Below are 144,179 nucleotides of genomic sequence, written 5' to 3' on the forward strand. Positions count from 1 at the left end.
ATTTCAAAACTGTCAAGAAGCCACAACTGTACACATAGAAGTTAGATCATCAAAGTTGTGGGATTTTTTTTTTTTTTTATGTTTTTGGAGCCGCCTACTGGCAGTTAAAACCAACTAAGTCTGGAAGCAGCTGGAGAGATCATGTGCAGGGAAAAGCAAGGTACTTGGAACCGGATACACTTAGGCTCTAATGCCGGCTCCACCCCTGAATGGCTCTGTCACTTTTGAGAAAGTTATTTAATTTCTGAGCCTCAGTTTCTTTATTAGTACAGCGGGACTAATAAGTACCTCAAGTCCCTGGCATATATAATAAGCATTCAGTAAATTGTAGCTCTAATTATAAAAACATTTTGCAGATATAGACCACTCAGACTCAAAGATACTAAATCACTTGCTCACAGTCGACAACTGGCTTGGAATGAACTTGTGGTTAATATTTACTGGTGCCTGCTATGTACCAGGCACATTCTAAATGATACACACTTAATCCTCACATTGGCACTACCATTCCCATTTTAGGGGTGAGAAAACTGAGGCACCAAGAAGTTACTAAATATCCTAAGTTCACACAAGTTGCAAGTAGCAGAGCCAAGATTTCAAACACAGCAGGCTAACCCCAGAGCCACCTTGCCTCTAGGTTGGTGCTATCTCAAAAATGAGAAACTAATTTGTACGAATAAGCTCTTCCATACTAGCAATTCCTTTTCTAAGTTCTCAAACTAGAGTGCTCTTCCCCATAAGTATTCAACTCAGCTGCCTTTCTTGGCGCACACAGCATTTCTATTCATGTAGTAACAGGCATATTGATGATAAAATGTTGAGTAACAAAGCAGTATACAAAATTGTGCATTCACTAGACTACGACTAATGATAAAAAGTTTCTTATGTGTAGAAAAAGAAGCTAGAGGAAAATGCACAATATACTAATAGTGGTTGCAACAAGACATGGAATAATAGCTATTTTCTATAAGGGGGTTTCATTCATATTATAATGAAAAAGACATTTTTTAAAGGGAGGGTTGGAGGTATTTTGAGCCAGGAGAACAGACAAAGCTGCCTTCTTGAAATGCTGGGGCCCAGACAGACACTTTGTTTCTTTTCTACACTGGGGTGAGACTACCCAGCTGAGGTTGGGTACATGGAAAGTTTGCAGGTGCCCCAAAGAAGAGCAGCGCTGCCCTACCTAGCCTTCTTTGCTAAATTCCAGAGCTGTATTTGTAGATTTGTCCTCTTAGGAATTTTCACTTTACTTTTATCATTGCCCTAGAGATGTGAATATCAAAAAGTCAGTGGTAGTGAAAAGTGAAGTCTGTTCTGCTTTGCGTTTTAGCTCCACATAGAACTAGCCCCATGGAAAGCCTGCATGTTTTGGCAGGAGCAAAGGTCAAGAGTAGCAGTGACTGTGTAGGGATAGTCCCTGGGTCATTGGGAAGACAGGCAAGACTCCATTCTGTGTCCTTCCCCTGGGGCTTCAACAGGTGTATCATGTAAATACCAACAGCGAGTCAGGAGAGATGAGGATGAGCTCTTCTCTTGCCTGGCTTGGCTCCTGCACGTTGCGCACCTAAGGTTGGTTGCCCTTGTAGGAGACATGGGACATCAGGAGGCAGCCTCTGACTGCAGGAAACCAAATGAAGATTGACTTCTGCTGCCCCATGGAAAGCTCCTCCGGAGACACCTTTTCCTGTGACAGAGTTGTATATGTTCCCAGATAAGCTGGCTTTCATCCTGTGGGTTTGGAGCTGTAGCCAAAAGAGGCAGTTTGCAGCTAGGAACCACAGCTGCCTATCTTCAGTGGCCTCCGCAATGTTTTCGGCATTGTAGCTGCCACTTATCTGGACTGGGCCCTAGTGACAATCCTTCATGTGGCATCACAATTAGGGGACAAGGTGCTCATTCAGCACAAGCAAGTGTTCCCCTGGGGGTTGCTCCCCTTCTCTGTGGAGGTGCAGCCCTGTGTTCTGGAGAACTCGGATTAGTCCCTTATTGGTTCAATACACAGAAATTTACTTGGAGCCAATATAACCTTCATAATTTAAGAAAAATGAGAAAGGGACTTTGAAAATAATCTTTTTTCCCTCCTAGCTTATATGTTCAGAACCTCTATTTACATCAGATCTTGTGATAGTTCATCTTTTGGAATATAACTGTCACACCACAATAGGTCAAACAAACTACACAGCCCACTTTTCTTCTAATTTCTTTTATATGAAACATAAAGCTGAATTTGAATTCTCATACTAGAGCACCAGCCTTCACGATTTTGCCATGTTGCTTTCCAGAAGGGTTTCAGGAAGACTTGTTATGCAAGTGATACTTCCTGTTTACCCGATTTTAATATTTAATGGGTGAGGATGATGGATGTGACCACAAAAGTGTTCAAACGTCATTAATTTGAACCCACATTTATAGTACTTCACATAGTAGCGTGCCAAACAACTGTAGCAGTCCAATTTGTACCTAAAGAATTAAACCAGGAATCTCATCAGCTACAGATTTTAACTACATTTACAGCTAAAGATGATCATTTTGAAAATGAAATGTCAGAAGTCTGAAGTTACGGATTCAATGTTGATGCTCGTAAGAAAAAGAAGTTTAGCACGGTGCTTTTCACCTTCCCTGGGTGGCCTCATCCACACTTAGGGTTTCTGTCCTCCCCTTTGTGTTGACAACTCCCAAGTCTGTGCCCCTGGCGGAGACCATGCTCTTCAGCTCCAAAGCCTTGTATTTAGCTGCCTCCTAGGCATCTACAAATGTGGCACTTGCAGACTTCCCAGACTCAGCCTGTCCAAAATGCCCAGCCTGCAGTTTTCCTTTCCCACTAAACAGTCCCACCATCCTCCCAGTTGCCAAGCCATAAACTTGGGTCATCCTTAACTTTTCCCTCCCCTTAACTTCTGGCTCCCCACTTAGTGCCCCCAGCATATCCTCATGACTGTCTGAATCTTGAGCCATACCAAATGTGCCACATTCTCACTCAACTGCAGGTTTCCAGTGTCCTTCTTTCCCTTCCTCTTTTTTTTTTTAATAAATTTTATTGGGGAATATTGGGGAATGGTGTGTTTCTGCAGGGCCCAGCTCCAAGTAGTCCTTCAATCTAGTTGTGGAGGGCGCAGCTCAGCTCCAAGTCCATTGCCGTTTTCAATCTTTAGTTGCAGGGGGCACAGCCCATCCCATGCGGGAATTGAACTGACAACCTTGTTGTTGACAGCTCACGCTCTAAATGACTTAGCCATACCGCCACCCCTCCCGAAGCTCAATGCTCCTTGTCTTCAATGTAGTTGTGGAGGGCACAGCCCACTGCCCATGTGGGAATTGAACCGGCAACCCCTTTGTTCAGAGCCCACGTTCTAACCAAATGAGCCATCGGCCGCCCCTCGTTTCTCTATTCTTGATCATCTCAGTCACTCAAGATTAAAGTCGTTTCTTTCAGGAGTCCTTCCTTGACTTCTGCCTGCATAGATCTGAGGAACACCCAGTACTTCTCCTTCCATGGCATATATCACACTGGGTTGTTACACTTGCCATGGGCGGGCCTTATTCTCTGCTGTCTTCCCTGCGCTTAGCATACACCTGATGCATAATCGGTGATAATAAGTATTTGGAGAATAGTTGACATTGACTGAGTACTTTGTACCAAGTGCCTTGCCAGGAAGTGCCTGCATTATCTCATTACAAGAATAGGATCAGGGAGGCCGTCTAGGAGGTGGTGATTGGCAGTCTGGAGAGACACCAGGTTGGCTTCAACTAGGATAAGAGTGGTAGAGAAGTAGGCGGATTCAAGCCGTACATGCAGCTAAAGTCAACAGGACTTGCTGATAGTTGGGTGAGGGGTTGGATACGGAGTATGGTGGGGATGGTAGAGTTCTAGAAGTCAAGGGTAACTGCTAGGTTTGGGGCCTGAATAACTGCTGAATGCTGCTGCTTCTCCTAACTGACAAGGGATGAAGGATAGTGTGTAAGTAAGATTGTGGGGGGAAATTAAAAGTTCTCTTTGGTATGTGTTAGGTTTGATATGCCCGTCAAGACAACATATAAATCTGGAACTCTGGAATAAGATCAGACAAGGCTGGGGTTCCTCATTTAGAACTCACCAGAACTCCATGAGGTGGAACTAAAGTAGTGTAACTTCCTAGTTCATAAAGGGCATAAGCAGCAGAGCCAGCACTGAACCCAGGCATACTGACTACAGCACCAACTGCTTGCTACTTACTACACGGTGAATGGTTACCACTTCTAGTCACTGTCCACCTTAGTTTTCTACAGTGTAAATTTCTTCATGCCAGCTGTAGGAATTGTTCTGAAGGTCAAAGTATGCTGTACTTAAAGATTTTAAATGTAATTATGTATGGTTACAGTCATATACAATAAGTACAGAGCACGATAGAAAATGAGCCAAGGAAAGACGAGGGCCTGGCAGAACTGTGGTCACCCAGTATTATTGCTGGGTTCATTTGGCAGCCTTCTGGGCGATTGAATATCATATAGCAAGACTGTTAATATCTAGTTTTTGCTCCTCTAACAAAAAAGCAGTATTGCAGTTTGAAATACATTATTCAGATTTATCCTTTATAAAAGCACAGATCTGAAAAAGAACCAACTCCTTCACTTTTGTTTCACATTTTAATATACTTACAGGTTGTGTTTGTGTACTCATTCATAATGTTTTGTAAATAATAGGTACTGCATTTTTTGTGTTTGACTCCTATAGGAAGAGAACAGCTGTAGCTGAAGGCTAAGTCATGTGCTTTCTTCTAAGGGTGTGTGTGTGTGTGTGTGTGTGTATGAATGAAAGAGAGAGAGAGAGAGAGAGAATGTGTATGTGTACTTTTAAAAGCACACATATTATGGAAAGAGATGCTGATTTGAAATAACCTCCTTTTTCTGTTTTATTTTAGGGGAATGACTGATTCTTCTCACTTAAGTTGAATAAGCACCTTGTGCACTTTACTGTCCTGTTGGTGCCATCAGGCTGACTGAAGACAGGATTTTGAAATATCAACTATAAAGATATCCAGTCAAAGTCTCAATCTTGCCTTAACAATGTTCCAGAGACTGAATAAAATGTTTGTGGGTGAAGTCAATACTGCTTCCAACCAAGAACCAGAATTTAGTGAGAAAGAAGATGATGAATGGATTCTTGTTGACTTCATAGGTAATTATTCTCTGCCATTAATCATCACAGCAAAAGTGGAAACGCTTGCATCTTGGTAAATCAGTAACTTTGAAGGTTTTTAAGCCTTAAAAGTAAATAAACAAGAATTTGTCTTTAAAAAATTGCAGGAAATTGCAGCCTGTGAAATTGATTGACATCAGATTTCCCAGTTCTACAACTCTTACATGCTGATCAAATCAGGGGCACTTTAATAGAAAACCCTCATACTAGACACACAGTAACTGATAGGACTCATATTTTTACTCAGTAGACTGGAACAGTCTGAAAACGATTCCTGCAAAGCCACTATAATCTGTTCCATAGTGATACACCACACACATAAAATACTCAGAAGTTATTTTATATTTATTGTAAGTGAATGAAAATGGTTTTGTTTCTGACCTAAATAAAGGGAGGAATGTGAGCATCAGCTAATAGTAGCATCTCTTCTTTTTCCGTGCTCTGAATGTGATATTCATCCTCCTGTGGGACATCAACAACTCACGTGGACTCTGATCTAGACACTTGCACTGGTTTGTCAGCAGCAGAAGACGAGGAAGAAGACATCAGTGAAGGGTCACCTACTGAGCATCCTTCAGTCTTTTCCTGTTTACCTGCATCTCTTGAGTGCTTGGCTGATACAAGTGATTCCTGTTTCCTTCAGTTCGAATCCTGCCCAATGGAGGAGAGCTGGTTTATCACCCCTCCCCCGTGTTTTACTGCAGGTGGATTAACCACTATCAAGGTGGAGACTAGTCCTATGGAAAACCTTCTCATCGAACATCCCAGCATGTCTGTCTATGCTGTGCATAACTCCTGCCCTGGTCTCAATGAGGCCAGCTGTGGGACTGACGAATTTCATAACCCTAGTAGTCCCAGGTAAGTCACAAGTATCTTATTCGCTCCACAGGCAGTCTGTTTAGAATGCATTTTATTGATTTCTACTATAATTCCAAGCTAAGTTTTTAGAAGATGCAAAAGAATCTTGTTAGAGATTTATGAAAGTATATGCATAGTGCACAAGGCAGTTGATGGTATAAAAAATTTGTTCATTTTAGATTTTTAAAAAAGTTAGTTCTGTATCCTCTTAATCTGTTTTATTGTCTTCAAAGCACTTGTTAACATTTTACCACATTTTCTCTGTATATGTATATATAGATACACATATATTTGTTATTTTGCAGAACCTTTTAAAACCTTTTAAATGTTGAGTGATTTTCAAATGGTAAACACAAGGGAAGATGATGATTTTGTAGGAAACAAATGACGTTCAAATATAAGATACTGACTGCGACAAAAAAAGAAAACAAGAATTGTAGCACACTCCAGTTATGTAATGGAGAGCCATCTCACAATATTCTGCTACTGAATGGAAAGTAATAATTGGCATTTCTGCTAAGTATCTTAGAATATAACTCTGGCACTTTACAGACTGGATTATTTGAGGATATCAAATTCGACAAGAATAGTATGTCTTAAAATAAAACTTGTATTTTCTTCCACATAGCCCTAGCTAGGTCACATCAAATGACACTTAACCTTGAAAACCTGAGAAATCTTAAGCATGAAGTAAATGGCAGTTTTACCAAAACATGTTGCTCAAAGAGTTGTTTTCTGCCTTACAGAGGAAAGATTTCACACTCAAACAATATTTTGTTGTATGGGGGTCCCAAGTAGTCTGAGGGGCTCTGTTTCAATAGCAAATGGGTTGAGGGCCTGGAAAAGTTCAGGGAAAGTGCCTGGTCAGTGAAGTTTCATATGTTCCTAAGCAAACTTATGGACATTCTGTGGCCTTTATCCAGAGAACGTATCCAGGATTGTTGCCACCCACTAAAACAAAGCTTATGGCTGTGTTAATTAGCTCAAAGTCTGTCTAGTCCCTGATGCACGTTAGTAGAAGATTCCTCATGGTGTTAAAGTATTTTGGGAATGCTGGCACTGCCTTAATTCCCTTAATAACTGTTAAGGGTACAGGTGAATTCGATTCTTTGGAGTGATTCAAAATATTCCTGTGGTTAGTGCTGTTGTCTAAAGGACCTCTTTTTGCATTGTCGGGGCCCTGACTCTACTGACTAGACCATTGTATCTTCTGCTATTTCCTGTTTGCCAAATATAAACAAAGCCTAGGCAGCTCATTAATTTGTTTACCAGAATTTGCTGCACTTCGTATCTCAGTATTGTATTAGGTTGGTGCAAAAGTAATTGCAGTTTTGCAATTATTTCTAACCTTTTAAACTGCAATTACTTTTGCACCAACCTAATAGATTATTTTGAATGAAGATAAACATATGCATATGCTTGTACCAAATTGAAAAACAATTTCCTTATATAGTTACCCACGCTTTCTACTGGGTAAGATCTCTAATGGGAAATGTTAACTTTAACTGGCTCTTTTTTCAGCACTGTAAGTATATCAAGAGGTCAGTATTTCAGGCATTCCAACAAAAATTTACAATATAATTTTTTGGAGGTGATATTGATTTAATTGCTTTATAGTTGATTCATATCAATTTTTCAGTTCTTAAAAGTTCTTCCTGATTCTGAGCTCACCTCTGAGGAATTCCATTCAAGAATTTAGTGTGATTAATAGTCACTTTAAACTTACTGGCGTTTGTATATTTTTCAGTAAAGTGTGTGTGTGTGTACTTTGTAAATAATATTAGAGAAGCAGTACATATGCATTGCAGAAAATTAGAAAATGAAAATATGCAAAAACTTAAAATGACATTCTCACTACCCAAAGCTGAATACTGTTAAGACTGTAGGGCATATTCTTCCACATTGTTCTTTCTGCATGTGTCCATGCACGTGTGTGCGCATAGCTACACACATACCATTTTTAACCTAAATGGGATCAAGCTGCATATATTATTTTATAATCGGCTTCTTTAGGTGATGATCTCCACCTTTTTCTTCCTTCTTTTTTTTTAGTAAAATTTCACTTCATCTACTAACCCATACTCAAATTTCCTCACTGGAGCCCAGAATATTTCATCTAACTTATCCAAACCAGCATCCAGTCCAGGACCTTGCACTGCATCTGTTATTGTGTTTGCAGTTTTGATGCAGTGAGAATGTCATTTTTTATATCTTGTTTGTTTTTGTATCTTGTTTTGTTTTGATATAACATATAGGTTAGTTAAATACCTGCTTTTCTGGCTGGCCCGGTGGCCCGGTGGCTCAGGCGGTTAGAGCTCCATGCTCCTAACTCCGAAGGCTGCCGATTCAATTCCCACATGGGCCAGTGGGCTCTCAACCCACAAGGTTGCCAGTTCAATTCCTCGACTCCCGCAAGGGATGGTGGGCAGCGCCCTCTGCAACTAAAATTGAACATGGCACCTTGAGCTGAGCTGCTGCTGAGCTCCCAGATGGCTCAGTTGGTTGGGGGGAAAAAAAAAATCTGCTTTTCTGTATATCACGATTAAAAGAACACATTTAACTTCATATGAATTCTTTCTGAACATAAGAAAGTACTGCAAATTATAGTTTAATAATAACTGAAAAATGTTTTCACATCCTTATTTTTAGATTTGAAATTCTTATAAGTAAGGCCCACTAAATAATGACAGAAATTAGGTGTTATCCTGATTAGGAGAACACTTATGTAGTAAATATCTGTATTTTCTGAGCAGGAAATAAATCGTGTCTTTCAAAAGTTAGATCATTTCCATTCTGTCTATCCTTGGAGATAGTACAACAAAAAAAGTATGATGCTTCATAATTATAAATGAGCTTCAGAGTGTGCGTTTTATTGCATTTTAGCCTTTATAAATATTGTTTGTGAAAGTTTACATACTGTCATAATCTTAAATTAAGTAATACGTGCCTTTAATGACCCATATAGTAAACCAGTTAAAAATAAAGAAAAGTTGACCACATCCTAACAGTAAAATTAAAGAGCATTTTAAATCTTACTAGTGATTTAATAGTTCACCATTTAACATTTGTAGGGCCAGGAAAAGCTGCTTATAAGACTCACTGGCACAGAGTAAGTATATTCCCTTTGAGACTGTGTGATATGTGTTCTCAGTCTGAGCAGGGAAGCTAAGGACTCAAGGTGCCCACCTTTTAAAAACCATTGTCTCTATTTTAACTTCTCTTTATTAGTTTCTTAATATGACCTGTTTTGATTTTACTGTTTAAAAATATATATTAAAAAATAATAGTCTTTTTCCTCTAGTGATTATAGGCAGAATATATAACTGCCCTTCCTGTGTAAAATAACCCTTAAGAATTTTAAAACTCTTTATGTTACATGTTAATATAGTTTAGATCTATCCTATTTGATTAGCTTTTAAGATAGAAAACATAACAATCGTATAGTTTGTAGCCATATTTTAAGATTATGTTTTCTCCAAGGATCTTTATAACATTGCTATGCAAATGCCATTCCAAAATGTGTCTTGTTGTAATATAAATAATAAGCAGGTAGGCTTCTTACTAGAAAAGTGTTAAATGAGTAGAATTTCTTTATGCATATTTCTATTAAGTACAGATGTAAACCTGTTTCCTAGAACATTTTACTTATAGATAGCAAACGTCTGTGAAGGTGCTGTTGGCACAGGACACCATTATTCACCCTGATTCATAACCATGGTCTTTGGAGTAAGATCTGTTAGACTCCTTTTTGAGTCAGTTAATAATTATGACCTTAACATCTCTGAGCCTTAGCTTTCTGATCAGTAAAACTTCCTTTTAAGATTATGGTGAGAATTAAAATACATAATATTTGCAAAACACTTGGCAAATGCAGATACTCAGTAAATGTTAGTTTCCCTCCCAGAAAAGCCTATATAAATGTGTTTGCTTTGTAATTGAAATTCACTCAAAGTGTAAAGCATTTTTAAAAAATAGTCTACTTACTTCTATTAAAAGTTGGCTTCTCCTTTCCACCATTATCAGTCAGTGTGGTTACAAAATATAAATTTGTCTGTCAGCCATGAGACACTTAAGGTCTCATTCAACCATAAACAAATTAGTATGGCAAGTTGAATTGATAAGTAACTTTTTCAATTTCATTGATAACATACTCTGTTATTTAATACATCCCCATTTTTTTGTTTCAGAGTGGATGCTCAAAATGAAATGCGGCAGCACATTCACTGCTATGTTGCAGCTGTTGCTGCTCATACCACTTTTCTGGAACAACCCAAGAGCTTTCGCCCTTCCCAGTGGATAAAAGAACACAGTGAAAGACAGTCTCTAAACAGAAATAGCCTTCGTCGCCAAAATCTTACCAGGGATTGCCACTCGCGGCAAGTCAAACACAACGGCTGGGCTGTCCATCAGCCCAGCCCACGTCAGTACAATTACTAAGAATTTCAAGTTTGGTTGGTTGGTTTCTCTTGGTTTGTGCATGTGTGTGGATGTGTGTGCTTGGATGCTGAAGATGCTGTCTCTTTACAGCCAGCTGATGACCAATCACATAGTTTTACCAGTGTGTTTAGACACTATCTTGAAAACCAGATTTACATGCTGTATATCACATAATGCCTTGCTCTTAACATTTACTTTTTTGTAAATTTTTTCAGAATATTTTTGGAGACATATCAATACAATGATAGTGTTTGGTATTTGGGGATGTCTTTAAATCTATTAAAGTATACATGAGTTGGCATTTTAAAGACATTTCTTCCCAAGTACAAGAATAGGCATCTTTCAATTGCATTTTATTTTGTATTACTTAATCAATCTTTTGAGTAAGCAAAAATTCATTCTCAGGGTCAGCCATACACTTTATTGACCAGTACTTGATAATCTTTTCTGTATATAACGAATACATTTTTACACACTAACATGAGCATTAACAGGTTATATATAGTTGCCATAGATAGAGTGGGATTATGACTGAACTTTCTTTTGAAAGGAAACTTGACGTATGTGTGTGTAGGTTTCCCCAATAAGCCATGCAGCTCAGTCAGGTACGTGAAGTGCTAGTGAACAGCGCGCTCAGCAGTCCTGATGTGACGGGGACGTGGTGCAGGCATCACAGGTAGCGTGGGACAAAACACTTGTCTCGCGTGCACAGGGATTACATTCAACCTGTGAAATTGTATTTGGAAAAATCTATGTCCATAACTAACCCATTAGTCTCCACTCTTTAAGTTGTTTGGATTCTTTCCTGCCAGCTCTGCCCACTCACCACCTCACATCAGCTATAAATTCAGAAGTACTTGCACAGGCACTTGAGTAACTTCATATTTATATCTGCCCAAGGGAAACGTGATAGGCTTTTTATTTCTAATATAGTGATAAATCTTCTGCCATGGAGCCTGTTCTGCAAGTGGCAAGCAAAGATGAAGGGGAATTCCTGGTGATATCTTTTCATGTTGTCTAAATGAAGAGTGACAGGTTGGCTTCCTTGAGTTTTCATTTTTTGTTTTAAGTCGGGTATCAGACAAAATCTTTAACCACTTTGGTCTCTGTTTCCTCCACCAACAGGAGAGCAGTAATAGTTAACTTTCTAACAGTTGTTGGGCGGACTGTATCCTGTTTTGAAGTGGGGCTATCCAGAACTGAACCTTGTGTGAAATTCCAAACGCCTCTCTACTGAATCTAGTGATTGGGGTGGGACCTGTGGCAATCTTTCTGCCACAACTGTTTTTCAGAGTGTTAGTGCTAATGAGGCCAGGGTGCAGGATTCAGTGTACATGGAAGCCAGTTAACTCGACAGAGAAAATCTATGTCTTACCTCTAGCCAGTCACTTTACTTTCTAGCAGTTGTGATGGATTTTACTGAGCCTTCCACACTCACCGATGTCCTCTGAAATTTAGATAAGCACATTTACAATCCAAAGCACATTATACTGGCAGAACAGTAGTATCACCATAATCAAAGTTTATTTTTTCCGTCTCCTCTGCAACTCTAATTCAATAAGTACACGTCTCTATAATGTTTCAAGGGAAAAAACAGCATATAGTTATGTGAAGTATTATTGTATTTCTCAGTAACCCTGTAGCCGCTTGATGCAGGGAACCATGGGAGACTTTTTAAAAAAATGAAGAGCTGTGCTCTTTTCTGACTAGACTGGGATGTTTGGAGTCAGAAGAGGTCAAATAGCGTAGTTAGATGGTGGTGTTAGGTTGTTCTTCCACTGGCGTTGATCAAGTGCCAGGAATGTCTCTGTAGAACAAGAGTTTAGATCCCCCTTCTCTTATTCCCCCTCCATTTCAACTACCCCTTTATTTATTTGTTTTCTAATTAGGGGCCAAGTCTGTAAAAATTTATCAAAATGAGCTAGAAGTTATTTTGTTACTATTTGTGTTTACCTGAGTTGGGAGATAAGGTAGAGTTTTCATGGAGGTGTGTATGTTTTACATCACGTGTGTTATAGGGCCGTATGTTGGTAACTTGAAAATAGGCCAGCTAAATGTTTTCTGGATATAAACCTCTGAATACATGGGGGTCTCTTTTTTCATATATTACATGGAAGTTGTTAGTACCTCACAAGCTACAGAAGTTCAGCCATGAGAATTTGTTTGGTAGTGTGAACAGATTTCTATATAAAACTGCAGTGGTCCTTTTTTTTTTTTTTTCCCAGTTTTCCTGATACCTTAAATGCATTTATATCTCTATCAGTTATTAACTTTTTGTTTTCCTTATCTGGGCCTTTTTTTTTTATGCTTTGTATCTGAAAGACAAATGATTTGTCTTTGGGATGCTTTTTCAGGGTAAGGGCTACCACCCCGTCTGTGATATCATACTGTGGTTTCTGTCTAAAACTGGCACATGTAAGAACTGAAGAAAGTGGTTACATAATTCAGTTGAAGTCCTTGGTAATTAGATGTTTGTTAGGCATCTACTATGTGCAAGACACAAGACTAATAATGATACAGAAAGATGTTGACCTGTTAAGTATTCTTTGAAACACGGCCAAAATGCAATTTATTATAAGTTAATTATTATTGCTGTTGTAAATATTAGTGGTTTACGATGTGCTCTAGTGCGTATTCCTTAAAAATTGAAGCAGTGAGAAAGAAGGCCCTTCTGCAGTTAGTGCTCTGTTTCTAAACTGATAATGCAGAATGTTACTTGGAAAAAGTTTGGACTATGTGGTGCACACAAGCAGTGCTCATGGTTGAGTTTCTTAGTTTTTATAATGCACCATGTTTCTCAAAGTTTGTGTGTTTGTTATTAAAACATGTTATGTATATTCTATGTTTATTACTTTTTCTTCCTCAAGTAATTGAACTATGTACTGCACTGTAAGTTGAAGATTAACCATCCATTATTTATCTTCTGTGGCAATGCATTTATATGGTTGGTTGGGTGGGGGATTTTTCACAGAAGGTGCAAAGTGATTGGATTTTTGACTTGCTATTCCAGGGAGCTTTTTTTACATTAATTTTCTGTTCATTTTTCCAGTTCCCATGCAAACTGTTCCTGTTTACATACCTTCTCTGTTCTCAGTACTTCGATTCTAGTGAGAAGACAGTTTACTTAAAACTTAAGAGGCCTGTTTAGCATTGCCTGTTGCTTTTACTTCTCACATCTGTGTAGTACACTGGTTTGTAATCTTTACGTTTTTGTTTAATCTGTCTTTGCTGTTTCTCTTCCTCCTCAAGGAAATATATTGTCTTTATATCCTAAGAGAAAAGAGCAAAGAAGAAAATCTTACTTGTCCTCATTTTCTTTGAGTTGGAAACAAAACAATAAATAAATAAAATGAAGGACTCCAACTGAAGATAGACATTTAAATTTAAATAGATTAGTGGAGAAAGTTGAAGAGTTTCCAAGTATTAGTTTTTGTTTTTAGAATCAGTTAAGAGACTGCTCCTTGTACTGGAGATACTGCATATGTTTGTAGTGTTACCTTAAAAATATCTTTTTATTTTATAAAGCCCCTACATACTGATTAAATCCTTTTCAAAGCTGGGCTACTATCATGGATCGTTTTACTGCCATCAGCCATGTTGATGCATTATAAATGGCATCCTTATCTACTTATTTTAGTGCTTAAAATTTTATTTAAAATGCTTTATTTAGAAAACCAACGTAATTCAATGGTGTCACCCTTGCCATGTACCAACCGCACTTGAAATTTGACACCAATTACAGTGGTTTGTGGTGGAGAAAGAGGTACTAGAAAGCATATGGATAAGGATATCTTTTTCTATTTGCAACAGTATCCTTTATGTGGGAGGAGAAGTTACTATTCCCAGGAAGGCAGCTTAAGTGGATAATGTTTTGTATATTGTTGAGAATTTTCCTTAACACTTTTTTTTAAAATTGTGTAATTGTTAAATGCCCAGTTTTGCTCTGTATTTGCCTGAAGTTTTAGTATTTGTTTTCTAGATGGACTTCTAAAAACCAAACCAGTACTTGGGGAGGTTAGATGTGTATGTTTCCAGGCTTGATGTGTGTGAGTGATTTTGCTTGCTTTTTGGTTTTATTTTCCTCCAGAAGTTTGGAACTTTAATCAATAATTGTGTGTGTTATTTAAAGAAAAAAGTGGCTTTGGTTTTTCCTCAAGTAAAATTGTGAACACATTTGCTTTTCAAGGGCAGAACATCAGTTCTAGAGACTGAAGAGTATTATAGATTGTACTATGTGCCTTCATGATGTGTTTCTGGACACAAATTCTTTCCAACAACTTGAAAACTAAAAAGGGACATTTGGTTAGGTTATATACTGTACATCAATCTATGCATAAATGGCAGCTTGTTTTCTTGAGCCACTGTCTAAATTTTTTTCTGTTTTTATAGAAATTTTTATACTGATTAGTTCATAGCTGGTCAGTTTTATACACAGACTAAACAATACAGCACTTTGCCAAAAATAAGTGTAGCATTGCTTAAACATTGTGTGTTAACACCAGTTCTTTGTAATTGGGTTCATTGGTGCATTTTGCATTACCTGGAGTTACAGTTTTTAATTTGTCAGTAAATAAAATGTCCTAACTTCATATTTGTCAGATTCTCTTATTTTTTCTTTGTGGTCATTAATGTTCAAACTAGGTACATCTTATTTAAAATGTTTGCTGTTTAGTTTTACTTGCCCAAAAGATGTGTTTAATATGCACTTTAAATACGGTTTTAAAAAAACTTATGTAAAATTAGTATATTAAAATAACCATTTAAGTGAATGTGAATTTGAGGGTAACTTCTAGGCAGTACCTTTTCCTTTTTCTTCCAACAAATCTGTGTTTATACACACACACACACACACACACACACACACACACACACACACACACCAGGGGGTGCCAAAAAAAATGTATACACATGACTTGTATTCATCTTTGGTTATTGGTATATATTGAGTATTACAATTTTAATATAGTTTTTTCCTGTCTTAAAATGGGTATACATTTTTTGGCACAGTTTGTGTGTGTGTGTGTGTGTGTTTGTAATACACTGGTGTTTAGCCTTTTTATAGCTAGCGTGGTGAATTCTCAAAGGCTCTTTCCCAGATAAATGCAGACACAATCTTTAAAAACATTTTAGGACAGTATGGACATCCCGGTGTCCTTTAATGCCCCCTGCTGTGGAGCTCTAGTTTAAATAGGCCGGTAAACATTCAGATGCTTAACTGGGAAGCTCAAAGAGTAACTCTGATGTTCATGAAGCTTGGGGAAGATCAGCATTCTAGAACTATAACCTGTTTCAAGACAGATTTCTATCATCTCTGAAACTCTCAGGTGAGAAGACAAGACTGGGGGCATAGGTAAGGAGGAGTCACCCCAAACATGAAAATAAAGTTATAGGAGGTGACTTGGGAAGGAGCAGCTTGAAATGGAAGAGTCTACCCTGCAATGGCAGGTGAATGGTAGCTCAGAGAAGAGTGTTTACCAGGCCTATTTACGAGGTGAAGAGTGGCTGGGGAATCTAGCAGCTCTGTCATGTCCCAAGGGCAGTCACTGAATGGAGTCTAAAAGTAGGTGAGTCAGAAGTGAAGGTGATTTGTGGGGCTGGACATGTCACAGTTTCAGTTTCACATGTGGCCTAGGATTATCTAGCTCCTTTGTTTCAATTTGTACTGACCAGAAGGTTATTCATTGCAGCATTGTCTGTAAATGCAAAATACTGGAAACAACCTAAATGCTTATACGTAAGAGAATGGTTGAAAATATCAAGGCATATCCAACAGTGGAGATCTACGCACATCAATCCAAAAGGAAAAAAACGTGACAAGCTTTATGAGTTGATTTAGAGATTTCTGAGACTCGAATGAAAAAAAGCAAACGGTGAAGTGTCTGTAGTAAGATACCCTTCATGTAAGACAGAAGGGAATATAAGAAACAATTTATCTGCCCATTTGTACAAAATACAGTAAGAAGAAACCAGAAACTGTAAAGAGATTGTTTACAAAGGATGGGTAAAAAAAGAGTTGGAAAGAAGGAACTGGAACAGGTTCCTGGGGATGAGTAGGGAGCAACATTTCTCTGAGCGTGCCTTTTTGTGTAGCTTTTGGCTTTTAGAACCATAGTAATGCTTCCCACACACCCCAAAATAAAAAAAATCAACCAGGGTGGAATAGGGAGGAGGGACCCAAAATGTGAAACATGCAGTAACAATTGAATATAACTTACAAATGAATATATAAGCACACTGAAAGGAAAGGGGAAGAAAAGAACTAAGTTAACTGGAAATGAGTATTTTGACTGGCTAGGACAAAAAGAACTGTGTACAAATACACAAATTAGTAAATCTGTCTCTCAGAGGTATGAGTTAGCAATTCTGTCATTATTTTATGTGAACACTAGGACTGAACAAATGGTAATGAAAGCCAGGTTTCTCACTGTGGCAGAGACACCCTAAGGTGACTCCTAGTGATTCACTGCTTCTCATCCCTTCCCCTTCAGTGAAGGCTGCCCCTATAACTACTTCTAGCCAACAGAACATGGCAAAGATGGTGGGATGGCACTCCTTGATTAGGTTACATTATAAGGCCAAGGTGGGGATTTTGCATATGTAAAAGGCCCTAATCAGTTGACTTTAAGATCAAAAGAGAGATTCTTCTGGATGGGACTGACCAATCAGGCAAAACTTTGAAAAAGAGTCTAGAGACCATAGACTTGAAATAGTAGACTCTTTCCATTGCTGGATTTGAAAAAGCAAGCTGTTATGAATTCACAGCCACGAGGAAATGAATCTGTCCATAACCTGAGGGAGCTTAACGGCAGACCCTCCTCTGTCAAGCTCCTTATGTGAAGGCAACAGGAACCTAGTTGTGCTGTGCAGACTCTGACCTACAGAAACCCACAGAGAATAAAGGAGGGTCGTTCTAAGCCACAGAATATGCTAACTTATGCTGCATCGAAAACTAATTACAGGCCAGCCCGGTGGCTCAGGCAGTTAGAGCTCCATGCTCCTAACTCTGAAGGCTGTGCTGGTTCGATTCCCACATGGGCCAGTGGGCTCTCAACCACAAGGTTGCCAGTTCAATTCCTCGAGTTCCGCAAGGGATGGTGGGCAGAGCCCCCTGCAACTAAGATTGAACATGGCACCTTGAGCTGAGCTGCTGCTGAGCTCCCAGATGGCTCAGTTGGTTGGAGCACGTCCTATCAAAAAAAGAAAGAAAAAAAAAAACCTAATTACACGGTCAGAGAAAGAAGTTACAACTAAGGAAGTGAGAAGACTAGAATGAGATTTATGGTGTTACAATGGAATGGGGGTATTGGGGTGAACGTAATTTTAATATATGTACAGATAGATGTAGAAACAAATAGAGATGTGTATGTATGTGTTAGAGCTCACGCGCACACACACTTCACACACTTCATTGAGGGCCTATGAGAGTAGCAGTGATAACCCCTAGGACGCAGATCTTGGTTCCTAAATATTATTTCTCCATTAAGAGGAACCAGAACTCCTTGAAGGTGTGGTTCATTCCCAGGCTGTGCAGGGAATATATAAGATGATCTTGGAACATCTTGTGGAGCCAGAAAATGAAGAAGTACTTGAAAAAGATAGGAGCATGTCAAAAAGACACAGGAGCCAACTGATTCAACTCTAATGGTGAAAAGTTGGAATAATTTGAACAAAATAATCATATTATTGAATTATTAATCATAGAATGAAATAAATACCCATGACTCTATATTGATATAAATAAATACGTGGGAGAGAAGAGTGAATTCTTCTTTATAGAAGAGTTCCAATTAATAAGTGGAGCAAGGGAAATATAAAAACCACATTTAGGGAAACACCACGGTAATAATTGTCACAAATTATGGGCAGATTTTAAGAAAAACACAACACCATAGTCTCAAAGCATTTCCCCCAACATATTTATCAATTACAAAGGTAAAACCAGTAATCTATAGTGGAGAAACCCAGCAGACACCATCACATTAACCCAGTCAGCAAGGTTAACATTACCAGTAATAAGACACTGACTTCATGTACCCTTTAATACGATACACTAAGGACACATCACTTCTGCAGCAGTCTTGTCAAAACGCCTAAACTTGATCCATGAGAAAGCATCAGACAAACCCAAATTGAGAGACATTCTACAAAACACCTACCAGTACTCATAAGTGTCAAGGTCGTGAAAAATGAGGAACTGCCACAGACTATCAGAGAATTAAGTAGACCCAACAACTAAATCCAATGTGGTGTCCTGGTTTGGATCCTGGAATAGAAAAAGGACATTAAGTGAAATTCGAATACTCTGTAATCTTAGTAATATGATATTAATGTTTATGCCCTGATTTTGGGAATTGTACTATGGTTATAAAAGTTGTTATCATTAGGGGAAGCTAGGTGAAGAGTATTATTTTTCTGTAAGTCTAATAATATTTCAAAATAAGAAAGGCTCCACAGATAAGCCACAAAGTAAGAGAAGATGTTCACAATAGATAGTCAACAAAGGACTAGTATCAAGAATATATAAAGAAATCTTACCAAAAAAAATGACAAAATAGTTTTTAAAAAGTTCAAAAATCTAATAGAAAAATGGGCAAAAGCCTTAAACATGCACCTTACAATAAAGGAAACTCAAATGGCCAATTCATATATTTAAAAAATGCTAAACATCATTACTAATCACAAGAATGGAAATTAAAACAATGATAAAACCATTCTATATTCACTTGGTTGGCAAAAATTAAAGACTGACAATACCACTGACAAGCATGGCTGTTCTGTTGATATGTACACCCTATGACCTGGCAATTCCACTCCAGGTGTATGTCATGCAGAAACGTGTGCTTCTGTCCACCAGGACTCATGTCTGAGAACTGTCATTACAGCATTTTTTTTCAATAGCCAGAAGCTGGAAACAAACCAAATGTGCACCAAAGATAGGTTGGACAAATTGTGGTACATTCGTACAGTAGACTACTACCGTATATATATCCGTGAAAGTGAACGACCTATAGCCATACACATCAACATCGATACTTCTTAAAATGTTGTGAAAAAAGTCACAGAATATTTGCAACATGATTTCAACTATATAAAATTCAAACGTAGGCTGAGCTACTTGGGAGCTATTTGGGAGAACACACATAGCTGTAGAAATATAAAAGTAAGGAATTATCACTCAAGTTAGGGTGGTGGTTACCAGATGGGGAAAGAAGGGTGTGATCAGACATAGTATAGTCCAGGGCTGGGCTTCTAAAGTCCTGGCTTTGTTCTATTTCTTAGCCTGGGTGTTAGCTACCAGAGTGTCACATTATACTTATACTTTAGACTGCAGATATGTATGAATGGATGAATATTTCACGTTTCTTTAAAGATACATACACACACACTTATGTATTTAATACCTCCCAAAGGTAGACATTTAACTTCCTCTAGAGAGAACGGGGGTCTAGGAGCTAGGATTAGAGAGCCAATTTTCACTGTGTACATCCTTTTGTATTTAATACTACTTAAACTAATTTTTTTTTCAGTTCCTCAATTCTATTCCAGATCTACTGAATCAGAATCTTGGAGGATGGCCTGGGAATCTGGATTCTTCAACAAGTTCCCCATGCGACTTTTAGGCAGCTAACATTGAGAACCCCTGGTGTACTAGGCAGGCTGTCAGAAGGGGGAAGTCAGCACACAGTGCTGTGAGGAATTCCATGGAACAGAATCCAGTCTTTCTTCTCCTTTCCTGGAAGTGGAGAGCCCTAAACCTTTCATTAGGAGGGGTGATCCAGGCACAAGTTGGCTGACTACAGGAAACCATGGGCTCTGGTTCTTGTAGGCTGCTAATTCATATTGCTGTTCTGGAAATAAGAGGCGCTGGCCCACTGACCATAAAGTTCCTTTTTGGTCCTCATGTGACCCACCAGAGAAGAATGTGCTGGCTTCCTGTGTTTTTTGTGCCATCCTATCTTGATCTTTCTTCCTTCAGTAGTCTGCCTAAGTGATCTGTTTCATTAGAGCATTGATTACATGCAGTTGAGAAGTAATATGACTTGGGTTCTGTGTCCATGGGTTAATGTTAGGTTTAAAATACTAAGGCATCCTTCCTTAGCATATGAATTCCTATTTCAAATAAAACATCTGCCTGAATTTCCGATTTAGGATGCCATAAGACAGCAAACTCTAGACCTGGACTAATAAGGTAGCATATAGCCACACGTAGCTATCGTAATTTAATTGTAATTAAAATTAAATAAAATTTAAAATTGGTGATGTCATAAAAAACGGCGGCCTGAGGTGAGCCTCTGGAAATCTCCCCTGGAATTTACAACAAATTGAACAACTATAACTCCACAAAGGACTCCCTGCGCAGTAGACAGGCAAGACTAAGAGGCACACTACTGAAATAACCTAAAGGTGGGCAAATTGCATGAGCAGGGGAGGAGGGAAAGGAGAAGTGCGGAGACGGGGCCTCACGCGCAGCACACAGACCGTGCTCAGAGCTCGCTGCATCCCGGAACTACCGCAGCTGCGGGAGAGGGAAGAACTCGGACTGCTAGGGCTCCGCTTATGGCCCACAGGGCTGAGGGGGCAGCATATAACAAGGCTGAACCCAATGCTCAGCTGAGACCTCGGAGCAAAGACTGACGGAAGAAGGCTGAAAACAGTGGTTTAAGCCCTCACTGCCTAAGACAGAACAGAAGCCTTAGGCACTGAGACTAGCCTCCCCCTCCCTACCCTCTCAGAGCTCGCACCGCCCCCACCTGCCCAGTGCTAGAAGCGGAACAGTAGTAGTGTGTGGGGACAGAGTCCCAGAGAGCAGTTTCCAGGCTCTCAGCCTCACGTGGAAAGGTGCTGGCTCGAGTAGTAGATGGCCGTCAGCTGTGGCTAATTGGCCATCAGCTGTTACCAGTTAGCCAATTAGCCACTGATATAACTGCCGTGCCTTCACTGGTTGGTCAGTCATTGAGTCGAGAGTCAAGTCAGTTGGTTGGCAGGCAGAGAAGCGGATAGCAGGTCACACGTCGTGTGGCTTCAGCCTCCAGTGAGACTATAGTGGTATGACTCCCCTACCTATGGCTCCATGGGTGTTCCTTTTTCGCCTAGCCACATCCTGCGTTCTTATGCGGGGAGCAGGACCAGAGACCTTGCAGGCCGCCCTGCATGACAAATGGCAAAGCTAGCAGGGTGCCCCACACGACATAGTGTCAGATCAAAAGAACAGAATATTTGAAGTTCTGAGAACTGTGGTCCACAGACACAGATTCGCAGCCCAACTAATTCCAGCAAAGGGGAGGGAGCTGTGGAAGCAGGACCGGCTGTGGTGGTGGTCACTGCCATTGCTCTAGGCCACCTCTCATAACCCACCCCGCCCCTGTCCCCACCTATCTTGGCGGATCCCTGCAGGAGTAAACAGAACTGCTGAAACAAATGGGCTCTCAATCTGGTGCAGGAAGAGCTTTGGAACTTCAAAAGCTCTCTGCATACCCACCGGGACACTGCGCCCTATGACCCAGGCGAACTGTTCACAGAGGAGAAGCCCGCCTTCCAGGGAGTCCCCTCATTGTGTGAGAAGCTGGAACAGTGCAGAGAAAACATAATACGACAGCATGAGAGAAAATAAAAGGCTGCAGTTGGAGAGAAAATAAAACATTCTACCAACACCTACTGGAAAACAAAAGAAAGACCTCTTTCTATCAACCTGCTGCAAAACCCACTCCTGTCAATATCTAGGAAGAGAAATAATAAATAATTAATTGCCATGAATAACCAAGGCAACAAGACAGCTCAGATAGAATATGAAAAGTTTCCAGAAAATGAACTTAAAGATATGAAAATATGTGACTTAAATGACAGAGAATTCAAGATCGCAGTTCTGAAAAAACTCAATAAGATGCAAAAAAACACAGACAGACAGTTTAATAAACTCAGACACACAATCAAAGAACAAAATGAACGTTTTACCAAAGAGATTGAAGTTTTAAAAAAGAACCAAATAGAATTTCTGGAGATTAAGAACTCAATAGTAGAAATTAAGAATGAAATAGCCGGCTTAGGTAGGAGAGTTGACCAGATGAAGGAAAGAATCAGTGACATCAAAGATAGAAACCTGGAAATGATGAGGATGGAAGAAGAGATTTGATACTTAAGCAAAATGAAAGAACTCTACAAGAACTTTCTGACTCCACCAGAAAGAGCAATAAAAGAATAACAGGCATACCAGAAGGAGAAGACAGAGAGAAGGGAACAGAGAGTATATTCAAACAAAAAGTCGATGAGAACTTCCCAAACTTGTAGAAAGAACTGGATCCTTGAATCCAAGAAGCAAATAGAACACCTAACTACCTCAACCCCAAGGCACATTGTATTGAAGCTGTCTAAAATCAACGACAAAGAAAGAATCCTCAAGGCAGCCAGGGAAAAGAAGATGGTAACCTACAAAGGAAAGCCCATTAGATTATCATCAGATTTTTCAGCAGAAACTCTACAAGCCAGGAGGGAGTGGAACCAAATATTCAAATTATTGAAAGAGAGAAATCATGAGCCAAGAATAATATATCCAGCAAAGATATCCTTTAGATATGAAGGAGGAATAAAGACCTTTCCAGACATACAGAAGCTCAGGGAATTTTCTAATACACGACCTGCACTTACAAGAAATACTGAAGGAGGCTATTCGACCACCATCAACAGGGACAATTTGTGGCAACCAAAACACAAAAAGGGGGAGAGTAAAGGCCTGAACCGGAATATGGGAATGGAGAAGTAAGCGTGCTGAAGAAAATGGAATACTCTAAATATCAAACTTTCTTTTACATAAACTTAAGGGTAACCACTCAAAAAAATCCAGAACTGAAATATATACTGTAATACAAGAAGAAACAGAGGGAAACATCATAGAATACCACCACACAGAAATAATAGACAACAACAAAAAGGCAAAGAAACAATGGAGACACAGCCTTACCAGAAAACTAAAGCTAGAATGACAGGAAATCCTCACATATCAATAATCACCATAAATATAAATGGACTGAACTCACCAATAAAAAGGCACAGGGTAGCAGACTGGATCAAGACACTAAACCCAACCATATGCTGTCTTCAAGAGACACATCTCAGCTACAAGGACAAGCATAGACTCAAAGTGAAAGGGTGGAAATTGACACTCCAAGCAAATGATACCCAGAGAAAATCAGGTGTAGCCATAATGATATCAGATGAAACAGACTTCAAGGTGAAAAAGATAACAAGAGACAAAGATGGACATTTCATAATGGTGAAGGGGACTGTACAACAAGAAGACATAACAGTCATCAATATTTATGCCCCCAATCAGGGAGCACCGAAATACACCAAGCAACTACTAACAGAACTAAAGGGAGAAATTGACCAAACACAATTATGCTAGGGAACTTAAATACATCATTGACAGCTATGGATAGATCATCCAAACAGAAAATAAATAACGAAATAGCAGCCCTAAATGACACATTAGATGAAATGGACATAATTGACATTTATAGAGCACTTCATCCTAAAACATCAGACTATACATTCTTTTCTAGTGTACATGGAACATCTTCAAGGATAGACCATATATTGGGACATAAAATCAGTCTCAGCAAATTTAAGAAGACTGAAATCATACCAAGCATATTCTCTGATCACAAGGCTTTGAGATTGGATATCAACTGCATAAAGAAAGCGGGAAAAAACATAAATACATGGAGATTAAACAACATACTTTTAAAGAACGACTGGGTCAAAGAAGAAGTTAGAGGAGAGATCAAAAGATACATAGAAACAAATGACAATGAAAATATATCCTACCAAAGTTTTTGGGATGCAGCGAAAGCAGTTTTAAGAGGGAAATTTATATCATTACAGGCCTATCTCAAGAAACAAGAAAACTCCCAAATAAATAGCCTCATGTTACACCTTAAAGAACTAGAAAAAGAAGAACAAGTAAAACCCAAGGTCAGCAGAAGAAAGGAAATAACAAAAATTAGAGCGGAACTAAATGAAATAGAGAACAAAAAGACAATAGAAAAAATTAATGTGACAAAGAGCTGGTTCTTTGAAAAGATTAACAAAATTGACAAACCCTTGGCTAGACTCACTAAGATAAAAAGACAGAAGACACTAATTAACAAAATCAGAAACGAAAAAGGGGAAGTTATCACGGACACCGCAGAAACACAAAGGATCATCCAAGAATACTATGAAGGACTACATGCCACCAAATTCAATAACCTAGAAGAAATGGACAAGTTCTTAGAAACATATAGCCTTCCAAGGCTGAACCATGAAGAACTGGAAAATCTAAACAGACCGATCACCAGTAACGAAATTGAATCAGTCATCCAAAACCTTCCCAAAAGCAAAAGTCCAGGACCAGATGGCTTCACTAGTGAGTTCTACCAAACCTTCAAAGAGGATCTACTACCAATCCTGCTCAAACTCTTCCAAAAAATTAAAGAAGAGACAGTACTCCCTAACTCATTTTATGAGGCCAACATGACACTGATACCAAAACCTGGTAAGGACAGCACGAAAAAAGAAAACTACAGACCAATATCGCTGATGAATACCGATGCAAAAATCCTAAATAAAATTCTAGCAAATCGAATACAACAATGCATTAAAAAGATTATTCATCACGACCAAGTGGGGTTCATCCCCGGAGCACAAGGATGGTTCAACATCCGCAAATCCATCAATGTGATACATCACATAAACAAAATAAAGGACAAAAATCATATGATTATATTAATTGATGCAGAAAAAGCATTTGACAAGATACAACATCCATTTATGATTAAAACACTTAATGAAATAGGTATAGAAGGAAAATACCTTAACATAATAAAGGCCATATATGACAAGCCCTCAGGTAATCTCATAATTAATGGTGAAAACTGAAGCCCTTTGCTCAACATTCAGGAACACGACAGGGCTGTCCCCTATCACCTCTGCTTTTCAACATAGTGTTGGAAGTCCTTGCCAGAGCAGTCAGGCAAGAGAAAGAAATAAAAGGCATCCAAATTGGGAATGAAGAAGTTAAATTGTCACTCTTTGCAGATGGCATGATGCTACATATAGAAAACCCTAAAGACTCCACCAAAAAGCTATTAGAAACAATCAACGAATACAGTAAAGTTGCTGGCTACAAAATCAACGTACAAAAGTCCATTGCTTTCCTATATACTAACAATGAAATCTCAGAAAAAGAAATACAAAAAACAATTCCTTTTGCAATTGCAGCAAAAAGAATAAAATACCTAGGAATAAACGTAACCAAGGACGTGAAAGACCTATATGCTGAAAACGATAAGATATTTTTGAAAGAAATTGAAGAAGACACAAAGAAATGGAAAGACATTCCGTGCTCATGGATTGGAAGAATCAACATAGTTAAAATGGCCGTATTACCCAAAGCAGTATACAGATTCAATGCAATCCCCATCAAAATCCCAATGGCATATTTTAAAGAAATAGAACAAAAAATCATCAGATTTGTTTGGAACCACAAAAGACCCCAAATAGCCAAAGCAATCTTAAGAAAAAAGAACTATAATGGAGGTATCACACTTCCTGACTTTGGCTTGTACTACAGGGCTACAATAATCAAAACAGCATGGTATTGGCAGAAAAACAGACACACAGACCAATGGAATAGAATTGAGAACCAGAAATAAAACCACGTAAATATGGACAGATAACTTTTGACAAAGAAGCTAAAAACATACAATGGAGAAAGGACAGCCTCTTCAATAAATGGTGCTGGGAGAATTGGATAGCTATGTGCAAAAGAATGAAACTGGACTGCTATTTGTCACCATGTACCAAAGTTAATTCAAAATGGATCAAAGACTTAAGCATAAGACCTGACACAATAAACTGCATAGAAGAAAACATAGGTACTAAACTTATGGACCTTGGGTTCAAAGAGCATTTTATGAATTTGACTCCAAAGGCAATGAAGCGAAAGCTAAAATGAACGAATGGGACTATATGAAACTTAAAAGCTTCTGCACAGCAAAAGAAACCATCAACAAAATAAAGAGGCCACCAACTGAATGGGAGAAGATTTTTGCAAACAGTGCCTCTGATAAGGGGCTAATATCCAAAATATACAAGGAACTCATGCAACTCAACAACAAAAAACAAAGAACCCAATTGAAAAATGGGCAGAGGACCTGAAGAGACATTTCTCCAAAGAGGACATACAAATGGCAAATAGACATATGAAAAAATGCTCAACATCACTAATCATCAGAGAAATGCAAATCAAAACCACAATGAGATATCATCTCACCCCAGTCAGAATGACTATCATCAACAAGACAAATAGTAACAAGTGTTGGAGAGGCTGTGGAGAAAAAGGAACCCTCATACACTGTTGGTGGGAATGCAGACTGGTGCAGCCGTTATGGAAGGCAGTGTGGAGATTCCTCAAAAAATTACGAATAGAATTGCCATATGACCCAGCAATCCCTCTCCTGGGTATGTACCCAAAAAATCTGAAAACATTTATAGATAAAGACATGTGTGCTCCAATGTTCAGTGCAGCTTTGTTTATGATGGCCAAGACATGGAAACAACCAAAATGTCCTTCGATAGATGAATGGATAAAGAAGTTGTGGTATAGATACACAATGGAATACTATTCGGTGGTAAGAAAAGATGATATAGGAACATTTGTGACAACATGGATGGATCTTGAGAGCATAATGCTAAGCAAAATAAGTCAGACAGAAAAAGAAGAGAACCATGTGATTTCACTGATATGTGGTATATAAACCAAAAACAACAAAAGAACAAGACAAACAAATGAGAAACAGAAACTCATAGACACAGACAATAGTTTAGTGGTTACCAGAGGGTAAGGGGGGTGGGGGGTGGGAGATGAGGGTAAGAGGGATCAAATATATGGTGATGGAAGGAGAACTGACTCTGGGTGATGAACACACAATGGGATTTATAGATGATGTAATACCGAATTGTACACCTGAAATCTATGTAATTTTACTAACAATTGTCACCCCAATAAATTTAATAAAATTAAATTTTAAAAAAAAAGAATCAATTGAAGAGATCGGGATGTCCTTCAACATCAAAAACCCAAGAGAATGTTGTAATGATTCGATCAAACTGATGGTGATTGACTATCACGGAAATTTCTGAGGATCTGAACATCTCATATCATTCCATTCAAAGCATTTTAACAACAGTTTTGAACATGAGGCGAGTGAGTGTGAAATTTGTTCCACACGTTTGACTGCTGTACAAAAGCAACAGCATTTATCAATTTCATTGGAGTTGCACAATCGTGCTGCTTCAGATTCCAGCTTTTTAAGACATGTCATCACAGGAGATGAAACTTGGATCTATGGTTATGATCCTGAGAACAGTTCAGCATTCTCAGTGGAAATCACCCAGTTCTCCTCTTGTGAAAAAAGTACGTCAATCAAGATCTAATATCAATGTGATGCTATTATGTTTTTTGACCTTGATGGAATTGTGCAAGCTGAGTTTGTATCCAGGGACACTGTGGTGAACTCTGAATATTATAAGAACTTATTAGAATGTTTAAGAAAAGATGTACGCAGAAAACAGCCTGAGAAATGGGCAAACAGTTTCATCCTCCATCATGACAACACTCTGTCTCACACATTCCTTCTAGTATGGCAATTTCTGTCAAATAAAAACATTGCAGTGTGTCCTCATCCACCTTATTCACCGGATCTGGCACCGTGTGACTTCTGGCTCTTCCCCAAAGTCAAAGTGATTCAAGACATCGAGGCAGCCGCAACAGTGCATCTAAAGACACTCATGCAAAAGGACTTCCAAAACTGCTTCAGAAAGGGGCAAGAATGATGGGATAAGTGTGTTCAAAGCAAGGGGAAGTATTTTGAGGGAGATTAATGGCAATGTGTCTTTTACTGCAATAATTTTTTAATCGTGCTGCTTTAGATTCCAGCTTTTTAAGACATGTCATCACAGGAGATGAAACTTGGATCTATGGTTATGATCCTGAGAACAAAGTTCAGAGTTCTCAATGGAAATCACCCAGTTCTCCTCTTGTGAAAAAATTTAATCATTTATCATATTGTTTGATCATACCTCATATATACAAAGGTCTGACAATTAAGTTCATAAACTTGTTGCGATGATGTTGCTAAACTTTTTTGGTATCAGAGGAATTATTCATTATGAATTTGTACCAATTGGACAAACAGTTAACCAAGTTTGCTTTTTGGAAGTGCTGAAAAGGCTGCATGAAAAAGTTAGATGAAAACGACCTGAACTTTTTGGCTACAATTCATGGCTCTTGCATCACAACAATGCATCAGCTCACACAACACTGTCTGTGAGGGAGTTTTTAGCCAGTAAACAAATAACTGTATTGGAACATCCTCCCTAGTCACCTGATCTGGCCCCCAATGACTTCTTTCTTTATCAAAAGATAAAGGAAATATTGAAAGAAAGACATTTTGATGACATTCAGGAAATCAAGGGTAATATGATGACAGCTCTGATGGCCATTTCAGAAAAAGAGTTCAAAATTGCTTTGAAGGGTGGACTAGGCGCTGGCATCGGTGCATAGCTTCCCAAGGGGAGTACTTTGAAGGTGACTGTAGCGATATTCAGCAATGAGGTATGTAACACTTTTTCTAGGATGAGTTTGCGAACTTAATTGTCTGCCGCCATATATATGGTAATCACTATATAGCAAACTGTTACCAACACAGCAGTTTCTATCTTTTTAAGGTTTCATTTGAAGACCACATCCTCTAAAAACAATATTTTAACCTGAGGTGTGACCTGCCAAAGTGAATAGCCTATAGAAAATTACATATAAAACAATATGACATGCCCATGGATCCATCCTGAATCAGCACTATTGGTGCAAAAGTAATAGCAGTTTAAAAGGTTAAAAATAATTCCAAAACCACAATTACTTTTGCACCAACCTAATACTTTATTTAGAAATATTTGGTCCTAATATATTAGTCCAAGTGTAGATTTCTTGATATTTCACTGCTATGTTTTAGATTTTGTTGCTTACTTGATTGATTTATAATGTTGACTGTGGATAATAAATTGAAAGAACCTAGGATTCAGGATGGTTGCAGAAGCAGAACACTGGCTAGTGGAAGACAGAATTATTACTGTTGAGTGCCACCAGGGGGTTCCAGAGTGGCCTGGAAAGAGGGAACATCACTCTCTGGAGGGCTTATAGGATCTTCTCTGCCCCTGGGATGGACTAAAAATAGCCAAAAATAAGTGAACAGACTCAACGCTATGAATTTTTGGTCTCTGAAAATGATGGAGCACATCATGGGGACTGCACAAAATGGCATCCAAAAGTGTTTGACTTCTCATCTGAGAGTGAGTAACAATCAGTGATTATGGGGCACATTCAATTGAGTGAAGTAATAGCCATTTAAAAATTCTTTTACTCAAATAATTACACTGGCACACCTGGTGGGGTGATATTTTATTTTCTAGTTCTATAAGCTGGAAACATGGATTCAGGGATAATCATAAAAGTGAGGGATTTACTTCCTCTATAAGATGAAGAACACTAAAGTATTTTGCTAAGATTTTTTGCTGTTGAATGATTTGCCAAATTTGCTTCAATACAACTTGGCCTAAAGGTTTTCAACAATTTAACACTTAAGTAAATTAATTTCATATCCAAATGTAAGGAATAAAAAGGAAAGTGAATTTTATCAGTTGGTCAGCAATTTACTGAACACTTCCCTAAGTGTCAGTTGGAGCTCCTATGAAGAATTGATGTGTGATAAGAGGGTGAGTGAAGAGGGAAGGAGAAGGAGGGAAGTGAAGGATGACAGATTTTTTTGTTGGAACAAACTCAAGAATACAAACAGAATACACTCAGGTCTATGTACTTCCATGTAGGGTGTTCTTAATGCTGAATTACAGGTATAAAATTATTCTTGTCAAACACTTGGCAACTATTTTCATGCCATAATATAGAAATCAATGAAGAGGTATTTTATACAGCTAGCTCACAGGCTGAAAGTAGCCTCTAGAGAAGTTTGTAAAGGTGAAAGGTGGACTAGTTATTAAAGAGTTGACCAGGCTTCATCTGTAATAAACAAAGCCTCTAAAATAACAATAACAGAGTCTAATGTGGTGGCTTCCCTGGACAGCTTATTTCTGGGCCAGCCTCCCAGGACCTACCTTGTCACCATTGTGTCTGAAACCCTGGGAGGCCCACGCCAGAGTTCCCTGATTCAAACCAAGTCTGGGCCCCAGGGGACTGGAAGAGCACCTGGCATTGTCTCCTGATGACCTGGATTGTGTCAAATGGCACTGAGCAGGAAGGGCGTCAAACTGGTTAGGTCAATGTACTTGGAAGGTCCTGAGTTTTATAGTTCAGGCAGTATTTTTTTCTGAAAAAACAAACAAAGAAAATCCCTACAAATATCTACCCAGAAATCCAGAGCAAGTTAGAAAGTCTTAGAACTAAGGAACAACTTAAAGAAATTTTTACTGATCCAAATCATTTGACAGAGCATTTGGCAGCATGTTCTGGAGAATGTCAATTTGTAGCTCCAGAGGTCTGCAGAAATGCCTGAAGGTCTTTTAACATAAAGAGGCTTCTGTTAATATTCTTGCACTTAAGAAGCAAACATGATGAAAAGACTAATGTATTTTATATTTGTAAAGCAAAGTGAATAAACTTAAGAATTATTTCTTGCATACCTTATCATAAAATTGGATTGGTAAAACATTAATGCATGAGGTCATAATACTTAGGGGAGGACTTGACAAAGAGTGAGATATTAGTTTCATGTTTCAACTAAAATTTTTGCCCTTTTTTTTAAAAAAACACAATTTATAATTCTTCTTTGACGTTTTCTACAATCTCTATAGTGCTGACATACTACATTTTGAGACAGGTTACTTAGCATGTTGCTAGGTAGACAGGGGGGTCCCGGTGGAATAAACAAAAAAGCATCCATATCCTGAGACTCCAGGCCCTGGAATGTCTCCTTCACTCCAGGACAGAGATGTGAAAATACGCCTTGAGGTTAGTAGATAATCTCAAATCCCTTCTGGCCAGACAAAGGAGCAGATCTGATAGATAAGAATGGATTGGTTCATTAATCCCTTCAGGGTGAACAAACGGGACAAATCTAATAGATGAATTTCATTAAAAGGCTCCAGCTTCCTTCCCCAAGCAGGTAAGGGAAGGTATAAAAGTAAAAGCCTTTTGCCTTAGCCAGTGAGCACCCCATTCGGGACCCCCTCCCACTCGGGAGCTGCAACCTCTTCTCCTGCCTTTAATAAACTATCCTTTTTTTAAAACTTTTTGCCTCTCCCTGGTCCGTGTGTCCATACTTTGGCTTCACGAGACACGATCCCAGCCCACACCCAGAAACTGCCAGCAGATCCAACATCATTTACATCAATTTTCTTCTTAGAGATTCTTTGTGGTTGTATTTTTTATTTTAAAACCTGTTTTGGGAAGTACCATTGCTAGTACACTAATTGGTAATTCAACCACATGGTTATTACACAAAAATAATCCACTTAAGACCCAAAACTTTATGTATTTTACTGTCATTTTAGCAGAACTCACTTCTATTTCTGTTTTTCATTGTTATATTGGGGGAAATATACTAGTCTGAAAACTGGGAAAAACGGATTCTAGTTGTATACCATAGCAATGCCTGTGTTGTACTTGAAATTCCAGTGTGTTAAAATACACTGGGGATATAGGCTAACGGAAAGGTGCTGGTAAATGGCTTTGCAGCTCTCACAGGAGGATACCCTGGTGTAGGCAGAAACCAGAGGACTTCAATCCTTAGGTTATTATACTGGGTTACTTTTTATTTTAGTAACTTATAAGTTGATACAACACTGTTCAGTGATTTGTCTTCTAAGTTTATCCTTTGTGACTGTTTTTGTTTTTTAATAGGTAGAATAAGCTAAAATTGGGCTGACTCTAGTAATTCCTTTAAATGTAATTACTAAATAAACTTCAGTGGCTGACAGAATGACAGCTGGGATGTAAGAGCAACTGGGTCATTTATGAGGTGTTAAAGGCAGGGCACTGGCCTTTCCTTCTCAGACTAGTGGACAATGGCTCTATTAATGAAGTTTTTTGCTATTGGGTGGTACTGATCCCACAGGATAAGGCCCTGGCTTGCCTCTGTGTTATTTGTTGTGCTGGGACCACCTCAGACTCAGTGTTAAATTGCTATTGAGAAACAGCAGAGGGAAAAGTATTGCATCAGGCTCTAAGAAAGTGCACGAAGCTTTATTTCTTCCCTTTTCTATACCATCTTGCTACTTCCCTCAGCTACTCAATGACCTTCAAACTCACCACACTTGTCTTCACTGCTTATGTTGTACACACCATTTCTGCTTACATGCCACTGACTAGAGTTCAGTCAGTGGCCCCTCTCCTACCTGCAAAGGAGAATGGGAAATTTAGTTTTTATTTCAGTTAAATAAAGAGATCTGTTCCTGATGAAAAGGGAGAGCACAGATATCAGGGAGGGGGTTCCTTAGCAATCTCCTCTACCCACCCACTATAATCCCACTCATCCTACAAAGTCTAGTACAGGCATCACTTGTTGTTAGGGTCATCCTGTTCCTTCCCTAATTCTTCCGGGGCAAACTCTTAATCACTGATTCCTCTGAAAGTCCCACTTTCACTTCTACTTGCTTTTTGCCTTATGAGTCCATGATCTGTGTACCTATTCAGCTCTCATTCTAAATTGTAAGTCCTGAACCATGGACACCAAGACTCACCTTTGTATGTGTGAATTCACATGTTATTCACTTATGTACTTTAAAGGACTGTACATTTATTTTTGTGCACAGAGCCTGGGACATATGTGGCAGTTTGTAGCCTAAGGCCCTTGGAATTCTGGTAAAACTGATAAAAAGAATCTGTGCTGCTCTCAAAATGTGTATTTAAACTACAATATACATTAAACCAATAAATTTTATGCATAACCTGATTTAGTAAACAAGTGAAGATCTTTGTTGTTTCTATAAATGATATCATTTCAGTGGTTAAGCTACATATCCACGTGAATCAGAACCAGTTTGGCAGTTGTATATATATATAGCTCCAAGGCTAAATGCGTCTCTGACTTAAAAAAAAAAAAAGAGTCACTGTCCTAGGTGCTCAGGAAACATTTCTTAATCAATGTATCAGGGAACTGATACTTCTTTCATTACATAAAAACTTTTCTTCCAAAAATTAGTTCTACGTTCCTTACTTGCAATTCTGAAATCTGGAAATCTCTTAAAACCAAAAGTTATTCCACAAGTTTGGCACAAAACTTATTCTGTAGCAAAACTTGGGCTTGAATTGACCTAAGAGTCAGCTGTGTCACAGCATTCCTCCCAAAGTATCGCTGAGTACTGGTGTTTTGTTGCTTTGTTGTTGTTCTTTCGTAACCATGAAAAAGTCAAATAGAGTCAAAAATACCTTCTGGTAATAGTGAAAAGATAAAAAGAAGAAAAGAAGAAAAGAAGCATCTCTCATAAACAATAGTATAGAGACTAAAGTTATTACAGAAGCTTGATCCTGGTGTCTGTGAGGCCATTTACTGAAGATTATGGAGTCGAATCATTACTATATATAATTTAAAAAGAAATTGTATAAGTTTTATATTGATGATGAACAAGAATTAATAAAAAATAAGAAAACTTGCATAGGGCAAAAATTTAAGATCTTGACCATTTTTTTTGTTGAATGAATTTAACAAGAGATGAATGCATAACTAGAATATAACTAGAATATGAGGTCAGATAATTAAGTTAACGAACTTGTTGAAATGATGTTGCTAAGCTTTTTTGGTATCAGAGAGATTATTCATTATGAATTTGTACCAACTGGACAGTTAGCCAAGTTTACTATTTGGAACTACTGAAAAGGCTGCGTGAAAAAGTTAGATGACCTGAACTTTTCGTCAACAATTCATGGCTCTTGCATCATGACAATGCACCAGCTCACTCGGCACTGTCTGTGAAGGAGTTTGTAGCCAGTAAATAACTGTATTGGAACACCCTCCCTACGCACCTGATCTGGCCCCCAATGACTTCTTTCTTTACCCAAAGATAAAGGAAATATTGAAAGGAAGACATTTGATGACATTCAGGACATCAAGGGTAATATGACGACAGCTCTGATGGCCATTTCAGAAAAAGAGTTCCAAAATTGCTTTGAAGGGTGGACTAGGTGCTGGCCTCGGTGCACACCTTCCCAAGGGGAGTGCTTTGAAGGTGACTGTAGTGATATTCAGCAATGAGGTATGTAGCAGTTTTTCTAGGATGAGTTCATCAATTTAATTGGCAGACCACATATACCGTACCATGAAGAATGGAACCTTTACGGTATTGTGTGAGCATTCATTAGCCTGGCTATAGAAGTGAATAAGGGTCATTGTGTAAAATAATCTGAAAATCAAGTGGAAAAACTTCTAATGATCAGGAAACATTAGAAAGTTAAAATTATGGATTTGATAAAATCATATCTGATAAAAACCTTATTCTTAAGCAAACTGACAATGCTGATGAGTGAACATCCCCAGGTAGGGGAGTGTGGGGTGTGGCCACATTAGATAAAATTGTCAGTGATTGGAAAGAGCTACAGCCAAGATTTTGGAAAGGTATACATAATTTGCCTGGGTTACTATGCCAGTAAGACATGAGTAGCCTGAGAAACACTCTGTAACATCCATCAGGATTTCACCTCAGCAGTGGGAGCTCAGGGTGGGCAGGCTGATTAGGAAGCTCAGTGAGGTTTTACTGTTTCTAGAGAAGAGCTCAACATGCCCATCCTGAACGTCTTGTGATGCCAATATGGAATTTTATCCTTCATAAAGAAGTAAAAGCAACTAAAAATTGAGCTAGGTGCTTGCTTGCTGCAGGGCACAAGAGCCTCAGAATCAAAACTTTTCCTGGAGAAGTTCAGTCTCAGTGATGCCATTAATACAGTTATAAGTCTTGGAATGATGTTTGTAAATCAATATTAAAAATGCTTGGCATTGATATGATGCGTAACTACACACTAATCATGAAAAAAAAATCAGACATACTCAAATTGAGAGACATTTTACAAAATACCGGACCTCAAAAGTTTCAAGGTCCTGAAAAACAAGGAAAGACTGAGAAACTTCTAGAGACTAAGGAGACATGATGACCAAATGTAATGGGTATTCTGAATTGGATCCTAGAACAGAAAAAAAGGTCATTAGTGGAAAAACTGGTGAAACCTGATAAAGTATGAACTTCAGTTAATAGTATTATATACATTTGTTAATTTCTTAGTTTTGACAAATGTACCATGGTTATTTAACATTAGTGCAAGGTATATGGAAACTCTGTACTACTTACTTTTGCAACTTTTATGTAAATCTAAGATTATTTCAAAATTAAAAGTTTATTTTTTAATATGCTTGGCATAAACTATTGTTTACAGTGATATTTGAAACTGAATCTACAAATAAAGACCGAAGGATCTCATATCATTGATGAGAAGACCACCTTATGCCAAAGGTTTATCAGCTAAAAGTATAAAACTGACATTAATATTCCACACTGTCAGTAATGCTGTTGTGTATGTCTTGAGTGGGGAAATTGAAGTGTTGTGTTTTTTTAAAAGATTTTGTGTGGACATATTATTTATTGTGGCAAAATATCTATAACATAAAAATTTACCATCTTAACCATTTTTAAGTGTACAGTTCAGTAGTATAAAAATACAAGGTGTGATCGAAAACTTAGGTTAATGCTGCTGTCAAGTGCCATCCAAAGGAAAGGCAGGGATCTTCAATGTGGGAAGCGGTGCTTCGAACCTTAGTGACAGTGTATGACAAGTTTCAACTTGTTCGGGGCAGTCAGTCAGGTGTGAGCTATGGTTGAGAGAAGGTGTGTTTTAAAGTGTGTCATAAACCACCCTCCATCATGACAATGCTTCGTGTCAAACATCGCTTCTGGTACAGCAATTTCTGTCAAATAAAGACATTGTGGTGTGTCCTCATCCACGTTATTCACAGGATGTGGCACCGTGCGACTTCTGACTCTTCCCCAAAGTTAAAATGATTCAGGACATCGAGGTAGCCACGACAGTGCAACTAAAGACACTCACAAAAGAGGACATCCAGAACAGCCTCCGAAACTGGCAAGAATGATGGAATAAGTGTATTCGAAGCAAGAGGGAGTATTTTGGGGGGAATTAATGGCAATGTGTCTTTTACTGTAATAAACTGTTTTCATTTAAACATTCACCATATTTTGTGATCATACCTCATATATTCATATTGTTGTGCAACCATCACCATCATCAATTCCCATAATTCTTCATCATGAAAAAGTGAAACTCTGTACTTATAGATAATAACTTCCAATTATTCCCTTCCCCACTCCCTGGCAAACACCATTACAATTTTTGTCTTTGTGATATTGACTACTATAAGTAGCTTGTATAAGTAGGATCATACAGTATTAGCCTTTTTTGTGACTGGCTTATTTCACTTAGCATGATGTCCTCAAGGTTCATCCATGTTGTGGCATTTGCTAAATTTCCTTCTTTTTAAAGGCTGAATAATATTCTAGTGTATGTATATTGTATGAATACATTTTACTTATGCATTCATCAGTCGATGGACACTTGGGTTGCCTTCATGTTTTAGCTATTGTGAATAATACTGCTATGAAAATGGGTGTACAAATATCTCTTTGAGACTCTGCTTTCAATCCTTTTGAGTATATACACAGAAGTGAAATTGCTGGGTTATATGGTAATTCTATTTTAAATTTTTTGAGGAACTGCTATACTCTTTTTCCAGTGAGTATACCATTTTATATTCCCACCAATGGTACACAAGGGTTCCAATTTCTCCACATACTTGACAACACTTATTTTTTGTTTTTTTTAAATAGTAGCCTTCCTAATGGGTGTGTGAAATGGCTTTAAATAATCATGAAGATAATAGTGATGATGAAGATAAAATTGTAAATGCAGGTGGAAAAAAGATCCCAAGATGAAATGGTGAAAATGTGTGATCAGTCAGTGACTGGTCTTGAACCATGAACATTTGTCAAGAAATGTGAGTTTATGGTGGTTTTCATAATTAAAGAGGGACTGCTTATGGAAACCTAAATTAATGGACAATTTGTCACAGGAAAAGTACTTAAAAAGGGTCCCTGTAAGAGGCTGTCCTTAATCCTGCTCCTGCAGTCATCAGATGCCATCCCTGGCTAGCTGCTGGTGATAGACACTGAGGTTCCTCTCCTCTGGGACACTCAAGCAACCAGAGGTAATAGGTGTTCATGGTTTGTGTACGTACAATCATCTTTAGGTGGATTCAAATATGCATATAGCTAAATATTTATAAAATGTTTTCTTTGTATATACTGTAGTAGTTTTATTTCTACCTGTATTTAATCCATTTCATTTAGCGGTTTATTATTATTTAAATAAACTACATACTACTTGTCCTACTGAATGTGTCACTGTAGAAATATTAATATGTTTGATTATGGTATGCTGCCTTAAACACTGTTGGAGTTGTTACATAACATACAGTATGTATACATACTATCTTTCAAGAAATCTGAAAAGTTCTGAATTCCAAAACTCACCAGGCCCCAAAGATTTTTGGGTTATAGATTGTTGACCTTACGTTAGTCAAAAAGCAAAAATATAATTGTAGAAATTCATTCCATTGTTCCAGACTAAGATCCTTTTTGAACAATTTCTAATGCCTATTACACTTGGCTATGCAGATTTCTAACTATAGGCAGCTACTCTATCTTTCTCTGATAGGATAAAGACCTTTGCTATATTTTGGCACTAATATACAAACAAAACTTACTTTTGAAGCAGCAAACTGAAACTTAATCATCTCTGGTAGTAATACTACTAGACTTTATCACACTTAATAAGGGGGCTTTACAAGATTGTATGAAGTATGAATTATTTTCTCCCTAACAATTCAACATCATCATTATGAAGATCAGTAATGAAGATCATTGTGAAAACCAGGCCTGGCGCCAGCCCATCTGGCTTCCTATGTTCTTGGGTTTGCATTTCAGTCTTCCATAAACCCTGGGCCCAGACCAGGCTGTCCCTCTTGACTGCTCTCAGGTGCCTGCCATAGCATCCTCGTTAATGTGCCAGGGCTGGTAAAGTTTGTTTGGGTTTTCTGAATAAGAATAAATGATCCCACAAGAGCTTGAACTTTAGACATCTATTTTGGCTATTCAGAGGCCCTCTTCCTTCCTTCCTACTTCTCAGCTGGGTTACTTAGAACTGAGATACCAGGCAAATAATCCCTAAAGGACCAAGGCACAACTATACATTAATTTTTACTTTGTCTCTGTGAGGATTAAGGGGGGAAACAGAGATTATCTCCTGGATATTTTTTTCCGGAGAGACACTAATCCACCTCTTTGGTAGGCCAGTGCCAAGTTGAGAACATCAGGGTAACGCACACCAATAGCACAGCCAACACATTTTGCATGTGTTTTAATATTCTACTCCAAATTGCTTGTGTAGAAGGAAAAAGAAACTAACATTTATAGAAGGATTACACTGTGCTACATGCTTTGTGTACTTTACTTCCTTTAATCAAACATCACGAGGTAGGTATTACCCCTTTTACAGATGAGGACTGAGCTTAAGTAATTTACCAAACCTCTCACAACTACTATTAAGTGATAGAAACTAGACTATAACCCATCTGGCTATCTCTCAAACCCATTCTCTCAAATATTTTTCACTTAAAAAAACCCCACAATATCAATACATACTAGTGTAATCAAGTCAAACAATACAGATATGTTAATGTCTCGTTCTCCATCCCAATCTACTCTCAAGGTGAAAAATTTTATTAGCTGAGATAGTATCCTGCCACTTCTTTCTACATGTTCATATAATCACACACTTACAAAGATTTACTTATTTTTCTCAAAAGTAAAATTATTCCATTAATCTTACTCTGCAACTTTTATCACTATATTCATGTAATATATTCATAGACAGCTTTCCAAGTCCACACATGTAGTCCTAACTCATTTAAAAAAAATAATTGCACAATATATTCTATATTACAAACTATGATTTATTCAACACTTCCTGATAGAAATTCAAATTGTTTTCAGGTTTTTCCATTTATAAACAAAGCTGTAGTAAACTTTCTTAAACATATAACTTTACAAACTGGAACCTTGATTTTCCCAGGATAAATGAATAAAGATGACATTACTGAATATAATCTCTTTTTTTTTAATAGACAGGAAGTTGCATTCTCAGAAGGTATGGCAATTCATATTTCAGCAGTAATATCTGAGAGCTCATTTTCTCACCCTCTGTCAGCACAAAATATTATCAATCTCCATAATTTTTTGCCTATTTGATGGTTTTTTCATTGCATTTCTTTGATTACTGGTAAAATGTAGGTTTCTGCTCTTCTGTTGTCAGGTTTTTAAAGAATGACATGTGAAGCCAAACAATGGGATTTATCTTCTTTAAGTACTGGTAAAGTCATTCCTACTGGGCAGAGGTGAGATTCTGTTAGATTCTGCACAATGTGAACCCTCCTTGGTTAGCCAGCGGGGTCTACACCAGGGAGCATCAGAGAAAGAAAGTAAAACAAAACTGGGCTCTGAGTTGTGAACACTTCAAAATCAGTAAATAAATGGAGAGTGAAGTGGGGTTATTTTTATTAGCTTTCAAACCCAGAGGCCTTTATCAAAACTAGATCTCATAGAGGGAGGGTGTAGGGAACCTTGGCTTGATGCCTCTTCCACAACCTTCATCCCTCACCTGGTAAATAACAGAGAGGGGAAAAAAAGGGCAAAAAGAGGGAGAGAGAGGATCAAATACATGGTGATGGAAGGAGAACTGACTCTGGGTGGTGAACATACAATGGGATTTATAGATGATGTAATACAGAATTGTACACCTGAAATCTATGTAACTTTACTAACAATTGTCACACCAATAAACTTTAATTTAAAAAAAAGGGGGAGAGAGAGAAAAACCAAGTTTCTGTTAGCAAGAGCCACAATCCTATTAGAAAGGGCCTGGGCTTTCAGGAGCCTCTGGTGCAGGAAAGCAGAGGTCAGCTTGGTTTCCCGAAGGTTCAATCCATTTTCCCAAGCTGAGAGTGAACTCTGAGGCAAGAAATGGAGAAGCAAGTTTCAGTGTAATTACTTCTTGCTGGAGGTGTGTCACAGAAACTCTCCAAAATTTATTTTCCTATTTTGAAAAATGGAGGAGTTTGGAATTTGTGATATGTAAGACCACTTCCAACTCTTAGATTCTATACTTCCAATTATAAAATGTTGATAGTTTTCTATCAATTTTGTCTCATCTTTAATGGGTTTCCATGAGAAAGTAAGATCATAAAATTTGGAATCAAGTCTTGGGTTCAGATCCCAACCTGCAAGCTATGCAATCTGAGACAAACCCTTTGATGCCTCTGAGCCTTTTCCTCATCTACAAAACTGACAAAATAAACCTCATAGGGATGTTGCAAGATTCAAGTGAGGGCATATTTGTGAAAGTACTTTTATAAACTCTAAAGGTGTTAACACAAGTGTAGCATAGCATTCTTACTAAATTTTACTAAATCTCATTTCCATTTCTTTGCTCAATTTAAACTTTACTAATTAAATACTTTAATCATTCAATCCATGAATATTGACAGTGTCTCCTGTTGTAGGCACTAGAGATACCTTAGTGAATAAAACACTGGAGGTCACTGACATCACAGAACTTGGACTTGAAAATGTTCTTTTTCTTTTTAATTAAAGTTTATTGGGGTGACAATTGTTAGTAACGTTACATAGGTTTCAGGTGTACAATTCTGTAATACATCATCTATATATCACATTGTATGTTCACCATCCAGAGTCAGTTCTCCTTCCATCACCATATATTTGATCACTTTTACCCTCATCTATCATCCCCCTCTCCCCTTACCCTCTGGTAACCACTAAACTATTGTCTGTGTCTATGAGTTTTTGTTTCTTCATTTGTTTGTCTTATTCCTTTGTTGTTTTCAGTTTTATATACCACATATCAGTGAAATAATATAGTTCTCAACTTTTTCTTTGTTGAGAAATAGAATAATAATCTCAAGGTCCATCCATGTTTTCGCAAATGGCACTATTTCATCTTTTATTATGTCAGAACAGTATTCCATTGTGTATATATACCACATCTTCTTTATCCAATCATCTATCAAAGGACACTTTGGTTGTTTCCATGTCTTGGCCACTATAAATAAAGCTGCAATGAACATCAGAGCACATATATCTTTACAGATAAATATTTTCAGATTTTTTGGGTAGATACCCAGGAGAGGAATTGCTGTGTCATATGATAATTCTATTCTTAATTTTTTAAAGAACTCATATAACTCAACAACAACAAAAAAAACAATTCAATTGAAAAATGGGCAGAGGACTTGAATAGACATTTCTCCAAAGAAGACATACAAATGGCCAACAGACAAGAAAAAATGCTCAACATCACTAATCATCAGAGAAATATAAATAAAAACCACAATGAGATATCACCTCACACCAATAAAATGGCTATCATCAACAAGACAAATAATAACAAGTGTTGGAGAGGCTGTGGAGAAAGCCCTCATATACTGTTGGTGGGAATGCAGATTGGTGCAGCTGCTATGGAAGGCAGTGTGGAGGTTCCTCAGAAAATGTTCTTTTGACACCTGCATATGATAAGGAAATCTAGACATAAAAATATTTTAGCAAGATTCATAAAAGGCAAGTAAGCTGTATCCAGTATTGTAGAAATATGAATTCAATAAATATGTTGGAGTTTCTCCTACGGCCCCATACATAAAGACCAAGCACTATTTTAGGTATTGGGAGACTGAGCATTGAACAAGATAGACCCAGATAGGCTGTCTGCAGCTTACACTACACTCTATCAGAAAGGTTGCATCATTCAGACTATTGCTAATTACGTATGTATTGCTAATTATATATGGAAGACACAGTCAAAAAAAGTGTGAGAGTTAGGAAACATAGTTCTGAACCCAGAGTTTCTGTGCTCTTCTCTTGGCAACACTCAGTTTCCCTTTATCAGGCATTATAAACTCTGACATGCTCTCATCATGCCTCATTTCTCATTCCAGTTATTCCACTTGGACAAGTTAATTTAGCGTTTACCAAATAGTGAGATGTCTGAACATAGGGGATAACATAGCTATTTCTCAGCTGTGATCAGTTGTTATGACTTAATTAGATTTTCAAACAGCATGTATACATTCTGCAAAAGTATGATTCAGCTTTACGCATTTTTTCAGGCTCCTTTGAATCTACCCTGTGACTCACTTAATATAAGGACTGTCACAGCCAATAATAGATTATCAGTCTCCATCTCACCTGTCAAGTATTTGTCATTATGCATCCAGCTGTACATTCAACAACTGCAGATTCTTTTGTATAAGGTGTGTAGGTGCCAGGAAGCATTTACAATCACATTTGAAAACTTAAAAGAGAAACGCAAATAACTCAAAAACAGTATAAGTAGATGCCACGTGGTTAAATGAGATATAGTAGTACCAAGAAAAGAGACATCACTTCTAACTTGAATAACTAGGGCTAAGGAAGAGGCAGCTCTGATGACAGTGTACTTTGCGCCAGGCACAATCCTGGACAACATACATTGCTTCTCTCACTAAATGTAGCTTTATTTATAGCTTTTGCTGTAAAGATGTTGCTTCATTGCAGCTTTTTTTTACGGTGGCCAAGATATGGAAACAACCAAAGTGTCCTTCGATAGGTGATTGGATAAAGAAGATGTGGTATATATACACAATGGAATACTGTTCTGCCATAAGATATGGAAGGCTTCATGAAGGACTTGGAGTCTAAGACAAGCCCTTTGGTGGGAAGAATTAAGAAAGGCAGAAATGGAGTTTCAATTAATATTTATTGACTGCCTATCCTTGGCTATGCACAATGAATGCTAGGTACTAGGCACCCAATGGTGAACCAGTGCAGGTCTTGCAGTAAAGGGCTTTCAGTGGTGGATACAGGCAAATAAACAGTCAATTACAATTATCATAAAGTATAATGAACGTCACAGCAGTCAGTTGCACATGACAAAAAAGTTTCTTCAACTAAACTATGACGGACTGTCTTATATTACTAGGAACCTCAGGGTGGATCCAGGACTTAAACAAGGAAACTTTCTCTCTCCGCTCTGTGTCACCATATCCTTTCATTTTACAGATGGGGTGTTCCTCCAGATGAACATTCTTTGACACAGTGACCCGAGTCAAGAGGCAGGATTCTTTGCAAGCTCTAGTGCAGGAAGGCTCAGGGACGGACTCTGGCCCTGTTTGGACCAGTTAGCTTTCCCTGAAACTGCTGCCCAGAGAAGGGGCACCATGATTAATAAGCTCAGTTTATGAACGTATCCCTTTTGGTGGGTGGTGGGTACGTTCTGATATCAGAAGAAAAAGAGGGAAAGTACATGTGGGTCACCAGAAACAATGGCTAACACAAGGGGCCCTGAAGGGACCAATGCAGTCATGGGAAACAGCAGGGACACAGAGAAAGGGATGTGCATGAGTTCCTGGGATGGTAGTAGATTAGTTTGGCTGAAGCATTGGTCACCACTAAGAACAGAGAGTAAAACCAAGAACAGACTGTGGAAGGCTTTGAATGCTTGGCTAAGGACTCTAGACCAGCCTGATGGGAAGGTGGTAACAACTTTATTCAGAATTTTTCAATTTTCCTGAAAACCAGAGCAAGAAGAACAAAGGTATTAAACACCTACAAATTTACATCTTCAGTGAAACAAGGCAGTGAGAAAGTTCACAAATTTCATATTGTGTGTAGTGTCACCTCTGAACCAGCACAGTAAATAATGTGTGGTTTACCAGGTGCCATGGTAAAGATCAGAAATTGCACAAGAGTCCAGGTGGTGCGGGTCCCAGCAATCCCCAGGGAAAACTCAATGCCAGGCAGAGAGGATTCGGTGGGAACGGCTGTGAGCAGGACTAAGAAGGGAGAGGGCAGGAACAGTGAGAAAGGAACAAATAAATCCAGTAAGTGCCTGGAGGACTCACAGGTGCAGCTTAGGAAAGAAAGAGGAGCACGCTGGCAGGAAGAGGCAGGAAGACTTAGATTCAGTGGCTGGGGAAGGAACCAAGGAAGCTCCAGCCTAGTTGTAGGAGCCCAGCTGAGCTAAGTCAGGATCTATTCAGAGACTACACCCACGCGCCATGTAGTAAAGTATACATACTTGTAAGGACAGAAGAGGGAACCGTTGGGCTGAGACGCAAGGAAAGCTTCCTTACTCCCATCACAGGATTCTCTTGCTAATAGTTGTTTACAAAAATCCAACTCATTCAAAAATAAATAAGAAGTTTTAACTCAACATCCAATCGAAGTCACTGTAAGAAAAACTGATACAAAGGTACCATCAGAAAAATAAATCTACAAAGGAGGAAAACTTCCCTGCAGACTACAAAAACTCGTCAGAGATATGTGGTCACAAAGCAGAAGAAAGTTTTAACCCAATATCCTATTATGAATTTTTAATAACGTAACAGGGCAGTAGCAGCTGTGCAGGAAGCTGACAAAGCAGAAATAAAGAACTCAAGGAAGGGATGGTTAGGCAACAGAAGGTGCCAGACAACAGGACGACACAAAACAGAAACGGGTAGATTTAGAAAATAAGTGTAAGAAAAATACAGAAAGCTTTCAGAAATAAAAACCAAGTTACAAGAAACACAAGAGAGTGAAAACACTGTAAGGGATGCTGAGGAAGACACAGAAATAAAAGTGAAGATAAAACAGAAATGAATAAAAATCGTTAGAGATGAAGTGATGGAGAAGACAGACAAAGGAAATTGTACAAATGTAAAGTCAGTGTCCCTGAAGAAAAAACCCAAAGGAATGGGTACAAAACAAGTATTTTTATGTATAGTTCAATTTTAACTGGGGGTTAGAACTAGAATTGGAGGGAGAACTTGGCCCAGATCAGACCTAAGTTTAGGAAGTAGGTGGGGAAAGAAGGCCAGGAAGTTATCTGCAAGGCTGTAGTAACCCAGAGCTGGTCAGAGATGCTGCCTGCCAGGACCCTCCTCTCTGAAGTCTCTAAGGAGCTTCTCCTGAACTGTGGCAGCCACAAGAGGGAGACTCAGAAGTGGGGGTGAGCAACTCTGCTCCCCACATCCTGGTTCAGCCCAGTCTCAATTACCTACAGAAGTGGAGGGCAGGGGCAAAGTGAGTAAGTGAAATAAATACTTCAAAAGAGCCTTAGACAATTTTGCAATCAGAGAAACAAAAACTTCAGAGATTAATATAATGAACATGTATCTATCACCCAACTTTAAAAAATCTTAACATTTTACCATATTTGCTTCATAAGCTTTTAAGGAAATACAACTTTACTGATATAGTTGAAGCCTATTATGAGTCCCTCTGATCCCATTCATCTCCCTCCTCCCCATCCTGAGATACCATCCTGAAATTGATTATTTTTGCAAAGCAAGCTTTAAAACTGTTACTACATACTGAATGTTTTGATGTGAATTTTGCTTCCTCCCACATTGTTTTTGAAATTTATCCATGTTTATACACATAGCTCCACTTCATTTTAACTACTGCATTGCATTCCATAATGACTATATCACAGTGTATTTACCCATTCTTTTATTGGTGGACCTTTGGAAAAAGGTCTGACAGTTGTTGTTTTTTAATATATAAAACTAAAACATATACGTATCCTATGGCCCAGCAATTCTACTCTTAGGTATATACCCAAAAGAAATGAATATATCCACAAAAAGAACGTTCACACACAAGAATGTTCACAGCACCTTTATTCATAAAAGCTAAAAACTGAAAAATAAACTGTCCTATACATACAATGGAATAGTACTCAGCAATAAAAAGGAACAAAGTACTGATACATGCAACAGCATGGATGAAAGTCAAAAACATTGTATTAAGTGAAAGAAACTGGACACAAAAGGGTATATATGTATGATTCCATAAATCCATACATAGGTATGATATATGTGTGTGTGTGTATATATATATATATATATATATATATATATTTTTTTTTTTTTTTTTTTTTTTTTTTTTCTCTAGTATAGAACTAGTGAAATCAATCTATAGTGGAAAAAAATCAGAACAGTGGCTGCTTCTAGGAAGGTCGAAGTGGGGATTAACTGAAAAAGAAAACTTTCTGGGAGTGAAAGTAATGTTCTACAAATTGACAGGAGTTTGTCTTACACAATGTATTCATTAAGAATGTATATTTGGTGGCTCAAGCGGTTAGAGCTCCATTCTCCTAACTCCAAAGGCTGCTGGTTCAATTCCCACATGGGCCAGTGGGCTCTCAACCACAAGGTTGCCAGCCCGGTTCCGCAAGGGATGGAGCTGAGCTAGCCCTCCACAACTAAGACTGAAAGGACAACAACTTGACTTGGAAAAAAGTCCTGGAAGTACACTCTGTTCCCCAATAAAGTCCTGTTCCCCTTCCCTAATAAAATCTTTAAAAAAAAAAATCCTTTCTAATCCTTGCTGAATATTTAAGTTTTCATAATAAAATGTAGAGGAAATTTTTTATCATTTAACCTGTCCAAATACAACTCTTGATTTCATCCTGCCCTGAAGCCACTCCTCCCTTCATCTTCCCTGTGCATCTATTTGCTCACCTTTGAGTTGTCTCTGTTTCATACATCTAATCCACTAGCACACACTTTCAGCTCTACCCTCAACATATATCCTGAATGCAGCCGCTTCTCATCAACCAGAGAACCCCATCCTGTTCCAGGCCACCATCATCTTCCACCTGGATTGCACTAGTCTACTAACTGCTTTCCCTGCTGGTGTCTGTTCTCCACACAGCAGTCACACGAATCATTTAAAATGCTCCATCTCACTGCCTCTCCTTCCACTCTCTGCCTTCCTCACTATATTCCAGCCATACTGACCTCCTTACTGTTCATTAAACATGCCAAAGTCTTCTGGACTTACTGTTCCCCTGCCTGGAATGTTCTTCCCTCTTATTTGCATGGCTTGTTCTCCCACTGTACAATTCTCTGCTCAAATGTCACACTAGAGAGGTCTTCCACGAACATCTAATACAGCACTTCCCATCACATCCCTTATGCTGCTTTTATTTTTCTTCTTAGTTCTTATTACTATTTGACATATGTTGGTTTTCTATGTCCCTCCCACTACAATTAAGCTCTGAGGGGGCAAGAATTTTCGTCACTTCACTACTGTGTCTTAGTGTTTGCTGAATTACTGACAACTAGATAAAATATCACCTGAGTCCTTCCCAGATCCCTCCACACCCCCTACAGCTAAAGTAGTCCCTCTATCCTATTACCCTATTTCATCTTTTCCATAATGCTTAATGATAATTATTTGTTACACATTTATTCTTTTCCCCACCCTAATAGAATGTAAGCTTTTATGGACAGGCCCATATTTTAACTGCCATATCCCCTCGCAGTTAACAAGCACAGTGACTGGCTCAGAGCAGGCCGATCAACCATACACCCTCCTACTTATTTCAACCTTCACCCAGAGATTCTGGATTTCCAGCACTGCCATGTCCGCACTGTGGAGTATCGGGAACCCTGAGGGAGCTGGACGGACCATCTCTAGGATGAGCTCTAGCTCTCACATCCTCAGATGCCTTCCTTCTCAAGCCTCCCGCCCTCCTGCGATGGCGGCCATGAGCAGCTTCCGCAAAGCCAGGTGCTCTCTGCCTCGACTCCTCGGTGCTCCTGGAGTCCCAGAGGCCAGGAACTGCTCTGACTCTAGAGTGCAGCGCTCAGCAGTGACCCCACTGAGGCCTCCAAAACGTCATTGCAAAGTCCTTTCAAGAGAGTATTCCCTGGAGTCTGGTTAATCAGGGCCGCCTCCACTGAGCACACCTCTACTGCACCCTCTATTCCTCCCACAACAGGGACTGTGGTCCGCCAGGCCCAAGGCCAGGCGTGAGAGTCCCAGCGGGGAAAGTCCCAGCCCCTGATGTTTCCCCCGCAGCCTGGTAAGGGCAGTGGTAGAAGCAAGCATGGCCGGGAGGGGAATGATAGGGGAGGAAAGGGTATAAAAGAGCGCCCTACCTCAATGCAGGGCAGGGCAGGGCAGGGCAGTTTTCTAGAGGTAGCCGTGTTTATTTGAGTATTATTGGATGTATTAGAGTTAGTTGTGGGGAAGCAGTGGGGGTGGTGAGAATAGGAGGTACAGGTGCAAAGGTCCAAGAGAGAAGGGCAGAGGTATGGAGAACAGCATGCAGTTGGACTTCCCAGGTGCAAGAGGCTTTGTGTTAAGTTAAAGGGGTTGGCCTTTAACCCAAGGTGATCCATAGCAGGGTGGTGGCAGAGTGGCAGATCTGTGCTTCAGAGAGCCTTGGCAATACCTTGGCAATACCTTGCAGATTAGAAGAGGCAACACATGTCAGGAAAACCAGTTAGGAGATTACTGCACTAATTGAAGAAAGATTGGATTCCTGAACTAGGGCAGAGGGGGAAAAAAAGAGGATTCTTCTGGAAATAAGGTAGTAATGGAAGGCAGCACAGCACAGGGGTGGCAGAGTCAGACTCCACTATGGGTCTTGAGCAAATTATGTTTTGCCTCACCTTCCTCATCTGTAAAGTGGGGATGACAGTAAATAGCACCTGTCTCATAGTGTTGGTGAAGGTTTACAGGAGTTCATACAAGGTAAAAGTTTAGAGTAGAGCTTAGCACATTTTACTCAGAAATGCTAACTATAATTATGGAACTCAGAAAAAAGGGATGACTCCCAGTATTCTTGTTTGGAAACTGGATCTGTAGTTCTCAAAGTTTAGACCTCCGGGGGTCCCAAAGACCTTTTTACGTGGACCACAAGGTCAAAACTATTTTCACAATAAAATTATTTGTGTTTTTCACTGTGTTGCTGTGATGATGCAAATGCACTGGTGCTTAAAATCGTTGGTGCCCTAGCATAAATCAAGATGATAGCTCCAAACTATACTAGTAGTCATTGTATTAGGTTGGTGCAAAAGTAATTGCGGTTTAAAAGGTTAAAAATAATAGCAAAAACTGCAATTATTTTTGCACCTAATACTATCACTCACCATGAAAAAAAAAAAGCCAATTTACTGAAAAATGTTTTTGATGAGGCGATAAAAGGAATAATCTAATGGATAATCTAGTATTAAAATTTGGAAGAATTAGATGTGTTTTGACTAAGATGGATAATAAGCAAGTTTAATTAAATGAAAAAAATATCTCCCATGCAGAAAAATTCTAAATAAATTATGTAGATACTTCACCCTAAAGGAGGAGGAGCATAACTCCCCACTCCCCAGGTGTGGGCAGCACAGTGACTTCCTTCAAAGAGTATAGTATGAAAAAAGGGGGAGGAATAACTTTACAAAGGAGAAACCTGACAAACACTACCAGGTGACCAAGGTCAACATCAACAGTCATAAACCATAATGACAGTATGTACCCTTGATATGAAGTGATGAAATGGCACTTTACCTCTGTAATCTTCCTTCAAAACCATAAACTCAATCTAACCATGAGAAAAACATCAGACAAATTCCAGTAGAAGGGCATCCTACAAAATACTTGACCAGGACTCCGCAAAACTGTCAAGGACATCAAAAACAAGGGAAGTCTGAGAAACGGTCACAGCCAAGAGGAACCTTAAGGAGACATGACTTCTAAGTGTGATGTTTGGATCCTGCAGCAGTAAAAAGACAGGGTAAAACTAAGAATCTGGGGTTCCCCCCCCCTTTCTTCTGAAAATGAAAGCACTGTAGAGGCCAATACCATGGTATTTTAACTTTGCATGCATGTGGGGAAAATATACTGTAGAAAATGCCAAAATTTCTAAAATTATTACAAGTAAAAAGGAATTTCACCCATTTCAAAGTAAGTGAATTTTAAAACTGGGATAAGTGGGGAAAAGAGAGCTGAAAATGAACATAAAAAAATATGAAACAAAGATATATTCAATGCCTAAAATAGGTACCCAAAAGGATGACTACATGAACAAAATTCTGGGAAGCAGCAATTTCATAAATGAACTCTGTTTCATTCAGGATCCTTAAAATTACTTCTTAATTTCTATGGTATAAACTAGCAACAGGTGGGCAGGAGAGCGAAGAGCTACCACTGAGCACCTGTGCTCTGTAACAGGTACACAACTAAGAAAGGGTCTGTATATACATTGTCAAATGTAATCTCTTAAACAACCCTTGAAATGAGTATCTTGTTACAGCTTTTCTAAAGGAAACCCAGAGGGATCTGGTAAATTGCAGCAGAGCGGGATCGGAACCTCAGTTCACCTGACAGGTAAGCCCATGTTCTGTTTAGTTCCACTTGACCATTGACCAGATACTTGTAATATGGCAGAAGTCACCCTGTTGGTTTCCACACAAAGCAATCTTGGGAGTGTTTCTCATTTCTGCTTTACTGTGATTGCACTCTGTTCACTTCATAGTCAAGGGCATTGACCAAAGTACATTTCTAATTAGTGTTTTGTTTTTAAGTAATTTACTAGTTAGCCCAATGCTGGGCATTCAATACTCCAAGATTAATCCTACAAATGTTTTTAGTATATTTTGGTGTTTAGTATCGTGTTTCTCCCAAAATAAGACCTAGCTGGACAAGCAGCTCTAATGCATCTTTTAGCGCAAAAATTAATATAAGACCTGGTATTATATTATATTAGACTTGGTATTATATTAGACCTGATATTATATTATTCCTGGTATTATATTATATTGCATTATATTATATTATGTTAAAGACCCAGTCTTATAGTAAAATAAGACCGGGTCTTATATTAATTTTTGCTCCAAAAGACGCATTAGAGCTGATTGTCCGGCTAGCTCTTATTTTCGGGGAAACACAGTATATTTTGATTATCAAACTCATTCATTCAGGTCACCAGTTCTGCTTATGCTTGGCTAACACACGCTTGTTAGAAGACCACCCTTTTCTTTTCTTACAATCATGCTGTTAGCTCTCTAAGTTTTACACCGTAACAGCGTTTTGAGGTGACTGCTGAAGGGAGGCAACTCCTCCCCCAAAGAGAGAGCCGTCGTAAGCATTACAAATGGTATGAAGTTTCTTGGGACTGTCAAGATTTTGAGTCTCTTCTGATTCTATGGGCAAGACTCTTACATTTCCTCATGCGTAATTGTGGGAGAAAAACAATTACTTTGCTGGCGTCACAAGACTATTGTAAGAAGCGAAAAGTGTGAAAAACGACTCTTTTCTGGCCCGAAAACACGAACAGCACTCATTTCTAGGCTCTGAGGCCTGCACAGGCTGCACCAGCACAAAAGGCGCAGGGAAGGGACACCGGATGGATGGGTCCTGGCCGCCGCCTCCTGGTGCATCTCGGGAAGGGCTCCCGTCTCGGCCGCGACGCCGGGCCAACGGGAGTAGCTCCGTCTCCCGGCCCTCTCCCGTGGCTCACTCGGGGCTAGCGCAGAGAGACAAACAAGGCTGGCCCGCGTTTGGGCGGGGCTGCATGGGTTCAAGGAGACTCCTGTACCCCGGGGCTCTTTGTTCCATTAGAACAAGGCCCTCGCCCCACTGCTCCAGCCGCAAAACCTGTTCTTGGAGTATCATCGATATGTCCTCTTGGAGATGTCCAGTCTTGGAGCGCGGGCGTTAATAGAGGCAGCGAGGGGACTCCTAAATTTCGATAGGGGGAAAGGGAAGAGAATGCGTCGGACCCGCCTCCTCCTTTTCTGAAGCGGGCTGCTGCCTTCCGCGAGGGCCGCTCGCGCGGGCTCCGCTGGGCCTGCTGGCGGCGGCGGGGCGGGGCGGGCTGGTCCCCCGAGCCTGCACGTGGTGGGGCCGTTCTTTCCGCCGGGCCCCGCACCGGGAGAGGCACCGCACTCGTGGGGAACGTGGAATGCCATCCCTGGCTCCGCTCCAGAGGGGTGTTATATCCTTGGGGGCCCGGGAATTAGAGATTGAGAGAAGGGAGGGCGCGGGATAGCGCGAGCGTTTCCTGTACAGAGTGGAAAGCCGCCCGGCAGGGGCAGGGTGGCGAGGTGCGGAGTGGCCCACCAACGGGGAGGGTGAGCAGAGAGCGGGAAAATAGGGTTGATCCGTACCTCGGTCAGCAGTCTGGAACAAAATGAAAGATAGACATCCCTGAGCATGGCAGCGCTGGGATAGGGGACACAGCCGGCCTCCCGGGCCCCAGGAGCCCAATGGGGGACGCGCGGGGACACACGTGGCTCGCAGCGCTCCTGGCTGTGTTTACATTCTACCGCCTCTCCACGTTGTGCTGCCGTCCTCGCCTCCCATTGGCCAGCTCGCCAGCCGGAGCTGCGCTCCTCCCGCAGGGGCGGGGCCGCCTGGTCCCCGCGCCCAGAAGGAAAGAACCGAGTTCCTTGAGGCCTTGGCGGGACAGCCAGGGTGCGCCACAGGATGGCCACTTTCTAGCTACTCTATGCTTGCCCAAGCCACCTCCAGTTGGCCGTACGCCAGGGCTGAGCCACGGCCTGATATCCTCGGGATCCGGGAGTTCAGGGCGGGAGGGGATACGAACATATTGGCGGGAGGTGCGGAAGCCGAGCGACAGGGAGCCGCACCACGGGGGAGGAGCTTCTGAGAGACTCCCTCCCGCGGGTGGGCTTCATAGACTGGGAAGTGCAGGGCAGGTGGCAGCGGACCAATGGCCTGGGAGAGCGCGTCCTACGGCCCCTAGGGGTGGGCTGGTGCGGACACAGGCAGGGCGGGTACACGGGCCTGCGGGGTGAGCGCGCGGGCGCGCGGGGGAGGGGAGTGCGCTGGCCTGAGGTGTCAGTCTGAAGCGCATGCGTGCGGGGCGGGACTGGCCCGGCCTATATATTGGGTTGGCGCCGGCGCCAGCTGAGTGCGAGCGGTAGCGGGTCTGGCGCTGAGGACACTGTACGTAGGGCGGGATGCGGGAGGAAAGAAAGCCCCCCACGCCGGGCTGATCCATCCCGCGGGCGGGAGCCTGAGGGAGGAAAAGTGGGAAGGCTGTAAACTAGGTGGCTGGGGGTTGGGGTGGCTGGGTCCCCCGCGTTCGGTCCCTGTCAGGACCCTTGGCAGGGGGCCGGGAAATCAGCGAGAGATGGAGGCTACCCCTAAACGGGAGGCCACGGAAATGCCCCTCATCCTAGGGGCTTCTCCCTTCCACCCCCATTTGGGGAGCTATCCCGCAGGAGAGAGGTTGGGTGTCTGGGTCCCCTACACAGGGAGAAAAGTTTCCTAACCAGCAGTTTCCCTCTGTCATTAACTCCCTTTTTTTCACTGCCACCCCCTATCTGGAGCATGGATCCCCCTCCAAGAAAGGAGGGAAAGGAGGGAAGGAGGGAAAGGAGACTGAAGGACGTGACACAAGTCTCAGTTCCCTCCGCCCCCTGCTTCCCCGCCACCGCCGCTCTCCAAATTGGCGCGGAACCGGCTTCTCCACGGCATTCGCCTCCAAACCTCCTCTCTCCGCGACTGATCCAGGATGGGAGAGGGAAAGTGGGGGCGCTACCCAAGCTCACTCAGGGTAGGGTGGAGGATGCAAAGACCCATTTGGGGGAGATCTGCCTCCCTGCGCGTTCAGGGTGCTGTGATGTGCTTTGTAAATATTTGAAGACACTGGCGTCCCGGTTGTACAATAAGTTGAGGAAATGCAAGCATGTGTCCAAAATTAATACTATGAACTAATACAGTGTCGAAGACACCTTGGTAGAATAGCTCAGGCCATATCCTGAGGGGCTTAGTTGTAACCTCTGAATCGCGTCTAATTTTGGCATTTGGAGAATATGGATTACAAAGTATTTGACTCCGGTTTCCTCTTTCCCTTCCAGAGGTTTCATATACCTGAAAGAAGAAAATGTCAAGACGCAGGTAACATTATTTGGTTTGGAGATGTTTCGTAGTTAGCTGCTACCTTTGAGACGCACGACTTACTAATTAAACTTGCTTTTTAAAAAATTCATCATAGTAGCCGTTTACAAGCTAAGCAGCACCCCCAGCCCAACCTGACGGAGTCCCCCCAAGAAGCCCAGATAATTCAGGCTAAGAAGAGCAAAACAACCCAGGTGAGTTAAGGGGAGAGAAGGAGAAGAGGAAATTCCTTGCGGGGTCCTTAGTATAACCAATAGTCTTTTCTATTTTCCAGGATTTAAAAAAAAGAAAAGAAGAGAATGTCACCAAGAAACATCAGTATGAGATTAGGGTAATGCAGAACTGTGCTGGGTGGATTTAGGGAAAACAAATGCAGAACGAATAAGAATAAATTTGTTATTGCTTTGCAGTAGTAAGATTCCTCTGACACTTTTACTTTTGATGCCCCTAGAGGTCAGCAGGAAGGCGCTTAACTTTGGGTGGTTTGTATGGGCCTGAATCCTACTACATACAGCTGCAGAGTAAGTTAGCCTTGAAGCAGCTGGTTCCTCTTTGTAAATTCCCTCCCTCTTGGAGCTGCCCACTGCACCGGGGCCCCCTTAATCTGTCCAATGGTCTGCTCTTTGTTCCCTCTCTGACTATAGTGGAGGGTTCTAATAGCTGCTCCTTGGAGCATAAGTAGGATGTGAAGTCACTGAAAGACTGGCACCCAGCCTTTTGCTACCTATTCTTCCTATGTGTTGTACAGAAAACACTTTAGTGACAGTGGTTCTCTTTGAAACCAGCACTGATTGGGGAAAGGGTCCTTTAATCGTATTTAAGTAATTGATTCCACTTGCTTCCGTCTTTAAGGGATTGCCTGCAAGTAATCTAAGTATGGGAGCAGGCTTAAGGCGGTGGGTGGGGGGGAGGAGAAGATCTTATAAAACCAGGTGCTCTTACTACTTGCTAAATACAGAGAGAGAATTTCAATTTTATAATTTTGAAAGTGATTAGTATCTGACTGCAGATGCGTTTTGTTATTCCTCCCCTCCCCCAATACCTAATGTCTTGTAGTTCCAGAATTATGTTTTATTATCTAAAACATCCTATTACTTTTTATGAAGATTGATATGAGCTATATGGCTTATTTATAAAATAAAAATGTTAACTTAAACTAGATTGTCAGCAATGTTAGCTAACGATGGTGTTTGGGAAAAATTATAGACTGTTTAGAAATATTAGCTTCCATTTATGAAAGATCCAAGACAAAAGCTGGTTGTCTATTGCACTAATATATGTTCTTTTTATTTTTTAAATGACAGAATTGTTGGCCACCTGTATTATCTGGGGGCATCAGTCCTTGCATTATCATTGAAACACCCCACAAAGAAATAGGAACAAGTGACTTCTCCAGATTTACAAATTACAGATTTAAAAATCTTTTTATTAATCCTTCACCTTTGCCTGATTTAAGGTAAGAAAAATTTCAGTAATTTAATGTCAAAGATTAAAATTGTACTGATTTCATATGTGACACTACTTGGAGTTATTTTTTTGCCTTCCTTGTGAGATAGACAAATTTATAAAAATTGCTTTCTTTACTAATATTTAAGCATATATTATCTGAGTAGTGCTATTTACAAATGATATGGAAATTTAAAACATTGCTTTCTATAAAGTTATTTTCATTGCTTGCTATAGGCCTTATCTGAAGATGGAAGATTTTAACACGTTCAAACAGCATTTTCATTTGCTTAGTATGGTTTATACCTCTTTTTTCTAGTTAATGACTATGACTAAGAGATGCAGCTTATATAAAACGTCCAGTGTAGTAATTTATATTTGGCTTTAACAAGCAAATTAATGGACATTTAAACTCGCCAATCTTCCCCTTCCCCCCACTCTCCTACCTTACCCACATTGTAGGTGACTACTATTGATGACCGACCTATTTGGAGATGATTGAGATTTGTCTCGACTGGCATCATGTTTTAAATACTTACCATTTTTCAGTATTGCTCTTGAGAAAACACGGTTATCTTAAACAGGAATTTTTATTAAATTATAAATAAATGGGGACTCGAAACCACTCTTGAAATCTCAATTTAGATTATCGTAGTCCAAGTATAAATTTCAGGCTTCTACTTTTTCATGCTAAAGAAATGGTTTCTAAAAGTTAAGGTAGCAATTTTTTCCTAATTTAGTTTAAGAGCTTCTCCTTCTAAGTTCTAATTGAAAGTTGGATTTCAAAGTCTTAGAGTTCTTTTCTATGCAAAACAGATAACTTGTGTATTGTGTAGATCACACAAATTATTTCTTTTTACCCCCTTTCCATAGCTGGGGATGTTCAAAGGATGTCTGGCTAAACATGTTAAAGAAAGAGACCCGATATATTCATGACAAACATTTTGAAGTTTTGCATTCTGACTTGGAACCACAGATGAGGTCAATACTTCTAGACTGGCTTTTAGAGGTATGTTGCAGCAATACAAATTTCCTGTCTCTGTATGATGGAAAATATTTAGACATAAATGTGTTTTCAATGTGCCTTTCTGGTATACTATCCATTGCCAGAAGCCATCTTTTTGGGAGTACTTTGGTTGATACCAAAATGGGAAATAACTGTCTAATTTATAAGAGTAAAATCAGGACACAGCCATTACGTCCCATAAAATCCAAACTCAATTTAGAATTCTTGGTATTTGGGTATTGCTGTGTACCAGGCACCATTCTAGGTGCTGAGAATAGTCAAGATGAACAGAATATATAATTCACAAGATTTTGAATTTGTGCTATGCAAAGTGAAGAACCAGGACTATGCTTCATGGCCTTCAGAAGTCCTTTTCTGCATCACCAAAATCAAATTATAATGTGGAATCCTGACTTCTATGTCCGAAACAGTAAGGAGGCTTTGAATATTAAGCCCTCTAGGCTCCATGTGGCTTCCCCTTATTATATACCCCTATTCCTTTCAGAAATACACTGTATCACTAATCGAAGGGAATAATATCAACCCTGCGGTCCCTAAAGATGTGTGCCAGAACTTTCTCCTTTGTTTAGGCCCATTCCCTTTCTCTGGATTTTAATTCTAAAAGTCTCTAGAATTATTGAGGAAATGATCACTTGTGTTGATGACAAACTGATTTTTCTCTAACCCTTGAATATTTGCTTTGTAGTTTCCCTATCTCTAAGATAGATAGAGATGATGTATTCTAAAGGAGAAAGACTAGACTTTTTGGTGGAGTAACACATGGCAGAGTAGATCTCAGAAGCTATTCAGAAAAGTTTTTAAGACTACAAAATGTCCTTTTGAGTTAGGTCATCTTAATTTCTTATTCTGATTAGAAAGGAAGATTATATTTCAATCATGTGGGTATAAGAAGGTAGTTGGGTTTTGACCTAAGTGTCTAGTGGTCTGGGAAGCAACTTAAGCACAATTATGTTGATTTTATTTTTCTGTTTACATTAGATTTTTACCCAGTGGTTATTTGTCAAATTTATTCCTGTTTTCCCTTAAATATATGATTATATATGCAAAACCTTATAGAATATAATAAATCCAACAGTGTTAAACTCTACTTTGTCTTAGTATATACTTTCAGTCTAGGAATGCAAAAATGGTTCAACATTTGAAAATCTGTTTATTACCTTAACAGTTTAAAAGATAAAAATCATGAGTTCTCAATAGTGTAAAAGGTATTTTTTGAAATTCAATATCTATTCATGATTTTAAAGTATCTAGTAAACTAGGAGTAGGAGATTTCCTTAACAGATTGTTTATTAGAAATGCATGTATCTCTATCCCTGTTTCCTTATCTTCAAAATGGGGATAATGGCCCCTACACTTCATGGAGTTATTTTGGGAATTAAAAACTTTTCCTATAATCAGTGTGGAAATGACAGATACTATTTATTATTAATAATAGTGAAACATTAGTGGAATTCCCATTATAATCAGAAACAAGAGATGTGATATTTTGTCTATCGCCAACATTATTCAGTTTTCTTCTATAATCTTAGCCAATGCAGTAAAACATGAAAAATTAATGAGGTAAAAACATTGAAAGGAACACCATTGACATTTTTTTAGTTAAATGTCTACCGAAAATGATGAAGAGAATCAACTGATACTATTCAAATTAGTAAGAATATAAACTGGCATGAAAATGTACCCATTTATCAGCAATATACAATTAGGAAATTAGTAGAAGAAAGTTCTTATTCATAGTAAAAGTGTAAATGTATATGGGAATAAATACATCAAATCCATGTAGGAAAAAGCTATAAAATAAGACTTAAGTGAGGACAGCAATAGATTTGTTTATCCTATATTTGTGTATGTATTCCCCACATCCTAATCTTAGCTGTGGTATCCTAGAAAGCAAAGTTGGGCTTACAAAAGGATTCTAACGTCTAGTATGCTAAGAGATAACTTTCTAATTTGGAAATATTCATGGAATAATATTTAAATCTTTGGATTCTTCTCTAGGTATGTGAAGTATACACACTTCATAGGGAAACATTTTATCTTGCCCAAGACTTTTTTGATAGATTTATGTTGACACAAAAGGATATAAATAAAAATATGCTTCAACTCATTGGAATTACCTCATTATTCATTGCTTCTAAACTTGAGGTAAGTTCTCAAAGTTTATCCAGAGACATATTTACCTCAAACACTTTTTAAATCAACACTTTAATTCCAGAAAATATTACTACTTTAATATTAACTGCTTAGGAAAGATGAGTGGTTTTTTTCAGTACATTTTCTGAACATTATGATTTGGATGCAAGGGTAAATATCATAGTTCCCTTTTAGTATCTAAGTCTATTATAAGTCTCAGGTTTACATTCTGGAATTTGTATCTAGGTGAAATGTTCCATGGCTCATTCTGCCAAACAAATTATCCCATTGCTGTCCCTATACACATACTTATGGCACCTGGATTCATAGAATGGTCTTTGAAAACTAATCAGTCAAATTAAATAAATGCTTTACTGCGTTAGAATAATGGTCTATATCCAGCCTAATACAGGTAACTGCCGTATACCATGGCACTTCTATAACACGGTTTCACTCTAACACGGTTCGAGAATTGGGGAAAACCCTCGTATAACATGGCATCCTAGAACACGGTTTCACTTTAATATGGTTTGAGAATTAGAGAAATCCCCGAACAACATGGAACATAAGAACTTTTAAAAGCAAAAGATATCGCATTTGAAATTTTTCATTCGAGTGTGGCTGTCGTATCAATTTGATTGCAGAATTTTAATTTATTAGAATTTTAAATTCATTTTGTTTGTGGAGTATTAGGTTCAGAAGACGAAGGTATCTTGTCAAAAAGAAAACGCCCTCGGATAATGGTGCTTAGTGATGACGAAGAAAATATTAATACATATTAATGTTACACTTTTGGTGAAAATTGCTTTAATAAAGATATTTCTCTTAATTATAAAAATAGTATGTTTTTTTAATTCTTGGAACCTAACCCCTTTTCGTACTAGTTCTTTGTTTCGTATAACACGGATTCACATAATGGCATTTTTTAGGAAACTAACAACTGTGTTATATGGGGGTTACCTGTATTTCTGTATCTGATGATGGTGCCAGGATAGAAGGCATCTCCTTTCCTGCCTGAGATTTTCCTTCACATAGTCTCGATCTACTTAAACAATGCATTATTTCATTAGAAACTTCATCTGAAATTTTTGAAGTCTGTATTGTTTTGAGTGTAGGAGAGGGACTGTGAACCATGCATTAATTTCCTTAAGTGTATTTTTCTTCCAGATTTCTTTTCAGCTTTAAGGGCTATCCCCAAATTCTGCCAAATTTGGTGAATACATTTGTATTCGGTCTATCCTTACCTGAAATCATACTGTTTCAGATCTCTTTTTAGACTGAAATCTTGATCTTTAGCCTGTTCCCATCTGTGGCAGGCACCTCTTCTCCTTTGATCATTATAGTTGTTCTCTGGACGGTTAAGGCAGACCTTTCATCAGCCAAACTGCACAAAGTATTTTGTGATTAACCATACTTTTGTGTTAGGGTAAAGGAAATGTTTTCAGTTTCTAGAACTTAATTTGTTGAGTGTCATTCTAGTCTGACCAATATACTAGGTAATCTTAAAACAAGTTTGACTTTTTGTGTTTTAACTGAAATGACTAGTTAAAATACTCGTTTATTACTAAAATTCAAAATCAATTCTATGAAAATAAGTCTCGACCTAGTTGACTAATTTAGGCCTAGATATGAAAAATATCTTTAAATGTAATGTTTTGCTTTGGCTACTGTGGAATTATTTTACTAAGATTTATAATCACTTTGTTAAGCTGTCCTTAAAAGTGAAGACTGTGTGTGGTTTGTATATCATTCTTTGTTTTAATCTCAATTTCAACTGTGCTTAACATTAATTTTAAAAATCCATTTTAAAGGAAATCTATGCTCCTAAGCTCCAAGAGTTTGCTTATGTCACTGATGGTGCTTGCAGTGAAGAGGACATCTTAAGGATGGAACTCATTATATTAAAGGTAATATATTATTTCTAGTTACAATTTAATGACTCAGTAATTATTACTCAGTCTCAGACTACAATTAAGTAAAACTGAGGTTTTAGTATTAGGATCCAGGCTAAGAGGCTAATGCAAAATATTGCCATGGTATGGATGGGAGAATTTACTTAACATGTAAACTATTTTTCTGTATCTTTCAAGTTTCCTATATTGAGAATATACCACTTTATTAATTTAAAAGTGATTAGGATTAACACTTTCAAAACATATAGGTAGTAGTTAGCATAGCATGTTTATTTAATTCCAACAATGATTCTCAAATCTTATTTTCCCCTTCTTCCAGCAGATAATGAGATTTCACTGCTTTTTAAATTTTTTCTATATGCAGAGAAAGAGCTCTGAATAGAAGGGTGGAGAAGAATAAAGATGTTTAATAAGGCCTTCAGTTAAAAAGTGAATATAAGCTACTAGAAAGTATGTTATTAAATTTGGATATCATAGGTTTATAAATAGGGCATACAAGAAAACCTAATCAGTATGACTTTCATTTAGAAATTGATATACGTTATAAATTTATAATTTACATGTTATATTTACAAACTGTAACGTTCACGTAACTCTTACAATGGGATCTTGTTGGCATGTTGATATTGTTCTATTAAAATTATCCAGATTCAGACTTTTATGTAAAGGGAAGATTGAATTCTCTGGGCAGCTCTACAGGCATTAAGACTCTCTTCTCTCCTAATTATTTTATACATCTTATAAATGGTAGTCTCATGGCTTCATGGAGGGAAAGATACAAATTAGAATTTGTTTTTTGTTTTGTTTTTAACTTTTACATTTTTGACTAGAAGTCATTGGAGATCACAGAAAAAAGCTTAAGATTTGGAAGACCAGGGGCTGTAAGAAATGTAAAAAGTAGGAATGAATAGGCTCAATGAACTTTGTAAATAAAGACAACTAGAGAATAATAAAGGGATCTATATCAATAATAGACTGTAAAACACAAGCAGCTTTAGATTGTGATGTATCTAAAAATATCTTTAATAAAAATAAAAGAGGTCAGAATAATAAAACACCTAAGAAAAAAGCCTAAAAGCAGAAAACATTTCTTAAATGACTAGTTTAAAATGTAGCTGTATAATGTGGTATGTATATACCTACATTTATTAACCGGCATTTTAATTTCATTAACAGGCTTTAAAATGGGAACTTTGTCCTGTAACAATCATCTCCTGGCTAAATCTCTTCCTCCAAGTTGATGCTCTTAAAGATGCTCCTAAAGTTCTTCTACCTCAGTATTCTCAGGAAAAGTTCATTCAGATAGCTCAGGTATTGACATTATTATTGAATATATGCTAATGTTATTGTTAATTACAGGTTTTGTTGAGTGTATTTATAGTCTTAAATAGGCTATACAACAAAACTAAAGCATATTTAATTAAATTCAGACTTTGACTAGAACAAAATTTCTGGTGCATAAAATTCTGTCCCCAATATTTACGTTGCTTAATAGTTCTAGAAAACAAGTTTTTAAACTATGAATTTAAATAAATTGAGTACTTTTCATTCTTTAGGAGTCCAAAATAATTAAATACTTCTTTTTCATATAAAATGGGGGAAAGTATTTATAAGCCAATTATCTCCCAGCTTTATAAAGATGAAATTATTCTGCATGATTATCATACTCTTAATATTTGAATACACAGGGTACCTATTTTACTTATTAGAATTAAAATCACATCAGTTACATTTTTAAAAAAATTTAAGTTCAAACCAAGTTTTCCTAGACCAGCATCTAATAGCTATGCTAACAAAGTAATTAAACAAAGAAGGTACCACTCGTGTCTGTCTACTTCTCATAGTATCTTAAGGCTGCTGTTAACTGCCATATATAAGTGAAGAAAATCTACATTCTTATTCTGTGTAGGATGTTAAAATCTTACTATGGAATTGAAGGAATTATGGTAGGAATTGAAGGATGAGTTTTAAGTAACTTAGGTTGAAATTTAACTTGTTTTAAATTTAGTAAACATATTATGAACACTAAAACTAAATAACCAGTAAATACATTGGAATTGTTTCATTCTGCAAAACTTTTTAATGCTTATTAATATTTTTTGTCAGAATTCCCAGCATCCCAAGTTGTCATAAGCAGCTATCTCGTATACCCTTTTGACAGAGGGCAAGTCTTTGATAAGTTGATAAACAATGTAGGCAGTTTCTAGAGGTGTAATAATTCATTTTCAACCCTTCTACTCATTTTTCTACCTTCAGGACCAACGGGGGCAAACATAATTTAAATTTTATTCCACTAGACAGATACCCGCTCAGGCCTTTGAAGTCTAGCCCTTTTACCGTGTTTCCCCGAAAATAAGACCTAGCCAGACAATCAACTCTACGTCTTTTGGAGCAAAAATTAATATAAGACCCAGTTTTATTTTACTATCATTTAAGACCGGGTCTTATAGTAAAATAAGACCGGGTCTTATATTAGTTTTTGCTCCAAAAGATTCATTAGAGCTGATTGTCCGTCTAGCTAGGTCTTATTTTCTGGAAAACATGGTACACCATTCCACTGCGCCTTGTTCAGCTCTCTCATTGCCTGGATTATGCTGCCTCTTAACTAACCTCATTGTTTAGAAACATGTCCCCTTTTTGTGTGTCTGCTTCACCATAGTCTAATGGATGGTTCTTATAATGTAACTTTCCTGATTTAAAATTTTCCAGTAATTTCAATAATCAGTCAGAACTCTCAACTTCTTAAAGACCCTTTATGATCCAATCTAGGCTGTGCCTCTCCAGCTACCCTTTTTTAAAAGTAAAGAATGAAGGTACTCCTTGCTTCGTATTTTTTTACTATAGGTGTTCTGAACTACTTGAGTTCTAAGGTAAAGTAATACTTTCTCACTTGCTTTTGTGAATGTTATTTCCTATACCTGGCACAATCTATATACCTCCCAATCTTCCTGGCTACCTTGTCTTTAAGATTCATTTAAGCAGCAGCATTCTTCCGTTTTCCCTACTTTGGATTAGTGCCCTTCCTACTCGTACATTACACTGCATTTAACAATCCTGTCTATTCACTTTTGACCTATAATCCTAAGACTCAACTTCCTTCAGGGTGGTGGCTTATTTATCTTTGAATCCCTTTAGTTTTTAGCAATTCTTAGCATCTGGTCCATATGTATCAAGAACACCATAAAATGTTAGTTGACTGATATTTAGTAGCGACATGTAGTAGTTACCCTTCTCCTGAATACTTGTACTTTTGCTTTCTCCTTTATTAGCTTTTAGATCTGTGTATTCTGGCCATTGATTCATTAGAGTTCCAGTACAGAATACTGGCTGCTGCTGCCTTGTGCCATTTTACCTCTATTGAAGTTGTTAAGAAAGCTTCAGGTAAGACATTCTTTCAACTTCTTACCTGCTCACAACCTTTAAAGAAACTTAAATTTATGAACTTTTGCATCCTGCTAAACAGGAATTTAAAATTTTAATGGAAAAAAATTTAGCAGTTTAGTGATTACCTTCCTTTCTGTTAGATGTACTTTCTAATCCTCAGTGTAGATCCACAAACAAAAAGTGAGGTCAAATGGAATTTAAATCCACACCAAGTTAGTCAACAGGATTACAGCTCTGCTTTCAGTTCTTTGGATTTTGACAATTTTAGTTTCGTATGTAGAAGGTACTGGTTAAGAAACTGTTTTTCTCCCTCAAAACAGTCACATTATAAATATAGTTTGAGAGTGATTTTTTCTTTTTATAAATGAGTTTTAAAATAACCTTAAATTTGGAAGCAGGAACAAATACATTAGGCATGTGTTAGACAGCTTCTGATGTAACCTTCACATTTGCAAACTTTTCTGTCTAGGTTTGGAATGGGAGAACATTTCTGAATGTGTAGACTGGATGGTGCCTTTTGTCAGTGTAGTAAAAAGTACTACTCCAGTGAAGCTGAAGATTTTTAAGAAAATTTCTATGGAGGACAGACACAATATCCAGACACATACAAATTATCTGGCTATGCTGGTATGTTTCTTGAGTTTTGGGTCTTACTGTGTAGTAAGTCACTGAAACTGACAAAATGATGCTATAGAATACTTCGGGCAGTTATATAAGACTCTAAGGAGACAGAAAATTTCTAATGGGCACAATGATTTCAGAATGCAAAAAAGTTAATAAAATAACTTTGAAGTCAAAGCAAGATTTGTGAAATTTCTCAAGTTGTCCAAGTTTTAAAATCTAGTTATAGCAGTTCCAATTGCTGAACCTCTTGAATATGATTGGTCAGTTACAATGACATAAAAGAGACTTATATTAGGCCTAAGTAGCCTTGAATTAGTACCCAAAAGTCTGTTTTGACTTTATTTTACTATATCAATGCTTTGTATTTAGCTGTTAATCGCTGCATTATTTCTTCCTATGTACAGGATGAAGTAAATTATGTGAACACCTTCAGGAAGGGGGAACAGTTGTCACCAGTGTGCAATGGAGGCATTATGACACCACCGAACAGCACTGAAAAACCACCAGGAAAACACTAACGTTAACTAGGCAAACAAGTTGCAATTGACCAAGTATTAAGTAGAATTTCATAGAACTGAACTATTACAAGTTTTACAGGAAAATAGTGCTGTGACTGTCATAACCAATTCAGAAATTTCACTGCCATTTTTTGACTTAAAAAAACCACTTAAAATTGGCACTAAGGAATAAATTAATTTCATTCCTGTTAGCTATTTAAAGAAACAACAGGGTTTGTTTACAAAGATGCATTCCCCAGGTGAATGGATAGAAGCCAGCCATGATTTACGCCATAAAAATTTTTTGATCTAGTGTTACTATGTTTATCTTGATAAACTAGGAATTTTATCATTGAAGTTTTGGACTAGATAAGTGCTACTTTAAAGGGTACATTATCAGAGTGCTTTGAATCTAGTTTTTAGATTCTCAAAATTCATATACTCTTGACTAGTGCAATTTGGTTTTTGAACATAAAATTTAAACTTGTTTACAAAGATTTAGTTTTGTAATAAGGTGACTAATTTATCAACAGCTGCTGTAAAAAGCTATTATAAAACTTGAATTTTTACAAATGGTGAACTTTAATGTTTTTTTAATTAGTTTATTTGCCTTACCATAACATTTTTAATCAGTAAGGCTTAGATGAACATGGTGTTAAACTATGCTCTAAACAGTGGGAATACCAAAGAAATTATAAACCAAATAAATGCTGTGGCTCCTACTTGGGGCTTTGACATATAGGTTGCTTTACAGTAACTTTTTTGTACATCACAATTTGGGTGCAAAACTTAAGTACTCTTTCAAACTATTTATATGAAAAAGTCACTTTATTACTGTAAGGCATCCCTAAGATTTTTTTTTTTTTTTTTTTTTTTTTTTAAATTTAGTGTGACTAGGGCTTTATTTATGTTTGCGAAATTGTTAAGGTCCTTTTTCAATTCCTACATGAGTTAAGGACAGTGTCAAAGTGATTAAGCTTAACACTTGACCTAAACTATTTTCTTAAGGCGGAAAAGTATTAAATGTATACTGACTCCCAGAAATCTATTTATTAAAAAAACAAAATAAACTTGACATAATACAGACTAATTTCTACATAAATATTTGTTTTTAAATAATGAAATTTCAGCCTTACAGTGGATTTAATTAGAAAACAAATTATACTAGAGTGCCAGTTTATTGTTACTGGACATGTGAATCTCTTCTTTCTTTGAATAAATTATAAATTTAAGCTATTGTTATGATATGAAGTCTTCTGCGTAGTTTTTGTTTTTAAACTAATGTTTCAGTATTTTGTCTGCAAAGAAAACACCACTAAATGTGTATATATGTATTATATAAACGTAATCTTTTAATACTGCTTATTTTTAGCCCATTGTTTAAAAAATAAAAGTTGAAAAATTTTAACTGCTTAAAAATAAAGTTTTGCCATTGCTTGGAGAAACTTTTTTTTCCTTCTCTGCGCTGCTAGCTGTAACACTTCTTCTGGGTTGCTTGTGTTCAATTCTGTCTGGCCGATGGCTTTGATCTTCCAAAACAGAAAAGTGGTGTTATTAGAGGTCTGGTCAAAAATAAAGTCTTGCTAGTATACATGGTACAAAACTACCTACATGGTAACAATGATGAAGTTAGTTTAATGATTAAGTTTAATGATTAACAAACTAATTGCATATGCTAAGAGGTATGGAAAAAATTAACTTAAGACTGACTAGAACCACTCTTAAGGGAAAGATCAATTGCTGAACTACAGCTTACATAATTACCGTCAGTAGCATAAAGTACCTTCATGTAAGTTTATTTCACTAAAATATCAGTAAATAAACTACATGTAATTTGACACATGATGTTTTTATAGTTAAGGCTTCTATAAAAATAGTTTGAAAAAAATCTGAATTCATGTTTCAGGGCTTCACTATTTAATATGCAAAAACAGCTAGTTGCCCAGTACTTTATCATTTAGTGACTCACTTCTTTCATGATTGCAAAGAAGTATCTCAGACTACTAAAAATCCATAGTATTCTTCCACGGAGTGTTTCGTGACAGCATATTTTAGAATTACCTTTAGATTAAAAGGTAATCTACCTCTAGGTTTTTGTTTTTTTTTTAAATGAGAACTTAGACTATTCTGGTGTGTAGCTTGAAGAGAGAAGATTATCCAGAAATCACTTAGGGAGTAGGAAGAATTGCTAAATGATGCTATTTCAGTATGAAGGAAAACGTGGGAAAACCTGGTAGTGGGGTATAACTAAGTTATTCCAAGCAAAATATCCTGAAGACGACTAGCTATAAAAGTACTAAATATACAACAGAAGTTGGAATATAAGCTAGATATTTGAGAGAAATGATACATCCTACACAGGTAGTAGTCAAAACCATGAGTCAATGAGGAAAGGGTAAGGCAATCAGAAAATAACCTAAGGACTTGGGAAAACCAAGTAAGGGGTACACAGGGAGCTATCCGCAAAGAAGAAAAGGCAGAACAGTCATGAAAAAGGAAAAAAGTGATGTTGGGGAAGAGAAAGGAATAAAAAATTTCAAGAAGGGAGGAGATGTAAACAATAAAAGAAGGATTAAAAAGTATCCAATGGCTTTGGCATTTGGTGACCCGGAAGAAAAGTTAAGAGTGGTGATGGCAGAAGTCAAATTGCACTTGAAGAGCTTCGACACACTAAGCAGAGAAGGGATGAAGGAGGAGGAGGCACAGTCAAGAACAGTTTTTATTTAGGATGAAAAAGTTAATAGGCTATGGGAGAAGCTGACAATATAGGAGATGAGATAACTAATTAAAAGGTCACTAAAGGAACAATCAAAAGTAAGAACCTGCCTTCATCAAGGAGCAGCATGACCTTTTACTGACTAAAAGAGTGAGCTTAATGATGAGTAAAATTGAGGGTTATTTTAAAGGCAGAAAGCAGGACTTGAAACAGGAATTTGAAGCCGGCACTCACAGGGCCACAATTCCCAAGACTGTAACTTCTATTAGGATAGGAGCTGGTCAGTCTTTTCTGATCTATTCCAAACAGAGGCAAGGAAGTTACTGAAAATGGAAATGGGAGAAAGGATGGGCTTAACAGGAGGAAAGTCTACAAATAGCCCCTGAAAAGAACATTTTACCTACTGGTAGGTAAAACAAAAGATGAGGGGTCAGCTACAGTTGGGAATCATGGTTTGGTGATGGTACCAGTTTATATAGTTGTAGGCCTTTTCCGATCAGGACTCACTGCCTCAGATCAAAAAAGATTTTTGAACTCATTCACAGTTAGGACTTTTCTAGGTGAAGTGAAGGACAAAAACGCAAAGATAACTGAAAATATTGATCAAACAGTAGTTCTGACAGTCAATCATAAATAGCTGGGGTTCCCAAATCTGGTTTGTTAACAGACCTACCTAAGAAATTAAAAATTAGATTCTAGGGCCTCATCTCAGACCGACTGAATCAGATTTCTGAGGTTCACAGAGTGGTATTTGATGTACTCTTGGTGAGTAGGGAAGGAAGGGAAGCTGGGAAGGGCTGAGAGTCTAGGGAAAAATTGGCCATGAACTTGAACATCACACTGATCACAAGGAACATGGAAGCCAAGAAATAAGAGACAGATTCTTAGAACAATTGTGACTGACAGTAACACATGGCTGTGATACTGAGTGGCTGATGCAGGGTAAGGATGACATTGAACTTATAAAACTCGGGGTGCTGGATACATGGATCACAGATCTTTTGATGCATGTAGAGGAATAACCAGGAAGTTGCTTGAGTAAGGGAGTAAGGAGGTAGGTAAAAGCTTCGTAGGAGAAAGGGCTTAAAAAATGATACAAGGAGAGATGGTTTGGAAATAGCATCATGGAACTAGGAAATCTTCACTACTGCGTTTCAGCCCTGGATAAATTGGAAATATGGGAGAATGAGTAGCCTCAAATCAAGTGGATCTAGCTTCATGTTCTTATTCCTTTCTATTGTTTTGTTTTTGAAGATGCTACTATCCTCTAACTGATGGCTATACAATTTGGTCCAAGTACAAAGCTTTAAAAGACACTTAATAAACAGCATATACCTTTATAAACATGAGTGAAGAGAAAGTATCTATGGTGATACTGATGCAGCAAATGTTAGGCAAGTAAAAATGGCCATAAAATCTGTAATGTTTTGGCTCATAAGTCAAATTTCAATAAACAATTCATCTATTCTGTAACTATCGAGCATCTATCATGTGCCAAGCACCATTCTAAGTATCAGCTATGACAAAACCAAGTCGCTACCCTCATGGGGAAATAGCCAATAAATAAGTAAATACGTAGTATGTCAGATGTAGGTATGGAGAAAAATTTTTATAGGGAAATGAGAATAAGAGTATTAGAGGGAAAAGGGGGAAAGACATTGCAATTTCATAATATGGTCAGGAAAGGATGATTACTAAGAAGGTAATATTTGAGGAAAGACCTGAGAGAAGTTAAAGAATGTTCCTGGAAAGGAAAATTTCAAAAGTCCTTCAAGGTGATGAATGTTCTTGATGTATTCGAGGAAGAGTAGGAGTACTAGTGTAGCAGAAGTTAGGAAGGGGGAGTCAGATAGGCAGCTAGAAGTCAGGTCATATGTGGTCTTATAGGCACTGTATGGACTTCAGCGTTGTGTGAGGTGGGAAACCATTTAAACGTCTGGAGCAGAGAGATGACACGATCTAACATTTCAATATGGAATAAACTAGATGACTAGATGTAAAAGCTCTATGATCAAAATAGGATCTTTTAAAAAGTAAACACTGATAACCAAATTTTGGCAGTAATTAGGCACACAAAATCTTTTTGATTGGTCCAAATCTTAATGGTTCAATATTAGGGTAATTAAGTACATCATTGAAGAAAGGCATAAAATAACTTACTGCAATTTGTCTTTTATCTGTTTCTCCTCTTTTATGATGAAGATCTAAATAAATCAGTTAAGAATAATAAATGTGATACTATTAGATACTATTTAATACATCATATTAAATACTTCTTTAATTTACAGAAATAAAACTAATATCACATATGTTGATGAAAGGATACAAGTCAGGTATTCCAAAATGGTAACATCCCATATGTAGTCATAGTAGGAGTCCATAGCATCATGACTGAAAAACAGAATTCGGTTACTTCCTCTTTCTTAAGTAGAAAAATTTCAACTTCATTTTATTTTAAAATCATTCATACCTGTTTTGTTCCTGCAGTGATTTAAAGGCTGTTTTGTAATCAATTTCTCTGAGGAACTGACATAAAATTGCCACCTACATAAACAAAGATTTGAAAATGATTTCATGTAACTAGTGTCAACTATGACTCTCTTGGGTTTTTTTTTGGGGGGGGTAATTTTTAATGCTTCTTATATCAAGAAAATATCACTCAAGAGGCTTTGCAGATCACACTGTGTGAATCAGCTTGTATTGATGGACTTTGTTCAAATTTAATTGCAAAAACTTTTACACAAGTGTCTGTCTGCCTTTTCTTCATTGGTGATCTAAATCCTAAATTTTCAGAGCTTTATTTGGCAAAAAGCCAGGTCAGAAAAACTGAAGGGAATGGAAAACTGCCAACCAAGTGTCATGACATTCAAGGACATACAGAACACATGATTAAACCTTTTACAGCTGGCAAACACAGAGAAGTTCATTTTGGAAAAATTTAGGTTGCCAGTCTGCTTAACACAGAAAACAGATCCACTGCGATCAAGTTATGGAGATCATGATGCCGATTTCTTTTTTAAATATTTAAAAATTTTTAATATAATTCACATACCATAAAATTCATCCTTTTAGAGTGCAAAATTCAGTGGTTTTCAGTATATTCACCAAGTTGTACAATCATCACTATCAAATTCCAAAATACTTTCATTATTGTCCCTCATGTACTCCCCCACAAAACTGCATACCCGTTGACAGTCACTCTCCTCCCCCAAGTCTCTGGAAACCACTAATCTCCATTCTGATTCCACAGATTTGCCTATGCTGGACATTTCATATGAATGGCAGCATATAATAGCCTCTCGTATCTGGCTTTTTTCACTCAACATAACACTTGCAAGATTCATCCCTGTCACAGCATGTATCAATACTTCACTGCTTTTGATGGCTGAACAATATTTCATTGTATGTATATACCAAATTTTGTTTATCCATTCATCAGCTGATGAACAGTTGGGTTGTTTCTACTTTTTGGCTATTATAAATAATGCTGCTGTGAACATTCATGTACAAATTTTTCACGGACATATGTTTTCTATCATCTTGGTTATATACCTAGGAGAATTGCTGAGTGATATGGTAATTCTATTTTTAATTTTTTGAGGAACTGCCAAACTGTTTTCCAAAATGGTTGCCCCATTTTATATTCCTACCAGCATATGAGGGTTCCAATTTCTCTACATCTTCACCAACACGTTACTGTCTGTCTTTGAATTACAGCCATCCTAGTGAGTGTGAAGTGGTATGTATCTCACTGTGGTGTTGATTTTCCCTAATAACTAATGTATATATCTACTCTTATACATAAAAAAACATACTTGAGCATGCTTCTTTTCCATTTGGAAGGTTCAAAGATCAATGTTTTCTAACTCACACTTTCATTTTAGTTAAAATTCTATAAACTACTGAAAAAAACAATATGCCGAATTCTAAATACCATAAACTTAAACAATTATAAGGAAAATAAAAGCTACTTCCCAGTGCAATGCTTTATGTTTATTATAAACTCTAATACACATGAAAATATATCATTATAATATGATAAACTAACCTGTGTGTGGCAATTCAGCAAAGAACAGCACTTCATCATTCTTTTTATTACCTATAAAAATAATTCTATTTTTAAAATGATTATTGAAAAAACTAAAAACTAATTTAAAAAACTAATAAATTATTTAAAAAATTAACATCAACTGTCGCAAATGTATATTCTGATGTGGGATGTCTACAGGGGGAGGTTGAGTATGCACACGGATTGTCCATTTTTACAAAACTCCCAACCATAGCAGAATATATATTTGTTTTTTAAATAATTAATAAATACAATTTATTAACTAAAAAAATAGTTACTAAAAAATTTAAAATCTTATTTCAAAAGCCATAAGTATTTAAAAAAATGCTACTTCTTTTAAATTATGATACTGGTGGTCTAAACCAGAGGAAAGAGCAATGCATATCGACAGAAATTAATAAAATTCAAGATTTAGGAGGGAGAGTCAATACACCTTGAAGGCTGATTGGAATGTTGATAGGAGGGTCGGGTCAGTCAAGAAAAGAGGATGGCACTCAGTATTTGGGCTTAGTCAACTCAAATGGTTAAAGAAAGGTGTCTGGTATTGTGACGGGGTTTTTTGCAGGGCGGACAGGTGGTCACCAGAAGGGGAGACTGGTAAGGCAAGGGGCTGAAATTAGTTTTGGACAGGCTGAGTTTCAAGTGTTTTGGAAAATCAAAGCAGCAATGACTGTGGGCATTAGAAATATGGAGAGCGATCTAGTCTCCAGCAATCAGTTTTGAGAGTTACCATCACAAACGGAAATGAACACACTCACCCAAAAGTGACTCAGGAAGAACATTTAAAGGTAGACAAGACAAAAAAAAAAAGCCAACAAAAACTTACTTGGTCTGTGTAAACATCAGGGGGTACAGCCTTATTAAAGAAATCAGAACACACAGCTCCAGCCTGGAGGTAATAGTGAAGAGCTGCCGAATACTGATTTGTTGCTGGAGTAGAAAACAGAGATAAAGAATTACCTACCATTGGATCTATCGATTAAAAAGAAAAGACAGGGCCTCTTTTGTGAAGTTAGGTATTTGTGAGTTGATAAAAGTAGATTCAAATCACAGACCTAGGGATAAAACTTAACCAGGACAACACTGAAAAAAAATTGCCTTTATTTTTTCAATCACTTTGAAGAAGCAATATAATAGATTCTTTGCTTTCTAAAACTGATTACACAAAAATTTAGCTCAGATTTCTTGACAAACGTATTAGTACAGAATTTAGTATTTGGAGGTATTTTCCAAATGTTCACTAGAAACGTATCTTAACTTTCTGAGGCAGTTTATAATCAGTAAATCTATTCTAAATATAGATATTAAGAACTTAATAATAAATCCTTTTGGGGGTTGGGGTGAAAATGAGCATTAAAACTGGCAACTGTCTGCTTCAAAAATAATCTGAGAGACAGCAGGATTAATGTAGGTGAGGGTACAGATGAAATGAGACTGGCCGTGAATTAATTACTGTTAGAGCTGGGTGGCAAATACAGGTGGGTTCATTATACCATTCTCTCTACTCTTATATTTTGAACTTTCTCTTTTAAAAAATAAACTCCTTAAAAACTGATCATGAAATGATACCAGTCAAAAATTTTATTTGATCTTTATAGTAACAGAAATATTCTAATCAAGTTGGAAATTATCACAGAAAATAGGGGGAAGAGTATCAATGTATTTCCAGGAATGAAAATAATTATCAAGTGTGCCTGGACACATGGGGATGTAAGGTACAGCATAGGGAACATAGTAATATTGTGACAGCATAGAATGGTGTCAGATGGTTGCTGGATTTATGGTGACCATTTCTTTGGGTATATAAATGTTGAATAACTATTGTGTATACCTGAAAGTAGTATTATATGTTAGCTATATTTTAATTAAAATTTTTTTTTTAAAAAAGAGTGCCTGGACAGATTTCAGAATCTTTAAATAGCAATTCTGCGAGCTAACCTTTAACCTTTTCTTAAGAATGTTTTACCAACTTACTAAATGAACATTCACTATTTAAAAACAAACAAAACAGAAAAAAATGGTAGTCAATATAAAATTAAAAGCATCGGAACCAAAGGCTCTACCGAGAAAAATGCATACATATAATTAGTTTTACTCTCTTACTTTTATTTAGGAAGAAGAGTTAGATAATGCCAAAAAAAGACTTAGGTTTAATAAAGTACTGTAATAAAATGTGTAATGTATTTTATTTTCCATTCTAAAAGTGTTACAAAAGCAAAACACAAAGCAACCATACATCTCACTTACCAAAATAAATGTCTGCCTGAATTGTTAACCAGGAATGGTTGTTTGGATTTATGCTGAGGGCATACTGAACTAGCTCTTTTACCGTGATTGCGACAGCTTCAAAGTCAACTGACTGGAGGCTAAAGAAAAGACAATGAAAATTAATCTCTATTTTAAGAGAACTTCAAGTTCCATACACATATTTATTAAAAACAAAAAGACACAGCCAAAATTTAGGTGACCATAAATATAATGCTAACCATTACTAGGATTAAATATATAAAAACTATCAAAACTACATCTGATAAAGTGTGATAAGCTAACTTTTTACAAGGGGTTGAAAACAACCGGATTTGTTTCCTCTTTTTTTTTCTTTTCCAAAATGCCAAAAAAAGTTGACTAGACCGTTCTAAAAAAGTATCTTTAGATATTTTACAATATAAAGTATATAAATGTGGTAGGATAAACCCCTATCTCTGCTTTTTATGCACAATTTACAGGTAACAAAATTAAAGAAACAAACTCATAAAATTTCCCCAATTAATTTTTACGTTATCTAGAAGAAACCACAAAAAACAAGGGCTCACAGATTTAATGCAATCCCCATCAAAATCCCAATGGCATTTTTTAAAGAAATAGAACAAAAAATCATCAGATTTGTTTGGAACCACAAAAGACCGCGAATAGCCAAAGCAATCTTAATAGCTTGTTTGTGATGCTGGAGGTATCACAATCCCTGACTTTAGCTTGTACTACAGGGCAACAATAATCAAAACAGCATGGTATTCGCAGAAAAACAGACACCAGCTGACCAGTGAAATAGAACTGAGAACTCAGAAATAAAACCACATAAATATGGACAGATAATTTTTGACAAAGAAACAAAAAACATACAATGGAGAAGAGACAGCCTCTTCAATAAATGGTGCTGGGAGAACTGGAAAGCCACATGCAAAAGAATGAAACTGGACTGCTATCTGTCACCATGTACCAAAATTAATTCAAAAGGAATCAAAGACTTAAGCATAAGACCTGAAACAATAAACCGCATAGAAGAAAACACAGGTACTAAACTTATGGACCTTGGGTTCAAATAGCATTTTATGAATTTGATTCCAAAGGCAATGGAAGTAAAAGCTAAAATAAATGAATGGCACTATATCAAACTTAAAAGCTTCTGCACAGCAAAAGAAACCATCGACAAAATAAAGAAGCAACCAACTGAATGGGAGATTTTTGCAAACAGTGCCTCCGATAAGGGACTAATATCCAAAATATACAAGAACTCATGCAACTCAACAACAAAAAACAAAGAACCCAATTGAAAAATGGGCAGAGGACCTGGAGAGACATTTCTCCAAAGAGGACATACAAATGGCAAATAGACATATGAAAAAATGCTCAACATCACTAATCATCAGAGAAATGCAAATCAAAACCACAATGAGATATCACCTCACCCCAGTTAGAATGGCTATCATCAACAAGACAAATAGTAACAAATGTTGGAGAGGCTGTAGAGAAAAAGGAACCCTCATACACTGTTGGTGGGAATGCAGACTGGTGCAGCCGTTACGGAAGGCAGTGTGGAGGTTCCTCAAAAAATTATGAATAGAATTGCCATATGACCCAGCAATCCCTCTCCTGGGTATCTACCCAAAAAATCTGAAAACATTTATCCCTAAAGATACAAGTGCTCCAATGTTCACTGCAGCTTTATTTACGGTGGCCAAGACATGGAAACAACCAAAATGTCCTTCGATCGATGAATGGATAAAGAAATTGTGGAATATATATATACACAATGAAATATTATTCGCTGGTAAGAAAAGATGAAGTAGGACCATTTGTGACAACATGGATGGATCTTGAGATTATAATGCTAAGCAAAATAAGTCAGACAGAAAAAACAGAGAACCATATGATTTCACTGATTATGTGGTATATAAACCAGAAACAACAGAAGAACAAGACAAACAAATGAGAAACAAAAACTCATAGACACAGACAACAGTTTAGTGGTTACCAGAGGGTAAGGGGGGAGGAGGGTGGTAGATGAGGGTAAAGGGGATCAAATATATGGTGATGGAAGAAGAACTGACTCTGGGTGATGAACACACAATGGGATTTGTAGATGATGTAATACAGAATTGTACACCTGAAATCTATGTAACTTTACTAACAATTGTCACCTCAATAAACTTTAATTAAAATAAAGAAAAAGAAAAAAACACAGAACAACAAGGGCTCAAACACTAACAGTACTGCTATGTGGCCTTAAATCCAGCCTGTGGCTTCTTGTAAGAGTGACTCGCTCCCCTTCGTTAGTTTCACTGGCCATCACGGGATTAGGAGCTGGATGTGGCAAGGGTACGCCTTCAGTGCATTTGACAGCAGTAAGAGAATCAAAAAAAGGGTAGGGAAACAGGCCAGCTGCTCTGAGTCTGGTTAAACCTGGAAGTCTTGAGATACAGAATTAGAAGATGAAATGGAAGATAAAAGCCAGGCCAGCACCCAAGTTACACAGCTGATGGCTCCCACTCCCTGGAGTAAGGCACAATGGTAGAGAACACAGGCTCTGGATGCAGACACACATGAGGTTCAAGTACTGGCTCTATCATTTACAAGATGAACTTGGACAAAATACCTCTGTCCTGAGGGGTTAGACTATACCAAATATCACTGCTCTAAGTATATTGTGTTTCCCAAAAAATAAGACCTAGCTGGACAATCAGCTCTAATGTGTCTTTTGGAGCAAAAATAAATAATAAAAGTCATAGTAAAGACCAGGTCTTATATAAGACCTAATATAATAATATTAGAATAGAATACCAGGTATAATATAATACCTGGTCTAATATAATATGATATAATACCGTCTTATGTAAGACCAGGTCTTACATTAATTTTTGCTCCAAAAGACACATTACAGCTGATTGTCCGGCTACGTCTTATTTTCGGGGAAACAGGGTAGTGGGAAAGGAATTATGGTATTATGAGCAAAGACCCAATTATTTATTTAAAACTAAATGAGTTAATCTGGTTTATGATTTTGTAGAAATTTTAAAAATGCTATCAAGTCTAAGAATTCTATCTACATACAATCAATTTTGGTAATACTTTACCCATGCTATTCTCACACTATTCTTGGAGTCAATAAAGCCTCTTGCCCAAGAAAATACTTCTTCTGGTCAAATGTTTAGTCATATTTTATTTTCTCTTGAATTACATTCAAGTAATTTTACCATGAACATAATAGTTAAGCCTACTTCCATGTTTCCCCGAAAATAAGACCTAGCCGGACAATCAGCTGTAATGTGTTTTGGAGCAAAAATTAATGTAAGACCCGGTCTTATCCCTGGGTATTATATTATGTAAGACCGGGTATTATATTATATATTATACCCAGTATTTATTATTATATTATATTATATTATATTATATTATATTATATTATATTATATTATATTAATTATATTAATTATATTTATTATATTTATTATATTTATTATACTATATTATACTATATTATACTATACTGGGACTTGCATATAATTTTTGCTCCAAAAGACACATTACAGCTCATCGGCTGGCTAGGTCTTATTTTTGGGGAAGCACGGTATGTGCCAGTCCTTATTCCAAAAATTTAGTTTAGAAAATGTATTAACTTGCTTAATCCTCACAATTCTGAGGTAGGTATTATTCATATACCCACTTTACAGATGAGGAAACTGGCACAGAAAGCAACTTATCCAAGCTCATATACCTGATAACTGGAGTAGCTGGGACTCAAACCCTACAAGTCTGGCTCAGAACCTCTACAGTAAACCATTCTTTTTGTTCATTTTAATAAACACACACTGAAAATCAATCATTAGTTTACAGCTTAAAATTAGGCCAAAGTATTAGGTTGGTGTAAAAGTAATTGCTGTTTAAAAGGTTAAAAATAACCCCAAAAACTGCAATTACCTTTGCACCAACTTAGTAACACTACAGAGGTATTACAACCACCAACTAAAAAGGCAAAATGGTCTCTATCTGATTCTTGAACTATCTAATAAACTAATGTTATATAAAAATCTGCAGTCAAAAAGCTGTGAAGTGGGGCCGGCCCGGTGGCTCAGGCGGTTAGAGCTCCATGCTCCTAACTCTGAAGACTGCCGGTTCGATTCCCACTTGGGCCAGTGGGCTCTCAACCACAAGGTTGCCAGTTTAATTCCTCGAGTCCCACAAGGGATGGTGGGCTCTGCCCCCTGCAACTAAGATTGAACACAGCACCTTGAGCTGAGCTGCCTCCCAGATGGCTCAGTTGGTTGGAGCGCATCCTCTCAACCACGAGGTTGCAGGTTCGACTCCCGCAAGGAATGGTGGGCTGTGCCCCCTGCAACTAGCAACGGCAACTGGACCTGGAGCTGAGCTGCGCCCTCCACAACTAGGACTGAAAGAACAACTTGAAGCTGAATGGCACCCTCCACAACTAAGACTGAAAGGACAACAACTTGACTTGGAAAAAAGTCCTGGAAGTACACACTATTCCCCAATAAAGTTCTGTTCCCCTTCCCCAATAAAAATCTTAAAAAACAAAACAAAGCAAAAAAAAACCGCTGTGAAGTGTGCACATTTGCTTCATGAAGCATGGTGCTCCTTTGGGGAAAAAGCCTCAGTAGGTGGAGGGAAGGGTCACTCACCCATTTTTGACCATTCAATCCCTATATGAAATATAGAACTGCTTCTAATCTCGAAGACTGAGATGGAAGCAAATTACTCTCATTCTATTGCCTGTTCCCCTACCTACTGAAATCTTTTCTTCTTCAAAGATGTCACTAAAAGCAATAAAGGCCTAGGACCTGCCCTTCAGGCACAAAGTTAAGACAACTAGGGGAGAGGGAGAGAAGGAAAAATAACTTCTGGGGCCAGCCCGGTGGCTCAGGTGGTTGGAGCTCCATGCTTCTAATGCTGAAGGCTGCCAGTTGGATTCCCACATGTGCCAGTGGGTTCTCAACCACAAGGTTGCTGGTTCGACTGACTCCTCGACTCCCACAAGGGATGGGGGGCTCCGCCCCCTGCAACTAATATTGAACACGGTACCCTGAGCAGAGCTGCCACTGACTCAGTAGGTTGGAGCGCATCCTCTCAACCACAAGGTTGCCCATTCGACTCCCGCAAGGGATGGTGGGCTGTGCCCCCTGCAACTAACAACGGCAACTGGACCTGGAGCTGAACTGCGCCCTCCACAAGTAAGATTGAAAGGACAACAACTTGACTTGGAAAAAGACCTGGAAGTACACACTGTTACGCAATAAAGTCCTGTTCCCCTTCCCCAATAAAATCTTTTAAAAAAAAGAAAAGTAACTTCTGTGAGTAAACAAATGGACATGGATTCTCCTGAATGAGAAGTATCAATGCTATGTGTGGGAAGAGGAAAATGTAAAAGGTTTCTTATTCCAGAAAAAGTACACTTTCTTCTTCCCTAAAAAAATTCCCATCATCTTATTGTGAGTCTCAGGTGATAAAAGTAAGGATGAAGATTTCTCCCATCCAAGTAGTAACCAGGCCCAACCCTGCTTAGCTTCAGAGATCAGGCGCATTCAGGGTGGTATGGCTGTAGACAGGAGAAGATGTCATGAAGTAATTAAAGAGCTTCTTAATTAAAGGCAACTAAAAGGGATTGGGAGTCTCTGATAATCAGTGTTAGAAGAGACCCACAAAGAATTACAAAAAATAATTTTCAAATAGGTATTTGCAAAAGAGATAAGATGCTGGAAACTTGACAGAAAGTCATTCTTTCGTTAGTCTTGATTTTTTAATTATACCCTGTGACATGTAATCAGGACTAGAGATCTTCTGTTCTACTAAGGCTGGTAAACCTTAGCTCTTAAGAGTTATGCCTTATCCACATTTTTTGGAAGAGAATTACTATAATAAACACAAAGTTAGCTATAGAATCTTAACAGATTGTAGATTTTTAATTAAATTATTCAAGGTTACATCATTCTCAATGGTTCTAAATACATAAATAATTTAATAAAATGTAAGCCAGAATACTTACTTGGGGATGGAGGATGGCCAAATAGAAATGTGTTCAGCTGTAATATCATTCACAATGTCCTCCTTTAAAAAAAAAAAAAAGTGTGATTTAAAAGGAAATTGCAAAGATTTTTTTTTTTAATGAAGTTATGAAATACTGACCCGAACATTGTGAAGTTTCACAAAGAGTGACAAAATAATAGTCAAAACCAATGGCTCCTATAGGAAAGAAAACACAGAATCCTTAAATATTATATATATATATTTTTAAATATTTCTCCCATCAACCTCAGGGATACCAAGTATTTTCTTTCAAAAGAGTTCTTACCCTTTTGAAATTTACATCTACTTTAGAGCACACTAAAGATCAGCTGTATTTCTAATTTCATGAAAGAAATTACGGCATATAACTTACACAAAAATTATCATTCTTAGGGTCTGGTTTATAATGCTCAAATCCTTACATGACTTTTGAAATTGAGTAAATAGATCTCTTTCCAACTAGTACTTCCAGCTACAACAAAAAAATTGATTTATTATTCCTTAAAGTAATAAAGGATGGAATTTGGGTCATGGCCAATAAATAAACATGACATTAATCCTATCAAACAAAATTAAAGCTAGGCTTCACACACCTAGCCCTATTATGAAGACTTCTTTACAATTTAAAAAATACCTGTTCCATTCAGTAGAACATGGTTAGAATAACGCAAAATAAATTTCTCCATTCAGACTATCCCATCCTCAACACTAAAGCACATTAATAGATCACCTAAATAATCATCACTTAAGCATTCAATAGTTTTTAGTCATATTCTACAAAAATCAGCAACAGCAATTAATTAGATCAACTTTTAATAAAACATACCCGTAATTTTTTGATAAAAGAAAGCAGTTCATTCCTACAAAAAAAACAAAAAATTGTATATACATTTAATATCAGAAATTAAAAATAAAACTAAGAATGTAAATTATAGGTGGTTTATTCCTAACTCTCCAGTTCTGAATGTATGAAAGAGTACAATATTCTACTGTCATGCTAATGTAATAAAAATTTTTCCCTATTCTAATTACATGTGACATCCTCAGTACTATCCAACCATATATATTAATCATATGATTAACAGTCTCATAACATATAAAAAGAAGGTATTTCCGAAGGTGGTCATGTTAGACAAGACCATCAGATATCAGCACCAGAGAATTCTTACATTATCCATCTTTATGGTATATAAGAATAATGGTAGATGTTCTTGAAATAGTACAATTATAATAACAAAAAATAAACTGATCAAAACATACCGATACATTATACCTAATGTAGATTCCCTCTGCTTTATTAAACTAACTCTGCCATCATTTCCCCGTTTGTGTTGACTGGACACACTACAGATCTGAACAACAACTTCCCAAAGGTCTTTAGCACTCCGTCTACTTTCTTTAGGGCCTGGAAGTTCTTTGATTGTAGCTGCCAAAAGCTGTCCAAGCTATAATACGAAAAACAAACAGGAAATATGTAAGAGATAATCTGTAATGTTACACGTTAGTTCTGCTATTACGGCACACTTAAAGAAAGATGGATAATTGCCCAATATACCAAGAACAGTCATTTTATGCTGTGCCTTCTATCCAACAACTGAGGAATTTAGAGCTCACTGTCTACTGACATATTTGAATCTGATCAGGGAAGTGAATTCTTTAGTTTTACCAAATTACAAACCTCATTATGTCTAAACAATTAAAATCTAATGAGAACAAATTGATAGAACACAAAGAGGTATGTAAGTGGAAAAAAAATTCAAGTTGCCAATTGTACACAGTATGATCCTGCTTTAAAAAAAAAGTGTCATGAAATGTATACACCACAACGTTAACTGTGGTAAAAGCCCAGAGATGAGATCTACATAGCGCTTAAATGTTATACACACACACACTTTAATCATTTAAAAATTTTTCTTGGCCAGCCCAGTGGCTCAGGCGGTTGGAGCTCCATGCCCCTAACGCTGAAGGCTGTCAGTTCGATTCCCACATGGGCCAGTGGGCTCTCAACCACAAGGTTACCGGTTCGACTCCTGCAAGGGATGGTGGGCTATGTCCCCTGCAACTAACAGCGGCAACTGGACCTGGGGCTGAACTGCACCCTCCACAATTATGATTGAAAGGACAAAAACTTGACTTGGAAAAAAATCCTGGAAGTACATCCTGTTCCCCAATAAAAGTCCTATTCCCCTTCCCTAATAAAAAATCTTTAAAAAAAAAATTTTCTTTCTTAATGAAAAAATAAGGGAAAAAACATAAATATTAAAGTTGGCAGAGTAAGAGAACAAAACTTAGAGCAACTTTTCTCTGGAGGCAGAATTAAAGGACAGATTCCTGAAAACCTTTTAGGAGTGATCCAAATTAAAGCAGCCTTAAGGCCCAAAGATGTAGAAAGGCCCAAAATGTAGAGAAAAAAATCAGACTTATACCAAATTCAGCATTTCTTTCCCTCTATAATTTCAAAGCAAGAGAGACCCCTTTATCCTTTGTTCCTATTAAATCTTACACATCGTTGCTCTTTTAGAGGGTGAGGTGGCAAGGATAATCTCAAGTCCATTAGGAAACCCCAGTTCCCTAACTGGACCTAGAAAATGTTAATCATGGGGTCCCATTGCTTCTTAAGGTGGCTTAAGAAAGAGGCAGTATTATAACAAAGATGAAAATTGGTGCTTTTCCCCCAAATTCTTTCGTAATAAAAAACTTCAAACACAAAAAAATTGAAAGAATAGTTCAATAAATACCCGTACACTTGACTTATTTTGAATATTCTGCCATATTTGTTTTATATGTATCTACACATACTGTTCATTAATTAAAGTAAGTTGCAGACACAAGATTTCACTCCTAAACACTTCAATATGTATCTTCTAAAGACAAGGACAGTCTCCTACATAACACAACTCCATGATCATACCTAAGAAAATTTACAAGAATACTGGTGCTTCCTAAACCTAGTGAAAATTATGTAAAAACCCTGGCTATGCTATAAAGGATATCAGAGGTCCACGGTCTAGTAGAACATTTCATCCTGCATGCTTACTGAACACAGTCTCTTCTCTGACGAGGATCACTATATATGCAGTTACTTACTGCAGTACAATGCAAGGCTATTGTAGCTCCTTGTCTCAAATTCATTTCTGTCATCAGGAATCACATACTTAGTTGAAGGTCACTACATTAAGTAAATTTACTTAATTAAAAATGAGAATTTTCAGGTCTTAGACCCCAAGTCAACTGAATTTCACATACATTCCTGAGCATCTAGTAAAGCACTGAGAATGCAAAAATTAACTGTTTTCAAGAAGATCACTGTTTTAGAGGGAAGACAGACAGGTGAACAAATAATTTATTATACAGTATAAGCACAACAAAATACGTCCACAGTACAACAGTAGCAGGACCAGTACAAGAGCACAAAGGCAACAAGAGGAGAAAGTGATTTATTTGTTGCGGAGAAAGGAATATAGGAAAGCTTCAAAGAAACCACACAAACAGGCAGGGTATCCAGCTAAGTCAACAAACAGCACGTGCATGAATGCACAAACATGAGACAGCATGGTGTGTATAGGGACCTGCGAGTACTCCTGGCAGTGCCGGCACAAAGCTGGCATGACAAGGAGCAGGGGAGAGGAGAGGAAACTGGAGAAGGAGAAGCTCTCACACTTTAAAATGTTATATAGTCCATATTAAACACTTGGGTCTTTATCCCCTACTATTACTGCTATTACCACCAGCCCCTCTTCCTCCTCCTAGTCTTTTTTAATCCAGGTGCCCATACATCCTGTGTACTTTCCAATGCACTACACTGCTTCCCATCCCGATCCAAAGGGGAGACTGGACAGGTCTGTATTATTTCAAAAGGATATATTTTAGTCACATGCTTAAGATTTCTTTTTTTTGTGATTATATAATCAATATTCAAATGAAGAAAATAAGTAACAGAATGGAAAATAAAATTAAAATCAGCTAATATTCCACTACCCAGAGATAATAACTCTTAAAATCCTAATATCCTTCCAGACTTTCTCCTACAGACCAAATTCAAAGTTTATTAACTACTCCAAATTGTATTATTTCCAAAACACAATCCCTTACTTTAGACTTCTTTCTCTGATTCCTTTTTTCTTGACATTAACAAGGGAGCAATGGGCCACCTAGGAATGGGAACACACAAAACCCTAACCCAGATGAGACAACGAGCTGCCTCAGGGACTCTTCAGTAAGGTCATCACAAATCCTTCCTCCTTTCGGGCTGGATCAGAGGGCACTACAGGAAGCAGTGAGATAACCTAGACCAAGGTTAGGAAACCTACAACACAATATCCTGTGCCTTTCCACATTGTAGGCCTTCAAACATGCACCCATCTCTCCTGGGGCGCAGCTCCACAGAATTCACAGCTAAGGAAAGTGAAGAAAGAAACTGTACTGCCTTAACACTAAGCAACAAGCTACAGTTCTAAGTGGAAATTATGGTCTTGGAACAAAATGATTCTCTCATCTGCGCGTTTACTAAAGACTAAGGGGACACTGATGGGCATAAACCCACAAGTACCCTAGATATTAGGAACTCATGTCACAGGAAGTTCACCAGAAAAACAGGTATCATCCAATGTCTGAAATTCCAAAAAGAAGGATTTAAGTATGATCATAAATGTTTATGAACAATTGTAAAGAAGACAAAAAGGAGGAAAAAACAAAAGAAATCAGTAAGTCTTCAAAGGGTTGAAATGAAATGAGCTCAGTTTTTAAAAGGACATACACGAAATAAAGAGGAAGAAACAAATAATCAAAGACAAATGTAAAAAACTGATACAGTCTTTTAAGAGTTCCCAGGTAACCATCCAATTAAGGGACTATATACTAAACATGAGATGAGGGTAGATGAAGAGTAACAAAAGGTGATACAAACAATAAGAAAGGAATAAGGAAACCTGAAGGAACAAATGTATGCAAAAAAATGTTACATTACTAAAAGTTTTGTTTTGTTTTAACTACAAGACCAGAAAGGGGAGAAAAGCCCACTACCTATTTAGGGTATACATAATATTAACACATGAAAGATATAATTTTAGGGACAACCTCCAGTCTCTCTCTATTTTTGATGTTTTCTTCACCCGGAAGCATTTTCAGTTGCATAGGAACAATATAATTAAGAAAGGAGATACTATCAGTTCACTGAACTTTCACATGGGTATAATTACTGACAACGAACATGTATACTAGTAAGAATCAGGCACATCAAATTCAAAGAAATAAATAGGCTCTAAAGGGTAAGGTGAAGTGCACCCCTGACTGATCCGTCAGTTCACACCAGTAATGTCTGTGTATTCCAGAGCTTAAAACTAGAGTCTGATTTTATCATTTACAGCAACAAAAGCTAACTCATCTCTCACAAGCTTAGGATTATACCAGAATTTTATCTGTTAACTACATAATTTTTGCTTGCATTCTCATGAACTATAGGGTATTAGAAAAAAATATTTAGGAAGGGCAAACTCAAGTACCTGAATTATCAAAACCTATACTTCTAACTACAAACAAGTATTTGTCTCATCTTACAGTGAATCATAGAAAATGGACAAGTTCCGATTGTAGTATAGATCAAAAAATTGGTACAATTATTTCATTCTAATAATTCTTTTATTTAAACACAAATTACCTTTACATATGGGTTGCTCTGAAGCAGAAATGCAGGAACTTGCAGTGTAAGGTATTCATTTTCCTTCCAGTTTAACATAAAAGCAACACACTCCTCAGCAATAACTTGACGAAGAGGAATATCTAAAAAGCAAAGAAGAAAATAGCTGGAATTACCATCACAACATTAAAATGAGAACAAAGCAAAATTTGCTCAGATTTCAAACATATTGAAAACAAGTTACAGATGAAAATTAGAAAAATACTAACATTTTATGCTTTTCTCTAGAAAGTTTAAAGTTTCCCAACAATAGACTGCCATGGTCCCTACTATTAATCAACAAAAGTATCCACCTAAGAACACCTTAGATGCCCAACACTCTTACTTGTGGACATTTATAATTCAAATGAGCAGAGAATAAACACACAAATGAAACAAGTACAAAATGGCATGGTATAAACTTTTAGTACATTTAGAGGACAGAAACAGCTAAAACCATACAATAAAACTACATTCTGAGTTAATATATCATTTTTAATATTTTTTTCTGACTGAAATGTAATAAATATTCCTATGAGACAAGTCATTCACTTTCAAAAAATGTTTACTGTACCAGAAACAATTTTAAATAAAAATATTAGAATTGTTTTGAACATTATTTCCTTTGAATAAAATTAAATATACCTTAATATTAAATATGCTGTGAATTTTTATAGCTCAAAGTATGGAATTAGGCTTTAATGCACAGCAGCAAAAAAGAAACCCCCATGAATGCTAAATAACAATGTTAAGACTTAAAATGGGAAGAGCTACTAAACTTAAGTAGCTGTATTTTTCAGTCTTTCTAAAAACACTGTGCTTGTGCCTACTTAATTTATGTCTCACCTTAATAAAAAAAATCTGGTATGACAAAAGCAGCCCAAGAACAGATCAAAATGAAATAAAAATACATTATCTGCATCATCTTCTTGAAGGAATGAAGACAGAAGTAAAATTAGTATCCCAAATGCATGCATGTCATTGAGTTCTATACAATTTACCAAAGGAAGGCCACACAACAATTGGCTCCAAGGTTTCATTTATTTACCAGGCACTTCTCATCAGTAATATGGCAATGGCTCTTAAAGATGAATCAGAGCCTAGAGAGTGGAGTACTGATACAGCCTGAGAGGCAGTGTTTTGGAGAGTAAACTTCCCTGTAAGCACCTGCAATACAATTATTCCTTATCAAAAAGTACAAGTCATAGGCAGTAACAGGCAGCCAGAGTAGGTCTAACATTCTATTTTGTTGAACTCCAAGGAACATTAACAAGGACATGTGTCTCAACAGAAAGCTACCTTTTAAAATAAAGGTATTAAAACTTGGGGGCTCTCTCCCAAAAGACATGGTTTTAGAATAATTAATCTGTAGCTCTTATTTCTATTTTAACTATAAGGTGGGATCTGTTGTTAGTTAAGATCACTTATTCCTGATAGAAAAGCCAGGTCAACACTGTGTTCCATAGAGGGCATGCATCTAACTCATTCAAACTTAGCCCATTATCACCAGGGAATAATTTTTTTTCCTTCAAAACGGAAGGAGAAGGTGGCCAAGACACCTTTTTACACTGCTCCCCCAATTCTGACCCATGGAGGCACCATCCTACCAACAGCTCCTCTCTCAGTGGTACTGGCGCGCAGAGTTGTAAGAGCATCAGAGCCAGAGATCTATGCTGAACTCAGGTAACAGTATGTAATTGAGGCTCGAAGTCAAAGACAAGGAACTGTGTCTGTAGGGAAAAAATCATTTCCTTGTTCCTCCTAACAATACATTACACCCTTTCCTTCTCATTTTAAATACCATTTATAGCATAAACTATGGGTCAAATGGCTGAAAACTTCATAACCTAGGAATTTAAACAAATTATGGGCAGAGCTATGAGACTTAAACAAAAAAAAGAAAAGAAAAAAGTGATATGAACCCTAAACTACTGACATGCCAAAAAGGTAGTATAAATAGACCACAATTATTTAGACATTTCCAGCCATTTCAGAGTAAGAGCATAGGCTTAAGTTGCACTCAAATCACAGTCGTCTCTGTTGTCTCTAACTGCATGACTTTGGCCAAATTCTTTATCCTCTCTGCACCTCAGTTTCTTGATTTACAAAATGGGGATAATTAAGTAAGTAGCTACTTCACAGAGCTGCTGTGAGGACTAAATGAGTTATGCATCTAAAGCTCTTAAACATTATCTGACATGTAGTTAGCACTCAATAAATGTTCGGGTTTTTCAATTCTTTTTGCTTTTAATTTTAGAATAACTAGGTATAAAAAAAACCTTCTACCTTTAAAAAGAACACATATACACAGTGGCATGTGTCAATTATAATAGTTGGTGCCAGCATATTATCAGATCAAGTCTTCTTATGATACTGAAGGGCACTGATGCATTAAAGCTCAAAGATATTCAATCAACAGAGTGCTAAGAAGTTGTAATTTCTACTAGAAATCAGAATGTAACAACAAACTCATTCAAAAGACCCCAGAGGGCCAGCAGCTATTTCTGTTTTGGCACATTATTAGCACCTTCCTTTACACTTCAATTTTACTCTTTACAACATTAAATGTGTACAATATGATTTAATTGCTCTAAGTACTTCTATTAAAACACGTGAAATTAAGAAGCTACTTTAAGCAAGATTTACATGTAACACAGATAATTTATATAAGCCACTTTTCATAAGATATTTACATTTGAATTGGACACACAAAGCTCTGTTCCCAAAGTGACCACAAGTGAGTTCCTGACCCAGTGGAAATTATTTTGAGGGCTTTTTCTGATGGTAATGGGGAAATAAACCTTCAACCTGTACCTTCAAGGACATTTTGATTCTTTTAACAGAGAATCTTCAAATTGCAATACAGTTTCTGTAGTGTAGTGTCCCCTTAAAATTCATGTTCACCTGAACCGAACCTCAAAATGTGACCTGATTTAGAAATGGGGTCTTTGCAGATTATTTCGTTAAGATAAGGTCATACTGATTTAGGGCAGACCCTAAATCCAATGACTGGAGCCTTGCAAGAGGAAACACACACGTACACGCATGTCACATAAAGGAGGCAAAGGCTGGAGTGATGCACCTACAAGTTAAGGAATGCCAAAGATTGCTGGAAGCCACCTGAAGCTAGGAAAAGAACAAGGATTCTCCCCTAGAACCTCCAGACGGTGCATGGCTCTGCAGACACTGTGATTTCAGACATCTAGTCTCCAGAAATGTTAGAAAATGAATTTCTCTTGTTTTAAATTGCCTAGTTTGTAGTACTTTATTATAGCAATCTTAGGAAATGAAGTTTCCTACATTTTCTCCAGTGTTCTCAAATGAAGCCCACATCTGAATGTTTTAGGAGAGAAATAACTTTTTACAGATGGTAAGAAGTAAATGTTCATTTAGATTTTTCACCACAATTATATGAGTACTGAATTTCTGAAAGGTAGCTTTATGCAACAGTCTTACCGGGAAGCCTCATTTCCAGATATCCCCGCACCCTACTAATAAGATCAGAAGGCGGTCTCTCTCCTGACTGCCCTGTCCCAGCTTCATGTGTATGAATATCCAAAAGCAGCATCTCATTCAGCATGACCTGACGAAGTTTTGGTGAGAACTCTGTTACCAACTCCAAACAAGCAGCAAATAGCTGTTTAGCATGGAAAAAGTCCTATAAAAAGAAATAACAGAATAACCTGGATCACCTTTCCTCTGGAGTCAAAAAACATACATATTTATGAGTACAGGGCAAAGAGGATTAAAGGTTAACACTGGTTACCTCGGGGAATGAGATTAAATTATCTTGTTCTTTATTTATCTCTATATTGATTTATTCCAATAAATACTAATTCTTTTGTAATTTTTAAAAAAGTCAATAATCAATATAAAATACATGCCATATTACTAAACAAGTTTTACACAAATTGTAAAATAACAAAAATTAAAGCTTTTACTAAATTATACATATTATATACATATATTACATATAGGTGTAAAATTCTATGACAAGTACCCTTCTCCATCAACCTAGGTATTCAGAATTAGACCTTGCATCCTTCAACAAGGTTTCACAATCTAAAATCTTTGCACACGTTATTAATCTATATTAATTGGCTAATAAATTAAATCAGCTACAACCCAAGCCCTTTCCTACACATCTCCTAATTTTTCCAAAGAGTAATCTTCGATTATCTCTCTCTCTTCACAGGCTTCCTTCACTCCTATAATCTGGCTTCTATCCCCCATCATGAAGAAGAAACAGCTCTCACTGAAATAACTGTTTTCTAATTGTCCAATCTACCGAACACTTTTCAGTTACCTTACTGGACTTAAGGGACTGCACCCCAGTGCTGTCCACTCCCTTTTTCTTGACATTCTCTATTCCCTTGGCTATTATGACTCCGCATGGATCTGGTCTTCATATTCACCATACCAGGTTTTCTTGGACTCAATGCTACATCCCCTAAACTCTGTATATGCTCCCTGAGTAATTTCTGATGACTCTCCAATCTGTATCTCCAGCCCAGACCACTCCCCAAGCTTCAGGCTCATGTTTCCAATTGCAGGCCCAAATTAAACATTGTAAAAATGAACTCATAATCCGCCCATCAAAAATGTTTTTCTCTACACATGCACATGTTGGCACTCCCATCTGTTCTCCAACACCCAAAGCAGAAACCTGACAATCATACTCGATTCTTTTCTCCCTCTTGCCTTCCACAGCAAATCAGTTAGCAATCAATTCTCGATTTTACCTCCTAAAGATTTCTCTAATATGTTCTCTTCTATCATTTCTAACCCTTGTGCCACTTACTACCTGTATGATCTTAGCCAATTTAATACCTTTGAGTCTTTCATACCTCCGTAAAACTGAGATAACACCTTTCAATTTGTTTTTTTTTAAAGAAAAACGCACATGAATATTGCACAAGTCTCTGAGCCCAATGTTAGTTATTTTAAGACTAGAAGGCGCAAAGTTCCCAATGACATGACTCTCTATTATAAACTTTTCAATAACTTAAACAATTGTCTACAGCTTTACTGTGCAATATGGTAGCCACTAGCTACATGTGGCTATTGAGCACATGAATTAAGACCAGTCCAAACTGGTAGGTGCTATAAGTGTTAAAATACTCACTGGATTTTGAGTGAAAACTTAGCACACACACTTTTTTAAAAAAAGGAAAATATGTCCATTTTTAGAGTTTACATGTTTAAAAGATAGTTTAGATATATTGGGTTAAAATATATTAAAATCTATTTCACCTTTTTTGTACTTCTAAAAATGTGGCTACTAGAAAATTATACATTACACATGTAGTTTGCATGGTATTTCCCTTGGACAGTGTCGGTCTAGAACAGCAGTTCTCAAACATTAGCATGCATCAGAATTACCTGGAGAACTTATTAAAACAGACTGCTGGGCCCATCCCGTTTCTGATTTAGTAGATCTAGGATAAGGTCCAACAGTTTGCATTTCTAATTTAAGTTCCCAAATATCGAGTATCACCAAAGCTGCTGGTGTAAGGACCATAGTTTGAGAACCATTCGTTTAGATCGCAGTCTTCAAAAGTCTTTGCTTACTTCCCTCTTAAAACAGTTTTATGTAAAAATTCACTTCTCTATATAAATTTTTAAGTTGAGAAGCATAATTTTTCTTAGCCAAAGTTTAAGGAGATGCTCAAGTGTAGTGTAAGCACTGGGTTTTTGAATAATGAATTATACTTTGTTCCTATTTTAAAACATACATCCAACAAAATGTGCAAGATTTGTGTGCTGAAAGTTATAAAACATTGATGAGAGAAATCAAATACATAAATAAATGAAGAGCTATACTATGTTCATGGACTGAAACACTCAATATTGTTATCAGCTGTCCCCAAATTGATTTGTATATTCATTGCAATCTGAATCAAAATCCTAGCAAGCTTTTTGTAATACGCATTGAAAAGCTGATTCTAAAATTCACATAAAAAAGCAAAGGACCTAGAATTGCCAAACTGTTTTTGAAGTACCGCTGGACCCTCAATTAATGTCCTCTTGTTATAAAGTTGATGACAAAAAAAATCAATTCCTGGTCTGGACCACTGTCTGTGTGGAGTTTGTCCATTCTGCCTGTGTCTGTCTGTATTTTCCCTGGTACTTGGTTTCCTCCCAGATTCCAAAGACATGCACATGTTGGGTTAATTGACAGGTGTTAATTGTCCCAGTCTGAGTAAGTGTGTGGGTATAAGTGAGCCCTGCGAAGGAAGGATATCCTGTTCAGGCATGGTTCCGACCTTATACCTTGAGCTGCCAAGATAGACTCCAGCCACCTGTGAACATGAACTGAAATACACAGGTTGGAAAATAATTTTTACTTGTTTTTATTAATTTTTCCCAAATGTATATATGGCTCGCATTTATTTCAATGTTTAATATTAGAAGTGCTTTGAGACTTTATTTAGAAGTTTGGTGATGTTTTTGTGACCAAAAATATGCCATAAGAACTTAACTCTCATGCATATCAATGATCTTATGGTAAAACTGGTTTCGTTACAGGTCCTTGAGTTTCGAGTTGCAATTTCTGAACCTACTAATAACGTTACATAGGATCTTTCTGTACAATAAAACTGAAGAACTTACAGCAGTTGGTTTTAAAACTTACTACGAAGCTAGATTATGGCTCCTTCCTGCCTCTTTTTAAAAGTAAGCTTCAAAAAGGATGACTGTGAAAAGGGAATGAAATGATGATGGGGAAACATGACATGTAAACCGTAAGAGTATTTTCAGGCAGATCAATTTTAGGAAAGAGTATAAAGAGAAATTGAAAAGTTGGGAACTACTTTTCTTAGAACTATGACATCCACATCTTGGACTTCTAGTTAGGAGATTGCTGGCCTAGAAAAACCAGCCACCTTAACAAAGCTTACAAGGGTCTCTGAAGACTGGGTCTTACCTCCCATCTAGCCTCATATCCTGCCTCACCTCACATAACAAGTAACATTAGCATATTGTTAATATTATTAGCATATTGCTTCCAATTTACTCATATACCATCCTGTATCTTACCTTTGAGCTTTTTCTCATGGTATCATCCTTCTTACCTAGGTAATTTATTTAAGCCTCAGGTTTAACTTAGGATCTTCACCTTCCAAATGTTATCTTCAACCTTCCTATAGAATTTACTGTACTATTAGTTATGCAATTATACTATATCATTTAACATATCCCTTTTGCCTCAACTTCCCAAATAGACTGCAAACGCCTTATGTAAAATAAACCACAAAATTTCAAGGGATTTTATTTCGTTTTTATAGCTTGGAACACAATCTTTACTAAGTGAATCCTAAAAAAATACAAATAATGACTTTTCATGTTATCTAGATATTTAAAAAGGAATAGAGCAGTATCTGTATGTCCAAGACCAGTTTGGTGTAGTTATGAGGGTAAGTAAAAAGAACAAAATACTTTTTCAAATATCGGTACAGGCCTATGACTATAATTTTAAGATCAGGAAAATATAACAGATTCTGATTCCTGGCTTTCATGCTAAAATTAGTAAAGCATATTCTTAACCAGTAGTTGACGTATACTTTTACTCACCTTAACAGTACTGCAGTGTAAACCTTTGGCCATAAGAATGTAAACCAAATCTCTTGTTAAATTGTCTTTAATTCCCAGGATAACACCACTATAGACAGCAGGTACTTCCCACTAGAAGAAAAAAATATAAATATACACACATAAAGAAAGCCAAATCTAGATAAGAATGTTTCAATAATCTTCAATCACATTTTTTAAAAAAATCATTCAAAGGTCATTTTTTTTCAAGAGAAAGAAAAATGACAGCCATAATAAAATGTTAATCAAAATGAACGTATTCACTATAATGAGCTAGTAACGAAAAATCAAATGGTTTGGTACTTTCTCAAGGATAGTCTATAGAAAAAAAGAAGAAAATACTCCTTATATGATGCTCACAGCAGTACTATGAAGTGGGTAGTGTTATCCTCTTTTTACAGATGAGAAAACTGAGGTAGGCAGATGTTAAAAAACTTGCCCAGGGTTATACAGATAGTAAGTATGCAACTGGGATTTAAACTGGGACAGTTAGTATCAGAACTCCCTCTCTTAACTATGCTATCCTTCCTCATCTATAAAAATGAACAGTGAACACTAATAAAGTTCAACTAAATGTTCAGAGCAACTTTTCATTTCATTGCACTGCATGTTCAAATCCCATGACATATACATGAATTGCTGACTGCTTTGTACTACATTATCAGCAGAGGAAGAATATGCAATTAGTTAAAAGGATTGCCATATTACTTTAATTTCTCCAGTATCTGTGGGCTATTTTCCCCTGTATTTCTAGCTATAGTCTAGCTAAAATGGTGTTTTAGAACTTATTTTCATTTGCAATTTCCATGCAGAAAAGCTGTTAAATAGACAACCTCAGGAACAGGTAAATTCATTAGCTGGCTATTTTTAAATGTATCTAAGGCCAAAAATGTCCTATATAAAGAAGTTTTAATGAATTGGTTCCAAGTTGTAGGCTTCAGACCTCAAGAAGTTATTAAAAAACAAAAACTCACAATGTAAATATATATATAGATGATATATTACGGAACTGTACACCTGAAATCTATGTAACTTTACTAACAATTATCACCCCAATAAACTTTAATCAATAAACAAAACAAAAATACTCTAAAGCATGTAAAAGGTATTAGCTACACACCGCCTAAGTAATATACCTTATAAATATATTTACAGCTATATTTAAAATATATGAAAGTGCTGTAAGTAGAATACTGTATAAACTTATTTTTAGAGATTCCTGAATTAGTATCTTTTTTGACATGTTTTATTTCTATGTCAATGAATGTTCAAAGTACAATACTTGTCATGTGAATGTCCTAAAATTGTTGACAAATGAATAAAGGGGGTCTTTATTCTCAAAAAGGTCAGGTAACTCTTCTACATCAGAAAACAAGGACAACTATTCTTTTTTTTTAAGATTTTATTGGGGAAGGGGAACAGGATTTCATTGGGGGACAGTGTGTACTTCTAGGACTTTTCCAAGTCAAGTTGTTGTCCTTTCAATCTTAGTTGTGGAGGGCACAGCTCAGCTCCAGGTCCAGTTGCCGTTGTTAGTTGCAGAGGGTGCAGCCCATCATCCCTTGTGGGAGTCGAACTGGCAACCTTGTGGTTGAGAGGACGCGCTCCAACCAACTGAGCCATCTGGGAGCTCAGAGGCAACTCAGCTCAAGGTGCCATGTTCAATTTTAGTTGCAGGGGGCAGAGCCCACCATCCCTTGCAGGAGTCGAGGAATCGAACCAGCTACCTTGTGATTGAGAGCCCACGCTCCAACCAACTGAGCTATCTGGTCAGGTCACCCGGGAGCTGAGCGGCAGCTCATTGACTTCATTCTAGTTGCAGAGGGCGCAGTTCGCTGGCCCATGTGGGAATTGAACTGGCAGCCCCGTTGCCCAGAGCTCACGCTCTAACCAACTGAGCCACCAGACCACCCTTCTTATCTGTTCTTGACAAAGGTTTTCTTACCTTATTAGACACCGTCCAGAATTGGCGCTCTGATGTCATACCATGTAATTCAATTAAAATCTGTCGAATCCTCCAGGGATCCACTGACAATATCAGCTGATGCTCCAACTGGCCAATGTTGACACTTGCCGAAGCTAAGAAAGGAAGAGATTTCTACTTCAGTTATGATTTAATTCAAGGGTATACATAATCCTATAAGTATGAGAATGACAGTTTATTGAGAGAAATTGTGTGTGTTTCTAAGTTAAAACAGCCCTCATCTTGAGAACTGATTCATCAACATAGTGTAACTTACATATTAACTTTTCCTCACTGAGAAAACCAAACACAATTTGTATTATGTCTGCATTTAATAAATGCATGTAATAAAGATGAAACTATAAACAGGTAAAAAATCAATAACTGGTTCATGGAAAGAACTATGCGATATATATGAAAAAATAACATGTATAGTCTACTTTTGAACATAATGTGTTAAAAAAGCATGTATAAATAAAATGTTAATTTGAGTAACAAATATTAAGAATGTTTGTTTTTTGAAGGGAGAAGAGAAAGAGGAGGCACTGCCTTCCCAAAGAAGCAAGAAATGATCACTAAAGTCCCTATTTACAACTCAGCTTTCAGCTAGTCTTCAATAATTCATTTCCAGCATTTTATGTGTGTTAATGTTATCCTTTTCCTTTACAACTGGATAGGCAATTTAAATCTAGTGAGGTTCAAAGCAACTAAAATTTTCCTCTTTTGTTAAACCAACAGCATTCTCTGTAGCACCTATATTAAGTTTTAAGCTTACGTTTTTTTAAATAAACAGCACTATATTTTCTACCGATATATTTATAAAAGCAAAAATGGAAGAAAATCATCAAATAAATTAAGGCAAAAATGGCAATATTGCCAAAGCTAAATGTTTAGCCAATAAATAGTATCACAGTGATATAGATGGAAATGCATGAAAGCATGTACTTTTTTTTTGGTCTTAGCACACTTGACCAGTCCCCTCCCTCCTCTTCTTGTTACCTACCACGAACATACTAGCAGTAGAGTCACCTTGGTCTAGGTCCCTAGCTAAAATCTTCTATGTATCTATGCCTAATTCTCCATTAACCATACACTCAGCAGAATCCCAGCACTTAACTTCTTAGACAGAGATATAACTATAGAAGACAGGTAAATTTCTATTAATTACTGACATAAGTATAAATTAAAACAAGAAGGCATCCTCAAATATGGTAAAGGGCAAATATTACTAGAGGGGCAAAATACGCCAACGTTTAGCTAGCAGACTAGAGAGCTAACCTGGGATATCATAAAATGAAGTTAGAGGTTTAATGCACAGATTTATTCTAGGGGATCTCTTCCTCATCTGATCAACAAGTAGCTTTCGTTCTTCATCTTTCAACAATGTAATGAAAAGCTCATGTGAAGAAATCATGAAAACATACTGCAGATCTTCCAACCCCAGACACACATTCCTAGATCAGTAAGAAATATCATAAAACAAAAAAGTATATAATTTAGTTTGGGAAAAACAATATTAACCAATTTTTATTAATAAACCATGTAACAAATCAACCATTTTATAAACTCCATTAACAGTATTCTGAAATAGATTTAAAATTTTTCTTTGGTCCTTATGTAAAACTGTGATGTGAATGACACAATGTAAGAAAACAGTAACTGATATAATCATAAACTTTGTGAGACTGCACAAATCTCAACCTTAACTAGTTCTCAAATATCAGTTACTGCCTGTTTTTAAGACATGCAGTTCAAACATGAAGAGTAATAAAAGACATATTTTCTTCACAGGACTAAGTTCAAAGGGGAAAAAGAAAAATAGGCACTTACTTTAGAAAAGCAGCCATTTTTCCTTTGAAAGCATCAGAAGCTTTTTCTAAATTTACTGACCTTGAACATACCTAGAAATATGAATATTTTTTATTTGAATATGGGCACCTTAAAAAATGTACATGGCAGTTTAAAAACTTTAGACTTAACAAATAAATTTTCCTTTTTCAACCATATATCAATCACAGATTTGATTAATTTAAAAGATGAGAACAAAAACAAAATCCATATGGGAAGGAGTGGAATCTGCTCATTTCAATAACTGCAGGTATTTGTATGTAGTAAAGAATAATCTATTTAGCATGGTACAGATTTCTCCCATAATTTATAAATTATGTTACTAATTATATGCAGATATTAATTCTTATTTTATCTATACACATAATTTTTCTTTTATTTTTATGCCTTAAGTTTTTAGGAACTGTCATATCCATGGCCATGGAAAGGTTGAGTTAATCTTACTAAGCAGCATAATGATAATAATTACTAACATTTTTTTATATTAGTTTCAGGTGTACAAAACAACATACTGATTAGACATTTACACCCCTCATAAAGTGATAACCCCAGATCCAAGTCTACTACCCCTCTGACATCATATATAGCTATTACAATACCACTGACACCAATTTATTTATGAGGCAAGCATGACCCTGATACCAAAATCAAAGGCAGGACAAGAAAGAAAAAAAACAACAGATGTATCAATCTCACACATAAATGTAAAAAAAGTTTTTAAATATTAGTAAACCAAATTCAGCAACATATATTTTTAAAAGACCATGTCATACACCTAAAACCAATACAATATTATGTGTCCATTATACATCAACTAAGATAAAAAAAGATCATGACCTAGTATTTATTGCAGACAAGCAAAGATAGCTTAACACTTAATTATTTCACATTACTAAATTAGAAGAGAAAAATTAAATTACGAGATTATAATAGGGAAAGCAGTGAATAAAATCTAAAAATCATTCGTGATTTAAAAAAAGGAACGCTTCGTGAACTAAGGATAGGTGGAAACTTCCTTAATCAGAAAAGGAGTAGCTATAAGAAAACCATACACACTCTAATGGTGAAACATTAGAAGGGGATGGGGTAGAGCGAGGAAAAAAAAAAGAAAAAAAAAGGGGCGTTCAGTAAATGGTACTAGAACAAATCGACAGCCATATGAGGGGAAAAAATGACATCAGACCCCTATTTCACATGACATACAAAAATCAATTTAGGTGGATTAAAGACCGAAATGTGATAGGAAGGCTAAGCTGTAAAGCTTTTAGAAGATAAAATATAAGACTATCTTCATGACCACAGGTTAGGAAAAGCTTTCTTAAACAAGGCACAGAAATCATGATTCTTTGTCTTTATGGAAAAGATTAATTTTATTGATATTAAAATCAAGAGCTTTTAAAACAATAAAAAGAAAATTAAAAAAGAAGTCAAACTCGGAGAAGATACCTGCAATATATAAAGAACTCCTACCAAAAAGAACTTCTGCAAAAAAGTAAACAGACAATCCGATAGAAAAATGAGGCATACAACTTGGAACAGGTATCTCAAAAGACAAAATCTATATGAGCAAAAAAATAAAAACTGGCAAATTCCTTATTAGTAAGGGAAATAGAAATTTAAAACTCAGTGAGACCATTATACAATTACCTGACAAGCAAATCTGACAATACCAAGTGTTAGTAAGGATGCTGACCAATGAGAATTTTCATGCATATGCAGGTGGCAAAAAAACCTTTGATACTATAAAATAATATTGCAGATATGCTTCCTCTAGGTATATAGACAAATAGTACATGTATGCACCAAGATATACATAGAATTATGATCAAAGCAGCACAACAGCCAAAGTCTATAAACACGACAAACATCTATCATCTTAAGAATGAATAAATTGTGGCATGGTCATATAACATTACAATACCTTACAGCAATGAGAAAAAAAGAAATCTGTATCTGCATATAACAAGTTGAAAAAATATCACAAATACGTTTAGTGAAAGAAAATGAAGAATACATTTTGTATGATTTCATTTATATAAAGTTCAAAACAGGCATATTAAAGAATATTCTTTAAGGGTGCATAAAAAGGTGATACAATTGTAAAGAACAGCAAGGAAATAAATGATTATCACCAAAGGCAGGACAATGGTTTCCTCAAGGGGAGGCAGAGAGGGTTTGGTAAAGAGCATAAGAAGGACTTTTAGAGTGTTGGCAATGTTGCATTTTGGAACTAAGTGGTATTATGTTTTATGTCTATTATATTAAAACTGTTAAAGAAAGAGGTAGAAAGGTCCAGTAGAAACACAGATTCTAGAACTCACATGAGAGGCTAGAAGTATGACTTGAGAGTTTTTAGTAAACAGGTATCTGAATAGGTAACTGATATTTTGGATGAGAATAAAAAATTACGCGAGAAGATGAGAGAGCCAAGGACAAAACTTTTGTAAGCAAAAATACTAAAAGGAGAGCAAAACAGAAGTCAATGAAGAATTAAGAAAAACCTAGTAAAGGAGAACTAGGAAAGAGACAAGGTAGGAGAATGTTGTCTGTCAGTAATACCATGTTTCCCCGAAAATAAGACCTAACCGGAAAATAAGTCCTAATTTTTCAAAATGACCATCCCCCGAACATAAGCCCTAATGCGTCTTTTGGAGCAAAAATTAATATTTAAGACCCGGTCTTATTTTCAAGGAAACACGGTATCAACTATTTGCCAAAGAGGCAGGTCAGATGAAGACAGAAAAGAGGGCACTGGATTTGGCAACCAAGAGGTCATTTGTAAGCTTAAAGCAAAATTGTGAGTCAAAAGGGAAAAAATGTCTTACCTCAAGAAGAAAGTCTATTTTCTCTTTATCAGGTCTAAGAAATAGCTGGTTAAATTGAACACTAATTGTTTTATCTTCCAGTATATCACGGACTGTGTTACAGGCACAGACTTTAAAACAGATTTCATCTAGGGCTTCATTTCTGTAGAGCACAAAAATAGAACCACTAATATTTTTAAATTCAAAAAAAGGTACATATTACAAAACTAAATTCACAAGAATGAGCCATTTATTCTTGAGAGGTAAGATTTTAGGATACTCAGGCACACTAGTAAATACCCAAGTAAGGGAGGAAAGCAGAACAGAAAGGTTTTGAATTTACCAAGGGACAATTTAGTTACAGATTAGGTAACAGAATCAAATTCTGCTATACATATTTTTCCCCAAGGCTGTTAAAACATGGGGTGTGATCAAACAATTCAGTGAATAAGACCTAACCGGAAAATTAAAAAAAAATTATCACAGTAAAAGACACATTGCTATTAATCCCCCTCAAAATACTCCTTGCTTCGAACACACTTATCCCATCATTCTTGCCACTTTCTGAAACAGTTCTAGAAGTCCTCTTCCGTGAGTGTCTTTAGTTGCGCTGTCGTAGCTGCCTCGATGTCCTGAATCATTTTGACTTTGGGGAAGAGCCAGAAGTCTCACGGGGCCATATCCAGTCAATAAGGTGGATAAGTACATACTGTGATGTTTTTATTTGACAGAAACTGCCATACACCAGAAGTGATGTGTGACACGGAGCATTGTCATGATGGAGGATGATTTATCACACACTTTAAAACACATCTTCTCTCAACTGTAGCTCACACCTGACTGACTGCACCAAACAAGTTGAAAGTTGTCACACACTGTTACTAACGTTTGATGCGCCGCTTCCCACACTGAAGATCCCTGCTTTTCTGTTGAATGGCACCTGACAGCAGTATTCACCGTATTTTGAGATCATGATGGAAGGGCTCCATGTCCCACATCGCTTCTGGTACAGCAATTTCTGTCAAAAACATTACGGTGTGTCCTTATCCACCTCATTCACTGGATCTGGCACCGTGCAACTTCTGGCTCTTCCCCAAAGTAAAAACGACATGAAAGGTAAACGTTTTGAATCAATTCAGGAGATCAAGGCAGCCATGACAGCAGAACTAAAGACACTCACGAAAGAGGACTTCCAGAACTGTTTCAGAATGTGGCACGAATGATGGGATAAGTGTGTTTGAAGCGAAGGGGAGTATTTTGAGGGTGATTAATGGCAATGTGTCTTTTACTGTAATAATTTTTTTTTTAATTTAAACATTCACCGTAGTTTTTGATCATACCTCATAGATTAGATGAACATTGAAGTGGTCCCTCTATGTCAACTTCAATATACTAACAAAAATGTAAGTGCTGTCAGACTTATTTTTGATAAAGCTGAAATGCACACTCGCTCTTTTATTCAAAAATCAAAAGGTAATTCTTCAATTTACTTAACTTACCTCTGTTGAGCTTTCTGAAAGAGTTGTCTTAGTACTGACTGTCGAAACTGAACAGGTAAACTGAAGGTTAAGTTATCTTCAATGAAAATCTTTATTAACTCCTAGGAAACACATAATATTGGATCCGTTTCAAAACTCATGGCCAAGTTCCTTCACTTTAAAAAAGCCCTTCCCCCCAAAAAAAAGTTGAAATAAATTTAAAAATGAATTTTTAAAAGTCTTTCTGTAATAAAAAACACAATGAAGAAAAATCATAAAAATATCTTATTAGGAAAATCTCTAAAATTTAAAAATTAGATTAAGAATGAAAAATAGCCCTCTCCCCTTTTTAAATTAAAAATCATGGACCAAAAATCGAAGTGAAAAAAAAAATCGAGGTGAGAAAAGAAATAAATCAGTAAGAAGCAGTGCAGTTATATATAGATGATGTATTACAGAATTGTACACTTGAAACCTATGTAGCTTTACTAACCACTGTCACCCCAATAAACTTTAATTTTTTTAAAAAAGAAGCTACGTTATTAGAAGTTTTAAAAATTCTTCCCATTCACTTCAAACATGGGTTCATACAACAAACTTTTTAAAATACTAAAACAATTTAAAATAATTCAGCTGGAAAAAACATGCTAAAAAACTATTCTAATAAATTTAAGTGTCTTAATATATTTACTGAATTACAGAAAATATCCACATTATATACACACTTTCTCAGCTTTATCAAGCAACAGAAAAGAAAAAGGGGTGACTGTGTGAGGAGATGGGAAGGAAGTTTTTCTGCAAACTGTTAGAGCTAATCAACTGCAACCAAAAAAGTACTGACAAAAGTGGTTTCAAAACTATAGAGCAACCAGTTTCACCTCAGTAGCCAAACTGGAGCAAGGGAGGACTACACAGGGCAAAACAGCCCTTCCCAAATATGAGAAGATAACATTTGTTACAGCTGTTTAATAACCACTTGATCAGCACAAAACAAAAAAACAAAAACTAGGAAGTTCATATAAAGAGAATCCTATTCAAATACTAAAAGGCTAAATATGATTTCTAAGATACTTCTGCATACAAAACTAAAGTGATAAATTTAAGAGGTACAACAAAATCGCTGTTTTCCTCTTCCTAGCTATCCATTACACTACTTTCTGTTTACACATTTTGGCACTTTACTATACTCACTGTAACATGTGCTTATTTATGAGTAGTATTTTTAAGGTCTTGTTTGCACAAACCACTCCATGCAGCTTCTTAAAGATTCTATGTCTTACCATAGTTGACCCCTATTGCCCATAAGCCTCACTAGGGATGTGCAATAGAAAGATCTCTAATCTTTAATAAATTCATCTGTATCTGTAATCCATCTTCAAGAAAGTTTAATTTTCTTCCCTAGGGCAAAGCAGAATTTGAAAAAGAGCCAGAGGGAGGGAGAAGTACTAGCTCCTCTCTTCTTCTATTTTCTATGGAAAAAAAATTAACTTTAGTTAAGAATAGTGAACTAAAAAGCTGGGCTAAAGCCCATTTGGAAACATAAAACTAAAGGTATGCTATAGGTTTGTCATTTCATGACTCCTATTTTGAGTTCAACTGTTCACTTTCTAGAATCAAGGTTTTCCAACAAAAATTTTTAAAGTACAAATTGTAATTCCCAGTGATTACTACTCTAAGAAGGGGCAATAAAAAATCTTAACTGACTACTTTTAAGTCCTTTTCATGAGTAAAACTAAAATGAGGACCAGGATCATTGGCAAAGTGGACTCTAACATACCATCCAAACCTACCAAAACCACTTTGCTCACTTTCTTTGTCAGTCTTAGTATTTGTTGTGGGAAACAAGGCTGGGCTACAAGGCTATTCTTTCAAATCAGACACACAACTTTAGGCACCATAAAACTAAAAGTTCTCCACCTGTAACTTTAAATGTAAAAGTTCTGCTTACAGAGTTTCTTACAAAATTTACTTAAAATGGGTAAACTCTGTACCTTCAAAAAAGGATATCAATAATAAGAAACCAACATCTATATACAGTGCTTTGCCTTTGGGTATAAACTATAACTTCTCACTTGATTCTCAATAGAAGCTTATGAATTGAGATAATTATTACCACTATTTTACAGGCCAATCTGACAATTTACCCCAAATCAAACAACTGGTAAATGATGGTGCCAGGATTCAAACTCAGTTCTGTCTGGCTTCCAAAATTTTTCAACTACACTACTGCATCCCCCTCATCACTCTTACCTGATAGTTGCCGGATCTCAAACAAATATGGACTTGACTATATGGAGTCAACTGTTGAGATGTACTATCAGAAGAAGGTACAAGAACATCACACGCTTGACAATAGCCAGCTAACCGCTTCTCATCTATGGTACAATGAAGAGATAATGAACCTATCTGTAAAGTAAAGAGGTATATATTACCTATCAATGTAACAGAAACAATAGTCTAGCACCCACTTAGTGCATTTGAACAGTATGAGAAAATGCTAAAAAAAATTCAGGGCTGGAGGAAACACAAAAAATATAAAGGTTAAGGCCCAATCCAGCCTGTGGCCTGTTTTTGTACAGCCCTTGAACTAACATAAAGGGACAAACAACAACAAATAAGGATATGCCAAAAACTGTGTAAGGTCCACAAAGCCTGAAATATCTACTATCTGGCCCTTTCCAAAAAAGTTTGCTGACTCCCAGTTTAGAGTTTTCAGGTCAACATACAAAAGGTAGATATTATTATAACTCTAAGTATTTATGACAATTGAGACATCGATTAACAAAGAGTGAACACTACTAAAAACAAACTTAAAATATTTAAAAATACATATACCTGGCAGAGATTTAGGGGGGGCGGGGGGGGGACAAACTAAATTTTCACTCAATTGGAAAGAAGTTTCTGTTCTTCTACCAGAACAGAAAAATTGTTTAAGACACAGTTTTTAAAAATTAAAGTTTTAAATCACTATACCTGAAATGCCGTAAAATTAGAAATCTGATGAGTTACCCAGGCAAAGTAAAATGGAGATTCCCCAATGGGTTTAGAGTAGATTTAAAGTAAGACTCTAGTGCATTTAATCAATTTCTCTGGTGAGGAAAGGAGAGACTGAAGAGGGAATTTTTCTAGGCACCAGGCATACAAAAACCTAGTTACGCACTTTAAATTTCAGTTGTCTGAACCATATAAAGAAAACTCCAAGTGCTAAACACATGAAAAAGTTTACCCTTACTAGGAATTAGAAAATGCAAACTTTTTAAAGATAGTATATTTCACATGTCAAATTGGCAATTAAAAAAAAAATCTTACAGAATTGTACACCTGAAATATATGTAACTGTACTAACAATTGTCACCCCAATAAACTTTAATTAAAAAATATATATCTTACTGTTGATTAGAGTACCCTGAAATAAAGTTACACGGAAAGTAATTCAGTTTCATATATTATACCGTGTTTCCCTGAAAATAAGACCTAGCCAGACAATCAGCTCTAATGTGTCTTTTGGAGCAAAAATTAATATAAGACCCGGGCTTATTTACTTATAGTAAAATAAGCCCGGGTCTTATATAATATAGGACCAGGTCTTACATTAATTTTTGCTCCAAAAGACGCATTAGAGCTGATTGTCCGGCTAGGTCTTATTTTCGGGGAAGCAGGGTAGCATTTAAAAAATGAATAACCAGGCAGCCGGTTGGCTCAGTTGGTTAGAGCAGTGCTCATAGCACCAAGGTCGCCAGTTTGATTCCCACATGAGCCAGGGAGCTGAGCCCTCCACAACTAGATTGAAAACAACAACTTGACTTGGAGCTGATGGGTCCTTGAAAAACACTATTTTCCAATAAAATTTAAAAAAAGAAAAAAGGAATAACCACTGGACATAGTAACTCTACTTGCAGGAATTTAACTTGAAACTATCTAAAATCCAAACAAAAATTTATGCTTGGAGATACTAATACTGCAGCTTTGTAATAAATAAAAACAGTAAACAACCTAAATGCCCAAACATTAGGGAAATGAAACAAATCACAGAACAGAATACATTTTAAATGTCTAGTCAAAGATTTAAGATACAAAATAATATATACAGAATGAGCTTAACTGTATAAAAACATAAAATAAAAACTGGAAGAAAATAAGCTCTAATGGCAAAAAGAGTTATTTCCAGGCAGTAGTAATACAGATTTTTAAAAATGTTTTCAGTACTTTCTTGAACTTTGAAAATTTACTACTACAATAAAAACTTGTTTATCAGAAAAATGAAAGCCAAAAATGTACAGATGTTGTAAAGGTCTGAATATTATATGCCGGTAATGAACGTATTTACCTCTGCAATTAGTTCTTTGGTTCTAAAAAATTTTTCTCTGGCATTTTCATAGACAGCTGAATTTGTAGAGCCTTGCTGGAAGTATGCTGCACCCAAATCATAACACACCTAAAATGGTAATGAACACCAATTTGCTTAGTAATTTTTCACATACTCAAGAGTTCACAAAACCAAAAATCATCTTTATCTCAGAAAAACACAGGTATATATACAGGGGGGAAAAACGCATTTTAATGAGTGGTGAAACAATCATTAACAATCAGTTTCTTAGTCACAAGCCACAGAAACCAACTATGACTGATACAAGAAGAAAATAGATTTACTATTAAGATTTCAAATGGCCTACAGAATTATTGGTAAGGCCAAAGCATCAGGCTTAGAAAACAAAAGGGGCAAGAGAGGCAAGCAGTCAGGACAAGAGCCACAACTGGTCTAATGAGATACCACTGCAGCTATTCCAACACTAGACTTCACAGCTCCTATCACCTACAGCCACCAGCACTAGACATTAAAAGCAGCAGCTACATACACTCTCAATCGTGCTGCGCCTGTAAACTAGATTTTACTGTCTCTGTTGCTGCTACTCACCATCACAATGGAGTCTCTATCATTCCCACTTCACTGACTTACTAGCTCCTGATGCACAGTCTAAATGTGTCTGTCACCTATGTGACAAGCTTGCCCTCAAGCAGGGTACGGCTAGAGAAAGCGAGTATTTGGAGTTTTCAGTTCTGTTACAGGAAGCAAGTTCTGCCTCCCACCAAGTCTCAGAAGGTAGAGAGTTCTTCAAACACAGAAGGGAACAGATTCTGGGGAATCTCTCCAAAAGCAGGGGGAACAAAGGGAGCAAATGTCTACTATAACAGGACTGGCCAGAGTAAAACATTAAGAAATTTGAATGACTATAAAATAATAGTACATTTCCAGTTATCTTTTTCTAACAGAATCTGTATATTTTTTCTAAGGACTTTCTTAAATTGATGCCTAGCTTCACCAAGTGCAGAACTCAAAGACTCAGACTGTTCAATTTGGCTATTTAATGGACAGGGATACTAAGGCTCAGAAAGTGTCATGTCTGCTTAAAAGCATATAACCAAGTACTAAGAGAGCCCAGGCTTGAACCCAGAGCCCTAGAGTCCTAATATCCCGTCTCAAGTTTATTCTACACATAGCTGACAGATCAGTCTTCTTGATCTGACTTTCTTAAAAGTCTTCAAATTATTCCTCCAAGTGAGAGAAAGTTCAAACCCCTTTGCCTGATCGCCGAGGATCTCAGAATCTGGACTAATTTCTCTCTTCAAACCTCTGTATTCTTCTCTGCTTCAATCATATCAGTCTCCTCAATTCCCCATTCACATCAGATCCTAAAAATAAACTTCATTCCACATCCCTTATTTCCATTTATACCAAACCAACCTTAGCCAACAGATACTTATTTCTCCTCCAAACTCCTAAGCTGTATAGTCTCTGGTACTCATTATGGAGCTACTCTTTACTGATATGCATTATAGGTATTATTCCATCCTGTTCAACAAATCAGAATTAATGCTTCTCAGCCTCTAGAATACTACTTTGCACTATTTAGTCTGCATTTAATGGCTGATTTTCATTCTAGAAAGTTTCCTCCTATCTAGAGTAAAGGGGTGTGCTAAAAAAGTAAGAAAAAAAAGTTTATATATATATATACATATATATAGATGTGTATATATACATATATATATATATATATATATATATATATATATAAAGAGACTGAGATTGATTGATTTATAGACACACAAACACACATACATATGCATACGTTATATATAGTTATATATAATTCCCCTTTCCAGGCAAAGACAGAGCTTAAGATTTCAAGAAGACATTTTCAAGTATGACTATACTAGCTGACTAGCCACTAAAATGAGTTAAATTCTGCAATTAAGAGGTGATTGATAGGTTAAAATAAAACAAAACACCTAATAATGAAGTAGCCTCAAGAACAGGTATACTTTTGGTTTTACTGGGGGAAAAAAATGTAAAGATTTTTCTTTTGAGTCAGATAAATTTTAGTAAAGAATGCACTTTAAATATTAACATGCCAGGAAATGAGTATTCCTACCAATTTGCCATTCAAAAAATAGGAATTATGACTCAGCTATGTAATTAAAAGAAAATTTGAGTTTACTTAGCACATCTAGATGTTTTATAAGAATTTTGTTTTGCAGGTTATATCACTCACTATACTGTGAAAATTGGAAGTGTTACCAGTAACTTTTAAACAGATTCTCAGCAATTATAAGATACTACAGTCCCAGAAAACCTCCTATATGCAAGTTTCATTAACAGTTTAAAGAGGTTACCAATTGTCTATGCCTCATTATTCCTACTCCTACTGTATTCTCCATCTCATCAGGTCTTAAAAAAGTGATTACCTTCAATTCTAGAACAAGCTAACCTGAAAAGACACCTCCTAACACTTTGTCATAGCTACTTCTGCCCTTTTTGGGAATGGGAAATAGTGAAGTAAAGAAGTCATGCTAACTCACAAAGAAAAAAGCGTATAGAAAATAAAAGACACTATCCTAGTGGCCTGCTTTAGGCAATCATCAATTATTTTTAAATTTCTGTTATACTCAAGGTTCTGCGCTAGAAAGTGAGGAAGATACAAAATATATTTTTTTAAAAAGAGAGCGAGAGACCTCCAAGTGTCTATAATCCAGCAGGGAAAAAGAAAACATGAATAAACATCTAACAACAAACATCAACTGAAAGCTGTCAAAGAAGTAGGGCCCAAGAGTTACCAAAAGTAGACAACCTTAAGATCCTTCAAACATGAGGTATTTTTTTCTAGGAGCCTACATTTTTCAAAGTCTAACACAATTAGTTGTTTGTTTTGTATGTGTGTGGGGGGTCTGATTAGATTTCTACTAATATAAATGAACTGTAAATCAGTTATGTATTCACTACATCCTCAGGATTTAAACTCTGTCTCCTAAATAGAACTGGGAAACAGTCTGTCTATTTGTCTATTTCAGAGACAAAAGTTCAAATGAAATTTCCCTTGCATGTCTTTTAGAAAAATTTCAAGTGAAGTCATACAAAATTCACAAATTAAATGCAATGCAGTTTTCTGTTTGTTTGGTTTTTATTTGTTAAGGATTTATTGTGAGCAAGCATGTATCCAACAGGATTCCCTTTAATCTCCTAAGAATCCTGTGAAGAAGATATTAAGACCCCCCATTTTTCAGATGAGAAAATTGAGGCATAGAAAGATGAAGTAAAAGCACATTAAAAATGGGATTTGAACCTAAGCCTCTTTCTATTTTGCAGTAACGCATATCAACTCATCCTAAGAATAACAGAATCCTGCAAAATATGATAATGCAATGCAGTTTTAATAGCATCTTAAGTCAAAATCAAAGAGACAAAAGGAGAAATAAATTCTAGTTAAAAACACTAGGATGATCTCATATAAGATTTTCCAAAAATTTGCCATGCACTGATTAAATACTGAAATAAATACCTGACACTGCATCTCCTCAGTTTTGATTTTCAATCCAGCAGCAGAACTCTCAGTTTCTCCATTTACCATGCCTGGCTCCATGGCCAATAAATCTAATGTTCTCATTGTGTGGACATAAAGATCCTTATTTAATTTAAGGGCTGCCTCTAGTACCAAAATAGAATCCGAAGCTTGTTCTTTGAGCTAAAAAATTCAATAAACAAATTATTAAAATACAAAAATGGCAGCAACAGACTATATTAACCAAAATACTATAGTTACAGGATACTTAGTAGCTTAGTGTACAAGACTATTAAAAAAAAATTCAACACAGGAGAAGTGCAATTAAATTTGTTGAAATAAAGTTATCTTAAATGTTTAAAAACTATAGTACGTTCCTATTGTGAAATTAGAAAATACAAATTGGAAAAGATTATCTTTTTTCTACAGAAAAGTTAATAAAGAAAAATGCTTTTAAGATTTGCTGTTCTTGGTATTGGCAGAAAAACAGACATATAGACCAATGGAATAGAATTGAGAACCCAGAAATAAAACCACATAAATATGGACAGATAATTTTTGACAAAGAAGCTAAAAACATACAATGGAGCAAAGACAGCCTCTTCAATAAATGGAGCTGGGAGAATTGGATAGCCACGTGCAAAAGAATGAAACTGGACTGCTATTTGTCACCATGTACCAAAATTAATTCAAAATGGATCAAAGACTTAAGCATAAGACCTGACACAATAAACTGCATAGAAGAAAACATAGGTACTAAACTTATGGACCTTGGGTTCAAAGAGCATTTTATGAATTTGACTCCAAAGGCAATGGAAGTAAAAGCTAAAATAAACAAATGGGACTATATGAAACTTAAAAGCTTCTGCACAGCAAAAGAAACCATTGACAAAATAAAGAGGCCACCAACTGAATGGGAGAAGATTTTTGCAAACAGTGCCTCCGATAAGGGGCTAGTATCCAGAATATACAAGGAACTCATGCAACTGAACAACAAAAAAACAAACAACCCAATTGAAAAATGGGCAGAGGACTTGAAGAGACATTTCTCCAAAGAGGACATACAAATGGCAAATAGACATATGAAAAAATGCTCAACATCACTAATCATCAGAGAAATGCAAATCAAAACCACAATGAGATATCACCTCACCCCAGTCAGAATGGCCATCATCAACAAGACAAATAGTAACAAATGTTGGAGAGGCTGTGGAGAAAAAGGAACCCTCATACACTGTTGGTGGGAATGCAGACTGGTGCAGCCGTTATGGAAGGCCGTGTGGAGGTTCCTCAAAAAATTACGAATAGAATTGCCATATGACCCAGCAATCCCTCTCCTGGGTATCTACCCAAAAAATCTGAAAACATTTAGAGATAAAGACACGTGTGCTCCAATGTTCATTGCAGCTTTGTTTACAGTGGCCAAGACATGGAAACAACCAAAATGTCCTTCGATAGATGAATGGATGAAGAAGTTGTGGTATATATACACAATGGAATACTATTCGGCAGTAAGAAAAGATGATATAGGAACATTTGTGACAACATGGATGGATCTTGAGAGTGTAATGCTGAGCGAAATAAGTCAGACAGAAAAAGCAGAGAACCATGTGATTTCACTGATATGTGGTATATAAACCAAAACAACAAAAGAACAAGACAAACAAATGAGAAACAGAAACTCATAGACACAGACAATGGTTTGGTGGTTGCCAGAGGGTAAGGGGGGTGGGGGGTGGGGGGTGGGGGGTGGGAGATGTGGGTAAGGGGGATCGAATATATGGTGATGGAAGGAGAACTGACTCTGGGTGATGAACACACAACGGGATTTATAGATGATGTAATACAGAATTGTACACCTGAAATCTATGTAATTTTACTAACAACTGTCACCTCAATAAATTTAATAAAAAAAAAAAAAAAAAAAAAAAAAAAAGATTTGCTGTTCTGAAACTCATAGACACAGACAATGGTTTGGTGGTTGCCAGAGGGTAAGGGGGGTGGGGGGTGGGGGGTGGGAGATGAGGGTAAGGGGGATCGAATATATGGTGATGGAAGGAGAACTGACTCTGGGTGATGAACACACAATGGGATTTATAGATGATGTAATACAGAATTGTACACCTGAAATCTATGTAATTTTACTAACAATTGTCACCTCAATAAATTTAATAAAAAAATAAATAAATAAATAAATAATAAAATAAAATAAAACCTAAAAAAAAAAAAAAAAAAAGATTTGCTGTTCTGTTGATTTATGCAAGAAATGTTTGTATGCTTCAATGTGCCAGCCATTTAATAGGTACCAGGTAACAAAAATGCAGGTTTTTGCTTCCACATTCAAAATACTACAACATATTTGGTTCATATAGATGAAGACTGTTTCTTATCTTCCCTCTCCTCTCCTAGTCCCTGCATTTTACATGGTATCTCTGGCATATTGTAAGTATTAAATAAAGAATTAGAGATCATTTTTAAATTATGGAAACTCTTACATTTCTATTTTTACATTAACTAGATCAATAAAAAAATAACTGCTGCATTTTTCTGACTACAAAATTATAAAATGTTTATTTAGAACTTATGGAACATATAGAAGAATATAAAGATACCATTTATAAGAATAACTTCTCGTATCTGCTATAGTGTCATGAAATACTCAACAACAGAATTGGTGGTAAAGCACTCACTCTATCATCAACACTGAAAATCTGTACAATTTAAAATATTACCAAACTATGTTCTCACAGTGAAAACTTAAATGTCATTGTATCTACACCTTGCCAACTCTCATACCTAAGGTTAGGAAAAGCGTCTAACACACTCTGTGTCCCAGAAATGTTAAACTGATGTCGATACTCACCACTTTTAAAATATTTTCTGTTAACTCTTTCTCCTGTTGCATCTGATTCATACTAAAAGAGAAATAATTGAAGAGTATCAAATGTTACTCAAAAGACTGAAAATTCAAAACTTTTGTAAACAAGGTTGAATTTAAATAATGTTTTTAATGCTGTTTCTTCTCATGCTGAAAAAAACAAAAACTCAATTATAATCATGCTCAATTTATTTACTATTATTTTCTCATTTGCTTTGCATCAAAAAAAAAAAACCCTTCAACTTAAGAATGAAACTTAGATATTATGATGTACAATGTATGTGATGTACTATGTACAATGTCAGAGGGATAGACATCACTTTATGAGGGATGTAAATGTTTAATCAGTTTTATACACCTGAAACTAATTAAAAAAATTTTTTTTTAAAAAAGAATGAAACTTACTGGCAGCAAAAGCTCATTTATATAAGTTAAAAAACTCTCTCTCTAGCTCCAAATTTGGGTAAGTTGCTACCTGGAATTTAAAAATTAGGTTTACAACTCCACATATGATCAAACTTTTATAACTTTTGTACTCTAAAATATTTACATACATCAAAATAATTTTCCCACATACAGAACAAATGTTATCTTCAAGTAAATTTAATTAAATGAAAAAAATTTTCACACTTTGAAGGCCAGCTAATTCTTATTAAGATGAAAGGCACAATTCACAAAGTACTTTTCTTCTTTTTCAGAGCTCTCTACTCTAGCTATCCAAAGTACTACCTGATTCTCTCACCCTCTAATGCCTCCAAACCCACTTTCCAAAGCAGGCCTTCTGCCTTCCGATTTCTGCTCTACTCTTCTGTACCAGAGGTTATTAAAAACTTCAAAATTTTTTTTTTTTTTTTTTTGATGAAAAAAGTGCCGAGTGAGTATCATATGTGCCAACTTACACACTTAACTGAGGAGGTCCAGGTTTTGCCTGTTTGACAGGAAAACTACTTTGAACAATTGTCCTAATTGCCCTGAAGAAAATACAAGAAAAAGAAAATTTAATACATTATAAATGTCACTTCAGTTATTTTTCAAGTACTCCTTGGAAAATTTGTATTATAAATTACCTGAAATTGTAATTAACATATAATAAAAACTTTCTAAATCATCCACATACTTTTTAATACAATGCTTCTCATTTATGCAGTCACAAGTTTTCTCCACCAGACTCACAGTTCCCAAGATCCTCTGTGAGAGCCCCTTAAAAACATCCTCTGAAAGCCAGAGTACAATTAAACAGAGGCTGTACAACACATTTTAGGTTTATGAAAAAATTTACCATCTATTGTAGAGCAGTATAGCCATGGCAGTGGTTGGAGGTAAAGTGGCCAGATCCATGTCTACATGCTTTGTCCCAGGAGGAACTTTACTGATGCATAGCAGTTCATTCAGCAGCATATTCAATACTGGAACAGACAAACTTAAAAGGAAGAAGCAAAAGGTACATGTCTGCATATTAGCTGCATAAGAAGCACAAATACACAATTCAGTATCTTCACTGACAATAATTACATTGTTGAAAGACTAAATCTACAAGGCCATTTTATTCATCTGTCTCAACTCACATGAAAATAACACATTTTAAAAGATTTTTACAACTTTTATTATGAAAAGAATTTAAATGTAGACAGAATATAATGAATCCCCATGCGCCCATCATCCAGCTTCAACAATTATCAACTGATGGCCAATCTTACCCTCTTCCCTCCTTCCCAAATTATTGTGAAGTAAATTCCAATATTAAATTATTTCTTCCCTAAGTACTTCAGAATAGGTCTCCCAAAAATTGACTCTTACCATATTCACAGTATTTTCACATCTAAAAATTTTTCAATTACTTATCATCAAATATCCAATCCATGTTCAATTTTCCAACTGTATCATAAACATACTTTTTTGTACATATTGCTATCTGTTCATATGCCTCTTGAGTCTATTATTGGATAGGTTCTCCTTCAGATTAAAGAATAAAACTTTTTTTAAATTGTAATATGTAATGCTGGAGAATGGGTGATGAAAAAGTGTTTAACTACTACTGAGTATAAACTAGTACAATGCTCTTGGAATGCAATCTGGCAATATGCAACATACGCCTTAAAAATGTTTATACCACCCAACCCAGCAATTTAATAATCTGAACTAAGGATATAACTAAAAATTAATATAAAATGTAAGGACAAAGATACTTAAGGCTGTGTGATTTATAAAAATAAACTAGAAAACAAAATGACTATCCATGAAGAAACAGTTAATAAACTATCCATACAATAGAATTATCTCCAAAAAATAAAATGGGGAAATGCTCGTGATACTCTATTGGTGGGGGGGGGGAAAGAAATCAAAACAGTATATAGGGTGTGCTCACAACTTTGTTTAAAAAATAAAGTTAAAGCAACAAAAACTACAAAAAATGTTAAAAACACTTCTCTCCCCTATTATTTCCTATTTTCTGAAGTTTTCTATAAGGTATTTCTTCTTAAATTGTGAGCGGAGTGAAGATTTAAAAAAATCCTTTTCTAAGCATAGCCTTGAAAGCATTTATTTGTAAACAAATAAGCAGTGATTCTAATAAGATATTTTATATAGTTTGGGAGACAGTGACTGATTTGTGACCAGTAAAATTAACTGAATTATTCAGTAGCAAATCATTCAAAATATTATGGAACATCCGTCATTAATTTTTATCCATTTAATTCAGATATGAAAAGGAAACAGAAACTTAAGTGTTTAGGTGTGGATTTTCTCTAGTCACCACATCAAATCATCATCGTCATCAACGCCTCATTATTGATAACATCAAGTATATACTTTTTTTCAAATTTATACTTTAAAAGGTGATTTAAATTCATCTAGTATTCAAGTACTTTCTTATAGCTTTTGAAAAATATTTGCATATTTTACCAAGAATGTAAAATAATTCTCATTTTAAGGGCTATTATATAAGCATATGTAGAAATAAACCAAAATAGATATACAGTACTTCAAAATAAATTTAATTTAAATCATGTATACCTTTTTTCTAATATGTCCAAGTCCCACTTCAAATGTGCAGCAACTTTAAGAGCAAGTAGTTTTAAAATACGATTTCTCTTGTTATCAGGTGGAGGTTGAACTTGGTTTTGTTCATTAACTGAAGGTTTGGAAGCTTGTTCCAAAAACTGAACTATAAGTTGAACTGGTGCAGGATCTAGGATTTAAAAGAAAGTAAATTCTCAAATTTAAATTTTAATTATGAAGATGGGAAAGGATTCACTGTATTCGTTTATGGCAACAAAAGGAATCCAAACAGCTGTGTAGTTACCACTAAGGAAAATGATTTATAAGTGTGCTTGCGAAATAAAGGGGAAGAGCAGGAAGGGTGGTAAGGAGGAAGGGAGAACAGATTCATGCAGAAGAAAGCACTTGACAGGGAAGAACAGAATGGTTACAGATTTCCAGTTCAGCAAATAACCAATGTCAATTAGAGGAAAGAGATGCTGTCTTTAGAAACGGTGGGACTTGCATCAACTCACCTCTCTACACCTGTTTCAGTCAATGCACAATAGAGATAATACCACCTACCTCATAGGATTATTGTGAAGACTGAATTAAATGAGATAACAGATGTGAAGCATTAAGCACAGTGTCTGGCAGGCAGAAAGCAATCAACAAATATCTGTCAAAAGCAATGAATTAAAAATATATAATACAGGTGGTAAAACTACCCAAGTACACTAACTTCTTGCACAGTAGTCTCCATCAGTTAAGGCCAGTCTATTAGACTGAACAAGCCAAACCTGGATTCAAACTTTATCAGCAGAATCCTATTCAAGGAACTTACCTTTTCATGCCAGTATGTACCTCTTTTCAGAAATGTCTGGAAAACCTCCTTCTCTAATAATTCATTAACTGGGAGATTGTTTTAATATAATGATCATCATTATACAATAACCATCTTGCAGATGCATAACATTTCCTGTTTTCAAAGATTTTCTCATTTTAATTTACTGCCCAACTTTGGAATATATAACTAAGTCAGTAAAATCCCCTCGCTGAAGAACAGTTAAATAAGAATCCAAGATATAACTAATTGGCGTCAGGATTAGCACCGTAAATTTCATCCCCATCTCCCCAAATTAATCACAGCCAAATGTTCTGCAAAGAGAAGGGTTCGAGCCAGCCTCCCCAACCCAAGCAATGTCACAAGACCACCTCGCAGTTGCTAAAACCCTAAAAGGGTGAAATGGGAAGGTCCTGTTTTGAGCTTTTCTTTGGCCCCCAACGTCGGAGCCCCAGCGCTAGGACTCTTAATGCTCCGCGACGGGGCCCGGCCAGAGCTTGGCTGTGGTCCGTGCCTCTTAGGCCGCAGCTTCGTAGCCCAGAAGGCGCGGTCGTGGGAGCCCAGCGGGCAGTGCCGGTGGCCGTGTCCCGCTCTCCTCCGGCTGCATGCGCCACGCTTACCCGGACAGGGCTTGCGCAGATGTTTCTCCAACAGCGACTCCTCCAGCAAGAACTCAAACCAGCAGGTCTGCGGCGGGGTGCAGGGCCGGCTGGAGGTGGCCGCCTCCCGGTCCGCCGCCTCCGCGCTCATCCTGCCCCCGCCGCTGGTACCCCCAGGGACGCTTCCCGGCTCCAACCTGACACTCGGACTCGGGAGCCGGGGCTGTGACCCACCGAACTACTAGAAGCAAAAAGGTTGCACTCGAAATGTCCCGGAAACCCACACAACCCAAAATGGCGGCGCGGCTCTGCTGTAAGGGCTCTTGGATCCGCCTTCCTGCGCACCGCCGCTCCTCCGGCCAATCGTGGTTTGAGTTGGAGATAGAGAGGGCAGGACCGTTCCCCACACCACGCCTCCTCCGGTTACCATAGGAGATGATTGGGGGAATGCTGGGTCCTCGTTGGCTTTCGCGTTTCCCCTGAGAATTTCTCTGTTCGGGAAAGAAACAACCTCATCTAGGTTTGCAGTGGGTCTCAATGTCTTCGTAAAAGACGATGAACACTACAGGTTGAAACTGTGAGCCAGTTTGTCTTCGGTGCTTTCAATTTCCCCGTTTCCAATTCTGAAATTTCTTTTCTAATTCTGAAATTTCCTCCCACCTAGGTCCTCTGGGCAGATACTCCCCTTACCGTCTTGGGCACTAGTGTCCTAACCGTCCCCTCCCCCTCAACAGACGACAAACTAGTGAGATCCAGGCTTTCTGTTACTTCTCAGGACTCTCAATATTTAGCGCCTAATTAATTTTCCTGATATCCCCGCTGGAGGTATTGTTCACCTCATTTTACATTTAGCTACATTCGGTAATGTTCTTATGTGGGGTTTTTTCTTTTTCTTTTTTTGCAGTTTTCTAGTTTTGTTTTTTATTATTAGTTTCAGGTGCACAAAGCAACATAATAGTTAAATATTTACACCCCTCACAAGTGATAATCCCCCTCCCCCAAGCTACTATGCCTCTGACATCTTATGTAACTGTTACAACACCATTGACTATCTTCCTTATGCCATACTCCACCTCCCGTGACTATATATATACATACATATATATATATATATATATATATATATATATATATATATATATATATATATATATATATATTTTTTTTTTTTTAATTTTATTTTTTTTTTCCTTGTAGTTGACATACAGTATTATTCTACTTCAGCTTCAGTTGTACAGCACACAGGTCAGGCATCTACACAGTCTATGAAGTGATCCCCTTGATAAGTCCAGTGCCCATGTGGCACCTTACATAATCTTGACAACATTGTTGATTATATTCCCCATGCTGTATTTCATATCCCCATGACTATACTGCATCTACTAATTTGCTCTTTCTAATCCCTTCACTTCCCCCATCCCCTCCCCCCTCCTAGCTAGCAACCAAGAGTTTTTTTTCCTATATCTGAGTCTATTTCTGTTTTGTTTGCTCATTTATTCTGTCCTTTAGATTCCACATATAAGTGAGATCATATGGTATTTGTCTTTCTCAGTGTGACTTATTTCACTTAGCATAATATTCTCAAGGTCCTACCATGTGGTTGCAATGGTAAGATTTCATTCTTTTTTCTAATCAGAGAAATGCAAATAAAAACCACAATGAGATACCACCTCACTTCTGTCAGAATGGCAATCTTCAATAAATCAACAAAAAACAAGTGCTGGCGAAGATGTGGAGAAAAGGGAAACCTAGTGCACTATTGGTGGGATAGCAGAATGGTGCAGCCACTATGGAGAACAGTATGGAAGTATCTCAAAAAATTGAAAATGGAACTACCTTATGACCCAGGAATTACACTCCTGGGTATCTATCCAAAGAAATCCAAAACACTAATTTGAAAAAACATATGCATACCTGTGTTTATTGCAGCACTATTCACAATAGCCAAGATATAGAAACAACCAAAATGTCCATGGATAGACAATTGGATAAAGAAACTGTAGTACATTTATGCAATAGAGCATTACTTGGCTATAAAAAAAGAATGAAATCTTACCATTTGTTCTTGTTTTTTTTAATTAACAAACAATTAAAATGGAAAAAATGTATTCATAAATGATTCACACACTAGTGCAAACTCCAGGTTAAGCTTCTTAACCTCTATGAACCTTAGTTTTCACATTTATAAAACAGGAATAGGGGCCGGCCTGGTGGCTCAGGTTGTTAGAGCTCCATGCTTCTAACTCGGAAGGCTGCCAGGTTCGATTCCCACATGGGCCAGTGGGCTCTCAACCACAAGGTTGCCAGTTCAATTCCTCGACTCCCACAAGAGACGTGGGCTGCGCCCCCTGCAACTAGCAATGGCAACTGGACCTGGAGCTGATCTGCACCCTCCACAACTAAGATTGAAAGGACAACAACTTGACCTAGAAAAAAGTCCTGGAAGTAAACACTGTTCCCCAATAAACTGTTCCCCAATAAACTCCTGTACCCCTTCCCCAATAAAAAAAAAAAAAACAGGAATAATAATGCCTAATCTTAGGATTGATAAAAGAATTAGAAGCATCAATACATAATTGTTAGCTAACATCATATAGCGCTTTTAAATTTGCAAATTATTTTCATATACATGATTCTAATTTTCTCTTATAAACAACCCTATCATACACCTTTTAACCAATGAAGGAACTAAGATTCCAGAGTCATGATTTGCCCAAGGTTTCCCAACAAACAAGGGGCTGAGCCAGCATTTTGGTGAACTTCCCACTGTACCCAACCTGCTTCCAATATTGGATAGAGAGGAGATCTGATGGCTATGGTCTTTTCCAGAATGAAGAGGGAAGGCTTTGAAAAGTTTTAGGAAAGATAAATGGGAATAGCTCCTCCATAAAAGAAAGTAAATCGAATGCTTCAATAGCAACAATTGCCTTGTTATTCTCTTTCTGCACAATCACTTTTCTGGGCTCTGTGCTGCCTCTCCCCACTTTTTCATTTTGGTGTTCCCTGATGTCCTGTTCTTAATCCTCTTCTCACTGTAAGAACCACCCCTGGTCACTCTTCCCACTCTTGCAATTCTAGTTCTTGTGCACACCTAATGTCCAAACACTCAGTGTCCACTGGACATTTCCATTTTGAACCTCACAGGTGGTGCACAGTCAATGTTTCCAATGTGAATTTTAAACCTGTCACTTAGCTATGTCCTATCCTAATAGAGGGCAGACACAGATCATCCACCCTGTCACTGGAGTCAGAAATATGGAAATCATTTTTTCTCCCTTCATTTTTTATGCCTAACTGGTGAATAAAACATGCCAAATCTTCCATGAAAATAATCTCCCTATTGGTATTTATTAGTTTAGGCCCTCATGATTTTATTAGCGTAATACATGATTTCCAAACTGTGTTCTTTAGAGTCTGAGGGGTTTCTTGGAGCTCCTTTAGAGAAGAAAAAATAGCTCTGTGGTGTGTGTGTGTGTGTGTGTGTGTGTGTGTGTGTGTGTGTGTGTGTGTGTACAGCATATATAGTCCCTGTCCTCACAGAGTTCACAGTGTAATGGGAAAGCCAGCCATTAAATATAAATCCCAGAGTTGCTAAATCCTAACAAAGAGGAAGTCCCAAAGTTGCTAAGTCCTAACCAGATATTATATTTAGTAAAGAGACAACCTAGTTTGAGGAACAAAGGAACATGGAAGTGATGAGTGTGGAAGTCTCAAGCAGAAATCTGCAGTAAGTAGAAGTTATGTTAGGTAAGGGGGACAGGAAAAGCTGCTGGGGTCAGAGTGTGTCAGGGGAAAGCATACAAAGAATTTATGACATTTGTATACAGGCCTAAAGAAGGACATGTTAGAGAAATCAAAATAATTCTAATACAACCAGACCGTGGTGAGAAAGGAATAGAATGGTATGGGGAAAAAATGGAGAGGTTGGTAGAGGCTAAATTATCTAAAGCCAAATAGGCCATGTTAAGATTTTGGACTTGATTTTTTTTTTTTATTAAATCCATTATTGCTGCAATATAGAGAATAGGTTAGAGAAGTTAAAAGGTTTCCACATGTTCCAGAAAAGAGGCCTATACACTGAAGCCAGTGAGTCAGAGAGAGAGAAGACAAGAAGAAGTAGGAGAGGGGTTAATTCTGCAAAGCTTATACATCATGGTGATGATTTGGAAATTTATTCTAAAAGCAATAGGAAGCCATTGGAAAGATTTTAAGAGGGCATGCCATGATAAGTTTGATCTTTTAAACAGATTATGCTGACTCATGTATAAAGAATGGATTGGACTATGTTAAGAGTGCAGGTGAGAAAAAAACAGAAAATAAAATAGCAGAAAAGAAAAAAAAAGAGAGGAGGTGGGGTTAAGGGGGATTTTTTTTTCTTTCACATTCTTATTTTTCTTGTTTAGTAAAAAGATCTAAATATGTTTAAATATTGATGGTAAAGATGCAGTAAAAAGGGAAAAGTCGAAGACACAGGAATGTAAGGAGATGATTTATGAAGGCAGGATGCCTGAGAAATGCACTGGTGCAGAACTGCTATTGATGAAAGACATGTCTTCCACTGGAGTAGGAAGAAAGGAGGCATCTGGACTCAAAAGGGTTTTTAGCTTAGCTGGTGGGTAGTTGAGGTTTCCCTTCAGATGGCTTCTATTTCTTCTGAGATAACTACTCTTTCTCTAACGACACACAGCCCGGAAGAAAGGGGGGGGAGAAGAAAGGAAGGAAGGAATGTATATAATTGTGAGGGTCTTCCTCCCCAAATCTTTAAATAGAGGTTTAATAACAAAGTGAAAGATAAAGGGGAGTAATCCAAAATGTGCTCAGGTAAACCCCAACGAGGGGAGCTTCCTTATATTAGTTAAGACGGATAACAAATAATCATTTTTATTAGCTACTAATGTAATATTATGACAAGGTGGTTCTCAAATATGAGAATTTTTACAACTCTGTCCATTGATAACAAGATGGAAAAATCACAGTCAATTAAAAATACCACAGTACATAAAATTCATATCCATTCACTGTAGTCCATACAGATAAACATGTTCAAAAGACTATAATAATCCTATATGTCATTAAGGTTTAAGAAATCAGTACAGATTAACTTTACATTTTGACATAAATGTTTATGTCACATACAAAAAAGTAAGTTTTTTTAACACTAAGGAAGAGTTGATGATTCCACTACCATCTAACATAATAACATTATACAATTTCAATAGACTCCTAGGTACTTTATTTAGACTCAAAGATGTCCCACCATAAAAATGCTATAGGGCTGAACTCGCCTTTTCAGATGGGTACTTGAAAGTTCTCAAAGATCTTCAAGTTTACAAAACTTACAGTCCCATTCTTTGAGGTAGTCAGGTAAGTATTCATCAACACTGAAGGAATCTAATAAACTCAAGCTTCCAGCCAGGGGCCATTGTTTCTCTGAGCAGTACATGTGGAGGGTGTCTGCCAGGAGACACTGCAAATCACCATCTGCTTTGCTCTGATGCAAGAGACATATTTTGTGAAGTCTGGAACTTTGTAGCCATATTAGCTTTCCCAGGTTTGGGGTGTTTGTCTCCTGTCAGCGGCACACATTTCTCTCTCAGTATGCAGCAATCCTGGTGTGAGTGTTCTCAGAAAGGTGCCCCCGGAATGTCTAAAAACAGGCTTTTTAACTTGTCTGCATAATAGGCTTTCAGCAATAACAAAGGCTGGGGAAACATTTCCATTTTAAATGTAATACACTTACAAAGATTGCATCAGGAAAGTGAAAAGTGAACCCACACAGTGAGAGAAAATATTTGCAAATCATATATCTGATAAAACAATTAAACACAATGTATAAAGAACTCATAACTCAACAATAAAATGACATGTAACAAAAATGAAAAATGGGTAAGGGATAGAATAGACAGTTCTTCAAAGACGATATACAAACGGCCTCATGAAAAGATGTTCAACATCATTAGTCATTAAAAGAAAGGCAAACAAAAACTGCATGAGATACTGCTTCACATCCACAAAAATGGCTATGATCAAAAAGACAGTAAGTGTTGGGAAGGATATGGAGAAATTGGAATCCTTATATACGTAAAATGTAAAATAGTGCACCATTTCTGGTCAAGATGGCAAAGTAGGTAAATGCTGTGCTTACCTTCTCACGACCACACAAAATTACAACTAAACAACAAACTAACCATCATTGAGAATCGCCTAAAATCTTGCTGAATCAAAGCCCTATAACTAAGCCACCTCAAGATGAGTGGGAGGGGCAGAGAGGCAGAACGGGCTGGTCCCACACCTGTGTGTGACCGTTAAAAATTGGGAGGGATATCTCAGCTGTGGAGGTCCACCCCGAGGAGCGAGGAGTTCAGCCTCTCCTTAGCCCAAAATTTCAGTGCTGGAAAGAGAAGTCTCCATACTTTCTGGTTGTGAAAACCAGTGGAAATTGTGACTGAGTGAGACAGAGGGCAGCTGAAGTTCCAGGCGCTCCTCTTAAAGGAACCAGCACAGACTTACTGACTGACGGAATCACTGGCTCTGAGCTCCAGCACTGGGGCAGCAACTGGAGAGGTGGCAGGAACATATGGGGGTGGGGGAGTGGGACTTAGTTGTCTGGCTTCAGGATAGGGCCTGGAGAGGCAGCTTTATCCTGGACAGAGGAGCCACTAGACACCATTATTTCTTTGTTGAGCCCTCCCCTTTCCCTGCATGTAGACACAGGTGCCACCATATCTGAGTCTCTGCCATTCGTTCACTGTACCCTGGTGATTCAAGACCTTGCCCAGACCAACTTTTGGGCACACCCAAACCACTTCCACTGGCTTTTTCATACAAACCACCTGCTTTGGCTCATGCTGCTCATGCTAGGGTCTCTCAAAGGTTTGCAGAATAAGACAAGCAGCATCTGGCTGGAGCATGTCCGGTACCTCGAACTGAGCAGCCCTAACCCTGGCACAAGTGGCAGCCCATCTTGGTTCCTGGCTTGGCCTCTCGAGGTACTTCCAAGCATGGCACGGGCAGTGGCTATCTGTTAGTTGCTTTGTGGTTTCTGTTGGGTGGGCCTGAGTGGGACATGGGCTCCAGCTACACCTGACCTGCAGAGGGTTCCGTCCCAGTCCCAGGTAGCCCTGGGGCTGGTGCCCCCAGTGGCCAACTTCTAAACTAGCTGGAGCATCATCCAGCTGCCTCCAAAAATGACACATCCAAAGGGCAGACTGGGCAGGCACTAGAGCCCTGCTGAGGCAGATCTTGCTCTGTGGGGTAAGCCCCTGCACTACAATTCCTCCACTGTAGTCAAGGCCAGTCCTCACAACCAGTGAGCCCAAGGGTCAGTCCCTCCCATTGACGTGCAATTATCAGCCAAAGCTTAACTACAAGAGGAGAGCACATACAACCCACACAAGAACATACCTGGAGTGCATGGCTCAAGTGACCAGGAAGATTGTGCCACTGAGCCCCACAGGACACGTACTATATAAGGCCACTCTACTTAGACCGGGAGACATAGCAGTTCTACCTAATACATAGAAACAAACACAAGGAGGCAGCCAAAATGGGGAGACAAAGAAACATGTCCCAAATAAAAGAACAGAACAAATATCCAGAAAATGGAGACAAGTAATCTACCAGAAGCAGAGTTCCAAATACTGGTTATAGGGATGCTCAATGATCTCAGGGAGAACTTCAACAAACAAATAGGAAACATAAAAATTGAGCTAGAAAACATAAAAAAGAACTAGTCAGAAATAAAGAATACAATAAAGAAAATGAAGACTACATTACAGGGAATCAACAGTAGAGTAGATGAAACAGAGAATAGAAACAGCAATTTAGAAGATAAGGTAGCAGAAAACACCTAATTAGAACAGCAAAAAAGAATCCAAAAAAATGAGGAAAGTTTAAGGGACCTCTGGGACAATATCAAGCGTACCAGCATTCGCATCATAGGGGTACCAGAAGGAGAAGAGAGAGAGCACTGAATTAAAAAACCTATTTAAAGAAATAATGACAGAAAACTTCCCCAACCTGGAGAAATAGATATACAAGCCCAGGAAGTGCACAGAGAGTACCAAACAAAATGAACCCAAAAGGCCAACACCAAGACACATCATAATTAAAATGCCAAAGTTAAGGACAAAGAGAGAATCTGAAAAGCAGCAAAAGAAAAGCAGTTATTTACCTACAAGAGAGCTCCCACAAGACTGTCAGCTGATTTCTCAACAGAAACTTTGCAGGCCAGAAACGATTGGCACAAAATATTCAACATGATGAAAAGCAAGGATCTACAACCAAGATTACTCTACCCAGCAAGACTAGCTTACACCTTGACCTTGGTGTTTTAAAGTCAAAAAACAGATATCGCTCCTCTGCCTTTTGGCTAAGATCAAGTGTAAAGTCAAAGAACAGATAAAGAGCTTCCCAGACAAGGAAAAGCTAAAGGAGTTCATCACCACCAAACCAGTATTACAAGGAATCTTAGAGGGACTTCTTTAAGAGGAAAATCAAATTAAAAATATGAATAATAAAATGGCAATAACTACATACCTATCAACAATTACTTTCAATGGAAATGGATTAAATGCTCCAATCAAAAGAAGGGGAGCTGAATGGATAAGAAAACAAGACCTTTCCATATGCTGCCTACAAGAGACTCACTTCATATCGAAAGACACACAGACTGAAAGTAAAGGGAGGGAAAAAGATATTTCATGAAAATGGAAATAATCAAACAAACAAAAACTGGGGTAGCAGTACTTATACCAGACAAAATATACTTTATAACAAGAGACAAAGACCTAGTAATTTCACTTCTGGGTATTTATCTGAACAAACTCAAAATACTTCCAGAGGACGTGCTCATCCATATGTTCATTGCAGCATTATTTACATAAACCAAGATATGAAGGCCACCTGGGTGTCCCTGAATGGATGAATGGATAAAGAGGAGGTGGTACATATATATAATAGCATATTACTCAGTAGTAAAAAAAAAAAAAATGAAATCTTGTCATCTGTGACAGCATGGATGGACCTAGAGGGCATTGTGCTAAGTGTAGTAAGTCAAACAACGAAAGACAAATGTCATATTTTTTAATTTATAAGTGGAATCTAAAGAACAAAATAAACAAACAAACAAAACAGAAAGAAAGTCATAGATACAGAGAACATTTTGAAGGTTGCCAGATTGAGGGGTCAGCTGTTAGGGGTGGGTGAAAAAGGGGAAAAGATTAAGAAGTACAAACTGGTTGTTACACAGTAGTCATGGAGATATAGAGTATAGCATAAGGAATATAGTCAGTAATATTGTATTAACTATGTATTGTATCATATGTGTACTAGATCTATCAGGGTGATAGATGGGAGAGTGTTGGGGGCAGGGTATAAAAGGTGAAGGGATTAAGAAATACAAATTGGTAGTTACAAAATAGTCATGGGGATGTAATGTAAAGTATAGGGAATATAATCAATAATACGGTAATAACTATGTATAGTGCCAGATAAGTACTAGTCAGGGGGATCGTTTCCTAAATTATATAAATGTCTAACCACTATGCTGTACACCTGAAACTAATATAAAATAATGTTGAATGTCAACTCTAATTGAAAAATTAAAAAGGGGGGGAAGATAAAGAAGAATAAGAGGTTCAAAGTTCCAGATATAAAACAAATAAGTCTTGGGGATGTAACATATAGCATAGAAATATAGTCAATAATATTATGATAATATGGTAGTGTCAGATGGTTGCTGAACTTATCATGATAATTACTTTTTTCACATACGGAATATAATCAATAACGTGGTAATAACTGTATAGTGTCAGGTAGGTACTGTTGAATAACTATGATGTACACCTTAAACTAATATAATATTATATATTAGCTATATTTTAATAAGAATCTTTCTTAAAAAATGGTGCAGTCACTTTGAAAAACAGTTTGGCAGTTTCCCCAAATGTTAATCATAGAATTACCAGATGATTCAGCAATTCCCCTTCTAGGTATCTATCCAGGAGAACTGAAAACACATCCATATGTAAGAATTAGGGCATGAATGTTTATAGCAGCAATATTTGCAAAAGATAAAAAGTGGAAATAGAAACTAATTTTCAACAAAAGGGTCAAGAATATAAAATGGAGAAAGGAAAGTCTCTTCAATAAATGGTGTTGGAAAAACTAGACGGCCACATGCAAAAGAATGAAACTAGACTGCTATCTTATACCACACACAAAAATTAACTCAAAATGGATTAAACACTTGAATGTAAGACCTGAAACAATAAAATACATAGAAGAAAACATAGGCAGTAAACATATGGGCCTTGATCTCAGAGGTGTTTTTGTGAACTGGCCTCAAAGGCAAGGGAAACAAAAGCAAAAATAAATGAATTGGGACTACATCAAACTAAAAAGCTTTCGCACAGCAAGAGAAACCATCAACAAAACAAAAAGACAACCAACTGAATGGAAGAAGCTATTTGAAAACAATACTTCCAGTAAGAGGCTAATACCTAAAATATATAAAGAACTCATACAACTCAACAACAAAAAGCAAACAATGTAATTAAAAAATGTTCAGAGGATGTGAATAGACATTTTCCCAAGAAGAACATACAGATGATCAACAGACACATAAAAAGATGTTCAACATCACTGGTTACTAATAGAGAAATGCAAATCCAGACCTCAATGAGATATAACTTCACACCTGTTAGAATGTCTATTATGAAAAAGAAAAGAAATGGTAAGTGTTGGAGAGTATGTGGCAAAAAAGGAACCTTCACACAGTTGGTGGGACTGTAAATTGGTGCAGGCACTATGGAAAACAGTATGGATGTTCCTCAAAAAATTAAGACTAGAACTACCATATGATCCAGCAATACCTCTTCTGGTTATTTACCGCCAAAATATAACAATACTTATCTGTAAAGATATATGTACCCCACCCTGTTCACTGCAATATTATTCCCAATCATCAAGATATGGAAACAATCTAAGTGTCCATCAATGGGTAATTGGATAAAGATGTTTTATATATGTGTGTGTGTGTGTGTGTGTGTGTGTGTGTGTATTGCAATACTACTTAGTCATAAAAGAGATGAAATATTGCCATTTACAACAACATGGATGAATTTTGAGATTATTATGCTAAGTGAAATAAGTCAGATGGAAAAGGACAAAAACTATATGATTTTACTCATATGTGGAATATGAAACAAAAATAACAATAAACTAACAAAACAAACAAGAACAAACTCATAGATACAGACAACAGAATGGTGGTTGTCAGAGGGAAAGGGGGTTGGGAGGAGGGTGAAGTGGTTAAAGGGGGTCAAATATATGATAATGGAAATAAATTAGACTTCAGGTGATGAGCATGCAATAGAGTACACAGATGTCAATTTATAATCTTGTACACCTGAAAATTATATAATGTTATTAACCAATGTAACCCCAATAAATTTAATATTTAAAAAATGGACACTCAAGTGTCCATCACCTGGCAAATAGATAAACAAAATATGGTATATCCATTGTATTAGTTTCATGTGGCTGCTGTAACAAATTACTACAAACTTGGTGGTTTAAAGCAATAGAAATTTAACCTCTCATAGTTCTGGAGGCCAGAAGTCTGAAATCAAGGTTTTAGCACGGCTGCTGTACTCCCTCCAGAGGTTCTAGTAGAGAATCATTCCTTATCCCTTACAATTTCTGATGGCTGTGCCATTCCTCTTCGGCTTGTGCCACATTACTCCTAATGTCTGCCTTCATCTTCACATGGCCCTATGCCTGTCAAATCTCCCCTGTATATCTCTTATAAGACAACTTCTCATTGATTTAGAGCCCTCCTCTCCAAATAAACCATAATGATCTTTTCATGTCAATATCCTTAACTTATTACTTATACAAAGACACTTTTTCAAATAAAGTAACATTCACAGCTTCTAGGGATTAGGATGTGAACATATCTTTTTCAAGTCACAATTCAACCTGCTTTATCCATGCAATACTATCCATCAATAAAAATGAATGCCGTACTTGCTCAGTAGGCAGGGAGTATTCCACATCTATATTATGTATGTACATATATAATTAAGGGTCTTAATATATTCCAGAATCATCAACTTTAAAATATCAACTCTTATTTTACTGTGGTGATATACACATATAAAGATGAGGCTGTCTCTACTTTGTGTCCAGTACATTCCCAAATTCCCACTGAAGTTTTGTTTTAAATAAATTTTAACTGTCAGCTAAAAAAAAAAAAAGAAAAGAAAAAGGAATGCAGTACTGATCCATGCTACAACAGGGAAAAAACATTAACATTATATTCAATTTTTTAAAAGCCAGAAACAAAGAACACATATTGGTTCCATTTATATGAAATGTCCAGAGAAGTAAAAAAAAAAAAAAAAGGGGAATGGTTGCCAGGTACTGGGGAGAGGTGTGATGGCTAAAGGGTATGAGGTTTCTTTTTGGAGTAATGGAAATTAGAATGCAGTGATAGGTACACAACTCCATAAATATCATTAAATTGTATACTTAAAATAGGGGAATTTTATGCAATGTAAACTATATCTCAATAAAGCTGTTTTTAAAAAGTAATGGAGTCTATTTGCAAAAACATATGTAACAGACAGATGATTAATGTAGAGAAAAATAATAGCTAATAATACTAGAGAATGCTCATTGTGAACTCATTACATGTGGGTACTCATTTAAGCACTTTTAAGTCTTAGTCAGTTTAGGCTGCTATAACAAAGTACCATAGACTGAATGACTTATAAAACAACAGAAATTTATTTCTCGCAGTTTTGGAGGCTAAAAGTCCAAGGTCAAGGTGTAAGCATAGTTACATTCCAGGGAGAGTGCTCCCAGTTGCAGACTGCCAACTTCTCATTGTATCTTCACCTGGCAGAGAGCAGTAAGGGAGCAAATTCTCTTGTGACTCTTGTAAGGGCATCAACCCCATTCATCAGGATTCTACCTTTATGATCTCATCTAATCCTAATTATTTCCCAAAGGCCCCACATCCTAATACTACCAAAATAGGTGGCAGAGTTTCAATATATAAATTTGGAAAAGACATGAACATTCAGTCTGTAGCATGCTTATTTTCTCACTCAAGCCCTATGAGGTAGGTTTCATTATTAGCTTCATTTTCAGGTGATAAAAGAGGCACAGAGATATTTTTAAAACTTTGCCAAAGTCACACAGCTATTGAATGCCAGATGCTAAGTATGAAATCTTCCCCCTTCACTACCGTGTTTCCCCAAAAATAAGACCAGGTCTTATATTAATTTTTGCTCCAAAAGATGCATTAGGGCTTATGTTCAGGGGATGACATCCTGAAAAAATCATTCTAGGGCTTATTTTCCGGTTAGGTCTCATTTTCAGGGAAACTCGGTGTGTGCCTCTCTAATAAGAAACAAACAAACAAAGCAACCAAATAGAAAACTGGGCTGAGGTCAGGAAAATGCAATCTACAAAAGAAGATATCTGAATCACAGATAAACATTGAAAAAAAATAAAGCTCATCAATGATCAATAAAATGCAAATTAAAATAGCAGAGAACAGCATGTGTCACCCATCAGATTGACTGAAATATCAAGTGTTTCCAAGAATGCAGAGAAATGGGAGATTTCATACAAACTGGTGGGAGTATAAACTGGAAGAGCTACTTAAGGGAACTGTGACAGAATCTAGATAAAACGAAAAAAATGTACATACTCCAAAGGCAGTAATTCCACTTCTAGGTTTATACCTAGAGAAACTCTTGCATGTGTATGAGGTGTGATCAGAAAGTACGGTATTAATACAGAATTGTACAACTGAAATCTATGTAACTTTACTAACAATTGTCACCCCAATAAACTTTAATTAAAAAAAGTACGGTGAGTGTCTAAATTTAAAAATTTTTATTATAGTAAAAAACACATTGCCATTAATCCCCATCAAAGTACTCCCCCACTCTTCCAACACACTTATCCCATCATTCTTGCCACTTTCTGAAGCAGTTCTGGAAGTTGTCTTTCATGAGTGTCTTTAGTTGCACTGTCGTGGCTGCCTTAATGTCCTGAATCATTTTGACTTTGGGGAAGAGCCAGAAGTCTCATGGTACCAGATTCGGTGAATAAGGTGGGATAAGGACATACTGTAATTTGACAGAAACTGCCATATACCAGAAGTGATGTGTGACACAGAGCATTGTCATGATGGAGGATGATTTATGACACACTTTAAAACACATCTTCTCTCAACTGTAGCTCACACCCGACTAACTGCACTGAACAAGTTGAAACTTATCATACACTGTTACTAAGGTTCCACGTGCTGCTTCCCATATTGAAGATTCCTGACTTCCTGTTGGATGGCACTTGCCAACAGCATTAACCGTACTTTTTGATCACAACAAGAAAGACTCTGTCACACATCGCTTCTGGTTTTGCAATTTCTGTCAAATAAAAACATGACGGGGGCCAGCCCGGTGGCTCAGGCAGTTGGAGCTCTGTGCTCCTAACTCTGAAGGCTGCCGGTTCTATTCCCACATGGGCCAATGGGCTCTCAACCAAAAGGTTGTAGGTTCAACTCCTCAAGTCCCGCAAGGGATGGTGGGCTGTGCCCCCTGCAACTAGCAATGGCAACTGGACCTGGAGCTGAGCTGTACCCTCCACAACTAAGACTGAAAGGACAACAACTTGACTTGGAAGAAGGTCCTGAAAGTACACACTGTTCCCTCAATACCGTCCTGTAAAAAAAAACAAAAACAAACAAAAAAAAAACATTACGGTGTGTCCTCATCCACCATATTCATTGGATCTGGCACCGTGCGACTTCTGGCTATTCCCCAAAGTCAAAATGATTCAGGACATCAAGGCAGCCACGACAGTGCAACTAAAGACACAAAAGAGAACTTCCAAAATTGCTTCAGAAAATGGCAAGAACGATGGAATAAGTGTGTTCAAAGCAAAGAGGAGTATTCTTAGGGGGATTGATGGCAATGTGTCTTTTACTGTAACAAACATTGAAAAATGTAAACGTTCACCATATCTTTTGATCAGACCTCATATATAAAGAGAGTTTGAGGGGGATTGCAGCATTGTTTGCAATAGCCAAAAAATGGAAATCAGCACTATTCAGCAATAAGGGAATGAATAGCTAAATTATGTAATATTTAAACACTTCAAAAGGAATGAACTAGATCTACATGTAGGAAAATAGATATATCTCAATTGTAATCAAGTCCGATTCAGCAATCTTTTCCTTTAAGAAATCTTTCCCTAACCAGTTCATAAAGATAGCATTTTATATGCTTTCTTCCAGAAGCTTTATTGTTTTACATTTCATATTTAGGTCTACAATACATTTTCAATTGCTTTTTGTGTATGAGTCAAGATTAATTTTGTTTCCATGTCATCATTTTTTGGAAATACTATCTTTTCTCCCACTGCATTGCTGTTCTGACTGTCAGGAATCAGATGAATTCACACGTGAATCTGTTTCTAGATTTTCTGTTTTGTTTCTTTTGGCCTATTTATCAATCCTCGGACCAATACCCACTGTCCTTTAATGTAGATTTCTAGTAAATCTTGATATCTGGGAATACATGTCTTACAATTTTGTTCATCCTCTTTAAGACTGCCTTGGCTATTCTAGGTCCTTTATATTTCCATGCAAATTTTAAAATAAGCTTGTCAAAATAATTCTCCTGGGATTTTGATGAAAAATACATCAAATCTACGGAAAAATTTGGGAAGAATTCACATCTTACTATTGAGTCTTCCAATCTGTAAGCATGTCATATCTTTCCATTTATTTAAATCTTCTTTAATATCTGTCAGCAATGACATAATTTTTCCAATAGAGATCTTGTCATTTCCTTTAGATTTATTTAACTTCCTTTTTATTTATTTGTGAGCTGAACTAGAATCTTTCTAATGAAATACCATTTTTACTTGAAAGAACGAGGACAGACCAATTATCACACTTAGATATTTAGCAGACATTGCCTCAAAATTGATCAAAGTAAGCCTGTCACTTCATGGAAAACAACTGACAGTATAGCCAATGATATCATTTGAGTTTTCAAGTAAAAATTAGAATTTTGGAAAACTGTGAACATGACAGCTTCCCAATGCTTAAAGAGTTTTCTGATGAGATAGGTGGTAATATTTTTAATGTTTTTTGATAGTGTATAATAAAATGTGTCAATTTTTGAATAATCATTTTAACTGAGCAAACCAATCAATATCTTCATGATGTATGGGTCCAAGATCCATCAAATTACAAGATAGACCAGTGGATTTTAAGGACAGGGTAGGGAGAAGGGGGAGGGGAGAGGATGGAAACAAAGGGAAGGGTCATAGGTGATGCAAATATATCTGTAATATTTATATATTTTATATAATATTAATGTATTATTAACATATATAGTTAACATATGACTATTTGTGTATTTATTTATTTAAAGGATTAGTAGTGCATATGACAAACTGTTAATATTTGTCAATTCTGAGTGGATGAGAACAGGTGTCCAGTATATCATTTTTATGTACTTCTCTAAATGTTTTTAAACTCTCAAAATATAAAACAATTTAAGCAAAACATACTCTTAATGTATTAGTACATTAGTACATAGTACAAAAATGTATTAATGTTGGATTCAAGATGATGGAGTAGATAAACACTGCGCTTGTCTCCTCCCTTGACCACATTAAAATTACAACGAAATTATAGAACAATCAACCTGGTGAACAATCTGAAGTCTAGCTGAACGGACATTTTATAACTAAGGATATAAAGAAGAAGCCACATCGAAACAAGTAAGAGGGGCAGAGATCGGGAACAGACAGACACACAACTGTGTGTGGTGGTTGAAAGTCAGGAGGGATATCTCAGCCACAGATGTCCCCCATTCCAGAGGAGTGAGGGACCCCAGCCCCATATCAGGACACCCAGCCCGGAGCACCAGTGCTGGGAAGAAGAACCCTCACAACACCTGACTCTGAAAAACAGTAGGGATTCTAACTGACTGGGTAGGACAGAAGGCTGTGGAAAATGCAGACATCCTCTTTAAAAGTCTGCACACAGACTCACTTGCTTGCAGACACTCGCGTTGGGCTCCAGAAGAGGGACAGAGATTAAGGAGTCATCAGAGACATATAGGGAGAGACTGAGTTGTGTGGCTTTAGAGCAAGGACTGCAGGGACAGTCACCATTTTCGCTTTGTAGAATCCTCCCAATTGTAGCAGGCAGGTGGGCTCCATTTCTCCTGTGTTGAGCCCACATGAATCTGCATTCGACTGGTGAACTCAGCTTGCCTCACTCTGGTAACTCCCTGGGACCCTATCGCACCCAATTCATGAAATGCTGGAGGCAATTGCTCAGTGAGCAGTCAGAACAGTCCACATTGCATGCTTTCTTGGAAAACTCTCAGGGGTCTACAGGCCCCAGGTGGGCAGTGACTCACCGCAGTGTGCTCTGAGAATTTTGCTGAGAAGCTCCAGGCTCAGCACTGGCACCAAACCAGAATCAACATTAACCTGGTGATCACCACTCGTCCCACACTGATGACTCCCTGAGACCCCACCTCACCCAACTAGTGTACTAATTAGACTCTATCAGCAGCTGAGCCTTAAGGGACCCAGCAGGCTGAAGCAGGCCTCTGGGTGCCCTGGGCTACCCCACTATCAGTACTGGTGACAGCCTTTCTCAGTTTGCAGCATGGTCTCTCTCATGTGCCTCCTGGTCCAGTAAAGGCATCAACCAACCACAGATCACTTTGTAGCTCTTACCAGGCAGTCCCTGGCCCTACACAAGCAGTGGCTGACTGGGACTGCAGCAGAGACATTCCGAAGAGGACCCAGAAAAATCATACCTGGAGATCACCTTCAGACAACAGCAAAGCAAGACCAAATTACGACCTCAATCAGCACATCCAAAGAGCTTTCTTAACAGGCACCACAGCCAGCTAGGGCAAATCCCACTTTACAGGTTAAGCCTCCTACACAGCAGCCCTTAAGCTGTAGATGTGGCCAGACCCCACAGCAAGTCAGCCTGAGAGTCAATCCCACCCACGATGTGCCAATAGCAATCAAGGTTTAACTATAACAGGAGGGGCACACAAAACCCACACAAGGGAAACCCCTGGAGCACCTGCCACAGGTGACCAGGAAGACTACCCACTGGGCCCCACAGGGCACCTACTACATAGGGCCACAAGGCCAAACCACCAGGCAAAGACTGGGAGACATAGAAGATCTACTGAATGAACACATAAGAACAGACACAAAAACAGCCAAAATGAGAAAACAAAGAAATAATTTTCAAATGAAAGAAAAGGAGAAAACAGCAGAAAAGAGAAATAAAACAAAAACATGAAATGAAATGGAAGCAAGAAACCTACCAGATACAGAGTTCAAAACAATGGTTATAAAGATGACGTCATTAAAAATGGTGGCATGAGGTGAGCCTCTTAAAATCTCTCCTGCAATTTACAATAAAGTGAACAACTATAATTCCACAAAAGACTACCTGCACAGCAGACAGGCAAGACTAAGAGGCCCACTACTGAAATCATCTAAAGGTGGGTAAATTGCTCGAGCAAGGGAGGAGAAAAGGGTCAAGGGCAGAGCCGGGGATGCATGGGTGCAATATGCAGACCTAGCTTGGTGCTCTGAGCTTGCTGCATTCCAGAACTACTACAGCTGTGGGAGAGGGAAGAACTCGGCCTGCTATGTCTCTGCTTATGGCCCACAGGGCTGATGGAACAGCATATAACAGGACTGAACCCAACGCTCATGGCAGAGACCTCGAAGCAAAGACTGAGGGAAGAATGCTGAAAACAGTGGTTTAAGCCCTCACTGACGAGCAGAGAATGGAAGCCTTAGGCACTAAGCCTGGCAACCACCTCCCTACCGTTCCAGAGCTCACCCTGCCAACACCTGCCCTGTGCTAGAAGCGGAACAGTAGTAGCGTCAGATCAAAAGAACAGAATATTTGCTGTTCTGAGAACTGTGGTCCACAGACACGGCCTTGCAGCCCAACTAGTTCCAGCAAAGGGGAAGGAACCGTGGGAACAGGACTCCCTGTGGTGGTGATCGCCGCCATTGCTCAGGGACACCTCTCACAACCCACCCCGCCCCTGTCCCCAACTATCTGGGTGGATCCCTGCAGGAGTAAAAAAAGCTGCTGAAACACAGGGACTCTGAATCTGGTACAGGAAAAGCTTTGGAATTTGAGAAGCTCTCCACATCCCCCCATGGAGGCGATGCCCTATGATCCAGCAAACTATTCACAGAGGAAAAGTCCACCTTCCAGGGAATCCCCCCATGGTGTAATAACCCGGAATAGTGCAGAGAAAATATAACACTACAGTGTGAGAGAGAATAAAAGACTGCAGTTGGCGGGAAAATAAAATATTCTAACACCTACTGGAAAACCAAAGAAGGACCTCTTCCTATCAACCTGTTGCAGAACCCACTCCTATAGATGTCTAGGAAGAGAAATAATAAGTCATTAATTGCCATGAATAACCAAGGTAACAAGAGAGCTCAGAAGGAAAAGAAAAAGTCTTCAGAAAATGAACTTAAAAACATGGAAATATGTGACTTAAATGACAGAGAATTCAAGATTGCAGTTCTTAAAAAACTCAATGAGATGCAAGAAAACACAGACAGGCAGTTTAATGAACTCAGAAACACAATCAAAGAACAAAATGAACATTTTTACTAAAGAGATTGAAATTTTAAAAACAACCAAATAGAATTTCTGGAGATTAAGAACACAATAAAAGAAATGAAGAATGAAATAGCCAGCTTAGGTAGTACAGTTGACCACATGGAGGGAAGAATCAGTGACATTGAAGACAGAAATCTGGAAATGATGCAGATGGAAGAAGAAAGAGACTTGAGACATAAAAGAAATGAAAGAACACTACAAGAAGTTTCTGACTCCATCAGCAAGAACAATGTAAGAATAATGGACATACAGGAAGGAGAAGAAAGAAAGAAGGGGACAGAGAGTATATTCAAACAAATAATTTATGAGAACTTCCCAAAATTGTGGCAAGAATTGGATCCTCGAATCCAAGAAACAAATAGAACACCTAATTACCTCAACCCCAACAGGACTTCTCCAAGGCACATTGTACTGAAGCTGTCAAAAATTAACGAAAACTTAAGAAAAAATCCTCAAAGCAGCCATGGAAAAGAAGACAGTAACCTACAAAGGAAAGCCCATCATTAGATTATCATCAGATTTCTCAGCAGAAACTCTATAAGCCAGGAGGGAGTGGAATCAAATATTCAAACTATTGAAAGAGAGAAATTATAAGCCAACGATAATATATCCAAAAAAGATATCCTTCAGACATGAAGGAGGAATAAAGACCTTTCCAGACATACAGAAGCTGAGGGAATTTTCTAACACACGACCTGCACTACAAGAAATACTGAAGGAGGCTATTCGACCAGCATAAATAGGGATAATTTGTGACAACCAAAAGATAAAAGGGGGTAGAGTGAAGGCCTGAACTGGAATATGGGAATGGAGAAGGTAAGCATGCTGAAGAAAATGGAATATTCTAAATATGAAACTTCCTTTTGCATAAACTTAATGGTAACCACTCAAAACAAGCAAACAAACAAACAAACAAACAAAAAACCCAGAACTGAAATATATAATGTAATAAATAAAGAGGGAAAAATCATAGAATACCACCACACAGAAATAATAGACAACAACAAAAAGGCAAAGAAACAATGGAGACACAGTCTTACCAGAAAACCAAAGATAGAATGATAGGAAATCCTCACATATCAATAATCACCATAAATGTAAATGGACTGAACTCACCAATAAAAAGGCACAGGGTAGCAGACTGGATCAAGACACTAAACCCAACTATATGCTGTCTCCAAGAGACACATCTCAGCTACAAGGACAAACATAGATTCAAAGTGAAAGGGTGGAAATTGACAGTCCAAGCAACTGGTATCCAGAGAAAATCAGGTGTAGTCATACTGATATCAGATGAAACAGACTTCAGGATGAAAAAGATAACAAGAGACAAAGATGGACATTTCATAATGGTACAGGGGACTATACAACAAGAAGACATAACAGTCATCAATATTTATGCCCCCAATCAGGGAGCACCAAAATATACCAAGCAACTACTAACAGAACAAAAGGGAGAAATTGACCAAAACACAATTATAATAGGGAACTTAAATACATCATTGACAGCTATGGATAGATCATCCAAGCAGAAAATAAATAATGAAATAGCAGCCTTAAATGACACTTTAGATGAAATGGACATAACTGACATTTATAGAGCACTTCATCCTAGAATATCAGACTACACATTTTCTTCTACTGTACATGGAACATTCTCAAGGATAGACCTTATATTGGGACATAAAACTAGCCTCAGCAAATTTAAGAAGATTGAAATCATACCAAGCATATTCTCTGATCACAAGGCTCTGAAACTGGATATCAACTGCAAAAAGAAAGCAGGAAACACCACAAATATGTGGAGATTAAACAACAACACACTTTTAAAGAACGACTGGGTCCAAGAAGAAATAAGAGGAGAGATCAAAAGATACATAGAAACAAATGAGAATGAAAATATATGTTACCCAAATTTTGGGGATGCAGCGAAAAAAGTTTTAAGAGGGACATTTATATCATTACAGGCTTATCTCAAGAAACAAGATAAATCCCAGATAAATAACCTCACATTCACCTTAAAGAACTAGAAAAAGAAGAACAGATGAAACCCAAGGTCAGCAGAAGAAAGGAAATAATAAAAATCAGAGCAGAACTAAATGAAATAGAGAACAAAAGGACAGTAGAAAAAAATTAATATGACAAAGAGCTGGTTCTTTGAAAAGATTAAGACAATTGACAAACCTTTGCCTAGACTCACTAAAATTCAAAGAAAAAAGACACCAATAAACAAAATCAGAAACGAAAAGGGGGAAGTTATCACGGATGCCACCGAAATATAAGGATCATCCAAGAATACTATGAAGGACTGCATGCCACTAAATTCAATAACCTAGAAGAAATGGACAAGTTCTTAAAAACATGTAGCCTTCCTAGGCTGAATCACCAAGAATTTGAAAATCTAAACAGACCGATCACCAGTAAGGAAATTGAATCAGTCATCCAAAACCTTCCCAAAAGCAAAAGTCTGGGACCAGATGGCTTCCTAGTGAATGCTACCAAATCTTCAAAGAAGATCTAATACCCGTCCTACTCAAACTCTTCCAAAAAGTTGAAGAAGAGACAGTACTTCCTAACTCATTTTACGAGGCCAACATTATCCTGATACCAACATCTGGTAAGGATAACACACAAAAAGAAAACAACAGACCAATATCTCTGATGAATACAGACGCAAAAATTCTAAACAAAATTCTAGCAAATCAAATTTAAAAATGCATTAAAAAGATTCTTCATCAAGACCAAGTGGAGCTCATCCCAGGGGCACAAGGATGGTTGGTTCAACATACACAAATCCACCAATGTGATACATCACATAACAAAATAAAGGACAAAAATCATATGATTATATCAATTGATGCAGAAAAAGCATTTGACAAGATACAACATCCATTTATGATTCAAACACTTAATAAAATAGGCATAGAAGGAAAATACTTTAACATAATAAAGGCCATACATGACAAACCCTCAGCTAATCTCATAATTAACGGTGAAAAACTGAAGTCCTTTGCTCTACGTTCAAGAACACGACAGGGCTGTCCCTATCACCTCTGCTTTTCAACATAGTGTTGGAAGTCCTCGCTAGAGCAATCAGGCAAGAGAAAGAAATAAAAGGCATCCAAATTGGGAATGAAGAAATTAAATTGTCACTCTTTGCAGATGACATGTTTCTATATATAGAAAACCCTAAGGACTCCACCAAAAAGCTATTAGAAATAATCAACGAATACAGTAAAGTTGCCGGCTACAAAATCAACGTACAAAAGTCCATTGCATTCCTATACACTAACAAATGAAATATCAGAAAAAGAAATTAAAGAAAAACCAAAAACAATTCCTTTTGCAATTGCAAAAAAAAAAAAAAAGGATAAAATACCTAAGAATAAACTTAGCCAAGGATGTGAAAGAGCTCTATACTGAAAACTATAAGACATTTTCAAAACAAATTGAAGAAGACACAAAGAAATGGAAAGACATTCCGTGCTCATGGATTGGAAGAATCAATGTAGTTAAAATGGCCATATTACCCAAAACAATATACAGATTTAATGCAATCCCCATCAAAATTCCAATGGCATTTTTTAAACAAATAGAACAAAAAAATCATCAGATTTGTATGGAACTGCAAAAGAACCTGAATAGCCAAAGCAATCCTAAGAAAAAGAACAATGCTGGAGGAATCACACTCCCTGACTTTATCTTGTAATACAGGGCAACAATAATCAAAACAGCATGGTGTTGGCAGAAAAACAGACATGTAGACCAATGGAATAGAATTGAGAACTCAGAAATAAAACCACATAAATATGTACAGATAATTTTTGACAAAGAAGCGAAGAACAGGCAATGGAGAAAAGACAGCCTCTTCAATAAATGGTGCTGGGAGAATTGGAAAGTCATGTGCAAAAGAACGAAACTGGACTGCTATCTGTCACCATGTACCAAAATTAATTCAAAATGAATCAAAGACCTAAGCATAAAACCTGTAACAAGAAACTGCATAGAAGAAAACATAGGTACTAAACTTATGGACCTTGCTTCAAAGAGCGTTTTATGAATTTGACTCCAAAGGCAAGGGAATAAAGGCTAAAATAAATGAATGGGACTATATCAAACTGAAAAGCTTCTGTACAACAACAACAAAAAATCAACAAAATAAAGAGGCAACCAACTGAATGGGAGAAGATTTTTGCAAACAGTGCCTCCGATAAGGGGCTAATATCCAAAATATACAAGGAAAAAATATACAACTCAACAACAAAAAATGAACAGCCCAATTGAAAAATGGGCAGAGACATTTCTCCAAAGAGGACACACAAATGGCAAATAGACATATGAGAAAATGCTCAACATCACTAATCATCAGAGAAATGCAAATGATAACAACAATGAGATATCACCTCTCCCTAGTTAGAATGGTTATCATCAACAAGACAAATAGTAACAAGTGTTGGAGACGCTGTGGAGAAAACGGACCCCTCATACACTGTTGGTGGGAATGCAGATTGGTGCAGCTGCTATGGAAGGCAATGTGGAGGTTCTTCAAAAAATTAAGAATAGAATTACTATATGACCCAGCAATCCCTTTCCTGGGTATCCACAACAAAAATTTGAAAACATTTATACATAAGGGCAAGTGTGTTCCAATGTTCATTGCAGCTTTATTTAGGGCGGCCAAGACATGGAATCAACCAAAATGTCCTTCGATAGATGGATGGATAAAGAAGTTGTGATATATGTATAAAATGGAATCCTGTTCAGCGGTAAGAAAAGATGAAATAGGACCATTTGTGACAACATGGATGGATCTCGAGATAATAATGCTAAGTGAAATAAATCAGACAGAAAAGTAGAAAACCATATGATTTCACTGATATGTGGTATATAAAACTGAAAACAACAAAAGAACAAGACAAACAAATGAAGGAACAAAAACTCATAGACATAGACAATAGTTTAGGGGTTACCAGAGGGCAAGGGGGAAAAGGGGGACTCTAGAAGAGGGTAAACTGAGTCTGATATATGGTGATGGAAAGAGAATTGACTCTGGGTGGAGAACACACAATGTGAGATATAGAGAATGTATTGTAGAATTGTATACCTGAAATCTATGTAACTTTACTAAAAATTGTTACCCCAATAAACTTTAATTTAAAAGAAAACAAAACAATGGTTATAAGCGTGCTCAAGGAATTTAATGAGAATTTAAATAAACAGATAGCAAGCAAACAAAAGGACATAAAAGCCATAAAAAAAAGAGTCAGAAATGAAGACTACAGCAACTAACTGAAGAATATACTAGAAGGAATCACCAGCAGACTAGATGAAGCAGAGGATGGAATCAGCAATTTGGAAGACAAGTTAGCATAAAACACCCAATTGGAACAGCAAAAAGAAAAAAGAATTTTTAAAAAAATGAGGATAGTTTAAGAGACCTCTGGGAAAACATCAAGTATAGCAATATTCACATCATAGGGATACCAGAAGAAGAGAGAAAGCAAGGGATTGAGAACCTATTTAAAGAAATAAAGACTGAAAACTTTGCTAACCTGGTGAAAGAAATAAACATACAAGCCCAGGAAGCACAGAGTCCCAAACAAGATGAACCCAACAGGCTCACATCAAGATACATTATAATTAAAATGAAAAAGGTTGAAGACAAAAAGAGAATCCTAAAAGCAGCAAGAGAGAGGCAACTAGTAACGTACAAGGGAACTCCCATAAGATTGTTGGGTGATTTCTAAACAGAAGCTTTGCAGGCCAGAAGGGATTGGCACAAAATATTTAAAGTGATGAACAGCAAGAACTTATATCCAAGACTATTCTACATGGTAGGGCTATCATTTAAAATTGAAGGACAAATATAGAGCTTTCCAGACAAGAAAGAGCTAAAGGAATTCATAACCATCAAACCAGTATTACAAGAAATGTTAAAGGGACTTCTTTAAGAAGAAAAAGGGGTGGGGGAAGAGAACATAAAGATGAATAATAAAATGGCAATAACTAGATACCTATCAATAATCACTTTAAATGTAAATGGGTTAAATGCTCCAATCAGAAGACCTAGAGTAGATGAATGGGTAAGTAAACAAGATCCAAACATATGCTGTCTACAAGAGACCCACTCGAAAGACACACAAGACTGAAAGTGAAGGGATGGAAAAAGATATTTCATGCAAATGGAAACAAAATAAAAGTTGGGGTATATCATACGAAATAGACTTTAAAACAAAGGCTATAATAAAAGACAAAGAGGGATATTACATAATGGTAAAGGAATCAATTCAATAAGAGAATATAACCCTTGCAAACATTTATGCAGTCAACATAAAAGCACCTAAATATATAAAGCGAATATTGGCCAATATAAAGGGAAAGATCGACAGTAACACAATCATAGTAAGGGACTTTAACACTCCATTGACAACAATGAACAGATCTTCCTGACAGGAAATCAACAAGGAAACAGTGGCCTTAAATGACACACCAGACCAGGTGAATTTAATTGATATTTTTAGAACATTTCACCCCAAAGCAGCAGAATATACATTCTTTTCAAGTGCACATGGAACATTTTCCAAGACACACCACTTAAACCATAAATAAGTCTCAATAAATTTAAAAAGATTGAAATTATACCATGCATCTTTGCTGACCACAATGGTATGAAACTAGAAATCAATTAGAATTGTAAACTGAAAGATACACAAACACGTGGAGGCTAAATAACGTGCTACTACATAATGAATGAGTCAATAATGAGATGAAAGAAGAGCAAAAGATACCTTGAGACAAATGAAAATGTAAACACAATGACTCAAAATCTATGGCACACAGTGAAAGCAGTCCTAAGAGGGAAATAATTCATAGCAATACAGGCCTATCTCAAGAAACAAGAAGAATCTCAAATAAATAATCTAATCTTACACCTAAAAGAACTAGAAAAAGAACAGCAAACAAAGCCCAAAGTGAGTAGAAGGAAGGAAATAATGATCAGAACAGAAACAAATTAAATAGAGTCTAAAAAAAGCAATACAGAAGATCAATGAAACCAAGAGCTGGTTCTTTAAAAAAATTAACAAAATTGATAAACTTTTTTTTTTAATTGGGGAAGGGGTACAGGACTTTATTGGGGAAGAGTGTGTAATTCCAGGACTTTTTTCCAAGTCAAGTTGTTGTCCTTTCAATCTTAGTTGTGGAGGGTGCCATTCAGCTTCAAGTTGTTGTCCTTTCAGTCTTAGTTGTGGAGCTCAGCTCCAGGTCCAGTTGCCATTGCTAGTTGCAGGGGGCGTAGCCCACCATCCATTGCAGGACTCGAGGAATCGAACCGGCAACCTTGTGGTTGAGAGCCCACTGGCCCAAGTGGGAATCGAACTGGCAGCCTTCAGAGTTAGGAGCACGGAGCTCCAACTGCCTGAGCCACCGGGCTGGCCCCCAAAATTGATAAACTTTTAACCAGACTCATCAAGAAAAAA

The 144,179-nt window shown here is 37.2% G+C and overlaps 4 protein-coding genes across 9 annotated transcripts in view; 2 read left to right on the forward strand and 2 right to left on the reverse strand.

The window, feature by feature from the left end:
• TP53INP1 (tumor protein p53 inducible nuclear protein 1) overlaps positions 1-15,060 on the forward strand; it is a 16,830-nt gene extending 1,770 nt beyond the window's left edge. Inside the window, exons 2-5 of one of the 2 annotated variants that reach the window (XM_019713383.2) lie at positions 4,899-5,155; positions 5,677-6,034; positions 9,106-9,143; positions 10,222-10,359. In XM_019713383.2, the coding sequence (XP_019568942.1) occupies positions 5,044-5,155; positions 5,677-6,034; positions 9,106-9,127 (492 nt within the window). In that variant the 5' untranslated portion in view covers positions 4,899-5,043 and the 3' untranslated portion in view covers positions 9,128-9,143; positions 10,222-10,359. Of the gene's footprint in view, positions 1-4,898; positions 5,156-5,676; positions 6,035-9,105; positions 9,144-10,221 lie in introns of both variants that reach the window. The other variant, XM_019713382.2, reaches the window with a different exon arrangement.
• A 37,018-nt stretch (positions 15,061-52,078) lies between these two features.
• On the reverse strand, positions 52,079-53,059 carry LOC141567806 (uncharacterized). The gene is made up of 3 exons (XM_074316322.2): positions 52,992-53,059; positions 52,618-52,906; positions 52,079-52,450 (listed from the first exon to the last, which is right to left on the reverse strand). The coding sequence occupies exons 1-3, from the start codon at positions 53,057-53,059 to the stop codon at positions 52,190-52,192; spliced, it is 618 nt and encodes a 205-aa protein (XP_074172423.1). The 3' UTR covers positions 52,079-52,189.
• Positions 53,060-53,332: 273 nt separating this feature from the next.
• On the forward strand, positions 53,333-66,839 carry CCNE2 (cyclin E2). Of its 4 annotated transcripts, none has more exons than XM_019713351.3 (12): positions 53,333-53,419; positions 54,337-54,376; positions 54,474-54,570; positions 54,651-54,707; positions 55,681-55,832; positions 56,696-56,831; positions 58,848-58,994; positions 60,794-60,889; positions 62,072-62,206; positions 64,165-64,276; positions 64,749-64,906; positions 65,308-66,839. In XM_019713351.3, exons 2-12 carry the CDS (start codon positions 54,363-54,365, stop codon positions 65,419-65,421), a joined length of 1,218 nt encoding a protein of 405 aa, XP_019568910.2. In that variant the 5' UTR covers positions 53,333-53,419; positions 54,337-54,362; the 3' UTR covers positions 65,422-66,839. The 4 variants fall into 4 exon arrangements, with proteins under 4 accessions (XP_019568910.2, XP_019568914.2, XP_019568912.2 ...); XM_019713355.3 differs by having other exon boundaries at positions 53,346-53,419; positions 54,477-54,570; positions 65,308-65,561; XM_019713353.3 differs by lacking the exon at positions 53,333-53,419 and adding an exon at positions 53,896-54,032 and having other exon boundaries at positions 65,308-65,561.
• INTS8 (integrator complex subunit 8) lies at positions 66,731-117,278 on the reverse strand. 2 transcript variants are annotated; one of them, XM_074316844.2, is made up of 28 exons: positions 116,991-117,255; positions 116,112-116,205; positions 115,563-115,737; positions 113,830-113,970; positions 113,450-113,521; positions 112,536-112,587; positions 109,673-109,855; positions 106,165-106,272; positions 104,088-104,243; positions 101,859-101,959; positions 100,381-100,522; positions 97,538-97,608; positions 96,986-97,161; positions 95,690-95,823; positions 93,727-93,837; positions 89,611-89,812; positions 86,137-86,258; positions 81,741-81,925; positions 81,307-81,340; positions 80,601-80,657; positions 80,461-80,522; positions 74,433-74,551; positions 73,012-73,115; positions 72,165-72,215; positions 70,587-70,660; positions 70,443-70,507; positions 70,277-70,320; positions 66,731-66,929 (listed from the first exon to the last, which is right to left on the reverse strand). In XM_074316844.2, the coding sequence occupies exons 4-28, from the start codon at positions 113,946-113,948 to the stop codon at positions 66,813-66,815; spliced, it is 2,661 nt and encodes an 886-aa protein (XP_074172945.1). In that variant the 5' UTR covers positions 113,949-113,970; positions 115,563-115,737; positions 116,112-116,205; positions 116,991-117,255; the 3' UTR covers positions 66,731-66,812. The 2 variants fall into 2 exon arrangements, with proteins under 2 accessions (XP_074172945.1, XP_019568908.2); XM_019713349.3 differs by lacking the exon at positions 116,112-116,205 and having other exon boundaries at positions 116,991-117,278.
• Positions 117,279-144,179: the final 26,901 nt, after the last annotated feature.

This window comes from Rhinolophus sinicus, chromosome 6, assembly GCF_057876585.1.
Source record: "Rhinolophus sinicus isolate RSI-liver-muscle chromosome 6, RSI-T2T, whole genome shotgun sequence".
Classification (NCBI taxonomy): domain Eukaryota; kingdom Metazoa; phylum Chordata; class Mammalia; order Chiroptera; family Rhinolophidae; genus Rhinolophus; species Rhinolophus sinicus.

Excerpts from the sequence above, each read along its gene's own strand:
- LOC141567806 (XM_074316322.2), bottom strand. The coding sequence starts at position 53,059 with ATGTTCGTATCCCCTCCCGCCCTGAACTCCCGGATCCCGAGGATATCA. Across the intron at positions 52,907-52,991 it reads GGCCGTGGCTCAGCCCTGGC|GCCTCAAGGAACTCGGTTCT; the intron begins GTACGGCCAACT and ends TGTCCCGCCAAG. Across the intron at positions 52,451-52,617 it reads GTTCCAGACTGCTGACCGAG|GATATAACACCCCTCTGGAG; the intron begins GTACGGATCAAC and ends CGGGCCCCCAAG.
- CCNE2 (XM_019713351.3), top strand. Across the intron at positions 60,890-62,071 it reads TGGAACTCATTATATTAAAG|GCTTTAAAATGGGAACTTTG; the intron begins GTAATATATTAT and ends TTTCATTAACAG. Across the intron at positions 64,907-65,307 it reads CAAATTATCTGGCTATGCTG|GATGAAGTAAATTATGTGAA; the intron begins GTATGTTTCTTG and ends TCCTATGTACAG.
- INTS8 (XM_019713349.3), bottom strand. The coding sequence starts at position 117,120 with ATGAGCGCGGAGGCGGCGGACCGGGAGGCGGCCACCTCCAGCCGGCCC. Across the intron at positions 101,960-104,087 it reads TGAGATCCGGCAACTATCAG|GAGTTAATAAAGATTTTCAT; the intron begins GTAAGAGTGATG and ends TGTGTTTCCTAG. Across the intron at positions 97,609-100,380 it reads AAATAGACTTTCTTCTTGAG|GTATGTTCAAGGTCAGTAAA; the intron begins GTAAGACATTTT and ends TCATATTTCTAG.